The 144179-nt window shown below is 42.5% G+C and overlaps 2 protein-coding genes and 2 long non-coding RNA genes across 8 annotated transcripts; 3 read left to right on the top strand and 1 right to left on the bottom strand.

Annotated features, from left to right (window-relative positions):
- Positions 1 to 54299: 54299 nt before the first annotated feature.
- Positions 54300 to 59562, top strand: LOC128327372 (uncharacterized). 2 transcript variants are annotated; one of them, XR_008308607.1, is made up of 3 exons: positions 54300 to 54405; positions 54935 to 55003; positions 59275 to 59562. It is a non-coding gene; the product is annotated as an uncharacterized LOC128327372 (long non-coding RNA). The 2 variants fall into 2 exon arrangements; XR_008308608.1 differs by lacking the exon at positions 54300 to 54405 and adding an exon at positions 54454 to 54522.
- Positions 59563 to 71348: 11786 nt separating this feature from the next.
- Positions 71349 to 81281, top strand: LOC128327373 (uncharacterized). Its single transcript, XR_008308609.1, has 3 exons — positions 71349 to 71450; positions 78969 to 79020; positions 81176 to 81281. It is a non-coding gene; the product is annotated as an uncharacterized LOC128327373 (long non-coding RNA).
- A 996-nt stretch (positions 81282 to 82277) lies between these two features.
- On the top strand, positions 82278 to 107787 carry CTSO (cathepsin O). Of its 4 annotated transcripts, none has more exons than XM_053256158.1 (8): positions 82278 to 82296; positions 97192 to 97300; positions 97530 to 97663; positions 98233 to 98400; positions 98890 to 99011; positions 101939 to 102102; positions 103404 to 103496; positions 106673 to 107787. In XM_053256158.1, the coding sequence occupies exons 1-8, from the start codon at positions 82294 to 82296 to the stop codon at positions 106705 to 106707; spliced, it is 828 nt and encodes a 275-aa protein (XP_053112133.1). In that variant the 5' UTR covers positions 82278 to 82293; the 3' UTR covers positions 106708 to 107787. The 4 variants fall into 4 exon arrangements, with proteins under 4 accessions (XP_053112133.1, XP_053112130.1, XP_053112132.1 ...); XM_053256155.1 differs by lacking the exon at positions 82278 to 82296 and adding an exon at positions 92817 to 93024; XM_053256157.1 differs by lacking the exon at positions 82278 to 82296 and adding an exon at positions 93424 to 93442.
- Positions 106598 to 129121, bottom strand: TDO2 (tryptophan 2,3-dioxygenase). Its single transcript, XM_053256154.1, has 12 exons — positions 129018 to 129121; positions 128586 to 128691; positions 123527 to 123617; positions 122229 to 122299; positions 119893 to 120020; positions 118109 to 118295; positions 116263 to 116370; positions 114362 to 114473; positions 113862 to 113919; positions 113170 to 113249; positions 111245 to 111335; positions 106598 to 108692 (listed from the first exon to the last, which is right to left on the bottom strand). Exons 1-12 carry the CDS (start codon positions 129050 to 129052, stop codon positions 108539 to 108541), a joined length of 1221 nt encoding a protein of 406 aa, XP_053112129.1. The 5' UTR covers positions 129053 to 129121; the 3' UTR covers positions 106598 to 108538.
- Between the last annotated feature and the right edge of the window lie 15058 nt (positions 129122 to 144179).

The following is a 144179-nucleotide window of genomic DNA, read 5'->3' as shown; positions in this document are numbered from 1 at the left end:
CCCCTTTAAAAGCAGGTATGGAGCTCCTTACCTGCTCGCCCCTGTCCCACTGCTTTTCCACCATCGGCGTCCACTTTGCAAATGCCCACAAGCCTGTGGCACTGCTCCCTGAAGCCTCCACACAGGCATCTTCAAAGCGGACACCAGTGGTGGAAAAGCAGTGGGGCAGGGTGAGCAGGTAAGAAGCTCCTTATCTACTTTTTAAGGCAACTAGTCTCTTCCCCTTCAAGCCAGTTCGAAAGCTGGTGCCCGAGCCAGTTTGGTGCTTCCAAGACAAGGCAACGAAAAGGCTCATGCATATCCCTACCTCTGGTGTAGATATTGACCAATCTGTCCTGCACAGACAACAAAACTGCATTATTGGCAGGTTATAATACATATTCCATTGAAGCCATAATATATATTCCATTGAAGTGACTTGAACTGGTGGTGTTACTGGGTCTTGTGCTGCTTGAGTGGATATGGGATCAGAGATGGCATCTGGCTTTGTTGTAGTGTCTGGCCCCTCTTTTTGTTTAAGTATCATGGTAGCCAGCTGTTTCAAGTTGGGAACTGTCTGCAAACAAACACAGACCTACCTGATGGCTTGTGAGAAGGAAGTATCATTGTGTAGGATGGGCTACAGATTATGTGTGATATATTGGAGTGGTTTTAGCTGGAAGCTGTAGGTGAACACTGATAGTGACTGAATGATACACACTCCAACACTGATACTTCCGATCCGCTGGGACTGCTGCCCAAATGATAGGCAGCCCAGAGTCTTGCAGAGGTGGGCAAATGTGCAACTACTTATAACACCACACCTTCTGCAGCACTACTTCCATTTAGAACAATGGAAGTAGTGTGAGGCAAGTGCCTGCACACAGTTTTAAGCAGCTGCACAACAGCCCGCCTCCACAACATCCCTTTCATGGGCACAGCAGCCCCAGCAACATGGGAGTGTGTATCATGTCGGCCATTGTTCTGCAGACCCTGCCCAAACTTCAGTGGTAACTGAGGTGATCTGGTGAGCCATTGCCTCTGTGCCCATTTCTTCCTCTCTCTTTAGAGCCCATTTCACCCCACAACAACTCTTCTCCTTCTGTGGGAAACCCCTCAGAGCCTGTTCCCCATGACATATGAGGAAGCGCATTATATATAAGTGCATTAGAGAGGAATTTGCCTCTTCTGCCCACTACAAGCCTTCTCCTCTCTCCACCTGAACCCTGTAGTACAAAGTACACTACAGAGTGCCCATAAGGGTGCTTCTTTGCTCCCCACCCCCAACATACAGACCCTCCCTTCTGCCTGGACCTTTCTCCTCCACACACACCCCTCTTTACTTCTGGTGATGGTGACAACAAATGATACTACTGCTCCTTTGTTACTGGTCTCCCTGCATTTTCACAAGGCAGGAAGTGGAGAACTGAGCAACAGGAAGTGTAGACTCACACCTCTGGCTGCTCCATTCCCCACCCCTGCAAGGGAAGCAGGGAGATTAATGCTACAAACTGCAGGCAGAAGCAATGTGCTCCAATTACACTACATATACTTTTGAGAATCTGCCAGCTATACAGTAGTATTGTTTGTAAGCATTTTCATAAGTGATAATTAAAATTGTGTTCTATACTGTACATGTCTAATATTGAGCAAGGTGCGCTTCCACCAACACAGTTTTTAACATGAAACTAAATCTACTTATAGTTCTCTCAAGGCAGATGGCCTTTGTGAGCAAAGGAAATGAAATTTTAATGCCCTTGAAAATTCCACGTATATTTCCAGAAATTCATATGGTGACTTAACTAAGAAATGCCTTCTGCATTTAGATAAATGTCATTGCTTCTTAACTGTAAATGTGTGGTTAGCAAGATGTTCTGCTTTGGGGGGCGGAATCTCTTCTACTGACTAAACCACTTTCTTGATGGAAAGTGGGAAACCTGGCTACAATCTTTTTTTCCCCTTTTTCTTTTTTTAGAAGACATCTACTAGGGCTGTGCACAGCAGTCAATTTTGGAGTCAACTCAATTGCAGTTATGATCAAATTGTGCACCGGATATTGCAGACACCAGATATTACTTTGAGCTGATCAATGAATCAGGGTGGGGCTCACTATTCTTGCATATCCAGCTATTCCCGAAGAGATTGGCTTCCCAGAAGCAGCCACACCTGTGGCATTTCAAATTGCTGATTCTCCCTCCACTGCCCTTCTCCCCCAAGAATGCACCAGAACAGGAAGCAATGTCATGATGTTGGCGATACACCTTTTCCGGGTGTATTACTGGGGGAGGGATAGGCATGCCCTATAGTTACAGGGTTTGGCCACCCCCCATCCCCCCAAATGGAAAGCTGGTCTTGTGAAGAGGAGAGCTAGTCTTCTGGTAGCAAGCATGACTTGTCCCCCCTAGCTAAGCAGGGTCTGCCCTGGTTGCATTTGAATGGGAGATCACATGTGAGCACTGTAAAATATTCCCCTTAGGGGATTGAACCGCTCTGGGAAGAGCATCTAGGTTCCAAGTTCCCTCCCTGGCATCTCCAAGATAGAGCTGAAAGAGATTCCTGCCTGCAACCTTGGAGAAGCCGCTGCCAGTCTGTGTAGACAATACTGAGCTAGATAGACCAAAGGTCTGACTCAGTATATGGCAGCTTCCTATGTTCCTATGAATGCATCAGGAGCTTATTCACATAGGGCTTTGAGTTTGCATCTCCTCCAGAATGGAGGGTGTGCATTCACATATCGGCCAGATTTACCACAAAGTCCCTGTGAGCTATCGGGGAGCATGTCACACATTATTCAAGTTTTTCATTGTGCGTTGGAATGTAGCCTGATTTATATCTGGAGTAAAAAAAAAATCCACTTTTTCAGTCAGTATTTTTTTGGCAACTTCGAATTCACAGTAAAGCCTCACAGTAAACTCATGGTAAGGTGTCTGAAAATGCTCCAGGGCGCTTTCCAGATTAACCCTTACCACAGTGTCACTCCGGATCTGTGAAGTGTGCTTCCATATTGCCTGTGTATTGACTTCACAGTCTCTGCACTGTCAGCAAGGTGCCGTTCACATTTCTGATGCCTTCTTTCAGGTGTTATTGCTCCATTATAGTCCTACAACTTCGTGAAGAAGAAGAAGAAGAAGAAGAAGAAGAAGAAGAAGAAGAAGAAGAAGAAGAAGAAGAAGAAGAAGAAGAAGAAAAAGAAGAAGAAGCAGCATACAGCAGCAGCAGCAGCAGCAGCAGCTGTATTTTAGGGAGTTTCTCGGGCAAACGAAAGACTGCTCCCCCTGCTGGTGGATTTGCACAACACCCTTTAATTATGTTGTTAATGTGATTCTGCCAAGCCAAAGCATTTTACGGCGGTTGTAGCCTGTAATCTGGAAAGCACCCAGGAGAAGGATGTAATAGCATGATGTTGCTTTCTACCCTGGCACGTTCTAGAGCAGTACGGTGGGGGGGGGGGGAGGTGGCAATCTGAAATGCTACCACTGCAGCTGCCTTCTGGGCAGTCTGTTTCCTTGGGAACAGCCTGATTTGCAAGAAAGGAAAGCGCTCCCAACCTTCTTATAATATATGATGCAATTCCAATATGATATGGCGTTGCCTCAAATAAATCATTGACACTCGGGACATTTTCCATCAGAATCATTTCCAGTGAAAATGCCCCACTGGGAAGGTATCGAATCAGAATGATTTTTGTTCTGATTGGATGCACAGCCCTAACATCCATGCTCAGATAACTCAGTGTTAATTCTTGCTACAGAGACATGCACCTTTTTAAAAAGCTGAGCAGCAAAAAGAGAATTCAGCACCCAGCCTTAATGTTTTATGTACAGTTTACTTTCCTTTGGAAAATAAGGGCTTACTTCCAAGTAATGTCTTTGAAAAGGAGTTGATGGGTTCATTTGGTATTACAGTGCAAATTAACTAGTCTGGGTGTGAATTAGGAAGTTATGAAGAAAAACAAGGGAAAAATCAGTGGCAGCTGACACTTAGCTGCTCATGCCTTTCACTTATGATAAAAAATTGTGTGTAACTTTACACAAGGGTGAGAGGTTCCTTCCGCTTTTGTAAACTGAAAGGTTGTGCTCAGGAAATTGTAGAAGATTGGCAGCAGGAGTGTGTGGAATGCCTCTACCTCTCCTGTTTTATGGATAAACATAAAGGTCACGAAACAACCTTGAGTCTGCCATAGTTCTGTTGATGAACAGCAGCTGCCAAAAATAGGAGGACAGTTAATTTTTTAATGTTCATTTTATGTTACAGCTTCGCTGGTGAAAATGGCAGCATGATACTATGTGATTATGACAACTCTGTTTGATAAACCAGTTGGCAGCGGGAGAGGAGGAGGGGTGACTTCTCAAGCACCATCGTGCAACAAACCCCTCACATATATGCTGAACGTATTAATTCCTATGCTGCCACCTTTCAAACAATGACACTGTGAAAACACTGGCTGGCATCCTGAGTAATGAAACATCAGTGCTGTATTCTAGACCGCAACTCTTTGCCGTACACATGGGGAAAGGAAGGAATGATCTCTCTTTCCTTCTGCAGCTGCCAAAAATACGTCCGAGTGAGGCTCAAGGACATATTTTTGGGTGGCGCAGGCAGCTGTGTAGGGAAAGGGAGATAGTTTATCCTCCAGCATATGCCAGTGGAACATAAGCATATGCAGCCTTAGTCTGGAACATAACACTGCTGCACTGCTGCTTGTTAGTCAAGATATCAGCCAACACCTTCCATACGGAGAGAGCAGGCCCAAAACAGTCTGTATTGTTTGACTGCAGATACAATATAAGAGGAACTGGTTTAACTTTAGCAGGGGCATAGCAAGACCCCTGGGGGCTCGGGGACAAAATCTTTGTAGGGGCCCCCCCATCTCACACACAAGTGCACACGTGCCCCAAGCCAGGCCCCCTGTGTCTGACATCAGACGCAAGGAGAGGGGCAACAATAATCTCCCTCCATTGCCACCCCTGCCCTGCACCACTGCCCTTGCCCCACTGCCACTGTCACCCCTGCCCTGCCGCCCCTGCCCTTGCCCCACCGCCGCTTCTTATCTTAGCCCCTGTGATGGCGGCGGGCACTGTGGTTGGGCTGGGCCGGGCCTCTCTGGCTGGCTGGGGTGCCTCTCTCTCTCTCTCTCTCTCTCGCCGGCTGGCCAAACCGCATGCCTGTGCAGTTTGACTATGGATGTTGCGTGCCAGTGATGTCACAGACATGCAACTTCCATAGTCGAACTGCCCAGGGCCACAGAGAGAAAGACACTCCAGCTGGCTGGCGAGGCCCAGCCCAGCCACAGCACCCGCTGCCACCCAGGGACAAAGATAAGACGTGGCGGTCAGGCTAGGGCAGGGGCAGCAGGGCAGTCTGTTTGGGGGGCCCCTGATCCTCTGGGCCCAGGGACATTTGTCCCTCATTGTCCAATGGCACTATGCCCATGAACTTTAGCATGGTAAATTACACACCTGCAGGCAACATCATTGTTGATTTTTAAATGCTGCACAGTGCATAGTACATTTGTAGATACTTTTAGAACTATTAAATTAAGATGTTTGTGGTGGTTGCATTTTCTTTGGCCTGATCTTTTCGTGAAATGTTGAATTGACATTTATGTTATTATGGCTCAACAATGGCAATTTACATTGTTGTCATATATAAAGAACCCAGATAGAGGTCTTGAAGTGTTGACTCTATGTGAACTACAAGCTAAAGAAACTGCCCTGAGCCATTTTTGGAAGGGCGGTATATAAATCAAATAAATAAATAAATAAATAAATAAATAAATAAATAAATCTACATTTCTTTTGATGAAATTGTTTTAGGACTATAGTTTTCACTTAGATACAACTTTTCACCTTTTTTCACCTCCCTCCTGCCACTAAATCTGGAAATAACAGCTCAAACTAGGGGTATGCACATACTGTGGGTTGTTCTGAATTCAGACCTACCCATGGTTCCACAAACCAGTTCGGACTGATCCTGTCCAACCATGAACTGGTCCGGTGGTTCAAGGGCTGGTGAAAGCACTGCCAGGGGATGGCAGCGAGCAGCACCTTTAAAAGGAAATAAGCATGTCCTTACTGGTGTTACCGCTGTTCCAGGCAGCTTCCTGCTGCGGCGGTGCTCCCCCTAGCAGCCTGTGTGAAGCGGTGGCACTCACCTGGCCTCCGCTCATGCATGGAGGCTAGGTGAGTGATGGTGCCATGATGCTGATGCTGCGCCGGCTGCTGGGGGGGGGGAGCGCCACTGCAGCAGGAAGCTGCCTGGAGTGCCAGTAACACCAGTAAGGGTGTGCTTCTTTCCTTTTAAAAGTGCAACTCGCTGTCTCCCCCATCACCACCCTCACCAGCCCTCCAACCGCTGGACCAGTTCACAGTTGGCCAAATCAGTTCACGGAACCATAGGTTGGTCCGAATTTGGACCAACCCGCAGACCACAGTCTGCACACACACCTAGCTCAAACACAGCCAACATAGCCATAGCAATATTTTACTAAAGACAGCCCCTTCCATAGCATACCCAAATATCCCCAAGCTAATATACAAAACTCTGAAGAGATCTGTAAGTAGTATAATGAAATAAAGACTAGTATTGCTGAGGAACAAACAATCTTGCAAATAAAAGCATTTGAGTTGTAAATACTGATGTTCTTCTGAATGCAGGGGAAATTAAATCATTTAATATTCTTATCTGTTAAACTGCTCAGTGTCAAATCCCAACACACCTCAACTCATCCATCTCTGAACAGAAACTTTAAACTATGGGACAATTTGAAGTTCTCTCAAGTTAAGTGACAGAAACAACTTTGAAAGATTTCACTTCCAAGTGCAATTTCACTAGAAAGGTTGCTCATGAGATGGCAAAAAGTACTGTGTGCCTGTCACTGTTGTTCTTGCTTCAAGACAAATGGGTCATTTGAGGATTGGGAATGAGAAATTTCCTGCTCCAGTACCAGCATGCTTTATGACTTTACTTTTAAAGTAGACTACTAGAGCAAAAGCTTTGGTTATTTCAGTCTATAGGAAGATGAGGGCAAACAAGATTTAAAACCTTGGCTGCCTAGAGCAAAAGCACAGTTTCTGATATCACAACAATTCCTCAAGGGCTCACCCCCCCACCACTGCCCCACTGCCGATGCATGCAGTGTGTGCCATGTGGACAGTTTTGAAACCATCCCAAAACGTTCATACAGACAGAGCACTGTATCCAAATCTTTCAAGACATATAAGCATATGAGCCTTCTGTGGCATCTCCCAATGCAGCAAGCGCAAAATAGGGACACAGTCCAGCCCAACCTAACTCTTGAAGTCCTATTAATTTCAGTGCAGCTGATAAATACATGCTTAATCTTACCCATTGAAATCAGTGGCAGTACAAAATGTTTCACTCTGGTGGATTATGCTCTAAGAGTCCATATGTAGCAACTATCCTCAGTTATTTATTAGGTTCATAATATGAAACCTATGAGATTCTCAGATTCTTTCAGACTGCTCAGAAATAGCTCCAAGTTAATGTATGAACTGATCCATTAACTTTCCTTTGCTTGGAGAGTCACTTCAAAACCTCTCTCCCAAATCGGGGTGGAAACGTATCTGACAATACAGTTTTGGCAGACAGACAGCACTTTCCATTTAGGCTCATCACTATTCAATGAAAATAGTACAATGAAATGTATCATCATGACTGGTAGGCTAGTGGGAAAATAGGATCTCTCTACTAGAACTGAGAAATGGTGCTCTGTACTGTACATCTGTTTGCAATTTGTAGAGATTTGCTTAGAGAAACATGTGTAAAATGTCTGCTAGTGAGGGGAGGGGGAAACCCTGCAAAGCAATAATAAACAAATTGGAGTATGCTCCCCTCCCCTTTCAACCAGGTGGTGAGCCCACATGTCTACTCCACGTGTTCCACAGGCAATTACGGTTTCAAATATACCAATGTAAACAAGGCCATCGCCATGTCATGTGAATCCAGGAGATATTTTATCCTGAGCCATCTTTGAAACGTTCTTGTAAAACTTGTTCCATTCAGAAAATGGTGCTACTATTTGAAATTTTGTTGTAACCTGCCCAAAGACTTGTGTTTTGGGCAGTATACAAATGTGTTAAATGAATAAATAAATAAATACAATGTGGCCTGTACAAAAATCAGTATCATACAGTACAATCCTGTGCATATTCTACTCAGAAGTAAGTCCCACTAGACTCAATGGAACTTACTCCCAAGTAAGTGTTCATAGGATTCCAGCCTTCCTTCATTTTTTAAAGTATTCTCCATCTTTCCTGCAAATGCCATCAAAGCAGATTACAACATACAATATACAAAATAATCAAGAAAAAAATCCAAGAAGACATAATCAGTTAAGAAAACCAAAAGAAAACCAGAAAGCCCAAATAATAATAATGTAAAAACTACAAACCAAATGAAATCACTTGTGTATCAGCAAACATTAGTTTGCTGATACACAATCACTTGTGTATCAGCAAACATTAGTGAGTACCCAGAATGTTGGGGGCAATATGCTAAATCATTGTAAACCGCTTAGAGAGCTTCGGCTATAGAGCGGTATATAAATGTAAGTGCTATTGCTATTGCTATTGCTATTAGCCAGTCACAAAAGCTTATTTTTATTGTGCGCCTGGAAAAGTAAAGGGAGGTGGACAATCAGTCCTCCAATAGGAGTGTGTTTAACAAGGTTGACATCACAACAGAAAAGGCTCTGCTACTTGTACAGGAGAAGGGTCATTGTCAGGTCCTATACCATATGGAGCTAGAAAGCAACCAGCACCTTGAATTGAGCCTGGAAACAAATAGGTAATCCATGTAGATAACATGAGGTTGATGTGACCCAAACAAGCATTGCCAGTCAATAACTGAGCTGTAGCATTCTGCACCAGTTTTCCAGGGGCAGCCCAGGAGAGAATATGTAGAGCATATAACAATACCCCAATCTGGAATATCGCCCCATATGCAAATCTCCAGGTGGTTCACAATTTTAAAAAGACAACAATAATTCAAACACTAAATCAATTAAAACCATTTAAAGTGTAGATAAACACTCTAAAACTTTAAAACTATCAACTAAAAGCCTGATTAAACAGGCATGTTTTTCAGATTTTTCTTTAAAACATCCAGAGACGGGGAGGCACTAATTTTGTTTGTGAGTGCATGTCAAAGTCCCTGGGCAATTCTAAAAAAAGCCCAGTTTTGAGTCGCCACCAAACAAGCAATTGCACCTCCCCGGTTATTTTAATAAGTGGCAAGGTCCATGAAGAAGAAGGCTTCTCTTAAATACTTTGGACCCAAGCTGTTCAGATGATGTGAACAGCACTCCCATCTAGGTTTTAGCTTGTTCTGTCCCATTAAATCCTATGCAGCTGCCAAAGAGTGAAGGTTTCCATTGCCTGCCCAGGATCTGATGAAAACAAAAGATAGGGTACAGTCAACTGCATTTTTGATTACTTCTCAGCCCAAATCTCCAGATGATTTCTTGCAGTGGTTTCATGAAGATGTTAGAAAGCATAGAGGACAATTTTGAAAGATAAGAAGATAGCATATTTCAACACTGATGCTATTTTCAGTAAAACACAATAAAAGGCAAAAAACCCACCAACCCTCTCCCAGCAAACTAGCACATAATTAGGCATGCTTAAATCTAATTGGATTCAGTGAGACAAAGCATGCCTAGCTTTGTGATGTGTTGTGGTTATGTGTTGTTATATTGAGATTGGCATATTTCTCACTGAGCTGGTAAACCTGTGCTTATGCTGGACTCTTTGGGGTGGAGGATCACACAACTGAACATGTGCTTTTCAACAAGGGAAAAATTCCTTCCAGATCAAAAATTAGATGTCAGGAAAATGGGCCCTAGCCAAACTAACATGATAGTTTTGTTGTAAGACTCTCCCCCCACACTACCCAAAGACCATTCCATCATATGAGCACTCACCTGCTGTTTGAAGTGGTACAGCCCAGATACATGTTTGCCACCTCAAAACAAACAAATAAACAAACAAACAAACAAAGCCATTATTTTTTGCAGCTTCAGAGCTTTGGTTCAAAACACAAAGTGACAATTTATGAGCACATCAGTTTTCTATATGCAAGAATCCAGCTGCTCCATACTAGATCCTGTATATTACTGACTGTCAAGTACTAGAATTTGCTTCAGCAGGTTCTTCCATATGGGATTCCTCTAAGTAAATAACTCTACTTATTTTTTCCCCCCTGTCTAGCAGAATACTATTGTTTCTCTTAGGAAATAAAATGTGTTTCTCATGTTGACTATCTTAGGAAGCAAAATTAAAATAGTAATACATATTGAATTATTAATGCAACTCAAATAGCTTTATATCAGCATTAAACACTCTAGAGGGAAATCATATTTTGAACAAGAATTAAGAATAAAACACATAAATGCTCAAACAAAAAAGTTCTAATAAGCACAAAAGTTCTAATATGCATAAATGACCAGTTATATTTCTAGTGCAGAGAGTTAGCAACACAACAGAAAAGTTCAGCAATTAACAGCATGTTATAAAGGAGGAGGAGGCAGCTGTAAACACCTTACATGAGCAGTTGTAATATATGGTTAATCAAAACTCCTGGAAAGATGGCATTCCTTCAGGAGTCACTTGAAGAGTACAGCTTGATTATTGATGGGCAAACCGCTCCCTAGCTCATCTCATAATCTGGTTGGGTTTTCTGAGCTTTCTCTGAAAAACTTCAGGAAAATTTTGGGATTTTCCCGGAGTTTCCTGAGAAAGACTAAGCCCACAGGAGCTCAGTTGGGAAGGGTGGGTCTGGCCTTCCAAGGGCTGCCTTCAGGGGGGCAACTTGGACAATCTGCCCCTGGTCCCCACAGAGCAAGCCCCACCACCTCAGCTCCTGTGCTATCTCTGCCCCAGCCCTGCCACATTGTTCAACAGAATTCTTGGTACTTTGACTAAAGTTTCCATTATTATTTTTTAAAGGAAGGAATGATTTATCAGAGTAGAAGATGATATTCAACGGCAAAATGTAGACTCCAACCCAACCATGATAAACTGGACAAGGAGGAGCGACATGTGAGAATTCCATGAAAAGATTGTCACATATCCCCCCAACTTAGTACATACATGCATGAGTCCTTTTAGGGGGTCCCCAATATCACACATGACCCAGGCCCCATAAATCCTCTGGGCGGCCCTAGTAATTCCCTGCTAGTTCCACTCTTTTCAAGGAAAGAAGTCATGATGATGCGGGGGGGGGGGTGCAGTGCCAGTGAGGGATGGCTAGTGATAGATAATGGCTAGTGGCTTTGCAGGTCTCATGCTTAAGGTTGAGATGCATTCTGAGTAGCCTCTTTTCCTACTTGAGTGCACAGAAACTGCAATTTCCAATGTTCCCTAATTCAAACTCCAGTTCCAATGTAACTTGACTTGACAGGGAAAAAGTGTTCCTGAGAATCACACAGCCTCTTCTATCATGAGCCCACTTTCTTGCCAGGTTCTCCTTTCCCACTTTCCAAGGGTAACGTTGCTTCAGAAGTGGGGATTGACAAGGAGGGCTACTGCCATGTTTTCCCCACCTACCTTTAAGTGTACTACAGTAGAACAAACAACAGTTATGGAGATTACTTTGATCGGGAAAATGGCATGGGAATAAAGGGTTAACCCATCTCCCCACTGCACCACCATTCAGATCAAAATAGGAGCTGCTTGCAGCTGCTTACCAACAGAAATGCCAGGATATCTGATCATAAACCTCTTTCTCGTGTAGTTTGGTCCAAAGAAAAGAGAGCGTAGAACGGGGGAGGGGGGAGTTTGATGTCAAAGGTCACAGGTGACATTAATAACCTGTGGCTCATTACAGTATTAACAAAGTCCAATCCTATCCATGCTTACGAAAAACTAAGCGCCAGGATAGTCAAAGGGATTTATTGCAAGATAAGTCTCATGGAACTGTAGCTTTAATTATTACTTTTTATTACAGAAATGTTGTGTTTTCAGTTTAAGTTTCTGAAATAAAGTTCTGCTATATTAGTAGTTTTGAAGTCATTAGCATTGGCTTTTCACAAAACATGGAAAAATTAGTTCACATGTGCAGTCTGAAAATAAATATTATGGACAAAAGATTATTGCAAAAAGTGCATGAATTTTTTTTAAAGAGGATAAGTAAAGTCTGGCTGCACATTTGGAATAACAGAGAAGTTTGATCAGGAAAAGAGAAAGGAAAAGAGTTTAGTCTCTGTCTTCAATTAAGAAAGAAATGAAACATGGCATAAAAATCAATGGATAGTGGGAAAAGGAATGAAAATCTATAAAATGAGGCAAAACAGGAAAGAAGAGAGAATAAGAGAAACTAAACGAGTTTTATATATAAATATAGATGCTGAATGCTTCCTTTCCACCAGGAAGCTGTTTCAGGTAGCAAACTCCAGAGAGGGGCTGCAGAGACCTACCCAGTGGTGACTGTTTTTAGAATCATGGAGTCTATAGTTTCCTGTCATCATGCATTGTGAAAAAGCATTAGAGGACTACTAGGTATTAATTTAGAGCTTGATTTTCTGTCTCAGATCAATTTGTTTTCAAATTGCCTTCCAGTGTGATTTTCTTTTCTGGCCCACAACAGACATTTCCACCAGGGCAACAACACAGTTCGCAGCAGAATTGTTGCAATGCTTTAAAGCAAAATCTAGCTTGTCTCTTTTCACGGAGACGGGGCAGGGGAAGTTGGCAAGTGCCTGCCCCCTCCACTCACCCAGCATGGCTTCATGGAAAACCAAGAGAACTAGTCTACCAATTGGGATTGGTGGGTAGACCAGCCTTCTGCTCCAGAGAGCTTTAACAAACAAATCTTTGTTTTTTTAACGCAATGTCTCCAGAGTGCTTTCCAGATCAGCAGATCAACAGCAGCAAAATGCTTCCGTTCAGGCAAATTGCATTCAAAACATAAATAGCAAAGCACCCAGTAGGGGGAGCAGACTCACGAAAACTAACAACCTGAAAAAAAGAGCAACCTTTTTACGCTGGACATACAACATTTTATCAATAAATTGCAGCGATTAAATCCAAAACAAGGCATCAGAAATGTGAATGGCACAATGCTGTCAGTGTAGGGGCTGCAGTGTCACAACGCAGAAGTGTAGAAGCACACTTCAGAGATACGTCGTGACACCGTTGCAGGGTATAATCTGGAAAGCACCCAGATAATCTCTTGGGCTAAACTTCTTTACCACCCGAGCATACTCTACTGTTTGAGGGTTTTAATGTTTCTCCTCACACCCCTCAACAATGTAGGCATCCATAGTGCTATGGATGCCCATATCACTAGGGTAGAGAGCTAGACTTGTGGTAGCAAGCATGAATTGTTCCCTTTCCTAAGCAGGGTCTGTCTTGGTTTGCATTTGGATGGGTGACTACATGTGAGCACTATCTGCTGTAAGATATTACCCATAGAGGATGGAGCCATAGCTCAGTGATAAAGCATCTGATTGCATTCAGAAGGTCCCAGGTTCAATCCTTGACATCTCCTGGCTGGGAAAGACTTCTGCCTGAAATCTTGGAGATCTGTTGCCATTCAGTGTGCCAATGGACTAATGGTTATACTCAGTATAAGGCAGCTTCCTATGTTTTATGACTAGCCTGTCAAGTGTTCCATCCTTATATCCATATAAACAAAAGAAAGGTGTAAATTAACATCAAGCTTCAAAGCTCTCTAAAATTCTGCAGCAGTTTCTCCCCCTCCCTGTAAAATATTTATGATAAAGTCCATTATTTCATGGTCCTACTCTTGTGCTTTTAAGGCAGGGGTTGTTCCTAAAGCAACATGACATCAACATTTTTATATAAATAAATTGCAACAATTATGCCATTATTGAAAGAGTCATAAAGCAGTCACTGTTCAGAATGTGGAGAACTAATTAAAGGTTATTTAGGCTGTGGCAGAAAAGACTAAAATATACCTAGCACCACACACTGATTTGACAACCTGCCATAATAGCTCTAATTAGAACACAAAACACATTCAGGAGTCTCCCTGAAAACATTGCCAATTGGAAAAAGAATAGAAGATGCTGCACAAACAAGATGGTTTTGACAGCCATTGTGCACATACTTGCATAAGCTCCCAAGATTCCTATTATAATGGGAAAGTAAGCTTCTTCCTCAGCCTATGAAAGGCAACATTGGCTTAAATAAAAATTGCTCAGTGTCTAAATCTTTCCAAATACACGACACATTGTCTGCTCTACCTTTCTCTGAACTTTTCATCTTGAAAGGAGGAGGTGGGGGGAAGAGCTTACCATTTCTTATTGCCAGCACAACCTATATATTTGTTCAAGATCAGACACAGAATGCTAGAGAAAGGAGAGATATTTTTGTGCTCTCCCATCCACTCGAAAGAAAACAGCTCCATCTTGAGGCAGATGGAAGTAAACATGAACCAAAGCATTCAAGATCAAATACTATACTCCTCAAGGAGGGCAAAGCTGCATGATGCTCTAGTGTCTATGCAAATGTAGGGAACAAAATCCTCACAGCTGCTTTTCCTGGGGGGAAACACTTTTAGGAGACTGGATCTGGAGAGGAGAGTGGAAGGGTTGATCCTTCCCTATGTGCCACTTTCCCATTCCAAATTATGCCCTCAGGTCCCTTCTCCTCATCCTGCATGGTTTCCCCCTCCAAAAGTGGTGTTGGGAGGGAACATGTTACCATTTCCTTGCCATGGCTTCTCTTCTCCAAATATACATTCGCAACACTAGGGGAGAGCAACAGGTTTGCAGGGGTTGATTTGGAAAAGTAGCAGATGGGTAAACTCCATCTGTCCCTGCTCCAAGTCCCATTGACACTGACTAATTATCCCTAGGGAGATGTCACTGAGCATTTGTTACATGTATTTGTGTTTGTGAGATGATGATGATGATTATTATTATTAATAATAATAATTTGATTTCTATACCGCCCTTCTAAAAATGGCTCAGGGCGGTTTACAAAGAGAAATAAAACAAATAAGATGGCTCCCTGTCCCCAAAGGGCTCACATTCTAAAAAGAAACATAGAACACACACCAGCAACAGTCACTGGAAGTACTGTGCTGGGGGTGGATAGGGCCAGTTACTCTCCCCCTGCTAAATAAAGAGAATCACCACAGTAAAAGGTGCCTCTTTGCCCAGTTAGCAGGGGGATGATGTGAAATCTTCTTTGATTACATGATCCTAATTAATCTCATTGTGTTTGCATTCTATATTTCATACAAGTATATCTATGATACTAAGGATGTATAAAACCTGCTCTTTAATATATGTGGATTTCCCTCTCATTTTTCTGCCTAAACATTTGTGGCATTACGACAGAAATATAATTTTCACAAGGAAAAGTATATATCATAGATTCACATGCATATTTATTACACATAGAATGTTCTACGCTTGATTGAACAGTGCATCAATTTGTTTTTTAAAACTTTTTGTTGTCTAAAGAGATAAAACATTTTCAGGAGTTGTTACAACTCCTGAGATATGTTTGAAACGTTACAGCTTGCAAGTTTCTAATGAGAAGCAATTAGTTCTTGCCCTCCCAGGTCAAGAAGCATAATCTGAGGCCACAGCTCTCTACTGCTCTGTCCATGTTTCAAAGTTTCCCAAAACATTGTGCTGGTGCTTACAAAGGTTCAGCCTGCTTTTAAATACCAGAACGTACCAAAGAAGTCTTCTAAGACTGTGCAGAGTGAAATTCTCTCATCATTAGGGCAAAGTGCAGAGAGGGTAGAAGCATCAGTGGAGCCTAAGATCCCAACCCATCTGCAGAACCTCTTTTTCTGGAAACTAAGTGCTGGAATCCTCAATTTACCAAAGACAGGGGGCAAAATGTTTTGTTGTTGTTGTTGTGTTTTAATGACCGCCCCCCCCCAAAAAAAATATCATAGGGGAAAGATGCTTTTTTTCCTCTGGCAGAATGAACCTGCCTGTTAGCCATCTATACGGCATTAGTCTGGTGCATCACTGGCCTACCCTCTGCATCTACTGCCACAAGCACTGCTTTCTGATCTTGACAGGGTCCCAGACCTCCTTCTTATGTCACAGTTATCATTCAGTGGTGGCACCTAAGAGCTTGCAACAGGGCAGCAGCCAGGAGGGAAACTTGAGGAGCAAGTCCTCACTTTTTTGGCAGGAGAGGACAGACACACTTGGTGGAGTGGAAAAACTGACGATGTGGATTATTAGGTTTAGTGGGAGCAGTTGAGTAAAATGAGAGGGGGACTCCTCAAAAGCATAGGGACAAATCTGCACCACTGGCTTTCATGCACCTAAGATGCACAAAACTGAAGACTGGTTTTCAATTAATCTGAATAGTGAATTTGTGACCATTCTTAACATAGAGCACATTTCAGTGCATAGTACACATGTGAATGATAATGAGTTATGACAGATGGATTTTGGTTTAAGCAACCATAACCTAAAATCTATAGATGAGGATGACTCCTCTTGTGCCCTTGATGCACCGATGGTGGTGGGAGGAGGGCTTCCCTAGCTGATCTTAAGGAACAAGTTGAAATATAACAGGAAGAGGTTATCATTCATCTAGCTAAATATTGGTGATACTATTTTATAGCTCCATGTGTATAATTCCCATTTGAAGTTAGCATCTGAATACATTGATTGCAGTCTAGTAGCCCATTGTTCTGTCCCATGGAGGAGAATCTGCTAAGCTAGAAGAGGCTGCAGCACCATGGATAGCTCCAAGGGACAAGTTGTTCTGGCACTAGTCAGAGATAGACTGAATCCTTAAATATTGCTGAATTCAGCTTACTCCTCCTGAGCTCCACCACCTCGCCTAGAGAGCGGAAGTCTTAAAGAGAAACCATCTGTCCTGGATCTGATACTCCTCTTCCTCTCTACCAGATCCATCCAGCCACTTGTCAGTGCTGGTGTATGCAGGTATGAATGGAGCTGGTCTTCGGGGTGCCATTTCTGGGGATTCCAGTTTTGAGGTTCCTTCAGGGTCTGGTTCAGTGTTGAGATCTGGGACTGGGCCTAGTTCTGGTCCTGCCTCCTCAGGGTCAGACAAGAGTTGTTAATCAAGGCAGGGATCATGACATCAATGGCATAAGTTCTTATTAACTAGAATGGCCGTTTGACTTCTCCCGTCATAAGTAGCTGAATTCTGAATGAAATATCACAGATTTATTTCCATAAAATGGGCATTTATTTACATAGCAACAGCCTTATAATTTACTGCAGCACCTTGTTACTGGTGTAGGAACAGGTTTCATACACTGTCCTGTATACTGTAACTCCATAAACCAGTTTATCCCACAATTGTTAGGTAAGAAAGATGCATTTGTCCAGTTAAAAGAGGCTGTGTAAATTATTTATAGTATTATAATTATTTATAATTTTATTAAAGGAAGCAAAATATTATGACGGATTAGGAAAAATCAGTGTTTCCATGTATGAATAAGCATTTAGCTTGATTTGTGAACCCAGCAGCAGCAGCAGCAGCAATAATTTGCAATGCAATCTCTTTTATGGTTTATTAAAATAAGTGTTAGTAAAGAATAATTTTAATTCTATACAGCTGAATGGCTTCATATAAATTTATGAGTGCAACAGATGTTTCTGCTGGCTCATTTAACTTGCATATCCTTACATTCCCCTCAGCTGATGAGGTGCCCGTCCATATAACAAGGAATTCCTTTTACATCACAATGATGCAGCTGCCTAAAATCACCATCTGCACTCATAAACGCCTGGATTGCATTAAGTTCCTCTGTGTTGAGCTTGAGGTTGTTTTCCAAAATGTAGTTATGGATTTTCATATTAGGTTGAATTAAATTAACCTCTGTGCATACAGGTACTTTTCTGTGTTTCAAATATGTCCTCATTTAAGCCTTATGGGAGATGTTAAGTGGTGCAATAACATTGCACAGGAGCCCAACAAAGAAATATATTTTAAACATTTCAACTTCTGTTTCTTTAGACATTTCAGTTAGGGATAATTCATCATGGGACAAATAGCTACAGACAGAGAGAGCTAATGAAGCCGTGGAAAATTTAGCATATTTCCGCTGTTACTTCTCTCATAGTCTCCTTGTACGTGGGGGCTTAACAAACCCTTTCCCCACGTTCTGACTAACATCGCCTCCTTTGGGGATTTCCACATATTTAATTCACTGTCACAAAACTACTAAATGGCTGTCCCTCCTCCAAAGCAGAGATCAACCTTCAGAATAAGTGCTGAGGAGGACATCCCCTGGAAGTGTGCTGTGAGCCTCATTCTCTTCCCAGCCAACTCAATGTACCCCTTAGTTAGAAATGGATAAAATCTTCAGAGCTTGTTTTACTATTACTGTGTATTTCTATTACGATAGGACCACTTTTGTGATAGAAATAACAAAAATGGTATGATACAGAAAATGATTCATTATCCGAGGACAGAAATGCTCTGCATCAGATCAATCACAATCACGTTCTTCCTCAACAATTTATACATACATACATGCATACTTAATATTTACATACCATCCATCCCAGAACAGTTACCCCTTCTGACTGAGCAAAGAGACACCTGAGCCATTTTTGGAAGGGTGGTATATAAATCAAATAAATAAATAATAACAATAATAACCACCTCAATACCATAGGGGACATAGAAATCATCATCAGCCAATTACAAAAAGCAACTTTACTGGGAACAGCCTATATACTATGACGATGTCTATAATAATAATAGCAACAACACAGATAATAAAATCCAGCCATCCCCGGTCCCAGGGAAGGACTCAATGTCTGGATAAAACAAACCAGTCAATAACACCTGTCTGACTGTGTAAATAATAATAATAATAATAATAATAATAAGAAGAAGAAGAAGAAGAAGAAGAAGAAGAAGAAGAAGAAGAAGAAGAAGAAGTTGTTGTATGGAAAGTCCCAGTCAGAAATCAAATCACTGCTAAACACTGTCCATATATTCAGTAGCGATAGTTTGGACTAGAGAAGTGTGCTGCATTAATAATGAACAGAGGAAAAATAACAAAAACAGAAGGAATAGAACTGCCCAATGGAAGCAACATCAAGAACCTGGAAGAGAAAGAACTTTCTTTCTTTCTTTCTTTCTTTCTTTATTTATTTATTTATTTATTTATTTATTTATATACTGCCTTTCGTTAAAAGACAACCCCAAGGCAGTTTACAAAAGTTAAAACATACAATAAAAAGACAATTAAAATATTAAGCTAAAAATATATATAAAAACAAACCAAATTTAAAATCTATAAAATACAAGCATAAAAACAGTACAACAGGTACAAACACAAAGAAGCAGTAGTAAGAACGATTATGTAAAAGCCTGGATAAAAAGCCAAGTTTTAACAAGCTTTCTAAAAGCCGTGATGGAGTCCAAGGAGCGAATGGCCACTGGGAGAGCATTGTGGGGGCAGCAACAGAGAAGGCTCTGTCCCAAGTGCATGACAGCCGGGCCTCTCTCATTGTCGGAACCCGGAGCAGGGCCCCCACAGATGTCCTCGTCAAGCGGGCAGCAAATATTTGGGCATTCTCCAGGCTGATAACATTGCACACACTGAAGTTAAAAGAAAAATAGGAAGTGAATACATCAGGAGAGTTAGAAAAATCCTAAAGTCCAAACTCAATGGCGGGAACACCATACAAGCCATAAACACCTGGGCTATACCTGTTATCAGTTACACTGCAGGAATAATAGACTGGACCCAGGCAGAGATAGAGACGCTAGATCATAAGACCAGGAAAATAGTGACCATCAATCATGCTCTGCACCCCCGCAGTGATGGAGATAGGCTATATCTCCCTCACAGTTCAGGTGGAAGAGGAATGCTGCAAGTCCATCAAACAGCAGAGGAGGAGAAAAGAGGCCTTGAAGAATATATCAAGGACAGTGAAGAAGATGCACTTCAAATGGTCAATAACGTGAAACTATTCAACACCAATGAAATAAAGCAGGCCTACAAGAAAGAACAACTCAAGAACCAAGCAGAAAAATGGAAAAATAAGCCACTGCATGGTCAATATTTGCACAATATAACTGGAAAATCAAACATCACCAAGACCTGGCAATAGCTTAAGAATGGCAACTTGAAGAAAGAAACAGAGGGTTTAATACTGGCTGCACAAGAACAAGCACTAAGAACAAATGTAATAGGAGCAAAAGTAGAAAAATCAACAACAAACAGCAAGTGCCGCCTTTGTAAAGAAGCAGATGAAACAGTGGACCACCTAATCAGCTGTTGTAAAAAGATCTCACAGACTAACTACAAACAAAGGCATGACAAAGTAGCAGGGATGATACATTGGAACATCTGCAAAAAATACAAGCTATCTATAGCCAAAGATTGGTGGGACCATAAAATTGAAAAAGTTATAGAAAAATAAAGATGCAAAAATATTATGGGACTTCCGACTACAAACAGACAAACATCTGCCACACAATACACCAGATATAACTGTAGTCGAGAAGAAAGAAAAACAAGTTAAAATAATCGACATCGCAATACCCAGGGGATGGCAGAATAGAAGAAAAAGAAATAGGAAAAAAAATCACCAAATACAAAGATCTACAAATCGAAATTGAAAGGCTGTGGCAGAAGAAGACCCAAATAATCCCAGTGGTAACTGGCGCCCTGGGTGCAGTTCCAAAAGACCTTGAAGAGCACCTCAATACCATAGGGGCCACAGAAATTACCATCGGCCAATTACAAAAAGCAACATTACTGGGAACAGCCTATATTCTGCGACGATATCTATGATAATAACAGCAATAACATTGATAATAAAATTCTGTCATCCCAGGTCCTTGGGAAGGACTCGATGTCTGGATATAACAAACCAGTCAATAACACCTGTCTGACTGTGTAAACAAACAACAACAACAACAATAATAATATAATTTTAAAAAGTGGTGATTCTCATCATCATGACTCACTAAGAATGTGAGTTGTTAGCATTAAAAAATGAACATTTCAAACCCCACACTAATGAGAATCTGTACTTCAACAGCTCAGTTCTCAGCATTTCAGCTGGAAGGACACACTGTGACTGACCTAACGGCAAGCTGGGAGCTGGTCAAGTGCATTCTACAGGCCAGTCACCCACAATCAAGACACCTTTTGCTTGGTTTTTTGTCCGCTGTCCTGAGCATAGAGTTCCTGGGTACACACAATACCTTGGCTTCTGTCCATCCAAGCCAAACACAGATGACAATGCTTCCTGTTGTGAATGTGGTTGCATATCTGGGGGTATGTCTGGCTTCTTCTGTCTCACAGTGCCTACGCAGGTCAACCCCTTGCTCAAGAGAGCCTCTGCCAACTATACACTGGGGAAAACATTATCTCTCTCACCAAAATTATCTGAGGGCAGGTTCAAATGAACATTGCCCTGAACACAGGCAAGAAAGCACTTGCCCTGATGCCACTGGTGGTTGTTCTAATGCTCTCTTGGCACATCCTTTAATTGCATGAGAGGGATGCTCATCTTAATCGCCCCTTTACATGTGCTTTACCAAGGTTTTGGAGTCCATGTAGAGGGTCGATTCGCCTGAAGCAGCCCCAAGAGTTGTTCCATGGCTGCACACAAAGCTGCACAACTTACAGGCTTACTTGCCTTTGTTGCTGTTCTCCAATTTGTTTCCCATTGGGTTGTGAACAAAACCTGTCTGTTCGGTTCACTTTGAAGCCAGCAGGGGGAGGGGAAACTGCTGGAGGGCCCCCCCCCTGGACACAGCAGCACCCCAAGAGGTGGTGAGTGTTTTGCATATAATTATTATTAATAATAATGATTAATAATAATAATAATAATAATAATAATAATAATAATAATAATATGTTTCCTATTTTAGAACCCTCAAACTGGTCCCAAGCTAGCTGGGAGGGTTCAGCTCAACCTTGAGCCAAACTGGGCCCAGTCTGGCTTGAGGGTAAGTCCTCAAGCAAGACCATTTCAATGGCTACCCAGCTCAAGGTTGAGCCAGTTTGCACATCCCTACTTCCCAAGGTCAACATATCCAGTCAATGGGCAGGATGTTTTTGCATCACAGCACCACAATATTTTCAAACTGTACTTCTTTGACTTTTTTGGCATATATTGCCAGAAAGTACTGTGCTTCGAAAATCTAACAGCTGCTCATCAAGGAATGTCGCTGTGCTGTAACTCCTGCACAAACCAGATTCCTCCAATAGTTGCCAACTTGGCAATCAGTCATCTCCTCTCATGTGACATTGTCATTGAACTGTAAATTACTTGTGATGTCCTCAAATCATCCCAGCTGCATAATGGCACAGAAACAGGAGGACACCAAATGAACTACCCACAGTCCCTGCAGTGTTTCATCATTGGCATGAAACACACCAGCCAGGACTAGCAGGCTAATATACATGATCAGTTAGATCTATTAGGTCAAGGTGCTAGTGAGTCAGACCGTTGGTCCATCCATCTAGAGCAGGATAGTGTACTCTGACTGGCAGTGGCTGACAAGGACTTGTCAGTATTTGGATTCCTCCGTTAGGGTTCAGGGATCTCTCTTCCCCCACTTCTTTCCCCCTCTCTGATTGCAGGGGAGGGAGTTGTTTCACTCACTGCCTCCTCCTCCTGGACTAAGCTTCTCTTGTTCTGTTCCCCGCTACCCCAGAGGACAACAACCCCACCTCATCACTGTGCAGTGAGCTCATGATAGGCTGGTTGTAGACCATGAGGCCATTCACACAGTCAAAAACTGTGTTCTACTTGGGTTTGGGGGGGTATGTGCGCTACCAATTTTTACTTGTGTGGAAGCAAGATAAGAGAAAAACCTGGGTAGAAGTGATTGTGTGGAAGCAAGTAGGAGGAAAAGCTACCCATGTTTTCCTCCTACCTTGCTTCCAAACAACTAAAAATTGGGAGCACACACAACTCCCAAACCTGGGTAGAACACAGTTTTTGATTGTGTGAATGACCTTCATGTAAACCATAGTCTCAGTTTCTTCACTGGTAGGTGAGTGAGGTTCAGCAGACTGTTCTGTGCACACATTTCACCTCTACATCTTCTTGCTCTCTCCACCTGGAATCAAGTTCCAACCCCACCTGCCCCTCTTCTGGCCTGTATCCCAGTAGGGTGAATGGGAAAAGACCAGAGATATACTGTGCCAGGCTTACTGAAGCTGACATGTTGTAGTAGTTGCTGCTGTTGTGATTCTTTTGGCTTTGTTCTACTGGCTAAAATCCCTGCTTCTGCAAGGTCAGATGCTTCCAAATGCTTTACTTGTTCCAAATACTAGGTCTGACATTGTGGGAGGGATTGGTTTAATCTTCCCTAATTCGGGAGCACAGAACTGTACAGTACCTCAGACTGGTTTTGAGACACTATCATCATCAAGGAAAACAAAATTGAAGTTTTCAAAAATAAACAGGGTGTCCTTCCACATCCAAAATGGCTTAACATGGGCATAGTATAGAAGCCACCTCACCAGAGAAAGCCCATTCATTTTGGGGTAGTTTTCTACCCTGTGTCATATTTTTATTAATAAAATAAATATCATGACCGGTGAGGAGACATATTGTATATATATTTTTGTGGCAGAGTGCAGGTAAGAGTTTGACAACAAGAGCATAGCTGGGGGTGTAGTAGTTTGCTTGTTTACACACCTTTACATAGATTGGATGGAAATCCACCCCAGAATCTGGATGAGAGTTAAGGAAGGCAAGCAGAGCATTCATTCATGCCCATCATTACTTTGAAGTGGTTATTCCTTTTTAAAATTGTGTTGGCAATCCATGTAAAAGGAGCTAAATTGTGACCCATGCACCTGAAAGGAGCATTTTATTAGTATCAGGATCCTATATTATTAGTATCAGGATCCTATATTATTGTGGCTATGTCTGAAAGAGCAATCAAACATTAAATATAATCAGAATGCTTTTAAAACCCCTTTTTTCAACAGAAGATTAGCTTGTAATTTTATCATGAAATGATTAGCTCTACACACAATACCATAATTACCTTTCATGTTTCAAGCATATTGTTTTTCAACAGTATCCTGCATTTAAGAATCAATCCACTATTGTGGAGGACCCAATCAAGCAAAGGTAAGCATATGTGCATGTGTGAGGATGTTATTTGAGCATGCATAATTTTAACAGTTGCTAAAACACCTGTGGGTGATTAGTTTACACTTAAATGCTTTCATAAGCAATGTATGTACTATATAATGCTGCTGGCCGTTAATTTTGTGTGAATTGTTTGGTTTGTTTGGCACATCACTACTCTTTTCATATCTTTATACTAAGATAGTAAGGTGTGTGTACATTTATTTCCTGAACTTCTTAAGCTGCCCACAACTATTACTTCCTTACAACCAAGGAATTTTGACTTTTAAATATTTTCCTTGGTTCATGTCAGAATTTCTTTAACCTTGAAAATCTTTCTCCCAGAAAGTTGTTCTGTAATTATAAAGGAGAACATTATTTATTTATTTTTAGCTCAGCTCTAAGGAGTGAAGCCTTTGTGTACTTTAAAGCTTTGCAAAAATCTTATATCATGATGTATTCCAGTATCTGATGTTGGGAAAACTGATGGGGAAAATGAGGAAAACTGATACTGAGTGGTGCTGCAAACATTATCAGTTAATCAACTAAGGATGGACTCCAGCACATACATCCAAGTTAGTCTAAAGCCCCATTAGTCTAAAGCCCCATCAACACATATATACTCTGTGTACAGTGTACACACATACAGATCTGTATGCATATTCAGTTTTGTATACATTGTGTTCAACACACACAGCAGTACAGTTCCTATCCATACCCGGAATTTGAGCAGGCCTGTACCCAGTTTCACATTTCAATTCAACTCATGTGCAATCATTCACATAAAAACATGTATATCTGGACCAACCAATACATATACACACATACAACGTAATGGCTCAATACAGCTGGAATGAATTCCAATCATTGGGATAGCTCAGTCATTCGGGAGGACTTATTCTTGCATAATTTTGGGCTGCATGCCTTTGTGGCTTAAATGTAGGGGAACAATTTTGATTGGTAAATGCAAGTTTTAATTGGTATGGCTGAAGTTGTGCAGAAGATTGTTTTAGCTGTTCTCTGACCCTGGAGAAGAGTTGCAAGACTGAAAATGTGTGGAGTGAAATAAAATATTTTTAGTGCTCCTTTGAGGCTCTTCTCATTCCTGCACAATTTCAAGATGACAACAATCTTCTGTGGTATGCAGGTATTAAATCCACAGATTTGGTTAGGAGCACTAACAACTGGTTTATAGAGATAAATTATGGTGATAATAAGACAATGACAAAATGTCCTGTTATTATGCATGGACTCTCTGACAATGAAATATATTGTGGAATGCACACTATTTGCTAGGGAACTTTCTTCTCAGGATAGAATTGTTAGACATATTTGAACAAACCAGTTTGCAGTCTTCAAATGGAGGGATTATGGTGGCACTTTGCTACCTGAGCCATCCACAGCCTAATTGATTTTTGATTTTCAGCAAGCTTCAAGAACTTATCTTGTCATTAACATGAGACATGCAAAGCTGACGGCGCAATTAATCTTTTCAGATGACCAAATCCATGGCAATACCATGGCAGCAATTAAAAATTACCCCAGCCACTTTCTTCTCCAGCTCAGATTAATAATCATCTGACCTGCAGAAGAATTTAGCAGTCCTAGTACTTACTTGAAGTGAGCATTATAAATCTATGCCTGGAGTTTTGATGGTATCTCTTCCAACAACAATCACTTTTCTCTTTTCTTCACTCTTTGCACAAGCATCTGTTAGGGCAAACTTCACTATTTCCTTTTACGTCACACCTTGCTCCCTATCTAGCTGTTTTCTGTACAACAAAAGATAAAGGTAAAGGTAAAGTATGCTGTCAGGTAGATTTCAACTCCTGACGTCCACAGAGCCCTGTGGTTTTCTTTTGGTAGAATACAGGAGGGGTTTACCACTGCTGCCTGATACAGTACCAGTGGGGATTCAAACTGACAACTTTCTGCTTGTTAGTCAAGCATTTCTCTGCTGTGCCACTTAAGCTGCTGTTCAACAAAATATATCTGTAATTTGTTTCCACAAACACTAAGGACTGGTTCAGGCTAGGGGTGTGAACAGAACCGGCTGGTCTGGTTCAGTTTGAGTCTGAACTGACCCCGAACCAGACTGAGCCAGTTTGGTCCTGTACCCCTTCGAACCACCCCCCCAGCTCAGTTGGGGGGGGCTTTTTTTTTTACACTTACCCCCTCTGAGGGAGTTGTCTGAGGCAGCAGTGGGGGTCCACAGAGGTTCCCCCTCCCTCCGCTGGCCTCCCTTATTCCAGAAATCAGCTGTTCAGCCACTCTTTGGTCAGTTTTTGGCCTTTCCCTCCTGGCGCAGTGGCCATTTTGGAGGCCATGGTGCCTGCACAATGGGCCTCTGCCTGGCTTAGCAGGACCCAGGCCACACAGAGGCCCACTGTGCAGGTGTGACAGCCTCCAAAATTGCCATCACACCAAGGGGGGAAAACTGGCTGAAGAGTGGCTGAACGGCTGATTTTGGGATAAGGGAGGCCAGTGGGGGGAGGGGAAACCTCCATGGATACACCCCTGTTACTTCGGACAACTCCCCCAGAGAGGGTAAATGTAAACAATTAAATTTTTAGAAAATTGTGAAACCCCAGGTGGGTTTCAGTCCGGGGTAATATGATTTATGAATCTATGGTGTGTGATTCTAAATAGTTAATTCACACATGTACATCATCATTTGGTGGGACAGTCATCAGGTGATGCATGTGGGAAGTCTATCAACTTTCCCTATCTCCCTGTCCTAGATCCAGCCCAGATGGTTCAATCTCCTGCATTATCAGCTCTTGCTTTCTGTCCTGCTTTCACTGCGGCTTAGTTTCTCTGCCTTCCCAGTTCGTTGCAGTGCCAGCACATATACACACCACTGTCTTCAGCTCTCTCCCCAAGCCATCCTTTGTGCAATGCTCATCTTTCCACATAGACTAAGAGAATGATCTTGAAAAACTTGGTTCAGAGTTCAAACACTGCCTGCTGTCCAGCCCTCAGCTGCTGATCTCCAACATACTTTTGCTGTCCATGAACATTATTTACAGCACAGATGGACCCACTCTTAGAAGTCCTGCTCTCAACCCAGGATGGGGCCTTCTCAGATAGGATGCCCAATGCTGCAACACCCTTCCTAGAGAACTTAGGATTGCCTTCTCCTTATTTGTTTTCTGCCACCTGTAAAACGTTTTTGTTTCTCTCAGTCATTTGCTGGGCTGGGCATAGCTTCTGGTAAGGATTTGCAGCAATTTGCAGTATTTTATTGCTTTAAATGGTCTTTTTTCATCATGATTAAGTTATGTTAATTGGCTTTTACATTTTTGTATGTCACCTTCAGTGCCTTTGGCTAGAACAAAGACTAATGCTGTTTCAAACAAATTAACAAGCATATTTCATGTGATGCAAGAGTTTCTGTATCGCTCTATACCCTGTAATACAACTGTAAGAATAGCTCCTATGCAACACACAAAAATAAATAAAATAAAATTTCCATTAGAGATCTTTTGAAACAAATGCCTACAATGTTTCTCATATTCTGGAGCCACCAGCAAATTACTTTATATATCCAGGCAACCATTTGTTCTCTATTATTTTCTAAAACGAGCAGTTACCATAGCAGCTGCTATACCTTGTTGCTTACTCTGTATGTTACCTCTGAGATAAAAGAGCAGCTTCTTTAAATAAATCTACTTTATCACATTGGTGTGATTGGTATGCACATTGCATAATATATAGGTATCTGCTGGTCATTCTGAGGTGAATTAATTCTTATAGACTCAGAACTTATCACAAGTGACAGTTCTAATTCTAGGGAGCAAACTCAGATGCAAACCACCACATAGTGACTGACATCCAGACTAAGTTACTCAGTAGTATTACTGGAAGAATTACCTAATTTCAATAGGACTTCTGTTGAATAATTTAGTCCGGATGTCAGTCAGTTGTCCGAGATGTAAAAAAAGGAAGAAGAAAGAAACAAAAACCAAATAAGATATCTGCAAAATAAAGCCCTTGCAACCCATGTTCCAAGTCAGACTAGAAACTTTTGGAACAAAGCATTGTCAGGACTCTCCCTCAACACTCAGTGGGGTGGGGAACTCACCCAACTGGGCGACGAGTAGATCAACAGCCAGGGGTTGCCTGGCCACGTACAAAGCTGATGGCAACCATGTTGAGAGGCAGGGGAGGGGGAGGAAGCCAGGAGGATGGCTGCCCTTGACTGGGTCAGAATGGCCCAACAAGCCGTTGCCTGGCTGCAGCCAGGAGCTATCAGGTCCCTCCCCTCTGCAGAGACCCTGGGAGATGATGCAGGGAGAGGACATGGAATCCTGTAAGGCAGCCCCTTTAAGAGCTAAAGCAGAATACAGGAGGGCAGGAATGGGAGGCAGGGGAGGGGTTAAGAGGGTTGCGGCTGACCTTGTGAACATATATAATGGACTTGAAACCAGCGATGAGGAGGCCAGTGGAGACAGAGGGTGACTGCCTGTATGGGCTTCTGGGGAGGAACAAGGCATTCTCTCTCCCTGGTAGATGGAGAGGAACAGGGTGCTTAAAAATTGTGTGTGTGTGGGGGGGTTAATTTCTGGTTTATTTTAAAATTCAAGACCCGATTTTGGGGGTTTTAATCACTGTAATTGTTTACTTGTTGTTTTTAAATGTTTTTAAATTGTTATATTGTTTTTTAATTTGTTTTAACTCTTTACTGTTTTAGTGGTGTGTTTTAATTGTAAACTGCCCTGAGCCATTTTGGAAGGGCGGTATACAAATCAAATCAATCAATCAATAATGAATAAAAATAAAACCCACTCCCCATCCTTCTGAGGCCTGTATGCCAGGGGATATGAGGCTTGGGAAGAGGAAATGCCACAGCTATATAATACAAAACTCCTGACAGTGGCTGCATCAAGAAAAAAAATTGAAGGGAGTCACTGAAGCGGCAAAGTGGGCGGGCAAGCTTTGGAGGACCAGAGTCCTCCACAGAATCATTATGGGTAACATTACGAGGACTGAAAGGAAATGTGTTACTAGGGACATGTTATCGCCCTCCGGATCAAAGCACAGAGAGTGAACTGGAGCTGGAGAAACAAATAAGAGAGGCATCAAAGAGAGACAGGGCAGTAATAATGGGTGACTTCAACTACCCAAGGGCTATTCTCTCGCCCTTGCTGTTCAATATTTATATGCGGCCGTTAGCAAAGCTGGTGAGGAGTTTGGGGCTAGGGTGCCATCAATATGCGGATGACACCCAGCTTTTTCTGCTGATGTATGGCAGGGCCGAGGACACCATAGCTCAGCTGACCAGGTGCTTGGAGGCAGTCATAGACTGGTTGAAGCAAAGTCATCTATGGCTTAATCCAGATAAGACTGAAATTCTGTGGCTGGGCCCGAAGAGGTCAGGGGGGAGTTTCCAATTACCGACTCTTGATGTTGCTTGTTTGATATCTCAGCCTACAGTAAAGAGTCTGGGTGTGATTCTTGATGCCTCTTTGAATATGGAGGCTCAGGTCATGAAGGTCGCTCGAAAGGCCTTTTTTCAGTTACACCAAATACGGCGGCTAGCCCCTTATCTGTCCCCTCTGGATTTGGCCACTGTGATCCATGCGACGGTCACTTCTAGGTTACATTATTGCAACTCACTTTATATGGGGTTGCCATTGCGCCTAACTCGGAGATTGCAACTGGTACAGAATGCAGCAGCCAAGGTCCTTACTAAGGCACCTTGGCGATCACATGTGACACCTTTGCTCGTTCAACTGCACTGGTTGCTGGTTGAGTCCCGGGTTAGGTTTAAGTTATTAACTTTAACATTTAAAGCCCTACACGATATGGGCCCTCCATACCTCCAGGACTGCCTTGTTTGATATGTCTCTTGCCGGGTCCTGAGATCGGCCACAAGTAATACCTTGGTGATCCCAGGCCCTAGGGATGTTAAACTGCAATCAACGAGAGCCAGGGCCTTCTCAGTGGTGGCCCCAGCTCTATGGAACGGTCTCCCGGATAATATCAGAGCTCTCCATGATTTGTTGGCTTTCCGTAAGGCATGCAAGACAGAAATGTTCCATCGGGTGTTCAGTCGCTGATATAGCTGGTCGTAGAGTCATCTGATAATCCATGGTTATTATGTCTTGTAATGAGTACTGTATGGGGTTGTGGTTATGATGTTATGTATGTTGTATTTTATAGAACTGTGTTGCCTTGTATGTTATTGCTTGTAGGCCACCCTGAGTCCTATGGGAGTAAGGCGATATATAAATCTAAATAAATAAATAAATAAATAAATAAATAAATAATAGCCACAAATAGACTGGGTAAATTCACATTCAGGTAATGAGAGAAAGTCCAAATTTCTAGATGTGCTAAATGACTGTGCCTTAGAACAGTTAGTCGCGGAACCAACCAGAGAGATGGAGACTTGGGATTTAATCCTGTGTGGTGCCCAGGACCTGGAGCAAGATGTCAGAGTTGCAGAACCATTGGGTAGCAGTGACCATAGTGTGATCCAATTCAGTTTATATGCGAGTGGAGAATTGTCAAGGAAGTCCAACACAGATGCGCTGGACTTCAGAAGAGGAAACTTCTCAAAAATGAGGGGACTGGTAAGAAAGAAGTTGAAAGGGAAGTCAGGAGGGTCAAATCACTCCAGAAAGCATAGAACATATTTAAAACCACAGTACTAGAAGCACAGTTGGAATGTATACCAAGGAGGACGAAAGGTACCACCAGGTTTAGGAGGATGCAAGCATGGCTAACAAGTAGAGTCAGGGAAGCTATAAAAGGGAAGAAGACTTCCTTCAGAAAATGGAAGTCCTGCCCAAATGAAGAGAACAGGAAGGAACAAAAACTCTGACATAAGAAATGCAAGGAGACAATAAGGGATTCAAAGAGAGAGTTGGAGCATACAACTAGAAGTGTCAAGGGGAATAACAAAAACTTCTTTCAATATATCAGAAGTAGAAAACCTGCCAGGGAGGTGGCTGTACCCTTAGATGATGAGGGTATGAAAGGCAGTATTAAGGAGGATAAGGAGATTGCAGAGAAGCGGAATGAATTCTTTGCATCTGACCTCACGGCGGAGGATAACGACCATATACTCTCTCCAGAATTGAGTTTTTCAGGTTTAGCGGCTGAGGATCTAGGTGAATTTGAGGTGACAAGGGAAGATGTTTTAACTTTCTTGAAAAGCTAAAAATTAACAAATCACCAGGGCCAGATGACATCCACTCAAGAGTTCTGAAGGAACTCAAATGTGAAATTGCTGATCTCCTATCAAAAATATATAACTTGTCCCTACAATCAGGCTCTGTACCAGAGGACTGGAAAGTAGCCAATGTGACTCCAATTTTCAAGAAGGGATCCGGGGGAATCCGGGAAATTACAGTCCGGTCAGCTTAACTTCGGTGCCGGGTAAATGGATGGCAATCATACTTAAGGATAAAATTGTTAAGCATATAGAAGAACAGGCCTTGTTGAAGGAGAACCAGCATGGGTTCTCCAAGGGAAAGTCTTGCCTCACTAACCTTTTGGAGTTCTTTGAGAGTGTCAACAGGCATGTGGATAAAGGTGATCCCATTGACATAATATACTTGGACTTCCAAAAAGCTTTTGACAAAGTTCCCCACCATAGGCTCTTGAGTAAACTTAGCAGTCATGGAATAAGGGGACAGGTTCATGTGTGGATTGGTAACTGCTGAAGGGCAGGAAACAGAGAGTAGGAATAAATTGACAGTTTTCACAATGGAATGAGGTAGGAAGTGGGGTCCCCCAGGGATCGGTACAGGGACCAGTGCTCTTTAACTTGTTTATAAACGATCTAGAATTTGGGGTGACCAACAAAGCGGCCAAATTTGCAGATGACACTAAACTGTTTAGGGTAGTGAAATCCACAATGGATTGCGAGAAACTCCAAAAAGATCTCTCCAAACTGGGGGAGTGGGTGACAAAATGGCAAATGTGGTTCAATGTAAGCAAGTGTAAAGTGATACACACTGGGGCAAAAAAACACCAACTTCACATATACACTGATGGGATCTGAGCTGTTGGTGACTGACCATGAGAGAGATCTTGTGGTCGTGGTGGACAGCTCATTGAAACTGTCATCTCAGTGTACGGCAGCTGTGAAAAAAGCTAATTCCATGCTAGGAATCTTTAGGAGGGAGATTGAAAATAAAAATGCTAATATTATAATACTCTTGTACAAATCTATGGTACGGCCACATCTGGAGTATTACGTACAGCTTTGGTCACCATATCTTTAAAAGGATATTGTAGAACTGGAAAAGGTGCAGAAGAGGGCAACCAAAATGATCACGGGCCTGGAGCACCTTCCTTATGAGGCTAGATTACAGCATCTGGGGCTCTTTACCTTGGAAAAGAGGTGACTAAGGGGAGACATGATCAAAGTGTATAAAATTATGCACGGAGTAGAGAGGGTAGACAGAGAGAAATTTTTCTCTCCCTCTCACAACACTAGAACCAGGGGTTACCCCATGAAACTGAAGGTTGGGAAACTTAGGACCGAAAAGTAGAAGTACTTTTTTCACACAGTGCATAATTAATCTATGGAATTCTTTGCCATGGGATGTGGTTATGGCTACCAGCTTGGATGGCTTTAAAGGGGGTTTAGACAGATTCATGGAGGACAGGTCTATCAGTGGCTACTAGTCTGATGGCTGTGGGCCATCTCCAGCCTCAGAGGCACGATGCCTCTCAATACCAGTTGCAGGGGAGCAACAGCAGGAGAGAGGGCATGCACATACCTCTTGTCTGTGGGCTTCCCAGAGGCATCTGGTGGGCCACTGTGTGAAACAGGATGCTGGACTGGATGGGCCTTGTGCCTGTTTCATGCAGGGCTGTTCTTATGTTCTTAAGCGGTGTCCCATTAATTCAATTTCTGAAACTGAAATGGGGTGGGTGGGGAGCAAGTCACTTGTTGTGGGGAGTGCTTGCCCTCCCCCCACCACCCTCAGAGCCACCCTTGACTTCTGATGCTGGTGTTGAGGATTGTGGGATGATGAGTGAGTGAGGGAAGTGAGCAATTCAAGGCCTCAACCTGCCTGCCATATATAGCTCCCTTTCTCCCCAAGCTGATTTTAGAGGGCAAATTATTAGTGTTAGTACTGTTATTATGACTTGACAGGTACATGAAAGATCATTTTTACATAGTCGAAGGTCTGATGACTCATGCCAGTCTGGTGAGTCACTTTATAGGGATATGAAGCAAATAAATACTTACAGTGGTACCCATTTTCTCCGAATCCATTGCTAATGACTCATTATTCATTAACAATAACAATAACATCTGGCCTTTCATGTTTTTAGTAGCAACTTTTCACACCTTAGCACCACTGAAAGGTAAAACGACAGACATTCAACCCTTTGTAACTAAGGCAAGAGCAGGGGAGCATCTATAGGTAGGAGATGGTTTCTTTCCTGTTTCCACCAATTTCCTCTTGCAAATGTTATTTTCTCACAGGTTGTTATTTTTTATGACTTTATCTCCATCCAGGCTCAGAGACCAGAAACAGCTCAACTTCTGAGGAAAATGGCCTGGGCCATTTTTTTGTTTGTTTGTTTTACAGCGAATATCACCAGATTTGGAAAAGGAACACTCCTGCAATAATTCTGCCCTAGTAGACATGATTTCCAAGGGCTGGTCCACACATGTGTCAGTACTGTCAAATACCATGCACATGATATTCTCTGATTCATCGTGTGGGTTACCAGATGGTAATAAAGTATGGGATCTGCCAAAACCTTCATACAAGTTCCAAGTGCTATCTTGCTTACAGTACAGATGTTGCTACAGGTTCCCATGAGATCATACCCGCTGTGCACACACCATGTAGAACCTTGGATGATTTTTGCAGCGTCACCTGCCAGCCAGTTCTTATATTCCGAGAAGAGCCAACCCTTCCCCCCCAGTTGCTGGGAAAGTAAAAAAATACAAAATAAAGATAGAGTCTGTCCCCATTGTAACTGTTTTTAACTGAAGTCTCTATGGATTGGGCTTGTGGTAGGGGTAGAAGGCTTTAATAATAATCACCACCACAGTACCTCATTTGATGCATCCTTCAATTATTCTGCATATGGCAAGTCCAAATGGAATCTGTGAAGTGTCTTCATTTAAAAGCACTGCATTTCAGAACAAGTCAGCTGATTGGAAATCTCTGTCTGTAGCATCTGATCTATGATAACTGCATTCACACAACCAACTCATCACTTGATGTTACTGTCATCCAGAAGCAGCCATATGTGAAATTACCATTGATCACACCCCACATTCGTAAATTATATTTCATGTGCAAATGAGCTGGGCACCAAAATGGAAGCAAGGGAGAAAATACCAAATATAAATAACAATCCCAAGCATCATGGTATGAAAGGACATGGGTAAAAATTAAAATGGAGGTGCGGAGGTTCTAAATTAGTGTTGGAATGACAGCAGACTTCAGTCGATTTTTAGAAACACTCTTATTTTAGGTAGAAATGCATGGTATATGTTTCGATAGAAATGTTGTATAAAAGACTGATGCTAACTGACCTTGTATAGGTGGCTTATATCCAGAAATAATAACTGTAAAACAGGCAAGAAAATGCCAAAAGCAAAGCAGAGAGGATGTCCATGGAATGCACATGTAGACATATTAAAAATATAATAGAACAGGGGAAGCATTGTAAAAGAAATCAGATTTATCATGGAAAGGAAGATAAAGGAAAACAGCTGGACAGCTACATCTTCACTGAGCAGAAATAAGAAAGAAAGGACTGAGTTTACTACAAGTATAAGAACATACAAAATGCTTGTATCAGGGTTTGTTTTTGTTTTTTAAAAAGAGTCCTTCAGAGTGCCAAACACATAATACATTTTTAGATCAGCAATTTGATACGTGTCAACATTTCAGAGATAAGAAAAGTGATGTTTGTTCTTAACATGTTGTCACAATGGAAAGCTCAGTGTCCCTTTATAAGAGCGCCCAGCACATTTACAATATTGCTTAAATGGCCATAATCTCCTTGCAGAGCATTTCCTCAATAATATTCACCAATATAACAGTGCCATTTCTTTTGTGTTCTGTGACAACTAATTTAAAATCTACCTGAACAAGGACTACATTGTTTTTTTAATACAGGGGAAAGTGGATCATTCATAACATAACAACCCTAGCTCCTGAAGAACAGCTTGTGCTAAGCCTAATCAATGTTGATATAAATGTTCTGTTTAATTTATAGTTTCCAAAGCAGGTGGGTGGTATGTAAAATAAAACAGTATTCACAAAACATATGAACTGCAACAAGCTTTCATAGGTTCCCACTCCTTGTTTCCTATTCAGGAGTTAAAACTATTTATTGTTTATTTTATTTATTATATTTTTATGTCGCCCCATTTAATAGCTCTGGACAATCAACAACCTCCAAAATGCATATAGTCAGTTTATTTCTTGTCAGAACTGGATGAGGACAGGAAGCCTGATAGACCCTTGTAAGGCAACAGAGGTGTGCACAAAACCACCTGGTCCAGTTCAGTTTGAGTTTGAACTGGACCTGAACCAGACCGGGTCAGTTTGGTTTTGCCCCCTTTGAAAGCCCCCCCCCCCCATTCCACTTGGTTTGGAGGGTTCGTTGAGCCTTTTTGTAAAAAATAAAATAAAATTGGGGGAGGGGTCTTTTTAAAAAACTTACTTGGCTTCTCCAAGGTGGGGGTGGTCGGGGTCCACGGAGGTTTCCCCTCCCCCCACAAGCCTTCCTCATTATAAAAAAATTACCCAGTTTGGGCGTCTTCGTCCCTTTCTGGGCCTATTCCTCTGCGCAGCGGCCATTTTGGAGGCTGCCATGCCTGTGCAGTCAGACCCTGCATGGCCCGATGACCCAGCCATGAGGAAGTCTGGTGGGGGGAGGGGGAACCTCTTTGAACTCCCCACCGCAGGGAGCCCCCAGAGGAGGTAAGTTTTTTTAAAAAATACCCTCCCCAATTTTTTTTAAAAAACAAAAAGTCTCGATGAACCCCCGAACTGGGTGTGTGCGTGTGCTTGTTCTGAGGCCAAGCCAAACCAGGGGTGGTTCTGCTTGACCCTGAACCTTCAAACCGAGCCAGTTCGATGTCAAACAGGTTTGGATTCGAGCCTGTTCACACATCCCTAATATGTCATAATATATATTTTAACCAGATAGCTCAAATACTAGTTTGAACTACTATTCGGTGCATGTGTAGAGTCATTTGGACAAACAGCTCCCTCACATGATAAAAGGACCTAACAGGAGGGCATTGGGACATCACAAAAGACATCACAATGGATGCACACTTGGTGCAGCCTTCTTTTAATCACATGAGCCAGGGAGGTAATGGCTGAACCAGCCCATGTACAAATTGTGTACACAGACTATTTATCTATTTTGCATTCAGTTATTCATATGATGAAGCTATTCACATCACATGCACATGCAAACCCGGGCGAAGAGAGTCCAGCCCAGTTTTGCACATGCATGTAAACCACCAGGATCAGGCTGATCCCGGCAGCAAACCTACTTCTGGAGCTTCCTTCCAAAATGAGGTTAGGAGACTGAGTACTCTCCTAACCTCATTTTTTCCATCATCTGTCAGCCACAGCTGCTTGCACCCTTGGGGATGGGAAATCCCCATAATGCACTGCACACTAACATGGTGCATTATTGGAGCTCTGGAGCCAGGGCAACGTTAGGCAATGTGCCCCAACACCCCAGACCTTGGAGCTAGCAGCAGCAGCCAGTGCTCGTCTGGGCAGGCGATGCACCCGACCAATTGAGGCCAACTGATCATCTGCAGAGGGGTAAGCTCATCAGGGCTTCCTCACTGCAAACCCTGAAGCATAGTCTCACTGCTCATGAGAAACAGCTCATTATGTTCAGTGCACATACAGCAGTTGAGGGGTCCAGTTTTTGGTTTACTTTTAAAATGAATACAAGTACAAAACAAAAAAGAAGTACAGAAACCAGTACCCACATCCAGTGTATTGTGTGAATACCCTCTAGTCTGGCCCTAGTCAGATCACTGGTCCATCTCACTCGTTCTTGCCTACTCTGACTGTAGGCAAGAGTGAGTGAGATGGACCAATGATCTGACTAGGGCTTGAGAAGAGGTCTTTGCCATGCTCTGGAACTGAACATGTCATGGATTACACCAAGGACCTTGAGCGTGCAAAATGTACTCTACCACTGCACTATGGCCTTGATTTATATTTTGAGAGGGAAAATTTTTTAAGTAGCTCCAAATCCAAAATTATGCTTTGCCTCCCTACTGTAAGCATTTCCTTGATAAATAAAAAGTCATGCTTGTTTTAGTATAAATTTCAGATATAACTGGATTCTGTGGTTCTTGATAAGGGTATTAAATGAAAGTGAACTAGCAAACTTTGGGTGCATTGACTATACAGAATTGGCAAATTCAAAATATTTCTGCAAGCTTCTGCTGAACTACCTGCAGTGATGATCCTAACTACCTCAGCAAAACATACTTGCTGCTAATCCCAACGAATGAGAAGATAGTTCATTTGCTGCTTTATAACTCCGAAGGCAAATTTCCAATTTCCAGGTGAGCTTAAGTGGTATTATCTCATCTGGTGTGTTGATGGATGAAAGAAGACATTTTATAGAAGTTCATGGAGGCTTATTAGTCTTGGAACATGAATATAGTGTCTGTTTATTGCAATTATGTTGATTCAGCACAATGTTGACAATATGAGACAAGTAAGAGAGCAATTTTTTTTTGTTACTGGTTTGTACTATGTGAAACAGAGCAGGGATATCTCAGGAGCTATCTGTAGCTCACCAGGTGTTTGGACCTTTCTTCTCCTTTCTTTCCAGTCAATAATGCAAATCTTATTGGCTAGTTGACTGGGGGCATGGCCACACATTTTCAATCTCTCTCCCTCTCTCTCTTTCTAGTTACTTAAGATTACCTTCACATTCTCTCTCAGGGATGTAGCTATAATTGAGCAGATGGGTTCAAAAATCGGGGGGGGGGCTGCTCCTGAGGGCCCCCCCCCAGCTCCACCCCTCACTATTTTCTTCATTATCTCCCTCACTCTGAGGGGCCACTGGGGAGAGGGGTGAACATGGGCCACTGGGGAGAGGGGTGAACACAAGCCTCCTGTCCCCTAGTTATGCCCCTGTCTCCCATTCATTTCTCTCTGTTTTCTTCTCCCACAAAATCAGCCTATCTTGCTCCCCTTTTGAAGCAAAAGTCTTCTCAGTTCAGTAGTCTCCCTTCCTTCCCTCCTGAACATGTATCCCCAATACTTCCCAATCAACTATTCACACATGGAAGCTCCTCTCACGATCGGTGAGAAGAGCTGCTCAGAGGTCTGCAGAGAGAGCAGGCTTGCCCATCCCTCCCTGCGGACGAGCACTCCCCCATTGCTGGGCAGGTGGATCGGCCACCCAGATGAGTGGAGACTCTCCCGCGGGCTGCCTGCACCACATCACACCTTGCCATGCCTCACTCAGGCACTTCAGGGGTCGGTCACAGGGAAGCACTGCCACACTGTGCCCCTTCCCCCAAAGTCCCAATAATGCACTGTGTGAGTGTGTGGTTGATTATTGGGAGCCCCCTGAATGTGTCCACCGTGGCACACAATCGAAAAGCCCAGGTTTTGGGTGCGCTTGCACCCAAAACCTCGGTTAAGTGATGGGCTACTTAAGAGGGCACACTGCCGGGCGCCACACAGCTCCTGGAGATCCTTACGCACAGCAGAAACCAGACTGGGCTCCCTTAGCCCTGTTTCTGCTGCACGTATGAATAGCCTCATTAACTTCGATTCACTATTCATTATTCAACTATTCACACGTTCAACTCCTTCATACATTATGTTCAACACTAATACGAGTGTACAGTGTTCACAGGTACAGATCTGGACACAGGTACAGTGAGTCACATGTTCTGTTGAACGCAGGTACATGAGTACACTTGCTATCTACATCATGCATTTGAGGGGCCAGGACCCAGGTCACTTTAAACATGAACCCAGGTACAGTCATTCACACAAATACATGTATGAGTGAAGAGATATCTGTATCCTTCTCATACAACATAATGTCTGAATGGGGCTAATCTTCTACTTGACTTTCATGTCAAATTCACTGGTTAAAAGGCTGGGCAGAAATGGAGGGGGTTGAACAGAAAACAAGGAGTGGGTTTTTCTGCATAGTGGAAGGACTGAGCACTCTGAGCTTCAGTTTTCCCTCTCTCTAAAATGGGGCTATGCTTAAGAATATTTATACAACTTGTTGTCACTTTAACAACTAAAATTAAAAAAAGAATTATTTGCCTTGGATTCAGTGGCTAGCCTTGTGCTTATCTCTCTGCTTCACTGCCTATAGGTTTTTGGGCAAAATACAAAGTGCTAGTTATAAAGCCCTAAACGGCTTAGGCCCTGAGTATATGAAAGAACGTCTTCTTCATTATGAGTCCCACCATCCATTGCAGTCATCTGTGGAGGTCTGTCTTCAGTTGCCACCAGCTCATCTGGTGGACACACAGAGACAGGCCTTCTCAGTTGCTGCCCCAGGACTATGGAATGTGCTCCCTATTGAGAGACGATCCTCCCCATCTCTGACAATTTTTTAAAAAATGTTTTAAAACCCATCTTTTTACTCTGGCTTTTTCAGCTTTTTGATAATTATGGGTTTTAATTCTGTGACTGATTTTTAAATTGTTGGTTTCTATTTGTTTTCATGTGTTTTTAATGTGTTTTAAACTGTTTTATACCATTGTGAACCACCCAGAGACGTGAGTTTGGGGTGGTATAAAAGTGTAATAAATAAATAAATAAATAAATGTTACTTTGATCATGCTTTTGTCCAACTCTGCTAGGCATTTGAGAGGTTTAGGAGTTAAAATTCCACATTCTATAAATTCTTTACTAGCCACCATTTTGTGACTGGCTTCACTCCTCACTCCCACAAGCCACCATTTTGTGCGTCTAGCTCCTAAGGCTCTGGCAACAACAAAGAAGCTCCTAGAAGCTTAAGTCTATAACTCATACAATAGTGAATGATTTACTTTTTCTAAACTAGAAAAAGAAAAACAATATTATAATGTAATGTCATATAACTGGCCACTTTTGGTACTCCAAAAGCAGTAATACTGAGCCCACTTAGAAGTAAACTCTACTGTAAATAGGTAAAGGTAGTGTGCCATCGAGTCAATTTTGACTCCTGGCACCCACAGAGCCCTTGGTTTTCTTTGGTAGAATACAGGAGGGGTTTACCATTGCCTCCTCCCATGCAGTATGAGATGATGTCTTTCAGCATCATCCTATATCGCTGCTGCCCGGTATAGTACCAGCGGAGATTTGAACTGGCAACCTTCTGTTTGTTAGTCAAGCATTTCCCCGCTGCGCCACTTGGTGGCCTACTGTAAATACTGAGATGTAATTCCAATTCCCGCATTTTCAATCAGTGTGGTTACTGATTCCTGTCGCTAGATGCCATGCTTCCTAGTAACATTTAAACAAGGGAATCACATAGGGCCAGTTCAGATGATACTTTTAAACACGTGATTAATATACCTGTGGTTTTTTATGACAACAATTCAGATGATACTTTAAAAGATGGAATTAGTATATCTGTGTATTTTTAATACCCACTTGGAAAACAAATTCAGACAAACAAACCAATGTGAGTAGAGTGGATGATCATATTCTGGCAGTACAGATTTAGGCACAAGCTAAGTAATCTACAGCTTGGGGCATCACAGTATGAGGGACTTCTGAATACCAAACAAGTTGTTCTAGTACTAACCAATCTGACTACTTTCCTTTCACTATAAGCTTAATCGATAATTACCATCCACACAAGTTAGCCCACTTCACCCTTAAACATTTACACGTCTGCCTTCTTGAATTGCGTTGGATGACATCATCACAAAGTATGCCATTGAGGCATTCCATTGAGGAATTCCTATGAGCTGCAGCAAATTTGTTTCAAATCGGTTAGGCGGTTCATAAATTAGCCCAGTTATGCTTCAAATGTTCATACATCCACCATAATGAATGGAATGGATGACATCATCACAAACTACACTAGTGATGTGCACGGTCCGGAGAAGTCCGGACCGGCACCGAAGGGGGGCCTTGTTTTTAGGGCGGGGAGGGCTTGCTTAGCCCTCCCGCCTCCTTGCCCCCGCCAGTGCCCGTATTTTCTAGTATAGGGGCGCTGGAAACCAGCTGCCCCCCCGCCGCCGCTGCCGTGGCGAAAGAACTCCCAATGCCAGCCCTCCCTCCCTCCCAGCTAGCTGCCCGCCCGCCCGCCCGCTCGCTCACCCGCTCACCGCATAGGAAACGAGAGGAGTTCCGGCACAGAGCTCCTTTCGTTTGGAAGGCCTCCGGCATAATGGTGTTTTGCGCGCGCCGCAAAACACGCCGTTTGCCGGAGGCCCGGTCTACCCGCCAGGAAAGGGCCGGGTAGACCGGGCCTCCGATCGCTGGGTAGACCGGGCCTCCGGCGGTCGGCGGCCCGGTCTACCCAGCGATCGGAGGCCCGGTCTACCCGGCCCTTTCCCTGCGGGTAGACCGGGCCTCCGGCGAACGGTGTGATTTGCGGCGCGCGCATGCGCGCGCACGCCCAAAACACCATTATGCCGGAGGCCTTCCAAACGAGAGGAGCTCTGTGCCGGAACTCCTCTCGTTTCCTATGCGGTGAGCGGGTGAGCGAGCGGGCGGGCGGGCGGGCAGCTAGCTGGGAGGGAGGGAGGGCTGGCATTGGGAGTTCTTTCGCCGCGGCGGCGGCGGCGGGGGGGGCGGCTGGTTTCCAGCGCCCCTATACTAGAAAATACGGGCGCTGGCGGGGGCAAGGAGGCGGGAGGGCTAAGCAAGCCCTCCCGCCCTTAAAGGCATACCCCCCACCCGGACCCGAACCAGGCAGGGCCGGACCGGTCCGGCAGTTCGGCCATTCTTTGGAATGGCCGCCGGACCGGTTCGGGCACACTGCTAAACTACACTGTTGAGGTGTCCCTATGTGTCCCTAAACCTGTAGCAATTTGGTTCAACTTGGGCAGTTGACAAGTTAGCCCACTTGCGCCTCAAACTTTTATGCATCTGCCATCTTGATTTGGGGTGGATGACAGTTACGGCCATGGGAGGGGACCTTTCCCCCATGCTGTTTCAATCAGAGAATATTTGTGCCATGCCCATTAAAGGGTGATCATAAGTTGAACCACTCACTTAACCACCAATGAACCAAGGGGGGTTGCTTTAAGAGACCCCTGACTCTCCACAGAAAAAAATATATAGAAAAGATTCTCCACTACCACCCCTCCCCAAATCCCATCAGAGGAGGCTGGCTGCCCCTTCCCCAACTTACATGGTAAAAAAAAATAGAACTTTGCTACTCTGCCCTTTATACCTGACCCTGAATCTCCCGCTCCCCCCCCTGCAAAATGTTCTCCTCCGGCGCTGTGATGGGGTACTCTATTTATGTTGCCACTTTGAGTGTTTGTGCTTGTGAACATACATGACTGTTGCTGTCTCCATGGGCAGCAGAACACTTGATGCCCTCCCTGTCATCTTGTGCCCTTGCTCTACCACTTGCCAGGTGAGGGGAGCAAGGGACAGAGTGGGATACAAATTTAAGCATTTATAATAGAAAGTCAGTGTTGTGTATTGTAGTGGAGACATAAGCGGAGAAGAACGTAGGTCAAGTCCCTTGTCAGCCATGAAGCTTCCTGATGCCTTCTCAGCTTCATCTATCCCACATCATTGTTGGGACAATAAATTGGGGTGGTGGAAAACTACAGTACTTGGAGCTCTTTGGAAGAAGATACAAATGAGACAGAAAAGTTCTTGGGGTGTGTGTGGGTGGAAGCTAAAACCCTGAAAGTTTTCTAGACCATTGTTTAGCTACAGTTCTCTGCAGTTGGACATCATGAAGAGCCATGATTAGTTTAAAACCAAAAGCAGAGCTTTTGATCTGGTTGAGGTGTGTCACCTCACCGCCCTCAATTTCTGACAACCCTCCTATTCAAAATGCTCTGAGTAATTACCAGCTATCTCTCACCCTATTAAGGAAGGTAATACTGATAATTAAGGAACATTAATACTGTTTTGTCAAATTTCAAACCCTGAATAGGTATCGCTTTAAGGCAGAACAATAGCAATAGGCCTATTCACAGCAATTTCAATAGACAGCAATCCCATAAGACCAGGGTTTCTTATCCTTGGGGCCCCAGATGTTGTTGGACTACAACTCACATCATCCTCAGCCACAAAGGCCATGTCTGGGGATGATGGGAGTTGTAGTCCAACAACATCTGCGGCCCAAGGTTAAGAAACCCTGCATAAGACTATTGTTTTAAATTCCATTCCATTCGTGGCCATCAAATCCAAAAGTCATTCAACTCTTCCAAAATATTAAATCAAATGGTATGGTTTTTTCTTTCAAACTAAAGTTATCATGTCTTTATACTGAATGGCATTCTGAATAACATGTTCAGAAGTTCAATGGCATCTTGCAACATGTATTCAATATGTTTAGAACAGCTAACCACCACCACCAAAAAGTGTTTCAACCAAAGAAAAATAAATATGAGCACATTTCTCTCATTCCAGATAATAGTTCAGGATAAGAGCCCCTGGTGGCGCAGTGGTAAAACTGCTGCCCTGTAACCAGAAGGTTACAAGTTCGATCCTGACCAGGGGCTCAAGGTTGACTCAGCCTTCCATCCTTCCGAGGTCGGTAAGATGAGTACCCAGAATGTTGGGGGCAATATGCTAAATCATTGTAAACCGCTTAGAGAGCTCTGGCTATAGACCGGTATATAAATGTAAGTGCTATTGCTATATTGCTATTGCTATTAACCAAGGACAGGCAAGTAGATGTTTAGAAAATCATCTGAAACAAATTGCCTGAATCAAAAGACGAGTGTAGATTGTTTAACCTTAATTGTTTCATTAAAAGAATCCACTTTTAAAATCAGTTTCACAGTATAACTAAATTAGAGGCTGTTTGTGGGAATCCCCAGTCATGTAAGTCAATCACAAAGACAAGGCACTTGTGCCAGATAAACAGCTGCAGTAGGGAAAGCCAATTATGGGAATAGATTCTAAGGCATGCAAAGAACTGCGGTAGGGAAACCAACAGTGGGCCAGCTGGCCTCTTCCCTGCTCTGTGTTCACAGATACCAGCAATCTCCCATTCACTTGCTCCTGTGTCTTGTATACACAATTAGCATTCATAAAACAGCTCTGTTGAATGTAAATCACTGTTCATTTGATCTGTATCCATACAGATAGACCACAGCAGGGCCATGAAAACATAAGATCTCATTATTTTCACTCAAATAAGTATTTTCAGTGTTTGTGGAGTGTGAGAAGTCCATATTTTTCATTTTTAATATATCACCTGTTAATCATTTCATATTTTTAAAACTTCAGAACACAAATTTTCTCTAATACACTACATTTTGTCTGTCATTACTACACCTTTGTCCTAACAAAGATGTTAAGCTTCTGCTACTCTTGCATTCCATCTTTGTCAGTTTCAAATAATCCCTTATTCAAACACAGGAATAGACTGAGGTCATGATCCATAAAAATGACAGTTTTGTGCAGTTTTGTGCCCAACTGCACAAGCTAGGTGGACAATTATCTGCGTGAAACAGGATGCCCCAGGCAGATACTTTGGATGAAGCTGCTTTTAATCTTGCAAAGTAATTGGATGAAGGAAAATTCAGAAGAGCTGCGGATCCCTGCTGAAAATTCCTAGAATGTTCACACTTATCAAGCAATGTGTACAAACAATATGCTGGATTTTAATGGCTTTTTCATAAGAGTCCAGTCTGTATGATCTCAGAAAAACCCACACAAAGTGTCATAGAAGAAAGTTTTATACTTGTGTTAGATCATGTACAAAATGACTGTCGTGTATACAGGAATGCAAGTGTACTTCTTAGGCCTTTTTTGTATTTCTGCTTGCCTGTGTGATATTTCTTTAATATGTATCATGCAAGAGCTAAAATTAAAATCTCCCTCTGATGTGAACCTGTCAGTCTTCAGAGCAGAAGTTAATAACTGGGATGCACAGCAGCTGTTGCAAATGGAAGGCTCATACAAGCCACCCAAAATGTAATTTTTCAGGCCTTAGTGCAGGAGTTCCTAAACTTGGTTCCTAACCTTAGCTCCCTTTGACCATTGTGGTTGGGGATAATGGGAGTTGTAGTCCAGCAACATCTGGGGACCCAAGTTTGGGAACCTGTTTTATAGCTGCTTCCCTCATAAACATATAGTCATCTTATGTAGGTAACATACCTAAGGAAACAACTCAATTTTCTCCTTCTCCTTTCTCTCCTGTTTACTTTATGACTCCACTCCCACACTCTCTAGAGCAGTGGTTCTCAACGTGTGGGTCCCCAGATGTTGCTGAACTACAACTCCCAGCATCCCTAGCCCCATTGGCCTTTGGTTAGGGATGCTGGGAGTTGTTGTTCAGCAACATCTGGGGACCCACACGTTGAGAACCACTGCTCTAGAGGATTGCCACTGGGACAAATGTCTCAACAACAAAACATAAAAGATTACTAGATGAAATACAACACATCCCTCCCCTTTATAACAACCAGAATTGAATTAATTTAAAATTCATTGACAAAGTCTTGAAGTCTTTTAGGTGATCTCCTGTCATACACACTTATCCTAATTCTTAGGTTCTCTGGCACTGTTAGTGATTGTTTTACTGGTAGAGGATTGTCAATCACTTTCATCATTATCCCTTGTGGTCAAAACTGGAGGCAAGATAAAATTCCTTTCCTGTTCCTCTATAGAGATCAGACTTTCTTCCTTCTTTTCTCATAGAATGCATGCTGGAAAGTCTTGAACTGTTCCATTTCTATCCATCATCCAATATGACAAATTCTGCTTGGACTTAAATTATTTGTTTTGGTCCAAAATATCAGGAACATCACTTTATCTCTTTATAATGCAGCTGTATTCAAACAAAGTCCCCCACCTGAAATGTTGGTTGTTTCGTACCCCATTTCTGATCCACATACATTTTGTATGTTTGTTGCTTCTCCCTTACCCAATCATGAATCTCTGCATCCTCGGGGTGAGATGGCACAGAAAGTCCTTTCAACTGTTGCCATTGGGTAACTTTGGTGGTAGCTTTGTGCCCTCTCAGCAGTTCAGATGGTGGTTTTCCTGTAACAGAATGAGGAGTAGTTTGATAAGCAAGTAGAGTTTCACGGATTCCCTCTTTCCAGGGTTGTTGTTGCATAGTAGCCAGCTGTAAACTTTCTTCCACTGATCTGTTCATTCTTTCCACTAAGCCAGCAGTTCTCAAACTGGGAGCCTCCAGATGTTGGTGAACTACAGCTCCCATCATCCCCAGACACAGTAAATTGTAGCTGGGGCTGATGGGAGTTTTAGTTCAGCAACATCTGGAGGCTCCCAGTTTGGGAACCACTTCACTAAGCCATTCCCTCAAGGATGGTAAAGGAAATAGTCTTGTGTTTTGTCCCATGGTTATGCAAGTATTGCTCAATTTCAAATGAGGTAAGCTGTGTCCCATTGTCAGTCAATAGTTCTTTAGGAAGACCTTCGCTTGCAAAAACTGCAGCCATGAACTGGATCACTTTGTTTGTAGTAATGTGTCAGCAAATGAAATTTCTGGTCCCCTGGAATAGTAATCCACCATCACTATTACAAATATTGTTTTGTGGGTTGGTTATCAAAAGGCCCCATTAGATTCAGAGCAAGTTTTCCTCAGGTATTCTACTGGAGTCAAGGGGGTGGTAAAAGTCTTCTGCAATATGTCACATACAGCACAAGCCATACAGTGCCTGATTACATTTTCAATGTGTTTACAAATACCTGGCCACCTAAGAATTTTCTGATTCACCTTTTAGTCAAGCTCACACCCAGGTGACTTTTGTGGGCAATTTTGATTGCTTTGCTTGTAAGGCGGTTGGCACCTAGGGTTGTGCATGAACTATTCGGCACTGAAAAGCAGGCACAATGGAGCAACTTTTGAGGCAAATGGTCTAACAAATTTAGAGTAATACTCACAGAGTTCTAAAAATGATCAAAGTGCAGCCTTGTGTGGCTCTGGTGCTGAATTACTGCCAATGGCCACTCCACACATCACAGAGAAACTGCAGGGCATAACAGAAGTCTAGGGTTTTTTGGTTTTTTAAAAGCCACTGAAAACAGAGGGTTTTTTAAGATGGACATACTTCGGGCTAAGCCATAATGTGTAGCCATGATTTTGGGAAAAACAGAGTCATGTCTGTACTGGTCCCCGATAGCCTGCAGGGACTTTGGGGTAAATGCAACTAATATGTGGATTGCCACACTCCATTCTGGAGGAGATTTGAAGTAAAAGCCTTGTGTGGAAAGCCTCCAGGAAGTTGGAATCTAGGATAGAACTTGTAACATTCAGCAATCACATTCAAAGTAGGATTGAAATGATAATCTAAGTCTTGAAGAGCAGCTTCATAAGAATTGGCATCCCCTTCCAAGTTGGCAGGAAAAGACAAATGATTATATTTTCTTTAGCCTTCAAGGCCCAGGCAGTGAAACAATATAACTAAGCTTGTAAAAGAATAATCTCCAATCCATTTAATAGAATGAGTAGACTAATTCTCTGAAATATTCTCTGCTATGCTAAATAATGTAGGAGAATATTCTTTTACAAATCTAAACATAGCCTTCTGATTTGCTGGTGTAAAATCAGGGGTCTGTATATTGAAGAGGTAATTGAAGAAATAGGAGCTCCATTGTTTCCAGAGAAGAGCAGGTTCTCCTGGGGTGGACAAGAAAAAATGGTTGTGGTGGAATTTGAACAGTGGGCATCCAGAGAACAGCAGAGTTCAGGATTAATAAGGAAAAAGTACCTTCAGCAGGTGTGTGTGTCAGGAAGCTGGAGAAACAATCAGCAGCAGCAACAGTAGAATGCAGCAGTTCAGGAATGTAGGGCCAGTAATGCAATGAAATGAGGTTAATTTTATTATATAAATAAATTTGTGTTTTAAATTCTTTAATCAGATTTGTCTTATATTTTTAGCTTAATATTTTAACTGTGTCATTTTTATAATCTTGTTTTAAAATTTTGCTGTAAACCACCTTGGGATTGTTTTAATGAAAGGCGGTACATACATGCAACAATATAATAAATAGATAGATAGATAGATAGATAGATAGATAGATAGAAATTTATTTATCTATCAAATGTGTGTACTGCCCCAAACATTCATCTCTGGGTAGTTTATACCAACATAAAACAAGTTACAGAAGATAAAAACTTTAAAATAATTTAAAACTACATTCAAATTAAAAACCACTGTCAAATTAAAAAGCTTGGGTGAAGAAACAAGTCTTTAGGTACTTTTTTCAAGTTGTCAGATGGGGAGACTCTTACCTCAGCAGGGAGCGCATTCCAGAGTCTTGGGGCAGCAACAGAGAAGGCCCCTGCTGTGTGGCCACCAGACAAGCCAGAGACAAGTGCAGATGGACCTTTCCGCAATGGGTGATGGGGTTCATGGTGAAGAAGACATTACAGGAAACTTCACAAGCTTTGCATGCTCACACACTTAGTTGGTTCAAAATCTCGTTGCTAAATATTTTATAGCAGCTTCCCTCATAAAATCTCATGTAGATTTAACTAAGGCTTTATGCAGAAACAACTCCATTTTCTCCTTTCTCTCCCTTTCCCATTATGACTCCACCCCCCAACGCCACACATTATCTCTCCAGGATCCCCACTGGGACAAACCTCTCAACAACACAACATAAAAGATTACTAGATAGAATACCACAGAACCCCTGCCCTAGTGTTTCATATAAGAGATCCTGAAATGTAGCTGTTTTTTGTAAATTGATGACATGTTTTGCAATGCCTGGCCTGGAGGGAGATAATATTACCAGTAGGAGATTCACCCATCTCTATATCAATTTCTGAATTCCCATCAGAATGGCACGAGTTCATCCTGTAATTTTGCACTCCCACGAGTGAAGAAGTTGTTGGTGATTCACTTGAGGGATCCTGAAACAGAGTCAGTTTGAACAACCATTCAACACATTATTCCACATTAGGAAGTTAGTGGCTCCAGGTTCTGATATTTAGCCATTTCTTACCCACCCAGTCCATCCAGCATCAACATGTTCTCATGCAGGATTAATGCAAGCCTCATACCTCAGGAACAGTTTGGGAGGTATAATTTGGGAAGCTATGAAACAAGCTATGAAAACTTATCCAGGTTGTGGGATTAGATTACAAGCCCAAAGTAGTAACTGTTTCCGCTTCCACAGTTCTGATTTGTATTCGTTTGCATATTTTTGGTATTTCTGAATGACATTTAACTCATATTATTCTGGTTCTCTGTGTGTAACTGAATGGATATATTATGCATCAAAAAGAAGGAAACGGTTCCAAAGGAAGGAAACGGTTCCCTGTTTAGATCATATAATGGAGTAACCATAAACCCATATAACCTCATAAGCCCAGGACTGGATCTTGTTGCTAGTTTATATTTAAAAGGCAGTGGGGGCAACGGTGTGGAGGGAGAAATAACTAGGACCATTGTGGTACAAAATGAGTAAGGCTGAATTTGGAATGAATTTCCATATATCCAAAGTCTTTTGCCTACACTAATGAAAATGCTATATTTGACAATGAAATGAAGACTTGGGTAACACATCAGAACGTCATCTGAGATTCACAAAGCAGCCACTTTGGGGTGTGTGTGTGCGTTTGGGTTTTTTTGCAAATCAATTTCTAACTGACAAGGCTTGTACAAGCTTCCCAGAGTTAATTTTTTCTAGCAAAGTAAAATGGTTAGTCCAGTCTGAGATAATGATGTAAAGTGGGAAGGAACTAAGACCAGAACAGAAAAGAACTAAAACTAAAAAATGGTGAGAGAAGCAAAATGAGAGATAAACCTCAAGAATGTCTGAAGGAGAATTGATTGGCTCAAATGCCTAATTTATTATATATTAGGTTCTTTTAGTTCAAATATCTCTTTAAAGGTATTATTTCTGTTATACTGATATGGTGCATATCAGTATTAATATACTAAATAGAATATTTAATATTAGTATTAAAATTACATGTTGCTTCCCGATTTAATCCACTTCATATTGTGATGGATTTTTTCCCTTTATGTGTATTATCTAATATGTCTTTCATAGAGTGGTGCTGCTGTTCTCATATTGATTTTATTCTGTATTTATTAGTGTTTATGGTTACTCCTGTTGAAATGCATTGGGGAATGTATTTGAACCAATCAATTCTCCTTCAGGCACTGATTTGAAGTTTACCTCTCTTTTTGCTGCTTTCTGTACAAAACTGTGAAACATTCATTATTGATCTTGGGAAAGGAAGTATTTATTATGAAAGATGGATAGTACAATTATGTCTAGCAATCCTTTATGTTTTGTTGATTAGACATTTGCTTCAGTGGGGATCCTATAGAGAGTGTGGGAGTGGAGTCAGAAAAGAAAAGGGAGGGAAAGGAGAAGGAGAAAATGGAGTTGTTCTTGGAGTAAAGTCTTTATTAAACAAATGTAAGATTACTTTGTATTCATGCAAGAAGCAACTATAAAACATTTGGCAATGAGATTTTGAACCAGCTATGTGTGTGAGCCTGCAAAGCTTGTGAAGGGTCCTGCATCTTCCTTTCATTGCATCACTGGGCCTATGTTCCTGAACTGCTGCATTCTACTATTGCTGCTGCAATGCTGCTATTGCTGTTTATCCATCTTCCTGACCCGCATAACCCCTGAATGTATTTTTTCCTTATCAATCCTGGACTCTGTTGATCACTGGATGCCCACTGCAACATGGATCAAATACCATCCTCCTCGCCAAATGTTTTATAGCTGCTTCCCTCATGAATACAAAGTAATCTTATGTTTGTTTAACAACGACTTTATTCTAGGAACAACTCCATTTTCTCCTTCTCCTTTCCCTCCCTTTTCTTTTCTGACTCCACTCCCACACCCCCTATAGGATCCCCACTGAAGCAAACGTTTAATCAACAAAACATAAAGGATTGCTAGATAGAATTGTACTATCCATCTTTCTTTTCTGATTCTACCTTCATCCTCCCCACGCTCCCTACAGGATCCCCACTGGAACAAATTTCTAATCAACAAAGCATATGGGACTTCTAGATAGAATACAATAATTGTACTATCCATCTTCCATAGTAAATACTTCCATGCCCAAGATCAATAATGAATGTTTCACAAAGGGATGATGCAAAACATGGCTGCCAACAGAATCAGGCTTATCTCAGTTTCCCACAAGCTGATTGCTATCTATTTATCATTAAACAGTGAGGGATAGCCAGGCAGAGAATTATAGTCGTTATAATTAAGTAATTCTATACATTAATTATGCCTTAGGTACCTCAACCCTTGATCATTTCAGTTGCCATTTCTACACCATACCAGCACTACAATACACTTTAGAAATAGGTACCTATATGTTTCTCCCTGTAGGACAAATAGACTGGGAGTGGGGGAGGATTCAGATCAGATCTCAAAATTAGAGGTGTGGGGAAGGGTGAAGACCCTCACCCCCAACACTGCAATGCCCCCCCCCCGGTTATTCTTCACCTCTTTAAAGAAAAGCAGGTTATCTCATCATAGATCTGCTGATGTCATGTTGATCCTAATTTAAGGATCAAGGCAGAGCTCTCTGCTAACTCTGCTGCCTCACACCAGGCAGAGGTCTTGTCTGTCAGGTTTGAGAGTATACATTCTAAAAGTGAAGATGACTGATAGTCTGACACAGAAAGACAGTTCCGTGAATGGAAAGAAAGTACTGGCCACTGATTTAACTAACTCCCTAATAAGGTGCTCAAATATGATGTTCTGCCTATTTATACATTTCTGAGACATTTTTGGCTCTCGGGTCAGAAAAAAACAATTGCTTCTGGTATTATGCATTCCTAAAATGCTGCCAAAAGAGCACAGACTGGATCTTTGTGCTTGGTTTTTTGCTAAGCAGCATAACAAAAACATAGAGGTAATCATGCAAAGAACCTTCCCTTTACAAAGACTGGCAGAATCGGGCGAGTAGAAAATTAATGGGATATTTATGAAATGTTTAAGTGCCTTCAGCCCATCAATCATTAGCAAACCAAACACCACCTCAAATTTATCATCTGCCAAGAAGCAGAATCATGTTCTGAATAATATCACCACACTCACTTTACAGAAGGTGAGGAACAATGCTGACAACTAAAATATTTATAAAAATGGTGGCTGACATTCCAACTAAGTTACTCGGTATTACTACTCAGGAGTTACTCTAAAAGACTATTTAATTTTTCTTCAGGTGCAGGAATGCAAAAAAAGTTATAACACCAGCCAGATATTATGTACTGATTCAAGCTGTAGTATTACAGTATAGCAATCTGAGGTACCATATATTAGCAGATGATCTTTGTGACTCAGTGTAAATAAAGGGCCTTTTTGGTGGCGGTGCCTTGGCTTCAGAACTCCTCTCTCCCTGAAGCTAGCCACACACCCTTCTTAGCCATATGTTGCCAGCTAGTAAAGATGCATCAATTGGACTACTGCATTGTGCTGTACGTGGGGCTGCCTTTGAAGACTGTTCAGAAGCTTCAGCTGGTCCAGGATGCTGCTGCAAGGATGCTCATGGGTGCAAGTTGCTTCATGAATGTCACACCCATCCTGCGGCAGCTTCCTTGGTTACCAGTCTACTTCCAGGCTTGATTCAAGGTGCTGGTCTTTACCTTTAAAGCTCTACAGGCTGGGGTACCTGTTGGAACTAACCCATATGAATCTGCCCCGGCCCTCCACTCAGCATCTCAGGTCCTGCTCTTGGCCCCACCACTAACAGAGATCTGGTTGGCAGTGACTAGAGACAGAGCCTTTTCGGTTATGGCCCCTTGGCTTTGGAACACCCTTCCTGAAGAGCTTCAGCATGCTCCTTCCCTCAATGGTTTTTAAAAAAAACCAATTGAAAACATCTTTTTAAATGTTTCATCTCTGTTTATATCTGGTAGGTTCTTTAGTTTTTATAGTTCTCAGTTTTTAGCTTTTAAAATAACTTTTAATTTGATTTTTTTTATTTTAAAATGAAATTTTAAATGTGGTTTTAGCTTGGTCTTTTAACTTGTTTAACTTAAATAGAACTATTAGTCTTGTTTTATATTGTATCTTTTTATTATGTTGTGAGTCACCACAAGCAGTAATGTACTGGAGGGGTGGGGTATAAATACTTTAAACAAACATACATACATACATACATACATACATCTGTTCAGGCAATCCTTTAATTGTGATTGGTTCATCTGGCTGTTGGATTGTTTTATATGTGCCTAATCTGTGGCAGGCGTGTTGTTTTATCTTATTGTCTGTGTTGTGCTATTGTTTTTAATTGGTTTACAAGGTAGAAAGGTAGTATATATCTGCTCATTATCCTTCATTGTCAATTAACTATTCCTTTAAATGTAAAAAATAAGACTTGCCATTTCCATTCAAAATTATGAGTAATGAATGATACTTAGTTTTCCTAAGGAAGTAGGTTTTATGGATTTAACTCTATAATTTACAGGAAGGTGTGTGGGTACTATGGAAAACTTTAAAGAAAATATTCCAGTTTATTTTAATTTATAGGTAAATTAAAATAAGTAATTTTATTTTACTTATTTTACTTAAAATAAAATAAGTAAAATAAAATAAGGAAAGTAAAATCTTATAAGTTTACATTTTACTTACGCTGCAGTTCTTAAACCACATCAGAATAATTCCATCTGGAGTACAGTCATCCCTTGCCAACTACTGTTTTACCAACCACAGTTTTGAGTATATGTGGATAAGAAATTGTTACAGGTCTTGCTGTGCACAAATCAATTTATTTGATTTGAGTTATACCTGAATCGAATCGCCCCCGATTTGTTTTGGGTCAAAATCTGGCCAGCTAGCACAGGGGCAATTAGTTTTGTCCATAAATCTTTCAAAACAGGTAGATTCGGGTACAAATCGTTTTGTACCCAAATCAATTCACACAGACAGCAGGTGCAGGAAGTGATTCTCTCAGCAGCAGGAGGGGGTGGAAAAAAATATCTCTTTTCTTTTCCTCAATCAGGAAAGCAGGAACAAAAAGCAGAGACACCACTCCAGGCAGCAGGCAGGCAAGGCAAAGAAAAGCTCCTCTGACTCTCTCGCTCTCTTTTCTCCCATGAGGCAGAAAGGCAGAATGGTGGCTGCCTGCCTCCTTAAGTGCATTTGAAAATCCCTCCTTCGAACTCCCGCCCACCCTTGTCCCTTCTTTGACCCTTCCCCTAGCCAATGTGGGGTCAGTCAGCCCTGGCAACACAAGATTTGAATGGAAACGAGCGAATCTGGAACCAGAAGGGAATTGCCAGACAATCGTTGCACACTGTAAGTCACCAATCTGAATCTTAGGGGGGCGGGATTTAAAAAAAAAAATCTGACACAAAATGGAGACAGCAAGAGAGATCACCACAAAATGGAGGTCTAAATCTACAAAATTTTCAGGTCCCAAATCCAGGCAATTTGTTTTGGACTTGAATCCGGCCAGCTAGCACAGGGGCAATTTGTTTTGTCCACAAATCGCCCCAAACAGGTAGATTTGGGTACAAATTGTTTTGTACCCAAATTGATTTGCACATCCCTACTTGCCAACCGAGTATCCACGGTTGAAGAGGGGTTTGTAGTTGTTTTTAGTAAATTCAGCAATTTGGGGGGTTCAGAAGTCCGATCTGCTCATTGCTCTTGGTGACCCTTGCTGACTTTGCTGTCCCTTGCAAATTTAAAATGCCTTTGAGTGATGGGGGGGAAGGTTTCAAAAAAAATTCCAGAGGTTTGATCAACTCATTCTTCTTGGCGATATTACAGGATTTTTTGTGATTTTTTTGGCTTTGTAATGTATTTTTCCTTTTATTTTTAGGTCTTTTTGCAGTCGTGGTCCCCCTAACCCCATAGACCTTAATGCTTCGCCAACCGTGGATTGCCAACAGTGAGTTTTTGCCAGAATGGAACCCTAGCACACAAAACTAGTCATTTAAAAATATTGTAACTACTTATAGCCTATGTAAGATAAAATAGCTTCCTACAGAGCAGTTCTACAGAAAGAAATAGGGAGTTGATGTCTCAGTTCTGTCTCAGGAGACAGAACTGAGGTTATTCTACTGATTTCTCAACAACGGCTGACATACTGCATAACGTTATGCATGTGTTGCAACATAACAGTCATGAAATTGCACAAATGCACTCTTGCAGAAGCACAAAAATTGCAGAGATGTAGTTGCATGACAGTAGACCACTATTTCCAATGGCTGTACTGTCATGCAACACCATTTGCACCATTTTTGTGTTCTTGCACAAGAGCACACTTGCACAAAGGTGATGTTGCAATCAGGAGCAGCTGGTCATAACAAACCAGGTCAGGTACCTGATGAATGGCCAAATTGCAGGCAGCATGGGGGAGAGAGGAGATGGGGGAGAGAGGAGCAAACAGAGCTCCTGGAACGAGAGGTAGCTGTGCCTCCTTTGGTGACCCCTGGCTCGTTAGGACCAGCCACTCCTGGTTGCAATGCACAGTACGCGGCAGTGTTTTATCGGGAAATTCTATTCACTGTTGCTTTTGTAAACCCTATGTTAAACATTCTCTAATAAAAGTCAATTTGTTGTGTACTATATCAGCCTATATATTCAGTTTTAAAGTTCTCACCCACCTAAAGGTGGCAGCTCTTCATAATCCAAACCTACTGCTGTTTCCAAATACTAGACTTACATAGAACATATTATAAATTTATTTATTTATTAAAAGATTTAATATATCACCCAGTCCACAGACTCAGGGCAGTGTACAAAGCAAGAACAGCATCTGAGATTTAGATGATGATGATGATGTTATTATTATTATTAAAGGGCAAATGCCTGGTGGAACAGAAATGTCTTCAATAAGGTTTTAAAGGCTGAAAGGGAGGAGGCAGACAGAATTTTGTGGGGAAGAGAATTCCAAAGTGAAGGGGCAGCAAGAGAGAAAGCCCTCCCACGGGCCCTAGTACTACGGACCTCTCTGAGACCAGGGATCAAAAGAAGGGCAACCTGAGGAGATCTCACAGGATGGGACAGGACTGGCCAGGAGAGGCGGTCCTGAAGGTAAACAGGCACTAAGCTCTGAAGGGTTTTAAAGGTAGGAACCAGCACTTTGATGAGTCCCTGCTAACTAGGGGGAAAGGCATGTTTAAAAGGCTGGTTTTCTTTTATTTAGCAGCGGGAGAGCAACTGTCCCTTTTCAACCCAGCAACACCTCCTTCCAGTAAATAGCTGTTTTCTTTTGGGGGTTTTGGGGGGGGCTTTTTGGTAGTGAGGCCTTTTGGGAGAGGAAGCCATTTTCTCATTCTTTTTGTTATGTAAACTGCTTTTTGATAACCTCTTTTGTTGTTCTTGTTGAACAGCAATGTATCAATATTTTAAATAACAATCCAACAATGATAATTGATGCTTGCTGTTCCACAGGCATTGATTATGGTTGCCAAATTAAAACTGCCCCTCCAAAGCTGATATTTGCCCCATGCGGGGAATATATAGATAACATAATGAACAGTGCAAATGATGGCGGGGGGAAATTTCAGTCGGGAAATGAGGAAATGGGGAAATGATGGCGGGGAAATGGTTAAACCCTTCCTCCTCCTGCTGTGGCACTAATCCTATTTCCCCTTCGGTTCTGCTTTTCACTTTTAAAAAACAGCACACGATACAATCACTGATCTCCTGCTGTCTCATCTAGACGAACTTTAAATAGAACCTCTCAGCTAACTACTTGGGATACTGATAAATATATAACTACATTTGCCATTAAGGAAGTTCAGCTGAATATAGGATTGTAAAATGTTTGCCTCTCACCAACTTCTATGTCTGAAGGCATTTCTGTGCTGTTTCTAAAAGCATTTATATCCCTGCCATATCATTCAGTTTTCATTAACTAGCATTTGTTCATAGCCTAAGCAGAAGAGATGGAGAAAAGAAATTGCCTACATACCATGGCTTAGATAGTGACTGCAATTCTCATTGCTTGTACCAATATACTGCAATGTAGTAGTTTGTTGTGTTTTGTGCCACCACTGTCTGTGGCGGAGTTGGGATGACAGAATGAGCATCATGTTTACTCTAGCTGTGAAGGTAATTCACCTTCTGTACAGAAACCACTTTGGCACAACAGTGCTAAAGCAAAAATAATATACCAGAGAGTTCAGAAGCTATCACTTCACATAGATGGATTGCAGGATCCAGAGGGCCCTATGGCAAAGCTCTGTAGTGGCCCCACAAGGCATACTGGCCATGTGCCCTGCTCTCCATGGGTGAACATGCATGAACTGCCCCTCAGCGGTGCCTGGCTATTGGGGAAAATAGGAACACAGGAAGCTGCCTTATATGGAGTCAGACCATTGGTCTATCTAGCTCTATATTGTCTACACTAACTGGCAGCAACTCTCCAAAATTGCAGGCAGGAGTCTCTCCCAGCCCTACCTGGAGATGCAGGGAATGCAGCTGAGACCTTCTGCATGCAAGCACGCAAATGCTCTTCCACTGAACTATGGAACCATCCCCTATGGGGAATATCTTGTAGAACTCACAGGTAATATCCCATCAAAATGAAAACCAAGGTGGACCCTACTCAGCAAAAGGGACAATTCATGCTTGCTACAAGGCCAGATCTCCGCCGCTCCCTGTTTACCATTTATGGACAGTAGGACAACATTAGGGGAAGAAAGGGGGCTGGACAGCTGGTCTTCCTGCACAGCAGTGCACTGGGAAAGGAGTGTCTGTCTACTGTTGCTACTCACCAATCCCTCCCCATTGGGCCCTGGTTTCGTAGGCAACAGCGGCAGCAGCAGACACTCCTTTCAGCAGTGAAGTTTCCATGTTCCACCTCGCTGGATTAGGGGTTGCTTAGGGAGGTGGCCATGTCACAGGTGAGCCCTTTAATGGGCATAGGCCCTCAACCCATTCTAGGCCTGGTGAACCCCTGACACCACCCCTAGTCCCACAGAAGAGGGTGCAAGTTAAGCTTTGTGCCTGAGGAAGCATGTGATAAGAAGCAAATGGGCTCTAAGTATGGTCTTTGTTATCTGTCCAGTTTAGTTACTACTAAGCTCTCTTAGCAGACAGGGGAGGGCAAATCAATCAATAATTGTGTGTTAACTATACAGAGAGAGGCTGAAATCATCTGCATGCAGGCCCACTGAATTTAGTAGGCTTCAGAACACAAGTCTGTAGTAGGGATGGAGCCATAAACTACAGACCTATAGATCAAGAGGAAGAGACTGTAGCTCAGTGGAAGAGTACCTGCTTTGAAGGAAGAAGGTCCCAGGTTCAATCCCTGGTAGTTATGCGTAGGTCTATGAAAGACTCCTGTTGGATACCTTGGAGAAATGCTGCCAGTCAGTGCAGGCAATACTAAGCTAGATGAACCAATGGTCAGACTCAGTATAAGACAGTTTGCTTTGCAATATAAATCATCAAGAAAATCAAAGGCTGAAACCCAGCTAACTCCACTGCCCCACTGCATGCTAGCAAGTGTGAACTTGAAAAGGATCCAATGAGAACAGGAAATAAGCTCTCTTGTTTCCAAGCCAGCAAGTGGATTTACTAATCATCACACTGACCTTACATTATTTCTTCTTTCATATTTTGGCCGTATTCATATGTAACACTGATCGACGGGTCCAGTGGACCTGCAGTTCTTCTCCCCACCCCACCCCGCTCTCCTGTCTGAATTTGAACGTAATGGAGAGCATGCAGTAAGTGAAACAGCAGAGAGGAGAGGGGACTGGCTGTACAGGCTTCCTTCTTGCATAAAGGACAGCCTACACAGCCAATCACTGCTGCAGAGAAGGAAAAGCTTCCTTCCATTTGAAGGGAATACAGCCTGCAGTTCTGAATTTGGATGCAGTGGTGGCTGAGTTGAACCTTGGGTTGGGTGACAAAATTCACTACAACCCGAGGGTTCAAATCAGAGTTACAGAGAGAAAGCCTCGGGTTGTTCACATCGTGGAACCAAAGTTGCACTCATTCAGATGCAACAGTTCGACAACCTCTGTCCCCTTAAACACCGGTTACATGAGAATGAGACCTCAAAGTCTATAGGCAGAGTTCTTTCCGCCCCATATTACTTACTATAGTAATTAGCAGCATAGGATTACTGTTTGTCCAACAGAAAGAAAGCTTGTTATGGAGCTGAAACTTCATATAATAAATGGTCTGTCTCTTTCCCTTAAGGGAGTGATATCTGATTCTTCTGCTTGTTTGAAGCTTGCCAGAGAGGAAGAAGGGGAAACACCAGGAAATAAGAAGAGTAAACCAGGGGCCCTCTTGTAGAGCTATGACTAACCACAATGGGTACTGATGGAAATGTTTCATGTGGTGGAATTAAGGATATTCACCCTAAATTACAAACCTTTTTCTACAGCTGAATTTGACATTTTAGCACATAGAGGTAGGAAGTAAAAGACCCACATCCAGAAGTGAAGTTTAGATGAAATATAAGTTTAGATGAAATATTATTCTTGGATGACTTGCTTTCCTCAAAGTTGGGTACAATTTATACTGGCTCAGCCTTTTATTTGAGAAAAAGGAAACTTTGTCATGAAGAAATAATGATGAAAAAAATAGCATTTGCATGCAGACTGCCATCTTTCATCCTCACAGCCTGAATCTCTTTCTCTCAGATATGATTGATCTTGAAAATAATAAGGTCATATTATCCTTTAACACTAGCAGACAGACAGTAGCAACTATCGGATCCTCAGGAACTGTTCATGGAGTAGCAATAGCACTAGAGTAACACATTGCCTTCCCATCTGCAGTATTACAGATTCTCAGAGAACATTCAGTATTACAGTATTCTCAGAGAAAGCCCTCAGGAGTTAGTCTTTGCAACTTGGAATGAAAAGAAAACAAAAATCCACTATAACATGCAAAAACCTTTGGGGATCTCCAAAGGCTTAAAAGGACCAGAGGATGTATGTATGGAGTGTGTGTGTGTTTCTCTCTCTCTCTCTCTCTCCATAAACACACATGTGTATGTTTGTGTGTGTGTATAACACATGCATGAAAGTCCAAAGACGTAGGTTTTGGGCGGCATAGAAACATGTTAAATAAATAAATAAAAGTCAGTAGTTTCAGTGGTTTAATGATTAAATGCTGTGTTAAAGCTAGCCAATTTGCAGATTAGGCAAAATAGCTAGGGAGTGTGAACTGCATTCTTACCCCATTCCAAATGCAAATATATCTGGCTATCATATTCACTTTTGAGCATACAAAAAGAGATCAAAAATACATATGGTTTTAGAATATTAATCAGCCTGGTGATAGAAGCAACTGTTTTGCATTTCAATAATATGCTGGAGGGTAAAGGAAATATTTATGTTTAACAGTGTCTGCTGCAAAGCGGTTCATTTATACTTACAGCATTTTAATGATGCAATACTGCCCTATGATCTTCCTCTTCCTCTTTCCCATTTTAGCAAGAGGATAACCAGCATTCAGCATTCCACAGTACAGACAGTGTTAACAGAACAATGACAATATGTCAGGACCAGCCCACCATTTGTGGTAGTGAGCAGATTGGATGAGGTAGACACAGTGCCATTGCTTCACTGCATCTCCCTTCATCCTCCTGCTGCCGCTAAACTCCCTGCTCTCCTTGCCTTTGAAATGCAGGTAGTACTTACACTTACATTTATATACCGCTCTATAGCTGGAAGCTCTCTAAGCGGTTTACAATGATTTAGCATATTGCCCCCCAACATTCTGGGTACTCATTTTACCGACCTCGGAAGGATGGAAGGCTGAGTCAACCTTGAGCCCCTTGGTCAGGATCGAACTTGCAACCTTCTGGGTACAGGGCGGCAGTCTTACCACTGCGCCACCAGGGGCAGGTAGAATAGAGAGACCAGCCATGGAGGAGTGGCAGCAGCTGCTGCTGCCATCAAAATATAAGAAACAGATGTGGGGTGAAAGGTATGGACATATGAACATAGGAAGCTGCCATATACTGAGTCAGACCATACGTCCATCTTGCTTAGTATTGTGTACACAGACTGGCAGCGGCTTCTCCAAGGTTGCAGGCAGGAATATCTCTCAGGCCTATCTAGGAGATGCCAGGGAAGGAACTTGGAGCCTAGATGCTCTTCCCAGAGTGGCTCCATCCCCTAAGGGGAATATCTTACAGAACTCACACTTCTAGTCTCCCTTTTGTATGCAGCCAGGGTAGATCCTGCTTAGCTTAAGGGTACAAGTCATGCTTGCTACCACAGGACCAGGGAGGGGGAAGGAGTTGTGTGTAGGGGGGAGTTGGAGAAGGATAGATGCAGGGATTGGGGAGAAGGGTCCCTGTGAGTAGAAGGGAAGGGAAGGAAAGGAAGTTCCTCTATGATGTATGTTGTGCAACACAAGGAAAGGGCTTTGTGGGGTGAGTGGAGGCCAAAATAATATTGAGCTGTGCAAAGGTCCTGTCACCCAGAACCCACTGCTGCTGGGGGCCTGGTAACTAGGGCCAGCCCTAGGACTGAGGTGCTCTACAGTGGGGGGTGGGGGTGGGGGGGTGGCAGATCACCAAACCACCTCAGGTGCTAGCAAGGCTTTAGCCAGGCCTGGAAGAAGAAGCCCTTGCCACCAGTAGGCTTGACCCTGCACCTCTGCCACACTTGCTGTTTAACTACTTGCTGTTTCTTGTCTGTCCTGACCAGAGATGGGCAAAATACTCAGAAAAAGTATTTTAGATACCAAATACCAAATATCTGATAAAATATATTTTAGATACAAAATACAAAATACTTGGTAAACAACCAATAAAAATACAAAATAGTATTTTAAAATACATAGCAAAGTGCAAAATACAATGCCTGAAAAAAGGAAATTCCCTGTTTCTTTTTGCTATGTTTCTCCACCAACCTCATGTTTCACACCAACCTCATCCCATTTTCAAAGAAACATTTTAGGCAGATCATTGAAAGGTCATTTCAAACTGATAAAGCCAGTTATCACTTGCTTTCCTCCTTGTTATACTACTTCTAACAGAGAATCCTAGAGTGAAAGGGCATGCCTCCTAAGAACTTGGTTGCTGTAGCTACAAAGACAACACAGGACTGACTGATGAACTTGAGCATACAAGCTTGCTGATGCTAATGGGCTGTTTGCTTGCAATAAAAAGGCAGCTCCTGAAGCAAAAAAGCCAAAGCAATGATTGGCTGATGTATTTTGGTTTCAGCAATGTATTTGAAAAATACAAAATGCCTGAACAAATGTATTTTAGGTACAAAATACAAAATAATGTTCTGAAAAGTATTTTAGATACAAAATACAAAAGTATTGAAAAAACGTATTTTAAAATACATGTATTTTAGATACTGCCCATCTCTGGTCTTGACACAGAATTGGTCTTATGGGTACGTCCTGAGTAGAGTCATGTCTGGGGGCCAAATTACATGTTATAGGGAAATGGATCATCCAGTTTTATAAACCTAAAATGTAGCCATGGAGGCTGCCAATTTACTCACCAAAATGGGAGAACAAATAAACTATATTCTTCCGTGAGGTATGTGGCGTATAGGTCTGCATTCTAGAAACTGTATTGACTACCAGTTAGGGTCTTTCCAGATGGCAAAAAAACCTGTGTAGCCTTAAGAGCTTGCATGCAAGTTGGAAAGCAAGAGCTTACTCACACTCCTGTAGGCTTGTGATTTCCTTGCATGGTCTCAGAACTGTCCATATAACCAGCTAGGACCTTGCACTGTTTCCACAGCGCATCCTGCTGGCCAGTTCTTCCTTTCCACAAATAATGCACTCTCTCCCTCATTTGTCAGGGTGTTTTTCACACGGGGCTTTTAGCTTGCATCTGCTCCAGAATGGAGGTTGTGCATTCACATATTGGCCACATTTACTCCGAAGTCCCTAGGAACTTTCGGGGAGCACTTCACACATGATTCGGGTTTTTCATTCTGCATTAGAGCATAGCCCAGTTTATATCCAGGGTATAAGAATCCAATTTTTGCATCGGTTTTTTGGGGTGACTTCAAACTCACAGTAAATCCTTCTGTGTGAAAAACACCCAGGAAGTACTAATAAATAGAAGTGGGTTATTCCCAGAAAGCAAGATCTAGCCAGCAGGTGACACATGAGATCACATTACAAGGAACCCAGAATGGTGTACTACATACTTGAGTTTTTCCTCATGAGGTCCCTGTGGCTGTCTGATCAGCCTGTGAGATCCTACAGGAAAGAAGACAGAATACTTGGGAAATGTTTTCCTCTTATTAATTTATGCTGATTTATGTGTGTTTGTCATTCTTATTTATATACTCTGCTTTTATAACTTCAGGTAAAACTTCAAAGTGTATTTGGAAAACAACAAAAATAACCTTTTTCAGCATTTGTACCTACAAGGTATTCTAGTTTACACAGTCTGAATGTCCAAAATTAGATTTTTTAGAAAGCAATTCCATTAAAATTAACATTTGTTTGGAAATGGTATATAAATTTAGACAGGAAAGGGAGGGATAATCCCCATCATGTTAAAAATGAGTCTCCACAACTGGCAGTTCAGCTGTATCATGAAATTTCAACCTGCATTTGCATTAATATCCACTTTAAGACTCTGTGACAAAGGGCCAGTTTGTAACGGTTACGATTAAAAGACGTATGCACCAAATATGTGCCTGTCTTGAAGTGTTCCATGCCATCCAGATGCCCTCCCAGTATGTCCTTTTATGGGGCGGCTGCTATACATGAGTATTAGAGTGCATGCAGAGCTGCCATCTGGATGAACAGCTTCCCCATGTGATAAAGGGATGCACAAGGAGGGCCTGGAGATGTTGCAAGATATTTCACAACAGGTACACAGTCAGCACATCACCCTGTTAATCACGTGGGCCAGGTGATACTTTGGGCCAGTATCTTCTGAACCAGCTCAAAGAGAGTATGTATGTATGTATGTATTTGTTATTTCTATTTACCTCCTACTCCTAATGGTTTCAGGCAATTCACATCAAGAGTAGGCAATCTGTGGTACCACCACTCAGTATATAGAATTCCATACTTGGTTTTGAAGTAATCAAAAACGACAAATATAAAAAGACAGTTACAGGTACTAAGGGGATAGAAGGTACTATAGAGAATATAAGAATTAAATTGGTTCACAGAACAGAACAGCAGTGTTCCCTCTAATTTTTATCATCAGTGAGCAGAAAGAGTTTTGTTCTGTGAGGCATGCAAAAATGTTTTATCTTGCCCCCATCCCCCCAACTCTCATTCTGTAGCTTATTAATCAACACAGAACTAGCTATTCATTACTAAGCACCATAAATATTTTTGTATTAAGTAATAAAATTTTATTATTATTATTATTATTATTATTATTATTATTAAATAATATTTAATATTGGCTACACAAGAACAGGCACTATGAAAAAATGCAATAAGAGCAAAAGTAGAAAAATCAACAACAAACAGCAAGTGACACCATTGTAAAGAAGCAGATGAAACCGTGGACAGAGGCGTAACTATAGGGGGGGCAGAGGGGGCACGTGCCCCGGGCGCCATCTTTTCTGGTCACGTGGGGGGCGCCGCCATGACAAATTGACATAGCAATACCAGGGGATAGTAGAGTAGAAGAAAAAGAAATAGAAAAAATCACAAAATACAAAAATCTACAAATTGAAATTGAAAGGCTGTGGCAGAAGAAGACCCAAATAATCCCAGTGGTAATTGGCACCCTAGATGCAATTCCAAAACAACTTGAAGAGCACCTCAACACCATAGGGGCCACCGAAATCACCATCAGCCAATTACAAAAAGCAACATTACTGGGAACAGCCTATATTCTGCAACAATATCTATAATAATAACAGCAACAACACTGATAATAAAATTCAGCCATCCCAGGTCCTTGGGAAGGACTCGATGTTTGGATAAAACAAACCAGTCAATAACACCTGTCTGACTGTGTAAACTATTATTATTATTTCTTGTTTACACAGTCAGACAGGTGTTATTGACTGGTTTGTTTTATCCAGACATCGAGTCCTTCCCAAGGACCTGGGATGGCTGAATTTTATTGTCAATTGTTATAGATATCATTGGCGGTCGGTGGGTGGTGGGTGGGAAGCATCTCCTCTGAGGCAGCAGATGGAAGGAGGAACCAGCAGAGCCCAGAGCGGTGTACTACATACTCAAGTTCCTCCTCACAACAACCCTGTGAAGTAGGTTAGGCTGAGAGAGAAGCGACCGGCCCAGAGTCACCCAGCAAGTCGCATGGCTGAATGGGGATTTGAACCCGGGCCTCCCCAGTCCTAGTCCAGCACTCTAACCACTACACCACGCTGCAGGCAAGGGCAGCTGCAGGAAAGGACAAGGACACTCCTGCTCTTGTCCAGTGACTTGCAGGGGACAGGAAGGAGCACAAAAATCCCCATTCAGCCATGATACTTGCTGGGTGAATCTGGGCCAGTCACTTCACTCTCAGCCTGACCTGCTTCACAGGATTGTTGTGAGAAGGAACTTGAGTATCTAGTACACCGCTCTGGGTTCCTTGGAGGAAGAGTGGGATATTCTATATTATTAATTCTTCTAGATGGGCCATGCACCCTGCGGGGTGTCTGGAAAGCAGTTTGACAGTTGGATCGGGGGTGCTGTGAAGTAGCATGGAGCTCGGAGGCTGGAGGCAGCTTTGGGAGCTGGACAGTTGGCTCTGAGGGCTGCGGGCGGCAGACGGTTGGCTGAGCTGCGCTGTGAAACGGAAGGGAGCAGGGAGCTCGGAGGCTGTCAGGCGAGCAGGCCACAGTCCCTGGCAGTGGCAGGGTGAAGCAAGGACTGCGAGACAGAGATAGAAAGATGGAGGACAGAGAGCACGAGCACGAGACTTGCGGGGGGGAGACTTGTGGGGGGGGGAGTGGGGGGCGAGAGCGTTGCAGGGGTGGCAAGAGCAAGTGAGATTGTTGTGGGGGCGGCGAGAGCATTTTGGGGGCAGCGAAAGCAAGCGAGAGCACTGCAGGGGTGGCGAGAGTGTTGCGGGGCCAGCAAGAGCGAGCGAGAGCGTTGCAGGGACAGCGAGAGCATTGCAGGGGTGGCAAGAGTGAGCGAGAGCATTGCAGGGGCGGCGAGAGCAAGCAAGAGCGTTGCGGTGGTGCGATGCCACAGGTGAGCTCCCTGCCTGGCATCTCCAGGTTGGGCTGAGCGGGAATCCTGCCTGAGAGCCTCGGGAACCCACTGCCAGTCTGTGTAGAGTAGACAGTACTAAGCTGGATGGACCAATGGTCTGACTCAGTGGAAGGCAGCTTCCTATGTTCATATTTTCCCTTGGGCTCATTTGCAAGGTGCCTGCCACTTTAAGGAAGCTCAGTGCTGTTTGCTGGACAGGTTTTCCCCAAGCAAACTTCTGCTTGCTTTGCAGCCCACTCTGGTATCCAGGCTCTATGGTATCCCCGGGGAGGGAGCCTCAAGCAGTGTCCCACAGTGTTCTGTGGCTCCACATGAGCACTGGGAGGGGGTAGGCAACCTCCCCTGCTTGCTGAACCTGGTTTTAGAGGAGAGGCTGGGAACTGGGTGACCCTCTTTTGACAGAGCCCTGTTTGAGAGCTTGCCGAGGTTTCACACGGGAGTGCTAACCCTGCCTTCAGACCTCAAGCCCTGTTTTTGCTTGTCGTGAGAATAGCCTCATTGTAAAACAGGTTTAAATCTAGAACCATGACTAGTCTGGGTCCTAAATGATGGAGAGAAACTTTATACCTGCCAATATGTACCTATTTCCCCATTCAGGTGAATGGGGAAATTGAGGCATGTCTGCAGGTATGAAACTTTCCCTGTAATCTAGAACCCCCTGGTTGGCCAGAGTTCTAAACCACAGAGAGAAATTCCCCACAATCAGTTCTTTCTGCAAACAAGGGCTGAATGCCTGAAGAGCTGGTGCCGGGGCAAATGAATACATTGGTATGGAGGTGGGTCTAGCCAGTTTGCTCCAGTTCTACCTCCCTGCATTGATTTCACCCCATTTTATGATTTCTGAAATTTGCTGTCAATTGTCCCACCAAATGTTACCTACACTTCAAAACAGACCTCAGTTATGCATGAAACAGTAAGCTTTTAACTTCACAGTGCCTTATGGATGTGTGCTACAGACAGGCTGCAGCCACTACCCACTCAAAGATTGAACTTCTAAAAACCTCAATGATGCAGTTAAACCCTGAAGAATGATCATCTCCTGCTAATAAGGCTTAATAACAGGTCTTGCTTCCCTTGATTAACCTATGACTTTTCAAGCTGCATTTTGGCAAATGAAGTTAATCATGGAATGCAAGAGATGGCTGCAAGATCAAACGCAAGAGGTGGCACTGCAAAAATCACTCCAGGGGTCTTCTTCCTATGTGACTACCCCCATCAAATCCCTGAAGTAAACACAGCAGTAATCTGTGGGACAGTTTGGATTCTCTATAAGCACACACCTTAAATTTATTTGCAAGCTCTGTTCTTAGTGAGTTTTACTGCTGCAGGAGCATAGCTTTAATTGGGCAGATGTGTTCTGAGAACACGGTCACCCCAGGCCACCCTGAGAAGAGAGGCTGCTCTCTTCCCCATTGCCTTCTCTCACCCACTATTTCCCAGCTGTCTTATGAAAGAGGAAAGAGCCTTTTCAGCCACATTCCACCTTGTGAGCTGGCTGGGATATGGTGGCAAGCAGGAAGTGTCAGGAAGAGGAGGAGGGAGAGTGGAAAGACACTACATAGGAAATTTGATGTTGAGTGAGGAAGCCAGAGGTTTAGTGGTGGTGGTCAGGCTCTGTGGTGTTAGGGCTTTGAGCAGTGTCAGCAACAACGGTAGTGGCAGCAGGAGGGTGGCAAAAAGCAAAATAAAATAAGTGGAGCAATGTTCATTTATGGAACATGGTCCCCTGCTGACTTTGCTATGCCACTGTACTAGAAAATCTTATAACAACATCTACGGTTGTTGGATCAAGAAGATTTAGATTCCAGCCTCTGCTCACGTATGAAATGAGACAGATACCTAGGGTCAGGATATTGATTGGTTCAGAAACATTAGGGGGCATTTGAAAATATAAGGAAAGGAACTGATCATGAAGAACAAAGGGTGGCTAACCCTTATCTGGCTTTTGGAGTGGATTTCCACCCCCAGCTGCATAAAGGTGCATAAACAAGCAAATCATTGCACTCCCAGCTATGCTCTTGTTGTCAAACTCTTACCTGCACCCTGGTACACAATATATACACAAGTATAGCCTCTCACCAGTTATAATATTTATGTTATTAATAAAAATATGACACAGGGTATAAAACTATCACAAAATGAATGGGCTTTCTATGGTGAGGTAGTTTCTATCCCATTCCCATTATAAATCCACTGGGAGAAAAATCACCCCCAAAATGAATGTGCTTTCTTCAGAGATGTGGTATCTATCCCATGCCCACGTAAAGGCCTTTGAGATGGGTGGGTGGGACACCCTGTTTCTCTTTGGAAACTTCACTATTGTTTCCCTTGATGATGATAGTAAATCTGTCCAGAAACAGAGCTATTATATCCTTGTAGGGGTCTCATTCCTGTCCATTCCATTTCATAATCAACGCAAAATAAATACTTGATTTTTTGAAGGCATACACGTTACAGAAAACTTCCATTGTGACCTACTCAGGTGTGTGTGTGGGGGCGGGGGGGGGGGAGATCCCTGAAGTTCAGCTTCTTGTCTACAGAAGCCACACAAACATTAAAATAAATATGAGTCGAATCAATTATGTGTTGATTATATGCTGGGTCCAATTTACAACTCAAGAAGGGTATCCACATGCACAGCCTAACTCAGGCTAGGGCAGGCCAGCCTTGCTTACACTTCACATGTGAAGTGTAGGGAGTAAGGTTGCTCCTGGCGCTGCACCCGTGCCAAGCCCAAGTTTCTAGCCTGGCATTTAGCCAGGGTTAAGCAAACCTGTGGTTTGCTTAACCTTGGCCAGTGATCATCTGGGCAATTGCTTCCGGGTTAAACAGCTTCCTCCCTGCCCACTGCCATTTCCAGCAGTGAGCCGGGGGAAGGAGCAGCTGCCACACTCATACCCCAGGGTACCCTGGGATGCATTTCCTTTCACTGTGCTGCTGCTTGTGTAGACTCATGGCGTGGCCAGGGGAAGAATGCTGCTTCTCGTCTTTCCAGAAGAACGAGAGGCAGCGGAAGATCATGTGTATAGCCTTAAAGTCTGAGAGGGGGGGTTCTGTCAAAAGAAAACTCCACACATTAAATGATAAATAAAATGGCAAGATTAATTATAACAAATAGCTACATATCTCTTTTGAATCTGGTGGTGTTACCCATGCAGCAGACTGGCATTTATCATATTTAAGCAAAAGGAAACAAATCAAAGTAATACATTTTTAATTAGTAGCTTAACTGTGATTAATGATGTCTGTGCCCTTCTGGTGAAAGGGGAAAAAAACATTTTGGAAATCAACTTCATCCTACCTGATGGCCTGTTTAAAAGGCAAATAAATTGAACAACAGTATGTTGTATGAAACCTTTAAACTGGAAAACTGCTCATAAGAGCAAGGGGAAAAAGCATTCATTTCAGAGATCTAATAACCCACCAAATAATATGAAAATGGATAACAGTATCAAAAATGCTTTCAAAGATGCCTTGGGCAGGGGAACCGCAATAAAGTGACTGAAAAAGTGTAATTGAGTGGAGACATTTTAGCTACCTAGTTTACATTTTAAGGACTCAGATATGTAGGAAGGAAGGGAATAAAGAGATGAACGTCTTGCAGCTATTCCTACAATATTGTGTTCTACAAGTATGAACCTGCAAGAAAATGTTGCAGTATATGCCTGGTGTTACTGAGCCTGTGACATGGTGAAAAAACACACGTTAACAACAAAGACAGGAGTACCTGCTGTAACTTGGGTCTTACTTCATATGCAAATTTTGTTTTTCCTTTTTTCTGGGTGCTCAGTCTCAGCTCCTTTTCAAACCCCTTCCCCCTCAGAAACACAAAGCTGTGAAATGGCTGGGTGGAAAGCAAAGGTTCTTACATGCCTTTCCCACTCAGAAGCAGAAGGGGTTGTGGCTGTCTTGAGGGAGTATTTTTCAAGCTGAAAAATTTCCCACTCTTCTTGTTCAAAATCTCCCCCGCACACAGAATTCCATTAGCTCTGTCCACCTGCTTGTCTGCTAATTGCACTCTGCCCATGAACATTACATTACATTGACAAACATGGGGGCAGTTGGGTTGGAGTTGACCCCTTTAGGGTTTTTGTTGTTGTTCAGATATTTTGAACATCAACAAATCTGTGGGTCACCCTGAGACTGCTGGTACCTGCCACTCACCTGCAAGCACTCCAATTGTCCATCTATAAGGATCATAACATTTCCAGTTTTTTTCAGAAATAGGTATAAGATAAGATAATTATTAGCAGACAAGACTCTTCAGAGAATACCATTGTAAATCATTATATTTTGCTGCCATGCAACATGGAGAGCTTTCCTCTTCTCTTTATAGATTCAGCTAGTTTATGGGACAGTGGATATTGATTAATGGGCAAATGACTCTGGCAGGCATCTTTTTGTTTCAAAACATCTAGAATGTACCTAGGACACCCAGACATTGGCATGAAGAAGTGACTGATTTACTTGTTCTGATTAGAATTGCTAGGCCCATTTTTAGGTATTTTAAAAAGATTGGATTGTGCATTGATTAGGATTAGAAGGAGAAACTGAACTAATATTGCCTTAGGATTAGTATTGCTTGTGTGCTTTCGTCTATATACTCCATGATAAGCTATATATTTATATTTTCTTCTTTAAAAGTAACTGGCTTCATTCAAGCAGGTATAAGGGTATGTCCCTTGTTACATTTCACTGTGGTTACATTTTGTTCATTACATGTTCACTCCACTGACTTCTCATCTAACTTAGAGAATTTCTAACATTAATTACAGAATTGGTAAATGCGTTTTGCTGCAGTTTTCAATCTGTATCTTAATTTTTTAAAAAAAAACAAAACAGGTTACTGAGGCATATGAGTGCATATGTGCACTGATTCAAGTCAAACAGCTGCAGGAAGATTCCTTTGTAGGCTGTCAATGTATATCTGCACTTGTGCATAGTGGTAACCTTTAAAGGGGGTGTCTGGCGAGGCCGGCTGTCCTTACCTCCGAGGACAGAGTGGCGAGAGGGCCCAAGGCGACAGGGGTGGGTGGCAGCCGGGGAGAGATGGAGGAAAGACTGCCAACGGGCAGGGACTCCACTCCAGTGGAGGAGGACCAGAGCCCTGATAAGACCAAAGGGGAGGTGTGCGAGGATAATATCAGCAGCTTGCCTCCTGGAGGGAGGGAGTCTGAGCAGGAGGAAGGAGAAGGCAAGAAGCATTGGCAACAGCTGTAAGGGGTAATCAATTACAGGTAATAAAGAGGGGTGTTGGCCCTGTAATTGGGGGCAGGTTATGCATAGCCTGTGAGGAGGCATATAAGAAGCCTGGATGAGAGGCTGGCTGGTGGAGAGTGTCAGGGGCCCCCAGAGAGGGGCAGACAAAAAGAACAAGCCGCCTGGGACAGAGGAGGCACAGGGTGACGCTCAATACCCTCCTTGTTTTTGCTCTGAGGCCGGATCTGATAAGCATAGCCAGGCTGGGTAAAGGAGACAGGGATGTGTAGCTGGGTTGGGGGGAAGACAAAGTGAAAACGGGGGCAAATAGCATTTGCTCAGTAATATAGACAAATTCTGGAAATAAAAAAAACTGGAAGGATGGCAGTTCACCAATACAGCCACGCCACTCTGCAATAGGGGTGTGGATGGAACCGGCTGGCCTGATTTTGTTTGAGTCCAGACTGGATTCATACCAGACCGGCCAAGCTCGGTCCAGCCCCCATCGAACCCCACCCCAGTCCAGTGCGGGTGGGGGGGGGTTTCATGATTTTTTAAATAAATAAATAAATAAATAAATAAATACCTCCAGCCCCTTTGGGGGGCTTCCTGCAGGCCTGGGGGGGGGGTGTTCCGTGAAGGTTCCCCCTTCCCCCACCAGCCTCTTAAATCACCACCGAGGCCGGATAAAAGGATTCTTTTCGGCCTGTTCAGGCCTCTGTAAGTGTGTGCGGTGGCCATTTTGGCTGCTGTCGTGCATGCCCATGGCCTCACAGAGGTCATTTGCGCATATGTGTTGGCCAAGCAATTTGGAACCCCAGAGTCTGGAGATAAATTCACAGGAGAAAATGTTGTAAGCATCCCCACATGGAAGTTTCCCTGGATGATATCCTGACTACATTTATTAGAGGAAGTCCCATTGAAATGTAGTAGTCCTTTCAAGTAACTATTGATTAATTTAATCAGGATATCAGTCCCTGTATTTTGACTTCTCATGGAATGGAGAGCAGAGAACAATACAATAACATTCGTAATAGGTAAGAATCTGCTGCTGCTAGATTTATGAAATGAAAGGAGAATAAAAGAAATGGGGACTGGACTGATTACAGTTGAGCAAAAACCAAACAGAAATTTGATTATTTATTTGTGAAATCTCTTTACTTGTAGTACTTAATTGGGAGGGACACAACCCATTACTGATATACTGTACATCATCCAACATATTTATTTCAAATTAACATAATGATAATATGATGCTAATGGTAAATAAGGCATAAGGGTTTTGCAGTACATCCATAAGATCACCCAGCTTTTTCTCAGGATTAAGTAATCTCGGGAAAGTATTTACTTTTTGGTTCTGTAGTAACAATCTATAAGGAAAGTAGTCAAGAATTGGGATTGTATAGGATTAAGGATGTCCATTAGCTAATGCATGATGAGAAAGTGACCAGCTGGTTAAATGACAATTTTAACCAAACTCACCTTTCAATTTTAACCAAACTCATCCTCTGCATAGTAAATTGTTAAATCAGTCCTGGAAAGGGCACACTTGAGCTAGTTTGAAGCCAATTTTTGTCATATCCCAATGGAAATCTGATGTCATTTGGGAAAAATAATCCAATTTTCCCAGTAAAGTAAATTGATTCAATGCAGTAAATCTCACTTCTCAAAAACCAGAACTATAATGAAATGTTTTCATTTTACATGAATCATTATGAGCTAAATTACAGCCCTCTTTGGAAAATACTTGAACTACCAATTTCAAAAGATTGTTCTGGAATGATCTCCTGCCATGTTGGGCCAGCACAGCCATGGTTTACTATTCATGTGTTCAAAAATCATGTTCAAAGGCACTTTTCTAAAGGATGTAAATGTTAAGCCTACAGAAAATTGCTCTTCAAGTTCTCTGAACGAAACAGATGGCTCCAAAGTTAGACAATTTGACAGGTCACGGGTGGAGAAAAAAGAACACAAGCAGATGAAGTAATATGGGAGTCTAACAAAAGGTATGCTGAAATGGGACCAATAAGAAATAAAAAGGTATAGAGGTGAATAAAGCATTGAACAGACAGTCCTAGTCACCAGGGTGGAGGAACCAAATGCTCCATTTTAATGTATTATACATCAGAAGCTGAACAAAATGACCATAAATAGAGCAGCCAGGAAGCAAATCAGGTTTTTACCTGCTCTATAGATGACTCAAATGGAGTCACATTTAGAAAAAAATTCTTGCTTCTCATGAAATAATTTTCTGTTTATCATAGGTCTAGAGCAAAATAGGCAACCAATTCCTTTGCATAGGGAAATGCAAGCTCCAGACTGTAGTCCATTACTATCAGAGGCAAAGAGCAAAATCTGATTAGAATACAAATGTGACACATGAGACTAATTACTTGTGGCTGATGTGGAAGAAGAAGAAATTCCTTTTTGCCATGACAATAGATGTTCTTATCTCTTTGTACATGTGCATGTGTTGACAGGAATTAAATACCAGTACCAATCTCTTTTGCAATCGAAACACAGAATATTACATACAGCCTAGCAGATTTGAGTGTGGGAAATCCATCATTTCATCAGTGAATTCTAGGAGTCCAGTAATATTTGAATTGACATTTGACATACCTACACACTTCCCATGCCAGGAAGTCATCAATTCATAATGACTGTTAGCCTGTGAGAAGCCAAAGCCTGAAAGGTGTGCTGTGATGAAAAACTCTCAATTTGCATAGAATTTGTGTAAGAAATTCTTTTTGATAACAGCCATCAGACCTACATATTCATGGAGGTATAGAATCCCCAAAAAGCCACACTGCATCATTCAGAGCTACTGTACATGTGACATGTGCTTTCAAAACATTGTGCTGCTTGAATCAACAATATTTAAAGCAGAAAATGTAATTATGCACTACATTACGCCAAGGTAATGCAATCTATATGGCAAATCCAGTTAGCTGGACATGTCGAGTCTTAGCATAAACTTGTTGCACATTCCATCATTCCTATTAGTAGAGAAGATGCTATCAATGAATATGGAACGACAGACTCCATTTAACTAATTAAAACAGCTGGGATACTAAAAGGTGCAAAATGGAGTTCTTAAATTTCTAGTTCATAAATGCTATGAAAACTATTCATCTAGTCTGAACATGAACACACAGCTGAATGTGATAAAACCTACCTGGCAGTGATGCTTGCTTTTACAAAAATGTTACTGAACTGTTTCTTTGGAAAGCTAATAAAAAAGCATGTGAGAAGTAGGTAATCTCACTACTTTCACTTCTATCAGTGTGAGCATAATTAAATGTCAAGCAGCATTCCTTTTTATACAGTCTTTATCAGCATTTGTGTCTATTCTGTAACCATCACTATGCTAGTACTGGTGTTTGCCTCTAAATCCCAGGAACATAGTTACAATATCAAAGTCTTTATAGGTACAGTATTACTTTAATTTGATTTTTAAAATCTTATTTAAGTAACCTAAGCCCTTACTAGGCTGTCTGATAAGTGATCCTGTTTATATAGTTGCATAAGCATAGACTAAAAAAGCGGGGGGCGGGATATACAACACAATCAGCTACTTCAATTATTCATTTCCCAAGGTGATATAGGAACCCAATTATTTTAAGATGCCTACTAGCATTGTACTGGATATGACATGAATATCTTCATCAGATGTTATTTATAGTAATATTATACACATGTTGATACTTTTGCAGTAACTGAAGATCACCAATAATTTATGTATTGGAAAACCACATGTAAATCATCATGTGAGATGAGTATGCAAATTTTGTCCTATGTAAACATGGTGTAAATTTGTTAGAAATTAACAATAAACCATAGCTTCTTGCTGAATATGCATATGTTTATAACCATGTGAATATTTGTCACATATGACAGTCTTCCTGTATGGAAGTGAATTCTATACACTACTGCTACTGCTACTGCTACTACTGTTTATATAACGCTCTTCAACCAAAGTTCACAAAGCGGTTTACAAAGAAAAATACATAAATGAAATGGTTTCCTATCCCCAAAGAGCTCACAGTCTAAAAGAAACATAAGGCAGATACCAGCAACAACCACTGGAGAGATGCTGTGCTGGGGCTGGATAGGGCCAGTTGCTCGCCCTCTGCTAAATATAAGAGAATCACCACTTTAAAAGGTGTGCTCAGTTAGCAGGGGTAAGAAATTGTTGCATATGGGGGGGAAAACATGGCTCTGGACAAGGTTGAATATGTATTCTTATTAAGAATAGGATGTCAGTTTTGGTTTAAACAACATTTACTATCTCTGGATTGAGCTATATAGCTGTGTATAAGCTATATTATATGTTTATGTGTTATTATGTGTTATTATGTGTTTAAAAGACTAGCCTTTGGCTAGTCTTTTAAAGATGTTGCAATTCTTGCAATATGCATAATTAATCTCTAGGTGTCACTATAGTACTTTTTGCACAGCAAAAAGGATAGCCAATGTTAGCTACAGAGTGGGAAGGACGCTATATTTGTTAGTTGCTACAACACTGTTATTGTGTGTTGGTTTTAATGGTCTGGAAATCCCTTCATGCTAGGGATGTGCATGAATCATGATTCAGAGAGCAATTCGTAACACATGGCCTGCACCTTTAAAACAGAGGAAAGCAGGTGCATACCTGCCCCTCTACTGCTTGCTGCCACTTCCTAAATTGGTGGGGCTCCTCCCAGCTATCTGCACATGCCAGCAACACCCAGCTGCCCCCGCACGACACCAGCACCAAAATGGCCTTCATACATGAGGAGGATTTATTCATGCTTGCTTGCAAGCTTTTTAAAGAAAGTGCATGAAACTGAAACATCACTAAAAGTGACTTTCAAATGAGTATATTTTGTCAATTCTTTTGCATACTGGCTAAAGCAATCATTAATATTTTCACCATTTGAAACAAAGTACATGGTTACATTTGTTTATATGCATGCATACTTTTGGTTTCACTTTTGCTATATTTGTATGGGCAGAGGCATAACTAGGGAAAACGGCGCCCGGGGCAAGCACTGAAATTGTGCCCCCCCCCGCCGCATCCCCCCCGCTGCCACCCCAACATACATCTGACTGACACACATGTTTCAGAAAACTTTTATTTTAAAAATTTTAAAAATTTAAAAAATTACCAAAAATTTCAAAATGCACTACATACTTAGGTTTTTCCTCACAACAACCCTGTGAAGTTGGCTTGTATCTCAAACATCAGAATTATGATGCAGTGATGATACATACTACATTATACTTAGGTTTTTCCTCACAACAACCCTGTGAAGTTGGCTTGTATCTCAAACATCAGAATTATGATGCAATGATGATTATTATGATTATGATGCCCCTCCCTCACGCCCTGGTTCTGTTCCTGACTTTCCCTTGTGAGTGACTGTATTTTAACAAAACGAAAACCAAGGACTCCAAAGTAATTCGAGGGACTAGGGTGATAGTGCTAAAGACTCCTTATTCTCCCACTGTTAAAGAAAGTCTCCCCTTTTCCAAAACCGCACGCTATTTACACCAGAAAAGGTTTCAAATGGAGGGGGAAGCATTTATGCTTTGTTTTATGTTACGATTTCAAAGTTAGAAAAACTATAAAAGGGCCATTTTAGAGAAGATATGCACTGCCTTAGTTGCAAATCCTGCTTTTTTGAGATTCCCTGCAATTGAATAAAGCGATAATATACACCTTTGCTATTTAAATTGGTTGGAGAGTATTTATGACAATAAAAAATGAAATGGCATTTCAGATGCAACATTGGTTGCCTAAGACCACTCAGATTTAACTAATCTTCATCACATTGACAAAAAGAGCAATTAAAATTAAAATCCATGACTAAAACCAAACCACTTTGGGGTTGTTTTTAATGAAAGGTGGTATATAAATTTAACAATAAATGTTTAGAAGTATATACTTTCACCCCCTGCCCAACCTACAATTAATTCCAGCTTATTTTCAAAGGGCTTCTAGTTTTATTTACAAATTGCTTGGCAGCACCAATGTTTAAGTAATCGCTAATTGCTCCTAATGATAGTTTTACTTATTGTTAAATTTATATACCACCTTTCATTAAAACATTCTCTGTTCATCTGATTTTCAGTCTGGTTAATTAAATCGGTGGAGGTTTAGACTTTCCTGATGGGCTGAAACAGCTAATCCATTTTGATGATGACATATAATTAAATTAGCTTGCATTACATAGTGAAAAAGTCCAGGAAGGGAGAGATGGGGGGATGTGGAACCCAAGGTTCCACATCCCCCCATCTCCCCCTCCCTGAACCTTTTCAGTTAAAACGTGGTTAGATTATAGGGGAGGAAGGACTTGAATGAGCAAAAAGGGGAACTGGTTCAAGCATTCAGGAAGTTGTTCAGAAGAGGGAGTTGTTCAGGAAGTTTGCTCTGGTGCGTGTCCTCCTCTCGATGCATGCGCGACTGGTGGCGGGGCGGCGGGGCGCGCCGGGGAATGAGAGTCAGAGACTTGGACTACGAAGACGCCACGGTGCCCAGTGCTGGATGAGCAATGCCGGGGGGGGGGGGGGCCCGCTCTGCAATAAATAAATAAATAAATAAATATTCCAGCAAATCGGCGGGGGCACTTTTTGGCGCCCCCTGCCAATTGGCACCCGGGGCACGTGCCCCCCCTGCCCCCCCTATAGTTATGCCTATGTGTATGGGAGAATGTATTTGATACTAATTATTTTTTTCAGATTTAAGTTACATCCATTGTTGACATTACAGTGGAATGAGATCTCATAAAATCAGGGATGCAAGATCCAAGCACCTAGTAGCTACAGGCAATTTAAAGAACTGGTACTGGTTATTAGGTTGCTAAGCAAGGCAGGAAGCAGATTTCTCCTCCTCCCATGTTTGCTGCTGAACGAAGGGAAGAAGAGATCAAAGTGTATCCATGATATAAGGATCCCTCTTTATCTGAGAAGGTATCTAATATAACACATTCCGGTCTGCAACTCCCTTTCCCTCCAAGTTGACTCCTAGAAAAACAAGCTGGTTTCAAGTTGTGTGGACATTTTGCATCTCTGTTCATAAAGAATAAATCTCTGTTCATAAAGGAAAAGGTCACACAGGAAGCCAAAGATTTTTATCATGATCAATAACGTTTTGTTGTGCACTGAGTAATAGCTTTTTACCTCATAGGTTAAACTGTCCATATTTATGGTGAGATGTGCAGATGTAACCTTAATAAAATGTATTGATTAACCAGAAGAATATCATGGCAGGAATAGAAAAAATCAAGCATTTTGATTTCATGTCACTTGCTGACACCAATTCTTGTCTGCAATTTTATGGCAATGTTCTGAGACCTGTGATTAAGCTACTTCAAGTTAAGATGGAACATTTAACAAAAATGAAAGAAGAATATAACTTGCATACAATTAGTCAGCAAACTTAATATCCAAAGCTAAGCCAGATGGCCGAATGCCATGGAGGGGGAGGGGGGAACCTGTCAGAATGCTTCATCATAACAGGCAGAAGGAATCTGAACTAATCATTAACATCTGTTTGAATCTAATTTCTATAGGTCCCAGAAATTACTGTGCACAGGCGAAACATCCCACATCATATAAATAAGAGTGAGTACATTTTTTATCAACAGTTTTACAACCTGGCAATTCCCACATGCCTTTAGGACATAGTTCTCAAACTGGCTCTCTCTCTCTCTCGAGAGAGAGAGCCACTGATTGTCAGGAAGGGTGCAAGCTGGCCCCTAGCCTCTCCCACTGTGTGTTTCGATTGAGCAAGGAGCAAACATTAACAAACTTCTCTTAATCATTGTAGTATCAAGAATTGTTATGCCAGATCCATTTTGCTGACGGTCAATGCTGAACTTCACTAGGACTGATCCATTCTGAACCGGGCATACCTTTTGCTTCCTTAAGGTCCCCTCTGGTGGTCCTGCAGGATGCAACTATGATCTATGATCTTGTGCCCTGAGTTCCGATTAAAAACTGCATCTTTGTCACTCTATATCTCATCATTCAACATAACTGAATACATGAACTGCTTCCATCTTCTTTATATATAATTCTCTAAGACATATCCATGGCTAATCCTATGCATGGCAGCTGTCACAAAAGTGGATAGCTATTGGGGGGGGGGGGGAGAAAATGACGGCAGCAGCAGTAGTGGCAGCTGGCCGGCCGGCCAGAAAACAGTGGTGGCAGCAGCAGGTGGGAGAAGAAGCTGGCAGGTGGGAGAGAGAAGAAGCTGGTGGTGCCTGGCTAGCCAGAAAGCGGGGGGGGGGGAGCAGGTGGGCGAGAAGAAGCCGGATGGCCAGTCAAAAAGCAGCGGTGGGAGGGGGCAGAAGAAGCCAGTGGGCAGGACAGAGAAGAAGCAAGCCAGAAAGCAGCTGGGGGAGAGTTGGACAGGAGAAGAAGCCGGCATCCAGCTGGCTAGAAACCGACGGGGGGAGGGGGGAGAAAAAGACAGCAGTGGGTGGGTGGGCCAACTGGAGGCACAGATGCTCTGCGCCCAGCCCAATTAGTATAAAATATTGTGTTTACGGTGAACATGATGTTTGGCCTGCAACAGCTGTTTCACATGGTGTTTCCACTTGCTGCAGTTGCTGTATGATGGATACAGGAGCGTATCTAGGGTGGGGCAGGCAGGGCACGTGCCCCGGGTGCCACTTGAAGGGGGGGGCGCCATTCTTAAAAATTAAAAAAATTAAAAATGGCTACTGAAAACAAAATGACCACCATGCATGCTCAAATGGCCTCTGTGAAGCCCTAGGCCAGACCAGGCCTTGCAGAGGCCATTTGAGCATGCACGGTGGCCATTTTGTTTTCAGTGGCCATTTTAAAAAAAATTATTTTGAAAAACGGCCACTGCACATACTCAAATGGTCCCTGAGAGGCCCTAGAGGCCAGCAAGGGGAGGGGGAACAGTTGCAGACCCCCTACACATGGCCTTTAGGAAGCCCCCCTGAAGGGGCTGCAGGTATTTTTTTTAATATAATATGTCACTGTACGCATATTTAGTTTGGCACTAAGTACAGAGAATCAGGGCTTGTGAATACTGAGCTGAAGCTTATGAGCTAGGATTATATTCATTTGCTCTTACTTTGCTTCTTGTGATAAGTGTGTTAAATGTGATGTCTTAATAATATGGCTATTAATGGTGAGTTTGTCTGTGAATCAGTGTGAAATCCTTAGTATTAAGGCCCACTGGGAGTTTCTTGCTCTCTTTCTCTCATTTTAACTGTCTTTCTGAAATACTAGAATATATCCCAAGTAGTGACACAGTTTACTCTGCATATCCTTTAATTATTTTCAGAGTATCTGGGAAAAGTCAAATTCTGCATTTATTTTTAAAATGTATGTAATAGCTATGCTACAATGCATAGTAGAGAATTAGACAGGCACTTCTGTTTAGTTTTCCAAGTACACCTCCACACAGTATTTGGGTATTTCATGAGCCCCAGCATACTAAAATTTGTAGTTTCCCAGCATTTTTTGGTCTGGCTACGTCCACTGCTAAATAGTTTTTGAAATATTAAAAGATTAACGAGCTTGACTTGTATTTTTGAGTTGATATTATGGTAAAGCTGTCTGAAAGATGGGTGTCAGATGTTTGGACAGGGGGCGCAATTTCAGTGCTTACCCTAGGCGCTATTTTCCCTAGATACTCCTCTGGATGGATATGCTTGTGTGTATTCACCCAGAGCCCAGCAGAGCAGTGAATGCTTACAAATGAGCCATTAAACACACTTCTTTTGGCTTGTTTCAGCTGCTGTTTGGAGGCTCAAGTGGTGACTTTTTGGATTAGGGATGTTACACATTTTGCGAATTTCTCATAAAGAAGAGAAAATATAGGCAGGTGAGACTTAGGATCGTGGCTTTTAGTTTGGATTATATATTTCTCCATTTCATCTGCTTCTCGTGTTTCATTTCAATCTGTACCTTACACTGAAATTTTAAAATCATCACAATATTACTATCAATACCATCACTCAACAAAAATATAGATTTTATTAAATGACATAAAAAGTTACTTTTGACACTTTGTAGAGACAATATATAAAGTCCAACAGTACAGTAACAAAACTATATACTGGCAATTTTTATTCTTCAAGCCCTGCTGACACTTTGTAAAGAGTCTAGCAAACAGTAATTGTGAAAGGACTAGTCTTGCTCTTCTCTCCTTCCTCTACTGCATGCTCATAGTAATTGCTCCCACTCACCATCAATCCTACACCTGCTGGGAAGTTGAGGACAAAAGTGGGCAAAACTTGTCTTCCTAAGAAGTCTGTTAGTTCAACATGTGCTTTGGAGGCAGCAGCTATAATACTACAGCTATAAGTGACCCTAGTCTGACCTGTTAAGTACCAGATTGGGCTGAGGTGAAAAACTTTTATGCCACAAAGAAGGGTGAGAACAACAAAAGCCCATCCAAATATTGCTGATTCCTTTTGTCCTCAACCTTAGTTCTGGTCAACAAAGGCACAGAATTCATTTCAAGATGCAAACTTCTGCTTTCACCCACAGATTTAGTTATTCCAGAAGCCAAATAATGAAAATTGGTTGTCATTTAGAACCCCAAATGGAAGCCATGCTGCTGAAAAAGAAAAGAGAAAAGAGAAAATAAAGGAAGTCAATCCCAGGTTAAGGGTAGAAAATGTTTTTTAAAAAATCTCTAGGCAAAGCAGAAAGGTACCGGTAATACTTATTTCTAACTTTCTATCAAGTTGCAAAGTTAATTTAACACAGTTGACAATGTCTGTTTAAAGTAACCCTCAGATTTTAAGTGGTTGGGGTTAAGCCAGTGCTTTAAAATGAAATAAATTAATTAATAGGTTTTATTTCTTTACAGATGTGGTTACTGACATCATCTGTGAACTTCAAAACATGGTAACTTAATCGTCTGGGAAAATTTACTTGTACCTCCTTGTAGAAATGATACTGAAAATGTTTCTGTCTAAGAGGATGACTGATGGTCACAACTTACACACTCCTGTTTGTCATTTTATTTATTTATCCCACTGACCCTCACATATAAACACAAAATCCATTTTATAGCTTGCAACTGAAAATTCAAGTTACCTCAACTAAAATCTCACTTCTGAGTACACTTGTAGATTTCTGTTGAGCCAAAACTACACATTTATTTTTGTTTCAAAGTAAATTTCAACTAGTTTGCCGTATTGTGAGAACATAGTCATATATACTAGTTTAACTACATATATAACATAGTTATATAATAAACTGCAAATCAAATAAATCTTCTAAAATACTTTGTAATATTATGATGTCCAGAAAATACATACATGGATTTGGATTCATGATTTTTGTTCTGTTCCATAAGATACTTGTCCTCAGATCATTGATGGAACTATCTGAGTCTTTATGGAATTTGGATGGAATTCTGTCTTTTGGTACTGCAAATTCATTTTATTTTTAACTCCAACGAAGTACAGCAAGGAGTAAGGATAGCTAGCGTTAGTTACAGAGTGGGAAAGGCAGCTGTATTTGTTAGCTGAATTTTTAATCTGTGTAGATGATAACTCTGTGCTCTCTGTAAATGGTGAACTTTTAACAACTCCCCCACACATTAATATTCAGTTTGCACAGATGAATAATTAATGGTTGCCAATAAAGATGGGATTCAGTTGAAAGAACAGTAACTGAACCATAGAAATGAGGAGGATCCCGTGGGTCACCTTGCTCCTTTGTCTGTCTTGGCAGGAGAAGAGATATAAGTGGTTATGCATGAAATGGCTTAAAAACTCCTCTTCGGGATCAGTGCTTTAGTTTATTTTCTATTTTAATTTATTTTCTAATATCCTTAAGTGGAAACTAATATTAGTTTGAGTTATTTCCGGGAGGTGGGGTAGGGGGTGATGAGGCTTCATACTGAGCAATGAGTAAAGTAAAGTAAAGTTGTGTCATGGCGTTGGTGCTGACTCCTGGTGACCACAGAGTCATGTGGCTTTCTTTGGTAGAATACAGGAGGGGTTTGTAGTGATGGTTAATCAGCACCAGCTTACAGGAGTTTTTTTCCATAGTTTAGCAACTATACCTTCTCGGGAGTGGAGAGACCATCCTCTCCAGGGGCTTCAACTCCTAACCTGTTTGGTAGAAGGAGAGATTAACTTCAGTCTTAACTTGATGGGTAACTGACATATACTAGATAGCCACAAATCAATTCCAGGTATTAGATGATCTATCCACATTTCTCCTTCGCGTCTTTTGCCCTACTGAAGTCTGGAAAGAAAATAGAGCAAATAGTATGATCGTGAGCGACGTGTGCAGTCGCTGTTCCTACTCCCAGGTACATTCAGTAAACGGTGGCACGGGGCAGCAGGGAGGTACGCTGCCACCCCAATGGGCTCTTAAGGAATCGCGCACCGGTGCGGGAAACGCGGAAGGGGGTAAGTGCACCCACCACCGCCCTTAAGGCCAGCCCCTGCCATCAAACCTTCAAGGCGGCAGGGGTTCGAAAAGGCCTCTGAACCCGTAAAAGGGCCTCCAAATTGGTGTTACTTCACGCCATCTGGCATTACTGTTTTTTAGCTCTGGGCTCAGGTATCCAAGGAAAGTGTACACAACAGTACACCTGATAATCTTTAACCTCTAGTGGAACATGTCCATGCCTTGAACAAAATGTATTGGAGATTATCTCTAGTTTGAAGCTAGCAGCTCATCTAGAACGTATCTTCTTTGTACCACTGATTTTATTTATTTTATTTTATTTTATTTTATTTATGTATTTATTTTATTTCTATACTGCCCTTCCAAAAATGGTGGTTTACATTAAAACAAAACTCAAATCAATTAACTATTAAAATCAAAAACTGTAGCAACAACATAAAACCATTATTAACCCAATTAAAACAGTTTTAAAACCCTGGAAGGCCAGGCCAAACAAATAGGTCTTAAGGGCTCTCCTGAAGGCCAATAATGAACTCAAATTATGGATTTTTGCCAGGAGTGCCTTTCACAGCCCAGGAGCAGCTACAGAGAAGGCTCGCCTCTGAGTCACCACCAGACGTGTTTTGTGGACAGGATAGCCTAAAACTGCTATTTATTTATACACTTATATTTCGCTCTTCCTCCAAGGAGCCCAGAGCAGTGTACTACATACTTGAGTTTCTCTTTCACAACAACCCTGTGAAGTAGGTTAGGCTGAGAGAAAAGTGACTATTCTAAGCACATACTTGAGGGAAAGATCTGTAGAACTCACTAGAATTTCCAAGCAAATGTGTTTAGGAGCAGATTATAAATGGAAATTTTATACATCGTCATTAGGCCAAGTGTCTGACATCTTGACTACCATCTTCTTAATGCAAAGCCAACTCTAAAATACCATTCTATATTTAGTTATTAATGCATATTGTTCTTCATAATCTTCTGATTGAAATAAACGTTCGCGTTTTTTCCATTATCATTTTAAAGTTCCTCTTAGTACGATTCAAAGAGAAATAGATAGGTACAGTATAGTTATGTGGCAGGTATTCAGCTTTGCTATTCATAGATGAGCATTTGGGTGGGGGGTAGTGGCAGCACCAGAATAAAACTATTGGCAGGTGGGTTACAGAGGGGCACAGTGCATTTTGGGGAGGGGAACTTTGTCTTATGTTAGATTTCTGAAATAATTACATATTTCACATTAATATTCCCACTTTATACATAAGTGGAAGTGGGCATATGGGGAATTGATCTGTATATTCATTAATTATTTTAATATATATGGATTATAATGAAGCAAAGCACCAAATATGAAAACTGCAGCAGGAGGCTGGCAGCAGAGGGAACAAGCTACTGGTCTGTGAGAGAGCTCCCCCCCCCACACACACATTTATGTTTTTGGCCTATGTTTTCACAGCCACAGTTCTAAGCCAACTGAGGCTAATTTCTAGCCAAGCTGCCACATGCATTGAACTCGGCTCAGATTAGATTTTGGCAGCTTTTCAAGCAGCTGCAATCAGGTATCACAGGCACAGCTACGGAGTCTTCATGTACACAGCTGTTGACTAAACATATATGGTTGCCATGAACTGAAAGGGTCAGTAGTACATCTCTGACCAATACTTCTCTGGCCACACAGCTTGTGTGGCAGTTCATTGGTGGACTATCATCTTCCACTGCAGAGCACCACTCAGTGCCCTGCAGAAAAACTCAGAAACTCAATGCCCTTATCAGAGAGCATTGCAAGGTAGTGGCAATCTTATGGGGACTGCTACTTCAGCACTGTGCGGAAACTGAGTGGTAGGTGTACCCAGTGCAAATTGGTGATATCATTGCCTGTGCTACCCTTTCAGAAAACACGATTCATGTATGGTGCTGAAGAAGTAGGTCCATGCATCTACTGCCATCTTGCAATGCCCTCAAGGTGTCCCCCTCCCACACACAGAAACAGTCAACATTGGAAAGTGGTAACTAATCCACCATTCAATGGCCAAATGAGCCATCAATGTCAATACATTTTAAATATAAAAATATGCATGGGGATGAAGGATTATTAATTATGCTAGCTGGGCCAGGCACAGAGCATCTGCGCCTCCGGCCAGCCCACCCACAACTCCTGCTCCTGGCGGCCGGCCCAGCCCACCACCACCTCCTCCAGCCACCGGCTGGCATCCCTATTTGCTCTCCTGTCCCTGTCACTATACTATCCAGCAGCTGCTCGCAAACTCTCGCAAGAGCTGCCACGCATGAGATTAGTGATGAGTATGTTTAAGAGAATTATATATAAAGGCAATGCATACCACTGTGAAGTAATACATTCTAACCAAAATCTAGATCCAGTTTTGTATATGCATTGTCAGCCTTTGAAGATGGCCTGACAAAATACTTCTAATGCTACAGAAATTCCTAATTCTTTGTCCAGTTAGGGAAATGGACAAAGAATTAGGCATTTTTGTATTCCTATTTTCTGAAGGTTTTAATTCTAACTTAAAATGCATGTACAATTATTTATTAGCAATGAAGTTATTCACAGGTATTAAGATAGAAAAATGTCTTATTCAGATCTAAGGTGTTTGGATTTGGTTTGCTTTGCTTTTTGAAACTGTGAGGTATATTAATATATCTTCTTCTAGGATAGTAATGACAGTTTCTATATTAGTTTCTTGAAGTACAGTAATAAAGGTTTACTTTGCTCAGGCAGTAAAAACATTTTATTGTTGTATTCTATTCTATTCCACCACCACCACCTGGGTGCAAAGCCCAACACTACCATTATTACTAAAGTTGTCTGTTTCCACAAACAAAATTAATTTGATACACCTGTTTAGTACATATTGCCAGCTCACCTTACAGAAACACTTTACCCTCTAGATCTGCCATTCACTTTCTATTATGTTTTAGTTTGGAATACATTTTTTTTCGGTTGAGTTTTATTCTGGAACAGCCTTCCACACTTATATGTTTGAAGTTACATTGCTGCCCCCAAGTGTCTAGTTAGAAAATTATTTTTTCAATTGGCTTTTACAATGACTTTTACCATTGTCTTTTGCTAAGCTGCATACTTTCCCTTGCCAGAACCACAGGCAACTGCATTCGCAGATTACTAGAGCTAAGATTATCTTTTTGCACTTATGGATCCCTCATATCCTCAAGTATTACCCATTTATAAATTTTCATAAAGCTGCAGTAAAAATCCGGGAGGAGTACTCAAGATAGTTATTTTCAAGAATTTCATTGTGTCTCAGCAGGAAACATATTCAATTCAATGAAGCAAAGATGGTCCGTAGACCACCTGGACCTACTCCATGTACCTCCAGGGAAAATATGTACCTCAAGTTAAGAACCACTGAGCAAGAGAATCAGCAGGAATTTTTTTTAATTGATAGAAAGGTTTAATCACTAAGACTGCATGTACAAAATCTGGATCTAGCTTTCGTATGGGTATCAATTCCCAAAACGAATTCTAAAATTGTATGGACATAGATTCAACATTTTGATTTCTAAGGAGCCTTCATTAAGTCAACTTACAACAGCAGTGAGCAATTTTATGAATGAAAGCTGCCTTTGGTCCTTAAATGAGGAATATGTAACTTGAGAGTTTAAAAGTGCAAGATAAAACTCAGTGGGAAGAACAGATCAAAGTGAACACCAAGTTAAATTGTTAAAAATATGACAGAGTTTCAGTATGTGCAGAACGATGACATAGTCATCCTTATACTGCCACTCACAAGTATTACAGTAATCCTTATAAGAACATAAGAGCATAAGAACAGCCCTGCTGGATCAGGCCCAAGGCCCATCTAATCCAGCATCCTGTTTCACACAGTGGCCCACCAGATGCCACTGGAAGCCACAGGCAGGAGTTGAGGGCATGCCCTCTCTCCTGTTGTTACTCCCCTGCAACTGGTACTCAGAGGCGGGGCGCACCTAGGCAATTTTGGCACCCGGACCTGAAGGGCTTTGCCCCCCCCCCACCCGCTGCGAGCTCCCCTCCTTAATTTTTTTAAAAAGATACTGTACCTCACCCCGCTGCTGCTCCTGGGGGACCTCCAAATGATCTGGGAGCCTCCCCATAGCCCTGCCACTCCTGCCCCACCTCTGCCCCACCATGCCTGCCCCTCTGCTCCACCGCAGCTGCCCCGCTGCAGCTGCCCTGCCACTCCACCACTGCTGCCCTGCTGCTATTTTCCTGTCTTCATCACCGGGGGTTGTGGTGAGGCAAGCAGAGCAGGCCACCACCTCCTGTAGTGGTGACGGGTGTAGGTGGGCCTCCTTGGCCCGCATGGCAGCACAGGTGGGCCTCGTCGGCCAGTGTAGTTTGAGTATGGAGCATTGCATGCCCGTGATGTCATGGGCATGCAACACTCCATACTCAAACTGTGCCGGTGCACTGGCCGATGAGGCCCACCTGTGCCCGCTGCTGCTGCCATAGGGGGTGGGGTGGGTGTGGCCTGCTCCGCTCAGCTCATCCCCCACCCCCTGGCAGTGAAGACAGGGAAATGGTGCGGCAGCAGCGTGGCCGAACAATGGGAGGGCAGGACAGGTGGGGCTATGAGGAGGCCCTCAGATTATTTGGAGAACCCCAGGAGGCAGGAGGCCATGGACCTGGCACCCAAGGTCCATGGCTAAATGTGCCGCTCTTCAGAGGCATCCTGCCTCTGAGGCTAGAGGTGGCCTATAGCCCTCCAACTAGTAGCTGTTGATACTTAGACCTCTCCTCCATGAAGTTATCCAAACCCCTCTTGAAGCCATCCAGGTTGTTGGCAGTCACCAAATCTTGTGGCAGAGAATTCCACAAGTTGATTATGCCTTGTGTGAAAAAGTACTTCCATTTGTTGGTCCTAGATTTCCTGGCAATCAATTTCATGGGATGACTCCTGGTTCTAGTGTTATGTGAGAGGGAGAAAAAATTCTCTCTATCCATGTTCTCCACACTATGCATGATTTTATAGACCTCTATCATGTTTCCCCACATTTGTCTGTTTTCTAAAATAAAAACTCCCAGGTGTTGTAGCCTTGCCTCATAAGGAAAGTGCTCTAGGCCCCTGGTCATCTTGGTTGCCCTCTTCTGCACCTTTTCTAGTTCTACATTGCCCTTCTTTAGATGTAGTGACCAGAATTGTATGCATATTCCAAATGTGGCCGCACCATAGTTTTGTATAAGGGCCATTTAATATTAGCAGTTTTATTTTCAATCCCCTTCCTAATGATCCCGGGCATAGAATTGGCACTTTTCACAGCTGCCAAACATTGAGTTGACACCTTCATCAAGCTGTCCACCACGACCCCAAGATCCATTTCCTCGTCAGTCACCAACAACTCAGATCCCATCAACATATACCTGAAGTTGGGGTTTATTGTCCCAATGTGTATCACTTTACACTTCCCGACACTGAACCGCATCTGCCATTTTGTTGCCCACTCACCCAGTTTGGAAAGATCCTTTTGGAGCTCCTCACAATCTGTTTTGGATTTCACTACCCTAAATAGTTTGGTGTCATCTGTAAATTTTACCATCTTGCTCCTTAACCCAACTTCTAGATCATTTATGAGTAAATTTAAAAGCACTGGTCCAAGTACAGATCCCTGGGAGACCCCCATTTCTTACTTTACTCCATTGTGAAAACTCTCCATTCATACCTGTTCTCTGTTTTCTGTCCTTCGACCAGTTACCAATCCACACATGTACTTGTCTCCTTTTGTCATGACTGCTTATCTTGTCCCCTTTTCCCAAACTTGTCCCCTTATCCCAAAAACTTTCTCAAGAGTCTTTGATGAGCAACTTTGTCGAAAGCTTTTTGGAAGTCCAGGTATACTATGTCAAATGGATCACCTTTATCCACACACTTGTTGATACTCTCAAAGAACTCCAAAAGGTTTGTGAGGCAAGATTTACCTTTGCATAAGTCATGCTGGTTCTCCCCCAGAACTGTTAATTGTTAAATTAACATATAAAAATTATATGTTTTTAAAATATGATATAAAAGATTTAACAATCAATCAATCAATCAATAAATAAATAAATAAATAAATGCGGTTAAAATTTTTATCCTTCAGAATGCTTTCCATCAATTTGCCTGGAACAGACGTTAAAGCTAAGCGGTCTGTAATTTCCCGGATCGCCCCTGGATCCCTTTTTGAAAATCGGTGTTACATTTGCTACTTTCCAGTTCTCTGGTACAGAGCCTGATTGCAGGGATCTATTATATTAATTCTCCTGGGTATGCCTTGGAATGTGCGAACCAGAGCCCAGCTGATTGGCTGTGAGGCAGACATGCCTGATTGGTTGGGGCGCTCCAGGAGAATTGGTCACCGCAGCAGCTGCGGGCCCGACCGCGAAGGCCAGAGGTGGTGGCATGCCCTGTGGAAGCAGACAAGTGGCGGCGGTGGGCCAGCCTGGCTGTGGAGGCAAGGCCCAGGAGTGGGGGAAGTGCAGGGGCAGAAGTGGAGGGGGGGAGGAGAGGTGGCTGGGCCCGGCATGGCCGGCCATGGTCAGGAAGCGGAGACTGGGGCAGAAGTGGGGGGAGAGGTAACCGCCAGCCCCAAAGAGCGCACAGATGCTCTGTACAGGGTCAGCTAGTAAGTTGTATATTTTAGCAAGGAGGTCGGCAATTTCACATTTGAGTTCTTTGAGGACTCCTGCATGGATGCCATCCTGCCCTGGCGATTTGCTAGTTTTAAATTTTTCCAGACAGTTTAGATCATCTCTCGTCACTTCTATCTCAGTTCTTTAGCCTCTGTCCCCAAAAAGCCTGGTACAGAAACAGGTATACACATGTGGACAAATACATTGGTACCCCTCCATGAAAAAAGAAGAACCCACAATTGTCTCTGAAATAACTTGAAACTGACAAAAGTAATTGGCACCCATCATTGTTTATTCTGCATTGAACAAAAATCAGACTTTGCTTTAGAGTTTTGATGCAGCAGAATATTTCAAATAATAACACAAATGAAAATGGCAGGGACAAAAATGATGGGACCCTTAACCTAATATTTTGTTTTGCAACCTTTAGAGGCAATCACGACAAACAAGCAATTCCTGTAGCTCTCAATGAGACTTCTGCACCTGTCAACGTGGTGTATTCATTAGAGTGCTGGACTAGGACCGGGGAGATCTGAGTTCAAATTCCCATTCAGCCATGATACTTGCTGGGTGACTCTGGGCCAGTCACTTCTGTCTCAGCCTAACCTACTTCACAGGGTTGTTGTGACGAGAAACTTAAGTATGTAGTATACCGCTCTGGGCTCCTTGGAGGAAGAGCAGGATATAAATGTAACAACAACAACAACAACAGGTAGTTTGGCCCACTGTTCCTGAGCAAACTGTTCCAGCTGTGTTGAAGGGTGTCTTCTCCAGACTGCATGTTTCAGTTCTTTCCATAGACGTTCACTAGGATTCCAATCAGGGCTCATAGAAGGCTATTTCAGAATAGTCCAGTGTTTTGTCCTTAGCCATTCTTGGGTGCTTTTAGCTGTGTGTTTTGGGTCACTATCCTGTTGGAGGATCCATGACCTGCGACTGAGACAGAGCTTTCTGACACTGGGCAGTACGTTTTGCTCCACAATGTCTTGACAGTCTTGAGCTTTCATTGTTCCTTGCACAGACTCAAGGCACCCCATGCCAGACGCAGCAAAGCAGCCCCAAAACATAACCGAGCCTCCTCAATGTTTCACAGTAGATATGGTGTTCTTTTCTTTGAAAGCTTCATTTTTTTGTCTATGAACATAGAGCTGAAGGACAGATGGACAATGGCAGGTCAACATGGGAGTGTGAGAGAGTTGTGGGTGGGGGAGAGGAGTGAGAGAGTTGTCAGGGAGGGAGAGAGCGAGCGAGAGAGTTGTGGGGGGCAGCGAGTGAGTGAGTTGTGGGGGGGAATAAGCAAGAGAGAGTTTTGGGGTGGAGAGAGAGAGAGAGAGAGTTGTGAGGGGGAGAGAACAAGTGAGAGAGTTGGGGGGAGAGAGCGAGTAAGAGAGTTGTGCTGGAGGGATGCCACAGGCTCACTGCACGACCACACAGATGCTCCGTGCGGGGTCAGCTAGTATATTATTAATATTATATTAGACACATGCATCACACTGATTCTGGATTGATTCTTTAATTGGTTCATATGATTAGAAGCAACTGTGTCCTTCTTCCTGGTATCTCAAGAACACTGTTTGAACCTCACAACCAGTGGCGCTCTTACCCCTGGACTTTGGGGCCAAGGTCCAGGGCCTCCACACTCCCTGGGGGCCGCCAAATCATCTTTAGTCTGTGCTGGGGTGGTGTGGTTGCAGCTGGCCCGCACTCTGCCAGGCTGCGAAGTATGATTGTGACCTGTGCCAGGAGCTTGGGGGGGGGGGGGAGAGGGGGGAAAGAATTATGTGGGATGGGAATGTGTTGAGTTGTGCATTGGAATGTTTCTGCTAAGACATATTTGCATAAATATACCTGTTTTATTTTCCTACATTCGAGTTCAGTTGCTGTTTTTCCTCAAGAACCCATGTGTTGAAAATACTGTTTGTCCTGGTGTGTGTAGGGGGATGATGCATAACTTACGTGGAAGGTTGGGGGAGGGCTCCAAAGTCCTTTAGGTCTAATTTCCAAATTTGTCGAAGTGCACCTCTGCTCGCAACAATTCCGCGAGGGCTGGAGAGTCAGCCTCAGGTGCCTAAAAACAACAGGTGGTAGACCCAAGGATGCTTAGAAAGATAACAGAGCAGAGGGAATTGAGGCGGGTGCCTGGAGGGAGTGACCCCATTCTCCCCCCCCCCCCGCCCCGTCCAGCTGCTTTAAAAAGCAGCGTTTATGGCTGGGGTCACAGAGACCCCAGCAAGAGGAGGAGGCGGGGCGTGCAGCGCTCAAGATGCCACAAGCAGTGAGACAAGGCATGGTCTCCCTCGGGACTTTGCACCGCACCGCGCCGCGCACGGGCGGAAGGGGGGGAGGAGGAGGAGGGGCCAGCAAAGTGAAAGGGAACTGGGACAACAGGAAGACCGGGCGGGGGGCTGCTCTCCATGGCTCTGTGGCCATGGTGGCTCTTCTGGTGCCTGCTCCCAGCATTCTGCAGCGGCGCCCGCGCCGAGCCCGCCGAATGGGGAAAGGCTCGCCTCATCAGCCGCCACAAGCTCCTTCCCTGCCCTGCCGATGCCAGGACGAGCGAGCGGAGGAAGGAAGCTGCCTTGAGGGTAAGCACAGGCGGGGGCTAGGACCGCTGGGTTCGACTGCGCGGGGAAGCTCCGCCCTTCCCAGGCACTTGCCAGGCTCTCAAAACTGGCGGATGTGTTTGGACTCGACGTTGAGTCCACCTCTGCGCGGTCGCTGCCTTACCGATCTCTCTAGAGCAGCAGCATTCAGCAGTTAATCAGCATTGCTCTTTCAATACCGACCATCGGCCCCCGTCACCCCTTCAGCAGCTTGCAAGGCTCGAGAGGCTTCGGCTGGAGGTTCTCTACGCTGATACATCATCATTATCATTTTTAGTGCTCTCAGTGCACTCCTGAAACTCCTAACAGTGGGTCAGACCATTGGGCTTTCTAGCCCAATATTGCCTACTCTGAATAGCAGAGGGTCTCCAGGGTCGAAGGCAGAGATTTCTCCAGTATGGTGTGTCTAGAGCTGGTGTGTCCCAGGTTCAAATTCCCGGTGGACTATATAGCTCCCTTGAGCCACTCAACCACTCTCTTTCAGCCTAACTTGTTCGCAAAGTTGTTGTAAGGATAAATTGGCGGTGTGGGGAAGATAACCATGTAAGGCACCCTGAACTCCTTGGAATAGTAAAGAGTCGGTGTCGACTCCTGGTACCCACGAAGCTCTTTGGTTTTCTTTGGTAGAATACAGGACGGGTTTACCATTTCCTCCTCCCACACAATATGAGATGATGCCTCTCAGCATCTTCCTATATCACTGCTGCCCGATATAGTAGCAGCAGGGATTTGAACTGTCAACCTTCTGCTTGTTAATCAAGCATTTCCCTGCTGCGCCACTTAATGTGGCTTCCTTGGAATACTTGGAAACTTCCCATCCAGCTGCTACCTTTTAGCCGAAAATGCTGGGCATTACCAGAATGATAGGATGTAGCCAGGTTTTGCCTCATTGCAAGTAAAATTTGCAGTGAGGCGACTTCGTCTGTATGATGGTTGGTTTGAAGCTTACTTTAGTGGGGTAGCAGGAAAAGATATGATTATTATTAATTTAATTAGTAAATATAAATACATGGGTTAGAGACGTATACTTAGATGTGGGTAATTTGAAATATATAACCCCTGCTAACTTGGCAAAGAAGCACCTTTTAACGTGGTGATTCTCTTTATTTAGCAAGGGGAGAGTAACTGGCCCTATCCACTCCCAGCACAGTACCTCCAGTGACTGTTGCTGGTGTTTATCTTATGTTTCTTTTAGATTGTGAGCCCTTTGGTGATAGGGATCCATCTTATTTATTTATTATTTCTCTGTGTAAACCGCCCTGAGTCATTCTTGGAAGGGTGGTATAGAAATCAAATCAATAATAATAGTAGTAGTAGTAACAGTAATAATAAATATATTTTCAAACTATAATATATGTGGAGCTGCCTCCTTGGTAAAATCTGCAACTATAGTGGCATATTATTTGATATGTATTGAATCGAATTTGTTATTAATCTGCTGTGGTATATGCTCTGGTCAGTGACCATAATAAAGGATGCTGATGGATGTTGAACCAGGGGCCTTCTGTGTGCAATGCATGTGTTCTGCCCTGGGCGATGGTGTCTCCCCAGTACATTACAGAGCCTAATTACATAAGCATAAGCAAACAGGATCCTGTCCCAAAAACATTATAATCGGAAACTGATAATCGTGAAACAAGAGAAGATGATGAGGGAGGAACTGAGATAAAGAGGGAAGAATGTGGCCAATATAGTTACTCTTGCTTAAAGGCTGGTTGATTTGGGAATGAGGATTAAGAGGCCAAAGGCTGTGCAGAAAATGTGAATTTTTTCCACCTAATGGCGAAGCGGGGAAGTAACTTGCCTAGGGAGCTAGAGGTTGCCAGTTCGAATCCCTGCCGCTATGTTTCCCAGAAACACCTATATCGGGTAGCAGTGATATAGGAAGATGCTGAATGGCATCATCTCACACTGCGTGGGAGATGGCAATGGTAAACCCCTCCTGTATTCTACCAAAGACAACCACAGGGCTCTGGTCGCCAGGACTTGACACTGACTCGACACAATTTTACCTTTACACATTTGAAGGTGAGGAAAATTCCAACTTCAGATCAGATAGATGTACACAGGGCCCTCTAAAATTGTGTAAATCTGCTGTTAGCAGACCATTTTCAGGCAAGTATTTTTCAGAGAACAAAATATTTCTATTTAACTAAAAGCAAATTGGAAAGTTTTCCTGTATTTTCATTTCCACCCACAAGGTGTCAGCCTTGAATTAGTGAAATCCTTAGAGCAATGATCTTTGCTAATTTTTCAAGTGGGGGCCACTTTGGCAAAAAACAAAAACAAAAAAACCCTTCAGTGTTAGAGCCATTTCATACTACACTGACCTCTGTGCAGTGTGCAGTGCTGCTCTTTTCTCAGAGTGGGTAGGGGTCCTTTAAGAGACACTGAGTCCTCTTGGAAGACGTGCATTAGGTGTGTGACAGGGCAGAACACATGCGTTGCACACAGAAGGCCCCTGGTTCAACACCCATCATCATCCTTTATTATGGTCACTGACCAGAGCATATACCAGAGCAGATTAATAAATTCGGCTGGAGGTGCCCTATAGGCATAATACTAGTAGCCATTGATAGACCTGTCCTCCGTGAATTTGTCTAAGCTCCTTTTAAAGCAATCCAAGCTAGTGGCCATCACCACATTAAGGAAAGGGAGACAAGGTTTAATAATACATGGAGGGATACTGATGTCAACTCCCCAAATGAAAGCATTCTCTGTATTTGAAATAAAAGAAAACATGAGTTTTCTGGATGAGGGATAACAAACTGAGACTGAATCCAGATAAGACGGAGGTACTCATTGTGTGGGGTCGAAACTCGGGAGACGATTTTGATCTGCCTGTTCTGGATGGGGTCACACTTCCCCTGAAGGAACAGGTATGCAGTCTGGGGGTGCTTCTGGATCCAAGTCTCTCCCTGGTGTCCCAGGTTGAGGCAGTGGCCAGAGGTGCCTTCTATCAGCTTCGGCTGATACGCCAGCTGCATCCGTTTCTTGAGATAGGTGACCTCAAAACAGTGGTACATCTGCTGGTAACCTCCAGACTGGATTACTGCAATGCGCTCTATGTGGGGCTGCCCTTGTATGTAGTCCGAAAACTACAGTTGGTTCAGAATGCGGCAGCCAGGCTTGTCCCTAGGGCATCTAGGAGAGACCATATAACTCCTGTATTGAAGGAGTTACACTGGCTGCCGATATGTTTCTGGGCAAAATACAAGATGTTAATTATAACCTATATAACTAACTATAAAGCCCTAAACAGCTTGGGCCCTGAGTATTTAAGAGAACGTCTTCTTCGTTATGAAGCCCACTGCCCATTGAGATAATCAGAAGAGGTCCGTCTGCATTTGCCACTGGCTCGTCTGGTAGCTGCTCAGGGATGGGCCTTCTCCGTTGCTGCCCCGAGGCTTTGGAATGTGCTTCCTAGTGAAATAAGAGCCTCCCCATTTCTGACAATTTTTTAAAAGTCTTTAAAGACACATCTTTTCACCCAGGCCTTTAACTGATACTGTTTTGATTGTTTTCAATGTTGTTTTAGAATAGTGTTTTAAAAATTTAAATTGTTTTATTTTAAATTTCTTGTTTTTCTTTTTAACTAATGTTTTAATGTTGTTTTTATTTTGTTGTAAACCACCCAGAGACATAAGTTTTGGGCGGTATAAAAATATGTAAAATAAATAAATAAGTGAAATACATTACCGGAGCAATACTGGAGTAGCCATATTCTGTAGTTTAGTTCCACATCATTTCAATAATGTCTGTATAGTGGAACCATGTGAATAGGCCAGAAAGTGCAGCTCTCTCCCACACCAGTGTTTTCAACTGGAGAGAAGGCACAGAGTGGAGAAAACCACATCATTTGGCCAACCTATGTAGATCCAGATGTTGCCAGTCAGTGTGGAACTGGTTCCCCACTGCCAGATAAGATGAAAAATTGGATTACCTTACCTAATTGTTTTATAAATGTACAAGATGATCAGTTCTACACTTAAATCTCTCATGCACGTAAATGACACATAAATGGAAGGGAGCACAGGTAATGTCCATGTTTGTGAATAGGCTTCCAGCTAGTATGTATATTTGGCAAACACTGTACACAGCCATGGCTGCGTTTCAGTAGTGTAATTCTTTTTTTCTTTTCTTTTTCAGGAAAGCATTAAGAGGATTAGATATTTGAATTCATTATCGTCCAGTGACAACTTCACTGCTTTCTATGGGATAAACCAGTTTTCCCACTTGTTTCCTGAAGATTTTAGAGGTGAGAGTTGTGTATTACAAAGTAATGATGGCTTCTTTTTCAGGGATACCGCCTTATGCTCAATGCAATCTAATTTTCCAGAATTATTCGAAGAGCAGCATGTCTTCTCCATTCATAAGTGTTCATAAGTGCTTGTTTTTCTAGCGGGGGTGGAGTCACAGTGATATTCGTCTTGAGTGAGTAGAGTCTAAGAGAGTTATTTCTAAATTTTAAACCCTTTATTTTAAAGCTTTTTACTTGCAAAGCAGACCTTCGGAAGTTCCCAAATATGTTCCAGGACTAGCAGAAACAGAACTACCCTTACCAGTAAAGTTTGACTGGAGAGACAGGAACGTTGTTACACAAGTGAGAAATCAAGAAACAGTAAGTTCTGTATTTCCCTCTTGCCTAACACCTAAACTTTCAGATATGTTACCCTCATGTCTGTAACTCCATGGTAATCCTTGGATCAGGGCCGCACAACTTCAGCCATCCTGCAGATGCTGAACTACAATTCCCATCAACTCTAACCATTGGCAGCTGTGGCTGGGAATGATGGGAGTTGTAGTCCAAAATCAGCTGGAGGACCAAAGTTGTGCAGCCCTGCCTTAGATCCTAGGGACCCCAGTGTCCTTTCTAGAAAGAAATGTGTCTATGCAACACCGCTAATGGAAAAGACAAGGGAAAACCAGTACAGATTCCGGATTAAAAAGCCATACATGTCTGTCCACTTCCACTGAAAATAGATGAGGTGTGCAGCTTTTTGCAAAGGACCCCATGTTTGCCACATAACATATAAATATGTCCTGTAATTAGAGTCTGTACAGAATTAGAAAATATAGCTGACAAACATGCCATTTCTTAATTGTTTGTGTATTAATGCTTAAAAAATCACCAAAACCAGGATTTTCTATGATTGTTGGTTAAGTTATGCTTTTTCCTTTCCTTTCCAGTGTGGCGGCTGCTGGGCTTTCAGCATTGTTGGTGGAATAGAGTCTGTCTATGCAATTAAAAGGAATATTCTAGAAGAACTTAGTGTGCAACAAGTCATTGACTGTTCATACAAGAACAACGGTTGCAATGGTGGCACTACTGTTGGTGCTCTGAGTTGGCTAAATCAGGTATTAATTTCTTAGAAATCTACAATGTCTGGTAATAATTGATAGTCTGGGGGAAAGAGAAGAGAAATCTAAGAATTGTCCAAAAAAACCCCAATTGTACTATTGCATTAGACCAAAAGTACTGTTTTGCTTCAGACAGTACCAACCAGATGCCTCAGGAAAAGTCATAAGCAAGCCATGATGGCAATATCCTTATTCTGTTCCTTGTCCCCAGCATCTGATAATCAAATGGCCTGTCTACCATACACACTTCTATACCATACAGACTCACAGTTCTATATGAGATTAAATCAAGAGCAGGCCTCAAGTTTATCACTTCCTGCCCTACCTCATCCCCTCATTGTTCATAGAATGAAATGCCCAAACACAAAGATTCCATATTTATTTGAATACAGTATTACTGTGACCCTGTTATACAGCTCTTGCCATTTTAGAAACAACTTTGGTCAACATAATCACAATTCATTGGTTTGGTTTATCTTCTTGCAGACACGTGTGAAACTGGTGAGGGACTCAGAGTATACTTTCAAAGCTCAGTCAGGACTGTGCCATTACTTCAGCCGCTCACATTTTGGAATCTCAATCAAAGATTACGTTTCACATGATCTCAGGTGACAACTAATGCATCTTTTTATTCATTCTTCTTTTCTTACTAGCTTATCAGTTCTACATACTGAGTTGCTACTATAGTCCCTGCTGATAATATATCCCCACTGGAACTATATCAGCAGTGATATAGGATGATGCTGAAAAGCATCGTCTCATATTGCATGGGAGGAGGCAATGGTAAACCCCTTCTGTATTTTATCAAAAGAAAATCACAGGGCTCTGTGGGCACCAGGAGTCGAAATCGACTTGACAGCACACTTTACCTTTACCTTTACCATAGTTACAGCACTTAAGTGGAACTGCATACTTGGTTTACATACCAAAGGGTACAAATCTGTTTTTTTAAATGGTTGCATTCCAAAGATTCTTGATTTTGTAAGAAGTAAAATCTGTCCTGTGCTATTTACATTACAATCATTATTATAAGGAATAAAAGCAAAATAATTATATAAGATTATTTTAATAAGATATATTTACAGCTGTCAAGCAGCAGTATATCTAGATCAAACCGCCTTCTGCCCTCCAACCTCGTTTATTTATTGATGCATGGCATTTATATCCCATCTTTCTTCCATGATGGAAGTCAAGGTGGCACACATGGCATTGACCAACCCCAGATCTGTCTTTTTCCAGCAAGGTTGCTGTACCATGGGTATTCAGGCCATGACCTGGGGACTTTATGATAGACAGAATATTCCTTCCTTTTAAAGGGCCAGTTAACAGATTCTTTTCTGGAATATGAAATTGCATCCATAATTACTAGTCTTCCAGGAAAGAGAAGTCTGTTGATTGTACTCATGTAATAAGCTCATCTACCATTCTCCTTTTCCTTACAAATGCAGAGCAGGGCATAGTAGCTATTGATTGCACAGCAGAATGGATTTTTAAAGGAGTGGAATACACAGGAAGTATCATATCTTTCAAGACAAGTGGGTGTGATGTACAAGGAGGCATATATGAGATGCATATTTACCCAGTTCCCCATATACAGGAGTCAGTACTGTTTGCATTTCCTTCTCAATGTGTACACTTTTATTCATGTGACTTGAACAAACAGTGTCACTGAGTACAACTTGTAAAGCAATAAGTTAAGTTCTTACTGGAGGTTTGTTACTACAGCAGGAATGGTTGTCTGAACCACAAGAAACCACACATTAGCAAATAGCTACAAATCAACTATTTCATGCTACCTCTGCTTAATTCCATCCATGTATGCTAATAATAAAGATGTAGGGAAAAGCCATTTTGTATATGAAAAGCAGATTTGTGAAGGATTATTATCATTTTCTGTTATTCTTGTTGCTTGTCACATTAAATTGCAGGTTTGTTGTGATATTTTGGTGGTGGCTGTTTTCAATGAACATCATATATAATATAGTGAAAGACTTAAAATAACATCATATATAATATAGTGAAAGACTTAAAATAGTTATTAAAATAACTCTTGAATTGAAATTGTCAGTTTCAGTACCTATAAAATATTTAGCAAAATAACTACAACTCCAAGATTATTATGAATGCAGTCTCACCTAAATTGATGTGAGATGCTCATTTGTTTTAATTACTAAAAAATGTGTATTCTGCCATTCAAGGTAAAACAATTTCTAGGGCAGCTGGAATCGCCCTCTCAAATCTACTGCTAATGTATTGTACATCCCATTTTTTAAAACCCCATCAGCCTCTTCAGACGTTATGTGTTCATGCTTACAGCACCAAAAGCAGGTAGGAAGTCCGCCTTGGTGCTGTTACTCACCACCTCCAGCCTACTGCTCACGGTTACACGGTTATACATTTTAATGTCTATTAGTTTTTACTCTCTGTTTGGTCAATGACTGTAAATAAAATTACAGTCTACAATCTACAGCTCCATTTGTGTGAAGGGGGAGCGCTGTAACCATGATGGCCAATATGGATGCTCCGGACATCATGGTTATAGTGCTTCCCCCTTCACACAAATGGCACTCAAACTGTAAGTGCCCAGCAGGAGGGGGTTGACAACAGCAGGGCAGGATTTCCTCCCTCCTTTCAGAGCCTGAACTGGCTGCACTCAACGGAATATGAATGGGGCTATTGTGATTTATACATGAGCACCTGAATCTAGCCAGGGCCATAGCTACTTGGGAGCAAGATTCCCCGAGTACATCCTGAGCTGTATGAAGAACTGTGCCCGCAGACTGGAAGTGCATGCACAGCTGCAGATGCTGAGCATCAGGCTGTGAGTAAAGAGCCCTAGTCAGCTTATCAGTGGTAGCATGAATATCTCTTGTGGAGAGGAGAAACCATTTGCATTCAGTTGTCCTCTGAACAAGTGACCAGTGCTAAAGCTAACAATCTGATTGGGACTGGGCTGCATATAGTTGCTTGTGGCTGCTGCTTGATGAGATAGATATTGGGTGTGTGTGTGTGTGTATGTATCTCTCTCTCTCTCTCTCTCTCTCTCTCCAGCAGCCCACTCTTACACATGCATATAAAACACAGCCAAGGACCCACTCACCCTTACAAACATGTGGTCTGTCCAATTGCAAGCTGATTGGAGCTACACATGCACAGTCCTGGCACTGCATAGAGAGACTGTTCTGGACTATACACATGTACACAGCAACCTACTGCTGTGTAGTTGTGTACAATATACAAGTGCCAAGGAGCGTATCATATCCACATTTTCCTTATTTATTTCAACAACTAAAGATTCCTATGTCATCAGTTCTGCAGTAATAGCAAGCTTTGCCTACCTGTATTTTCACCAGGTTGACTGATCCATTTTTAATGTTCATGGGCAACATCTTTGACATTTTATGGTTTCTGTTGATTTTGTTCAGCAACTGTATCTTAGAGCAAGGATGGTAAATCCCTTCTGGCCAACCTACTCTTGAGTTGGAATGTTTGGATGATAGAGTGTATGTTAATTCTCTTTCTCTCTCTCTTGCAGTAAACAGGAACATGAAATGATGAATATGCTTGTCAAATGGGGTCCTCTGGCAGTAATTGTAGATGCTGTCAGCTGGCAAGATTATCTGGGTGGTATAATACAGTATCACTGTTCCAGTGGAAAAGCAAACCATGCTGTTCTAATTACTGGTTTTGATAGGACAGGTAATAGTTCTTGACAGGCTTTACTGATTATTATGTATCAGTTCAAAGACTAATACCATAATGCCATGAACCCCTCTGATTTAAACAAGATTTACGTCCATCCAAGAAAATATGCTTGGGAGTGCAGCCTAAAGTTCTATAATTAGGAAATCTGTTTTGTAACCATTAGAAAATGTCTAATGTTCTGCATATCTTAATTTACAAGGCAGTAAGGCTCCTTGAGACACAGTAAAATGATGGTTTCACTTTAGGCTTGTAGTTCAAACTGAAATGGGCTTTTTATTACTAGAGAGTGGCTTGCTGGGTAGAGCTGTAAGAAGAATTGCAGGTAATTTAATCCAAGTAGTGTGCATATAGTTCTTCCTGTTCCAGGTACCAGATATCATTGTGCACTATTTTGGGTAGAACTGACCATATGTTTACCTGCAAGAGGTGCAAGAGGCTTCTGCCTTAACTACAGCCTATTATTTACCTTAAGGAGTTAAGAGTAGGGATTCCATATGCACTTTCTCTCAATGGATGAATATGTTCATAATTCCTCCCATTCATGTGTATGAAATAAAATTAAGACTAAGATGCTTAATCTGCTTTGTTCTTGTAGATCCAGCCTTTGTGCTGTAATATTCATTCTCTGGCACTGTATACTCTTTGCTAGGGGTGTGCACAAAACAGGGTTGTCCGGTTTATTTCGGGTCCATACCAGACTCAAACCAGACCGGGCATGTTCATTTTTGGCTCCCCCCGAACCAGCCCCTGGTTTTGTTTGGGGTGGGATTCGCGATTATTATTATTTCTAATTACTCACCCACTCCAGGGGGCACTGCCACGGCCTCAGGGGGGTCTCCAGAAGTTCCCGTTCCCCTTGCCAGCCTCCATTTATGTCCCAATCACCCAGTTCATCCGGTCTTCAGCCCATTCCAAGCCTGGCCTCTGTTGCAGCGGCCATTTTGGATGCCTCCGCACATGCCCAATGGACCTTTGTGTGGCCTGCCCAAAGACCACCCAAACTGGGCAATTTGGGCATAAATGGAGGCCAGTGGGGGTAGGGGGAACTCCAGAGCCCCGCCCTGTTCTCACATCCCTACTTTTTGCATTTAGCACACACTTAGTATATGTTTTAAAAAAGGCAATTTTTTCACAAGATTCTGAGCTCTATTTGCTTTGCATGCACTTAGAACCCCCTTATACTCTGAGGATGAGATTCTACTCTTAATCCTCTGTGCCTCTATGGCTTATCTCCATAAATGCTTGCCAAATATTTCCATTTTTAAAAAAAAACTTACTGAAGTTTTTTTTTACAGGTAGCATTCCCTATTGGATTGTACGTAACTCCTGGGGAAGCTCATGGGGAATAGATGGCTATGCTCATATTAAAATGGGTTCCAACATCTGTGGTAAGTTTAGCAAAAGACATTGAGGTTGTTTACACTGTATGCAGACGTATTACTTTGGTGACCCTGTTGTTAGAGCTTGTCAGATCTTCAGTCAGGCACATTGCACAGTCCTCTTCTCAGCTTTGCTGTCTCAGAAGTACAGGCGCACTAGAAAACACTTAATGTGACAATCTCCTTGCAGGTGGAAAGCTAAGATGTCTGCCATAGTACACTCACATTAAGGATTGCCCTATGTACCTGTCAGAGTGTTTATATGCTAGGTTTTGTGTTTTTTATATATGCCATCCATGTCTGTGGATAGAAAAGTGTGGGATAGTATAGGAAAGTATGAGAGGACATGTTCCTGCCCCAAGAGGCTTACAGACTAGATATCAACACAGAGGAGGCAACAGAGGAAGTGGAAAGAGATGAAGGCAGATATGCCCTATTCAGACATTAGCGGAGAGAGCACTGTACACACTTACAGTGCTGAAAACACGTTGGACTGCCCACCCCAGTGTGTCACTAACCCCCTCCACCACACAGTTCACAGTTACGGTGGCATTTGTCTGAAGAGGGAAATGCTGTAACCCTGATTGTGGCCCTTCTATGATTGGCAGACTGGGTGATCCTGACTGCCGATCACGGAAACACTCACCATAGGAACATAGGAAGCTGCCATATACTGAGTCAGACCATTGGTCCATCTAGCTCAGTATTGTCTACCCAGACTGGCAGAGGTTTCTCCAAGGTTGCAGGCAGGAATCTCTCTCAGCCCTATCCTGGAGATGCCAGGGAGGGAACTTGGAACCTAGATGCTCTTCCCAGAGCAGTTCCATCCCTTAAGGAGAATATCTCACAGTGCTCACACTTCTTGTCTCCCATTCATATGCAACCAGGGTGGACCCTGCTTAGCTAAGGGGACAAGTCATGCTTGCTACCACAAAACCAACTCTCCTCCCACCATCATGGTCATGGCATTTCCCTCTTCAGACTAATGCCACTGTAAACATGATGGTGTGGTGGAGGGGGTGAGTGATGCACTGGGGCAGAACTTCCAACCTGCTTTTGGCACTGTGTGTACAGATCCCTTTTAAAAATGCCCTAATAGGCCTAATAGAGGAAGAGTATGAGATTGTTTGTTATGTATACTTAAGCTTGGCCACAGTACAGAACGTAGACTAAGGTGTTGTGCCAAACACTTCATGGCAAAAGTTATGTTTAGGAAGGTATTGGAAGAAAATAAGAGAATAGGCATCACACAAGGGTCTCTGAGAGGAGTTTCAAGCAAACAAGAGAGAGAAGATGAAGTTTTTGCTAAGGGAACATTGACATTGACAATGAATAAGGAGAAAGTTCAAGGAGGGCTTGGGAGGCAAATTGCACAGTTCAGTCTTGGATGTACTGAATTTGCGATGATGATGAAGCATTCAACCTGAAATGGCAGTTGGAGACGCAAGATTGGATGGAGAGCAAACATTTTGGGACAGAAAGCGTGGCCTGAATATCATCAGTGTATAGATCATGCTGAAAGCTGTGGGATTTGATGAGGTCACATGGGGCAAATATGTAGAGATTGAATGGCAGTGAGCCAAGAACAGAACATTTGGTGGAAAGGGTAATAGGAGGAATAACTGTGGAAACATTGAAAGAACAATTAGACCAGAGAACCATTTGAGGTCAGAATCACAAAGACCCAGACTGTAGAAGGAATCAAGTAAAAGAGAGTGATTGATTGTATTGAAAGCAGCAGAGAGGTCAAGAAGGATCAGGACAGAATGGAGATTTGGCAGTGAGGAGCACTGGTTCTCCCCCCGCCCCACTTTTTTTGGTGATCTAGTTTCACTGGAAGACAGATGAGACGGTCAAGTACAGGATTGGAGGAGAGAATGTCAAGGTGGCAGGAGTAGGCAGCATGTTCTAGAAGTTTGGAAGCAAAGAGTGGAAAGGAAACTGGATGTTGGAGAGGGAGAATGGATTAAGGCATGGGTTTATTTGAGCATAGGGAGACACTGGCATGTAGGGAAGGAGCTCAAAGATGATGAGGTGGTGGAGAGGATGGATAATAGCAAGGGAGATGACAATCAGGAGTCAGGCGGGGATAGGATCAAGGGAGCATGTGGAGGGATTCAATGAGAGCAACAGGGTAGTCAGCTCATCAAGGCAGATGGGCAGGAGAGGAAAGAGCTAAGTGAGGGTGAAAGAGGAAGAAGACTGGAAGAAGGAGAGGGACAGAGGAAGAGAGATTGGAGCCAGTTGTTTCAATTTTGGCATTTGAAGAAAGAGGCAAAGTCCTGGGCAGAGACCAAGAGGCATAGAGGCAGGCCTTAGCAAGGCATCAAAAGTAGGAAGAGGCGCCAATAATTCCTAGAGTCGGTGTGGATCAGGGAGATGTGGTAGTGTGGATGGCAGATGGAGAGAAGATGATGTTGTACATAGTGTTGTTGTACTTCATTAAAGTTATAGTCCCTTAAAGAAGTTTGAGTACTGCCTTTCAGTCATAGGTTTGAGTACTGCCTTTCAGTCATAAGTTATATCTATAAGCTATTGAGTTGTTGATTAATAACTTTTAATTTGAAACCAAAAAAAGGCAGAAGCATGAACATTTGAGGCACAAGTGGGATAACTTGTGGACAGTCTAACAGATTTGAACCAAATTTGGTACACCTGTAGTGAGTGACACACAGGGACATCTCAATGGCATAGTCTATGATGATGTCATTCACCCCAATTCAAGATAGTGGATGTGTGAATATTTAAGGCTGAAGTGGGCTAACATGTGAGGATGGTAGTTATCAATTAAGATTATATACTGAAAGGAAAGTAGGCAGATTAATTCTTACCAGAACTTGTTAATGTGAGCTGCCCTGAACAGTAGCATACTTGAGGGACAGGGTATAAATATTTTAAATAAATTAAATATTTAAAAGAAAAATGAAGTTCAGATTTATACAGCCATGAAAGCACTGCTTATTCCTCTGAAGCTAGTTGTCATTGAGTTCTGACTCAGTGATTAGACCCACTGAGATCTACAGCTTCCCTGTGGGAGCCCTTAAGACCCTAATCAGAAATAACTGTGATCTAAAAGAAAGGACAAAATCAAACCCTGTGGTACAAAAGTATTTTTCTTAATAATGGACACCAAGTTTATTTCACATATAATCAAATAGTAACCCTTTTTTTTTTTAACCTTTTAGGTATTGCTGATGAGGTTTCTGCTGTGTTTGTGTGAAATGGCTGGTCTGTTGTTCCTGGTATTTTGATCCTTACTTGATTCATTATGAAGGCAGTTTATTTTAAAGAATGGACCCTTGTGGATATTGAATTCTTGAAGACATGGCAAATCTTAAGAACCTGGAGAAGCATCCTTTTCCAGCCTATGACACATATTTGTTGGGAACTAAATAGCATGCAGTGGACACATGATTCACATTAGACCATCAATTATGCAAAAGGAAGTAATTTTGTGTTACCAGTGTTAGTGTCAATTATATTACCAGATCTCGGCCTTGGATCTGGAAGACCTGAGTTCATAATGTGTTTGTGGTATGACCTTAGACAGGTCACTCTCTCTGCCTTAGTTCCCTATCTGTAATATGGTCAGGGCTCAAGAAATGTTGGCTCAGTTCACCAGCCAGACAAAATATTGTACTTGTTAGATGGTTCCTCGATCTATGTTGGTACATTACTCATTGGGATTTTTTTCAGGCATCATTTTTCACGCGTCACAGACAAGTAGACTAGTGGAATTCCTGAGCCCTGGATATGATAAATTAGAATGACCCATCTTAACAAGGCTATTGTGAGGGCTAAAAAAAATTTAAAGGTTGTAACACATTGCAAGTATAATAGGAATTATGAGTAGTTTGACAGTTTTGAATGCACTTGTCTGCTTCATGCATTTTATGTTTACTGTTGCGAACATCGGTGTATTAGCAGTGGTGTGTAAAGTATGAACCAGACTTCAGAAACTCCCTCAGCAACTGTGTCCCCTCTAATGTTCTGCCATTACTGAGCTCTCCCAACACTGATGCCAGGGTTGCTCGACTCTGGACTCTTGGGCCTGGTTCAGCAGGGCTATTCTTACATTCTTACATTAATTAGTGTTACTATCAGGCATGCTGTTCCCTCTCCTGAGGTAGGGAAAGTGGGCCCATCACACAGAAATGAAAAGCATTTTGAAAATTTCATAAAACTGCAATACCTCTGGTAGCTTAATTATCATGTTTGATTAAAAATTCTGTAAAAATATTTTTATATATTCATGTTAATGTTATACTAATTTTTATAATAAAGATAGATGAAGAAACTCTTTCTGATTTACCTCTACACTGAAAGAGTTAACATTCATTTTTATCCCACTGGACATTTTGACTCAACTATGCCTAGAGAAGGCTAACATGGAAATCCAGGAACAGTTGCTTCTTCAGTATACGTACTACACAGTTGATAGAAAATTGTTGGTTGAGTCATCCTAAACAAAGTCAAATACCTGTTCAGTCATCCCGAGAGCTGTCCTACAAGGTAGGTTTGTATATAATATCACAACTCCAAACAATACAAAAGTAAGTGGCTGACATACAGAGTAAGGATGCACTGGTACAGAACTTCTTAACTAACTGCATCAGTGTGCAGGAGTGCCAATTTTTGAAGCAATTTTGGAGTCAAAATTGGCTGTTGCATTGGTGCAATTAGTTGGGAAGTACTGTTAGGTTACCCTCTTGCTCCACATATGCATCTTTGCTCATTGTGTCTGCCAATAACACTGAAAATTACAGAACTAGCAAATCTTAAAGTTACAGACTTTTTGTTTAAATAGGTTAAGTGCCCTTTAGTGATATGACACCTCAATGAAGAACCCTGAGTTTTTTCCTCAACTCCAAATTTTATTTCTTACGATATATCTGAAATGTGATTGTTGTGTTTTAAAGACTATAGTACATTGTACATAAATATATAAACACATACTGTTTCATAATATAATGTATAAGGTATAACATTAAAGGACCAAGCTTCTTTCAACTGCAGCTCAGTTATATACAAGGATTATCCAAGAAAGGTCTCTAATCAGAATCATCACTGCTGAAATAGGAACTGTCGCAGTATTCTGCTGTGTAGAGGAATTTGTGAACAGTTGGGTCTAGCCTTGGGATCCAGTGTCTCGGCACCAAAAATGTAGAGAGGTTGAACAAGTCAACAAACACTTTATATCTGTCACTGTAAAGGAAAAAGAAACGCACTGACTTTACTTGGTGGGGGAAGTGGTATTCCCAAGTATCTTCTAATTTAGTATGTGGTGGTGGAAAGGATGTGTAACCCAAGTCACACAAACAATAATTTTGGCCAGGATTAATATCATTTTGCCATATTAATTCTATATCGGGGTATCATAACAGAGAACTTTTGATACGGTACAACTGATGGCTCTGGGCTTCAGCAAAATGAACTCCAGTGGTTAGCAGAATTGGCTGTTATAGAACTATAGCTCTGGGTGTCTTTCAGAGATGACACCAGCTGACATACTGCACAACAGTATGCCAGTCTAGTAACGCGATGTGTATCCAAGTTGCACAAGTGCAAGAATCATGCTAATTGTGTTACATGAGAGTAAGTCCATTACTTCCTAATTTTTACTAAGCTGGTAAGTATATCATTTCGGAGTATATCAGCCACTTTCAGTGAACACTGTTTCTGAAACATGCAAAAACACAAGCCCAATAGCATTATGCTGTTATGATGTCTGTACACTCGTATACGTGTTTGTGTGAATGACGGTACCTGTGTTCATTTTAAAAGTGAACCTGGTACAGGCCCTTCAAATGCATTGTACAGATAGGCAGTGTACTGCTATACCTGTGTTCAACATAACGTGAATGACTATACTTGTATACAGTTCTGTATCCATGTACACTGTCCACTATTTGTACGGGTGTTGAACATAATATGTGAATGGGCCTTTAGTGAACTACAGATGAATCCAACACATGCATTTCAGATGGGTGGTTTGCTGTAAAAAAAAACGGTTCTCCAGAGCAGCTTCATTATCTAAAAGTGAAACTCCTTTGAAGCTCTCGCTGCATAGAGATTTCATACTCCATCATATAAAAGCCCAATAGCACAATAGAAATATGAGCAGCTTGAAGTTAATCATATGCATTTTCATTCCTCTTTCGGGATACAAACCTGTGGGTTGTCCAAGATGCAGTCAACACGGACACAGCTGCATATGTGTGAGCGGCTCCTTAAGAATATAAGGGTGATTCTGACCAATATATATGCTCTTGTTTGGCCTGAGATGATGGCTTTCGCCACATCTTGCCACAATGAATTTGATACTTTGATTATGCATTTCTTGAATTGTCCAGATTCTGCTGCTAGCCAGTTTCACTCGATGACCTACTTCCTAGTGGCTGACATGCTGTGCAGCACTATGCACACAGTTGAACATAACATTTACGCACTTGTGCAGGAGTGCTGTTACACAAATACAAAAATTACACAAGATGAGTTGTGTGACAGTGCGGCCAATATAGACAAATGGACACACTGTTGCATAACTGAGTTTGCACAATTTTTGCATTTGCACAAATGTGTTCTTATGCAACTGTGCAAATGTTACGTTCCACCACGTGTGTAATATCATCCAATGCTTTGGGTGAAAGAGGGAGAAACTAATTTCTCTCTATTCACACTTTCTGTTATGTTTAGAAATATAGATTTTGAAGAATTTGAAATAGTCATACTTTCCAATGACCTACTGATACCAAATTGTGCATACACAATCCTGCCACTGAAATTCGCTGAATGCACTGCAGTATGTTCACTGAACAGTTTAAATAATTTTTGGGCATTTTTAAAGGAGATATTCTAAATATAACACTTCCTGATTACCTACAGATACCAAATTTTGTATGAACAATCCTGCCACTGAAATTTGCTGAATGCACTACTTTTTACACTGAAATATGCTGGTGGCCGGGGGGGGGGAGGTTAAAATTGTATTCTTTATTAAAAATTCTGAATATAATCTTCCAATTTTTAATTGTTCTCAAAATAATCAGATCAGTAATTCCAAAACAACTTGTACAAGAGAAGCAGACGATCTTTTCAATTATTATTATGCTAAATACATTAATAACAAATTATATTACATATATTTAATTCCTTGAACTTTCCTATAATTCTGATCTATGCAAAATGACATTGCGCTGTCAAAGACGGGCCTAATTTATCAGTATTTTAATATATGCCTCCCTAGTCATTTTTCTTTAACTCATGTTTTTAAACCTAAGTTTTAAATTAATGCCACAGGCAGCTTATACTGCTCACTATCAAAAGACAGGTGAATAATACAAACTAAATATGTAGATGCTAAGGGAATGCATCTCGTCCTACCTGTTCTAATCTTTTCATGTCTTGAAAAATTAAATTTTAAAGTAATCCGTAATTAAATACTGTTTTAATAGTTTTAACATTGTTTTAAAACATTGTTTTAAAGTTTAAAATTGTAACGTTTTAACATTTTTGCCTTCATTTATTTTAACTAATGTTTTAATTTTTTCTTTTGTCCTTTATTTGTTTTAACTAATGTTTTAACTCATCTGTTGTCATTTGTTTTTGTTTTGTTGTAAACTTCCCAGAGACGTAAGTTTGGGGCGATATAAAAATATGTTAAATAAATAAATAAATAAATAAATAAATAAATATAAAATGGGCTTTGATATTTATAAAGGATGACAAAATTTGAGCTCAGTTTTATGCATTCTTACCTCACAGTTGAGCGTAAATACTGATATCCTGATGATCCTCCAGTCCCAGCCTTGCTGCCAATCATTCTGTGCACCATACACACATGGTTATCTAAGCAGAGAGACAAAATTTCAATGCAACAAAGTCATTTTACTATATACAAGAGATCATTTTAATACAACTGAATTATCCACAAAAGTTGGGTAACAAATGACTGTGATTATCTGTATTACCAACATGCGTGTTTGTTTTTAAACATAGTGATTGGTTGTATCCTGATTTGTAGCTAAATGGACTAAGGACTTACTAATGCTAGCAGACCTAAGCCAGTTTGTTTGTTTGTTTGTTTTAAATTGGGATGGCGGCGGGTGGGGCAGGGAGCTGGTTTCCTTTTAATGAAATAAATAAGTCCCCAAATGCTGCTAGCCAGATTGCATTTACAGTTCACTATGGGGCCTCAGAATTGACAATGAAGACATTGAAGTGGTGGGTAGCTTCTGCCTTTTAGGATCAACTGTCAACAGTAAAGGATCCAGCAGTCAAGAAATACTCTGCAGACTAGCACTTGGTAGGGTAGCAATGAAGACCTTGGAAAGAGTATTTAGATGCCATGACATGTCTACACCTACAAAGAGTAGAATCGTTCAGACACTGGTTTTCCCTGTGACACTCTATGGATGTGAAAGCTGGACTTTGAAGAAGCACGATAGAAACAGCATTGACACTTTTTAAACTTTGGTGCTGAAGAAGACTTTTGAGGATACCATGGACAGCCAAGAAAACAAACAGATCATAGAACAAATCAATCCAGAATTTTCATGCAAGGCACAAATGACTATCATATTTCAGACACATTATGTGAAGACCCAGATCTCTTGAAAAGTTCATAATGCTGAGAAAAGTTCAAGGAAAGAGTAGAAGAGGGAGACCAGCAGCAAGGTGCAGCATTGCTGTTGATTACGACAGCAATGAATGCACCACTGAGAGACCTTAAAGGCTAAATTGAAGACAGATCATCCTGGAGATAATCCATCTATGTGGTCGCTAAGAGTCGACACCAACTTGATGGCACTTAATCAATCAGTCAGTGGCGCAGCACACACTGGAAGCAGCCATAATCTCTGTCTTCATAGGCAAAAGAAGAGAATCAGCATAAGGTGTCACTCAGTCTTGCCAAGCTGAATCCTGCTAGTCTGGGGTTTATACAAAACAGCAAGAAGCTGTGTGCATCTAACACCTAGAAGCAGATGTTCATGTGATTCCCCTGCTTTGCAGGATATGCATAAAAGTTGGCTAATTTCCTGTACCTTTAATTAATCATGCACCTCTGTATAATTGCTTGGATTTCAATACTGTCACAATGAAAAGCTCCTTTGGTTACAGTTACAGTAGCAATGTGAGTTACCGTGTTCTGGGAAATCCAACAAAAAGGGTATTCACACAACCATTCGAGAGGGTGGGCGGGGAGGAAAGATGAGAAACCTTACCTTCCCCCAGTAAACATTGCACACTCCCAAATGATCCACTGCTGTGCCAGGCATTGCGGAGTTCCAGAGGCCAGGATGTGTCCTGGTCTCCGGGTATCTCATAATGCACCAAGCTTGGTACATTGGGGGATTACCCCAGGAGACAGGTGTTCAAGGCATCCATCTCTGTGACCACATAGCCTGGGTTAAGGGAGCGCTTGCACTCTTAACCTAGGCTAAAAAGCCAGGCTAGGTGATACTGCCCAGCCAAGATCGGGCGTGATCCTGGTGGTTCTCCAGCGCAGCCTAACCCAGGCTGGGCTTTCCTCGCCTGGTTAGACTGTGTGTGAGAACATCCTCAAAGAGTCTTGTGGCACCCCATGGGGCCAACCAACTATGATAAATGCATAATTGTCTAGTTACTATGGAAGACACCAGGGTTATGTTCATCATCCTATACTAAAGGAGGAAGATCTTACATCTCCATTTGGTCATCAGCACGTCGATATCCATAAGAGAAGTGAGAAGCTGGAAAGGAACCTGAAAGCGAGGTTCTTCTCTGTAGGAGGGAAAGACAAGAGCTCATTATCTTAAGTTCTCCTATTTTACTGTGTTAGTCCAAAAGGAAAAAGGCACGCTCATGAAATAATCCTAAAGGTAAAGTTGTGCCCTCGAGTCAGTGTCAGCTCCTGGTGACTATAGAACCATGTGGTTTTCTTTGGTAGAATACAAGAGGAGTTTATCATTGCCTCCTCCTGTGCCGAATGAGATTATGCCTTTCAGCATCTTCCTATATCACTGCTGCCCGATATAGGTGTTTCCCATATTCTGGGAAACACAGCAGGGATTCGAACCAGCAACCTCTTGCTTGCTAGGCATTTCCCCACTGCACCATTAGGTGGCTATGAAATAATCCTCCTTCTTGTGAAATAATCCTACTTCCTGTGATATATGAACTTGCTGAAGTTCTTCACATGTCCACTATAGCTGAATGGCTGTAGTCAAAAGTACTGCAGCAGTAAATTAATAGCAAGGAAAGAATCTGTAATTTGCTTCCCACATATCACTCCTGCTTTTTTCCTTCTGTTGCAACACCTTTGTAAAGCAGATAAATAAGATTACTAGTAGCAGATATATTAACAGGAATGAATAATCCTATAAAGTACTGTACCTGTAGAAGTAGATCATTAAAGCTCCTTTCATTGCTTTATAGGACAACCTTCTTTCACCTGTAAAAATGATGTCATATATTAATTTAGGTTTTGGTGGCCTATTGGCCTATTTAGGTGAGGTTTTGGTGGCCTATTGGATTAGGAAGAAATTCAGCCTAATTCAGCCACACTGAAGCTTTTATTCTAAACCAAGCCAGAAGACCATCAGTTTGGTCCAAATCAAAGCAACCATGGGCAAATTGGGCCAATTTGTTTCCAAAGTGGTTCAACCACATTGACCCCCCCCACCCTCCACATTGCCACCCTCCCCTGACCCCATTGGTCAGGGGACCCCAGGCATGGACAGGAGACAGGCTGGCTGCATTCTAATTTTTATCTAAGCACAACAAATTTTTCTCAAAATTTATCACAGTTGTTGTTTAATGGAAATATTATCAATCAAAACCTTGCATTTCTAACTTGTTTGCATTGGGGCAGGAATATCTATGAGTATACCAACCTTTACTAAGAAGATGCTCATGGCGTTTTTCATCAAACAATGAAATAAGCACTTCTTTTTGTTTCTGAAGTTCTGCCAGTTGCTCTTCTTTTTCCTCTGAGTTTTGTTTGGTCTATCAATCAAAATAAGTATTGCTTTAAAAAAAAATCTAAAATTGTCACTTATTGTTTGTGTTGTTTACTCTCTTATTGAATCTTTAACCAATTGCTCCAGAGTTGTAAATTATATTGAGGTATTTAATAACAACATTTAACTTCACATATTTACTAAGCCTTTTGTTTCTACCAGTCAGTGAAGCTGTTCTCACGTGCAGGCAAAACCAGGCTAAGGAAGCCAAGCCCGGTTTTTCCTGCGTGTGAGAACTGCCAGAAGTCCTGCAGCTCCCAGGCTAAATAATCGTGTGGTGCTGACACAGCAGCAGCCTCCTGACCAGTGTTGGGAGAATCCCCATAATGCACCGTGCACTTGCAAGGTGCATTATGGGAGTTCTTGGGGCCAGGATGACATGTCTCTACCCTGACCCGCCACCAGAGTTGCACTTAGGTAATTTTGGAGACTGGACCTAAAGACCTTTGGAGGGCCCCCCCCCCCACTTTGGAGGTCTTCTACACACACACACACACAGTGAAACACTCAGTATTTTTAACAGGTGCATTCTGGAGGGCACAGATAGCAACTAAACTCACAAGAATGTAAGAATATAAAACAGGTATATTTATGCAAATATGCATGAACAGAAACATTTCAATATGCAATTTAGTATGTTCCCATCCCACATATTTCTTTACCCACTTCCCCCAACACCACTCAGGACAGACTAGGGAGGATTTGGAGGCCCCCAGGGGTGGGAAGGCCATAGACTTCAGCCTGGAAGTCCAGGGGTAAGAGCGCCTCTGCCTGCCACACTGCCAGAGGAGGCAGCTGCATGTCTGGGTGCATGGTCTCCATGCCCAGCACAAATGGAGGGATCGTCTACAGGGGAGGTAAGCTTTTCAAGGCTTCCTCCCCACACACCCCGAGCCCTTCCTCACTGATCGTGAGAAAGGGCTCGCTGTCTCTGAGTCTGTTTGTGCTGGTACTTCCTATCTCTGCTGCCACTTCCTTTCTTTGCTGCACAGACTGCTGGGATCTGTAGTACTGCAGGAAACTCTATGTAGCAGCTCCACTACCATTTGCTAGAACATTTTCTCTTCTATTGTCCCCTTTAGTTTAGACAGATATCTCTTATGCCAAAACACTGACCTGAGACACATGTTCAATAGAGACTGAAAGCTGGAGTCATCTACCCTCTTCTGTGAGTGGCCACTTAAAAATCAACAACATGGTGACACTGCCATGTTGAGCTATGTAGCTTCCTGCAGTCTGAGTGTTTTTAACCATGCCAGCACAACCACACAATCACTCAAAAGAAGAGGTTGCATTCACTTGTTTAAAACTCCCCCAAAATGCACAAGAAGCTGCATACATAAATGGGTTAACATGTGGAGTTACACTTAGTCAATTCTGTTTTAAGCAGCAACTCTTGTAGTGGCTGAATTTATTAACCAGCTCTAAAATAAACCATAAAGTTTCTTTATTTCTTTATTTGAGGTATACAACAACAATAACTACTACAACTACTACTACTGCTACTGCTACTACTACTATTTATATTCCACATTTCAACAAAAAGTTCCCAAAGCAGTTTACAGATAGATAGATAGATAGAGAAAGAAAGAAAGAAAGAAAGAAAGAAAGAAAGAAAGAAAGAAAGAAAGAAAGGCTCCCTGTCCCCAAAGGCTCACATTCTCTGGAGGGATGCTGTGCTGAGACTGAACTGGCCCAGTTGCTCTCTCCCCGCGAAATAAAAAGAATCACCACTTTTAAAAGGTGCCTCTTTGCTCAGTTAGGGGACTACATACCTGCACCATTGTGAATTCTTCTTCCAGTCCCTTAAGCACATTCATTTCAAATTTCCCCCAGAAATTAAATCCTTCTGGCTCAAGTCCTGGTGTTCTTTCCAGCCATGCCTAATAAAACAATAGGGATTAACCATTCAGCTAAAATGCACATCAGACATTATCTGATTGTTTTATTTGCTAGTTTACAAACTAGACATGGTGATTTTGACAAGGCTTTATGGAGAATGATGCATGTCCTGGAAAACAGTTTAATCAGGGTAAATGTATGTTTGCGGAGAGGAGGAGAGGCAATGGTGCCCCACTTCTTGTGGTTGTGGCATCCACTTCCTGCAGCCAGTTGTGGTGCCCCACTTGTGGAATTTTCTTCCCCAAGAGAGCTCATTTGTCACCTCCATAACTGTCCTTCAGGTGCCAGAAGACCTCTTCATTCTTCCAACCTTTTGGAAGCAATTGTTTTAGTGCTGTTTTAAGTGCTCTTCTTGTTTTAATGTGCTGTGTCAAATGTTGTTGTTTTGCTGTTTTAACTGCTTTTGCTGGAGAAAGACTTACCATTCTCCTGAGCAAGGCTCCTCATTCCAGAATAAGAAGTCTTTGCTCCAGAGCAAGACTACTTGTCCTGGAGTGAAGCAAGCTTTGAATGCCGCACACTGCACAGCATCTCAGCTAACTCTGCACTCACATTAGACTATTGCACATGCAAAACCATTTGATCAGTCTTCACCTTCCACCTATTACCACTGATGTATGTCACTGAGGGTGCCCCACTTTTCAATTACACATTTTCAGGGGACATCAAGAGTACCAGAGGACTGAGAAAAAATATTGCATGCATGAAACATTCTCAAGATGACCAAGATAAGATCATCATGGCCAGGGGTGCTTTCTATCAGCTCCGGCTGATACGCCAGCTGCGCCCGTTTCTTGAGATCAATGACCTCAAAACAGTGGTACATTTGTTGGTAACCTCCAGACTGGACTTCTGTAATGCGCTCTACGTGGGGCTGCCTTTGTACGTAGTCCAGAAACTTCAGTTGGTTCAGAATGCGGCAGCCAGGTTGGTTTCTGGGTCATCTCGGAGAGACCACATTACTCCTTTGTTGATGGAGTTACACTGGCTGCCAATAGGTTTCCGGGCAAAATACAAAGTGCTAGTTATAACTTATAAAGCCCTAAACGGCTTAGGCCCTGGGTATTTAAGAGAGCATCTTCTTCGCTATGAGCCCAACCGGCCGTTGAGGTCACTTGAGGAGGTCCGTCTCCAGTTGCCACCAACTTGTTTGGTGGCTACACAGAGACGGGCCTTCTCGGCTGCTGCCCCAAGATTGTGGAATGCGCTCCCTGCTGAGATACGATCCTCCCCATCTCTCGCAATTTTCAGAAAACACCTGAAAACACACCTCTTCAACCAGGCTTTTTCAGCTTTTTAAAACTTGTTTTTAAATAGTTCTGAATATTTAATTGTTGTTTTATGATGTTTTTAATTGTTAATTATTGTTTTATGTTTTATAATTTTTGTTTTAATGATTAATTGATTTTAATGGTGTTTTAATGTAAACCGCCCTGAGCCTTTTGGAAGGGCGGTATAAAAGTTTTAATAATAAATAAATAAATAAATAAATAAATAAATAAATAAATGATCTCAAGATGACCAAAAGTTCTGCACTGAGATATTGCAGATAATTAAATCACAATAAGGGTTTTGTAGAAAATATTTAGCATAATAGTTAATTGGCACTTCCTTGCCTTCAACTGGCCAAACGGCTTCCTTCTTCCAAATCAATGGGATACTTTCAGATAACAGTATGATTTCTAGCAAGCTAAGAATTAGCAGAAGGGAGACTCGTACTTCCACTAGTTGCAACAGAGTTGGCTCCTGCTCGGATTTAAGCAATGATTCATTCTCTTTGCCCTTGAAGTTGTCCCGGTAGTGCCTTCTGTTGTATGGGACTCTCAGACTCTGAGGGACTCCAATCTTATTCTCCAGCAGTCGAAACTGTAAGCTCTGAAATCCTGATGCTGGACTCAAATAATCTCTTTAAGGATAGTGGGGGAAATAAATATATTCTCAAAACTGTATAAAAATAGGTACAGATAAAGATATAAAATGTCCCACAATATTAAATATAACATAATAGTCATTTGAATGCTTTTGAGAAAACTAGTTCAGCAGTCAGACTGTAGCAGTATGTCTGATTGCCTTCCTCTTAAGAGCAGAGGCTTCCTCAGTAATATCATTGTGCAAAGAAAGAAAAGAAATTCCTAGGAGGAAGCAAAGATTTTTTATGTTAATGCAGGGTAGGCATCCTGAAGTAAAAAGTAAACAATTTTTTTTAATTAAGTAAAAAGTAAATTAAATTAAAAAGAAATTAAATTGCACAGGACAGGGATGCCATCCAGAGACACTCAAGAAACTATTACCAAGAGTATTTAACATTAGTATGAACAGCATGAAACCAAATAGGTCTACGTTAAGATACTTGTAGGTAGCTATATCTCTATATTCTGTAAGTGGGAGAGCTAATTCTGCATTCAATATCAATCAAGCAAATTTGCACAATATTTATTTTCTTGTCCTGGTATGTTCTAGAGATAAAATCTGAGCACTTGAGACATCTCAAGTTTCTCAAGTGCTCTGGCCTTTTGCATTGCAATGTAGACACAAGTCCTACTTCATTAAGTTGAGCTTACTCCAAATTATGTGGGCAGAGGATTGCAGCCCCTCCTCTTTCCAATGTGGTCTCAGCAAACGTGGTTGAGAAGTAGCCCATCAATACTATGGTTCTAATGTATTCAAAGTTTCAAGCAATGCTCACATGAATTCCAAGCATAGGAAGCTCTTTCTATTGGGTTAAACCATTGTTCTATCTAGCTCAGTATTGTCTACACTGACTAATCTTGGTTCTCCACATTTTCAGATAGTGTTTTTTCCCTGCTCTGTCTGGAGATGCCATTACAAATACAAATACAAATACAAATATGACGGATATTTATATACCGCTTTTCAACAAGAGTTCCCAAAGCAGTTTAGGTAGGTAGGTAGGTAGGGAAGTAGATAGGCTCCCTGACCCCAAAGGCGTCATAATCTAAAAACCATTGAACCTGCTACCTTCTGAATGTAAAGCATATGCTAGTATTTTTTTTATTTTATTTTATTTCTATATTGCCCTTCCAAAAATAGCTCCAGGCAGTTTACACAGAGAAATAATAAATAAATAAGATGAATCCCTGTCCCCAAAGGGTTCACAATCTAAAACAGACACCAGCATCCATCACTGGAGGTACTGTGCTGGGGGTGGATAGGGCCAGTTACTCTCCCCCTGCTAAATAAAGAGAATCACCACATTAAAAGCTGCCTCTTTGCCAAGTTAGCCAGGTTAGGGTTATAATATACTGAGCTATATTCTGAGCTATAGCCCCATCTCTTGAAATGAGAATAATTTAGCATAATCCTGAAGCAACCAGTTCTCTGTTGCCAGTGTTTACATTAATTTTGCTCATTTGAACAACCTAATCTTGTGCTATGAGTGCTTTAAGGCCTAATGCTGACAAGGTGCAAGCTTCCTTTTGGTCCAAGAGAACTCAGATACTTGGGCACAATCCTACAAGAATGAAATCAAAGAAAGTGTTCACCTGAAATCAAAGAAGTCCAGGGCTGTCATTGTTTCCAGAACAGAAAATTGTTCCACTAGTAATTTGAGGATCATTGAAATTCTATTCATTCGTGCAACAACCTTAAGCATGTTCCTTTCATCTCTAACCTTGATTGGAAAAAAAGAAGTAGAAATGTTAATCATAATGTAACTGACAATGCACAGAATCTTGGCTTAGTTTGAGAAGATTTGTAACTGAATTAAATTATTTATCATTCAGAATAATTAGATTCCCCCCCCAAAACAACACCCCCCGCAAAAAAGAAAAAAAACTTCTCAAAGTGGTTTACATAGCAAAAGGAATGAGAACATGCTTCCTTACCTGTATTTCAAAAGGGTTCACAATCTAAAAAAGAAACACAAAGGAGACACCAGGAACAGCCCCTGGGTGGGATGCTAAATTGGGTTGAATTAGGACTGATTAAAAAAAAGTGGTCCAGCACTTTCAAAAGCGCTTCTTTGTCCAGGTTGCAATGTGTGGCAGGCCAAGACTGTGCATGTCGAAGTGCTGCAGCCATTTTTTGGGATCCCAGGGTCGGGTTGCAGGGATGGGAGAGCCCCCGAGATTGGGTGAGGGAGGAGGATCCTAATGTGGTCACCAGGACTTCTTGCAAGAGCCGGAAGACGTCTCATGAGACAGGACTTCTCGTGAGACTTGTTACAAGTGCTGACGAGTATTTAAACCTCTGGCCAATGATGAGATGGGGCCAGAGGAAGAAGGAGGAGGAGGTCTCCCAGCCAATCAAGTGGGCAGCCCTCATTTGCATATGAGGAAAATAAATCATTCAAAAGACAAATGCATGATTTCCCTGTTTTTAGATGATACATAAATGTGTTGAAGCAGGAGTGATGTTTGAAGAGGCATCCCTCCCCTTCTCTCACATACTGGAAGGAATGGTGTGGGCCCTCTTTAGTTTTTATAGGTACTTGTATTAAAAACCTGCTATTCAGTGTAAGAATATAAGAAGAGTCCTACTGATAGGACTCTTGTCGGGACATATGCTGATAGGACATATGTTGGACTTGATAGACCACCCAAAGATAGACCACGCAAATGTTTAGCATATGTTTCTCACTGTGGCCAGCCAGATGCCTCTGGGAAGCCCACAAGCAGGAGATAGAGGCATGGCACCTATCCCATGATTGTTGCCCTGCATCTGGTATTCAGAAGCCTCCTGCCTCTGAACCTGAAGGTAGCATATAGCCATCAAGACTAGTGGGCATTGACAGACATATCAGTTTGTCTAAGCCCCCTTTAAAGCCAACTAAGCTAGTTTGTGGCAGCAAATTCCATAGTCCTAATAACAGGGATCACTCTGAGGAATCGTGAGAGGGAACCAAGGGTCCCATTCTGCCCTTTAGGACCCATCATCAATCTCCTGGTTGACTTCTGCATGCAACACTATAAGAGTGTGGCTGTTGCAGACCAGTTGCAGTTGTGTTGATGTCAGTAATCGCTAGGCAGGTTTTACCCAAGAGCATTCAGAGGAGGAACCATGGAGTGGTTTTGGCCACCTAAAGTGGTCACATTATTTGGCTGCCTCCCAGCCACTCTGAGCTAGTGTCTCTGTGAGTGGAGGCTGAGCTCTTGCAACAAGCCGCGAATAAATCACCAGGGTCTGTTTGGATGCAACACAGTGGTGAACTGAAGTGCAGTTAAGACTAACAAGCCAAAGCCAACTACAAACCATGGTTACAAAGAGTGCATTCAGACCAAAAAAAAAACCAAGCCGGGAATGCTGAAATTCATCCAAGCTTCTATATTGTGTCTGAATGTGTCCTATAATACTTGTCTCCAATCCAAGATATATTCTTGGCTGGGGAGGATGAGTCATATGTTATGGCTTCTCCACCTTCCAGAGAAGCGTCCCATTAAGGAAACACCCTGAATTATTTTTTAAAAAACCTTAGTGGGTGGTGGTTGTTGGGTTTTTGTTTTGTTTTTCAACAAATCCTGAATTCTGACCAGCCATTGCCTTCGGGAAAGACCTCCAGGCTCATTCATAATACTGAGACCTAAATCTTGTAACAAAATCTTTACTTAATAGTAAGCTTCATTAGGTTCAATCGGATATGTTCCCAAATAAGTGTGCATTAACAACTAAAGCACTTAACTATGTTCTTAGGTCTTATGATTGCAATGAGTCCTAGATCTGTGCTCAATTAAGAGTTGGAGCCCATGATACTTTCAGAAATAATTGGTTTTACTATAGACCTGTCAGTCAAGCGCTGAATTCCAAACAGTCAGGGTTTATTTGGTGCAAGATAGAAAATAAAAGATGCTTTTAAAATTAGACAAATTCACATAAGACTTACATGTCCATTTTGAAATATCACTCGAACAGAATCTAATTCCCACAAGATCTGCTTGAACCATAGTTCATAAGCTACAATAAAAAGGCACTGTTTAGTTTCACTTCTGAGCAAAGATGATAAATTAAGATGAAATATTAGAAAGATGAACATCACCATGTTTATTGCAAAACTGTCCTATAAAAATGTTGCCATGTATGTATAAGGATGGGATATAAATAAAAGGTGAATAGATGTGCCTCTAGTTTTTATGATCTATAATAAAAGATCTATAAATAAAAGTATATACTGCTCCGGCCCCTATCCTGACCTTTTCTGCACCTGGTTCTTCCTGCCTTCCCAGTTTTTCCCATGATTGTCGGGGGCAATCATGCACATGATCACCTACCAAGGTTAAACGGACCATAGGTTCTTCTTACCTCAGTAAAGCCCTGGATAGAAGAGCTGGGCTACCCAGGTCTGGAGCAGCTACCAGTCTGGTAGCTGGGCTACCTTCCACACCCGCCGCTCCAGATGACATGAGTTGACTGTCATATGAATAGGCTTATCATATGAATAGAAGAAGACTGGCATGGCCCTGCCAGCCACACACAAGGTGAGGCTGGGATCTGACCCGCACTTGCACCTTTTGGTCATTCCTCTCAATGAACTCTTTAAACAGGACTCGTCTCCACCCAAACCCATAGGACCTCGCATACAGTGATATATTCTCTCCACTATTGCAATCACACATTCTATTGTACGCGACTGCTATATTGTTTTTGAAAATCATATGCTAAACATTATCGACTAAAAGTCAATGGCCCAAGTCTCACGATCCGTGAGACCTGGTTAGAAGCGGTGAGTGGGGAGGGAGCCCTGGGCAACCGGATCGGCCGCCCACACAATTCCTTGCTCCGAGACAGAGCAAGCCGGGGGCTGGGGAGCTCAGGGGCTGCGCGGCCCCCGCAAGCCCCAATATGCCCTGCACGAGTACGCTGGGCATACTGGGGAGACCCCCGGAGCCGGGAGGCAGCTTTTTGCCTCCACTCCAGGGCTCTACTCATGAGAAGGCGCAGCGTGAAGCCGCGCCGTGGCTACTCATGATACTGAAAACCAGGTTTGTGGAGTGCTCGCTCCGCAAACCTGGTTTTTGACCAGGGGTTCTCAAGCGAGTTACCCACTCTAGAACCACTGAGCTCGCAGCCGAGCCCGGTGGTTCTTACGATTAACAAAAATCAGGCTAGGCTCTCCTAGCCCAATTTTTGTTAATTGTGAGAATAGCCCCACTTTGTTCTTTTTTTGCATTTCTGAAATATTACCTTGATGGGTTACAATAAAGAGATGTTCATCATGGATTTTGTTTCCCTTCTTTTCACTCTGAAGCACCTGGGCATTCAATATTTTGTCCAGCTACAAAATAAACAAATACATACATACATATCAGAGAGAGAGAGAGCGAGAGAGAGAGAGAGAGAGAGCGCACAAGCTTGGCCATATAGTGGTGTGATTAATTACAACAGAGTTTTCCTCTTAATTTGGTACTTAACAGTCAACATGAACATACACAACATGAGGGTCAAACTCCTTGTTACAGAAAGCACATGCTGAAAGCTAATGCTCTTGTTTTGTTTTGTTTTGACTAAATAGCACTCAGACAGACCCCTGGGGGCTGAGACCATAGTACAGAGGCAAGAGTTTGACCTCTGCTCCCCCTTGCACTTGTGGTCCCCATCTGCATCACCCCAATACTGTCTGCCAGCCGCTTTCCAGTGTCTCTGGCGGAGGTCCTGTATCTTACACTAAGAAAGACAAAGACTAGGCATATCAACAAACTCATGAAGAACACCAATCTCCCTGTCCATTTCATCAAGGACCTCCAAGAGGCTGTCCTCAAACAAATTATCCAACTAGATGGATGGCAAATGAAGTGGCAGAACAAGAACTGAGGCAAAGATTTAATGGCATGAATGGGATCTCAGAAGGGACTATTGCTTTCTCATTATCACACCTGATAAAATAAATTAATATGACATTAAGATGGAATTTAAGATAAAGATGCCACCAAAGGATTTTTTAAAAAAAATTCAAGCAGTTCAAAGAACATGCTTGCTGTTGTTCAGCACCTGACAAAATGGTATATAGAGCCAGACAGCATAGTGTAGTGGTTAGAGTGCTCGGCTAAGATCAGAAAGACCTGGTTTCAAATTACCATTCAATCATGAAACTCACTGGGTGACTTTGGGCCAGTCATTGACCTCTCAGTCTAACCTACCTCACTGGGTTGTGGAGAGGATACAAATAATCATGTACACCACCATGAGCTCCTTGGAGGAAGAGTGGGATATAAATAAAATGTTGCTCTTTAAGTACTAGGTCAAGGCCAAGTCTTTCATGCTAACAGATGGATGTATTTGCTCATCAAACACACCCTAAGATGGATCCAAAGATACACATCTCTCATAGAAGCGCTTTTTCTTCTGTACTTTATCTTAGAGCAAGAAAAACAAAGCTACATCTGAAGACATTCTTCCCACTTGTGAAACCACTTGAACAAGCAGAACCCTAAATAAGAACTACTAGAGAACCTGCTTTACGGCACTATGCGATCTTTTGCACAAGCTCTTTGGCAAGCATTTATGCAACAACACCATGAGCCTCTTTTCACGATCTGTGAGATGGGCTAGAGGGTGGTCTGTGGGGAGAGCGGCTTAAGCTTACCCTCCCCACAGATAATCACAGCACCGTTGCTGGGTGTGCTTCCCACGTGTGCAGACGATTCCCTGCAGAGGAGAGGGGAGGGGGCTGGGATGTGTCATCCTGGCCTCCGGAACTACCAGGATGCACCATGCGATTGTGCAGTGCATTATGGAGATCGCCTTCCCATCCCCAGGCACCCTGCACTGTGGCAGCTGCGGCTGCCACATGAGCAAGAAAACAAGGTTAATGGAGCTCACATTAATGGTAGCTAATTTGGTGGGTTTGCTGCTGTGGAGCCGCTGGGATCAATCCCAATCCTGGTGGTTCACACAGACGTGCAAAACCGGGCTGGGATCCTTTAGCCTGGTTTTGCACATGTGTGTGAATAGCATGCATTATTATTTTCCTTTCACTTCTAGTTCCATGGATGCAAACCAGAGTGGTCAACTGTCTTAAGGCAGTGTGCTCGCATTCAGGGGTGTAACTATAATTGAACAAAGTGGGACAAATGTCCCCAGACACCTGAGAGATGTGGTGATCTGCTCGCTGGGTTATGAAAAAGCTAAAATGATCCCTCATAAAGTTACCAATAGATAGAGAAAGCCCACAATAAGATAGAAAATGCTGTATTATGAAATATATACAATATAAATCAATTAGATATACATAATACAATGGTATATACCAACAATAGATTCCACAATAGAAATAATCATATAAATTATAAAGTCCATGGACTATATATCCTGAACAGAGCACATAAAGTTTATAACCAAGTTCCTAGTAAAGACGTCCACATACGCTACAGTGACCTGGTAAACCTCCGTTTCGAAAAAACTCTTTATCAAGTGATGATGGACATAAATCTTAAGAGCAGCCCTGCTGGATCAGGCCCAAGGCTCATCTAGTCCAGCATCCTGTTCACACAGGAGTGGAGGGCATGCACTCTCTCTTGCTGTTACTCCCCTGTAACTTGTATTCAGAGGCATCCTGCCTCTTAGGCTGGAGGTGGCCTGTAGCCCTCAGACAAGTAGCCATCGATAGACCACTCCTCCATGAAGTTATCCAAACCCCTCTTAAAGCCATCCAGGTTGTTGGCTGTCACCACATCTTGTGGCAGAGAATTCCAGAAGCTGATTATGCGTTTTGTGAAAAAGTACTTCTGTTTGTTGGTCCTAAATTTCCTGGCAATCAATTACATGGGATGACCCCTGGTTCTAGTGTTATGTGAGAGGGAGAAAAAATTATTTCTATCCACTTTCTCCATACCATGCATGATTTTATAGACCTCTATCATGTTTCCCCACATTTGTCTGTTTTCTAAAATAAAAAGTCCCAGGTGTTGTAGCCTTGTCTCATAAGGAAGATGTTCTAGGCCCCTGATCATCTTGGTTGCCCTCTTATGCATCTTTTCCAGTTTTACAGTGTCCTTCTTTAGGTGTGGTGACCAGAATTGTATGCAGTACTCCAAGTGTGACCGCACCATAGTTTTGTATAAGGGCATTATAATATTAGCCGTTTTATTTTCAACCCCCTTTCTAATGATCCCTAGCATTGAATTTGCCTTTTTCACAGCTGCCGCACATTGAGTCAACACTTTCAATGAGCTGTTCACCACAACCCCAAGATCCCTCTCCTGGTCAGTCACTGACAGCTCAGATCCCATCAGCATATACTTGAAGTTGGGGGGGGGTTCATCCCAATGTGCATCAATTTACACTTGCCAACATTGAACAAGTGCCATTTTGTCGCCCACTCACCCAGTTTGGAGAGAACCTTTTGGAGCTCCTCACAATCTGTTTTGGATGTCAGTACCCTAAATAGTTTTGTATCTTCTGTTGTCACTTCTATCTGACTCAGTGGTTTAGCCTCAGTTCCAGAAAAGCCTGGTTCAGGAACAGGTATGTGCTCAGTATCTTGTTTATTGACATGAATCAATGTATTCACATTTCTTGATATTAATAGACTGGTTGTTTTGTCAATTATGTTAGAACCATTCCTATTTCAGTTCATGATATGTAGTCCGTGGACTTTATCATTTATATGATTATTTCTATTGTGGAATCTATTGTTGGTATATACCATTGTATTATGTATATCTAACTGATTTATATTGTATATATTTCATAATACAGCATTTCCTATCTTATTGTGGGCTTTCTCTATCTATTGGTAACTTTATGAGGGATCTTTTTGGCTTTTTTGTAACACATTTAGATCCTAGTATGCTATACATATCTTGCTCTGCTCTCTGGGTGACAGCTTACTCTACTCTCTCCCACTCTTGCCTCTCTGACTCATTGGCACACTGTTGGTTCCTGATTGGAGAACTTGGCTTTAAACAAGAAGAGTCCTCTCTAGGATGAGAGGGAGAGGAGTGTCAGGCAATATCCCTCCCTCCTTCCCTCCTCCTGTCCTGACTGACTGGCTAGTGCTCTCTCAATCCACCCTCCCCTCCAACCTGACAAACAGGTTCAACAGCAAGGAAAATGTCAGTGAACACCAGCTAGTCTGCCACAAAGATAAGAGAAGAGAGGGATGCTTCCTGACACTCTTCCCCCTTGTATCTTTCCCCTTCCCTCCTGAAGCTGAGACAGAGCTGAAAAGATCTTCAATTAAAGGAGCATAGGGACCCTTTTTGAATCCTGCCCTTGTTAAAAAGGACTATAATACTTGTTTTCTGTGCTCCCCCACAAACATTCCTTAGCAACTGGATTCAGTTTCCCATCAAAAACTTTGGGTGTGTGTGTGTGTGTGTGTGTGTGTGTGTGTGAGAGAGAGAGAGAGAGAGAGAGAGAGAGAGAGAGAGAGAGAGAGAGAGAGAGAGACTTGTACAATATGTGTACAGTGTACACATGTACAGATCTGTACATGGGAACAATTATTCATACGTTATGTTTAACACAGGTACAGCAATACATTTACTATCCATACCATGCATTTGACATCTGAACAAGGGTACAAGAACATGTCTGAACAGGACTTGTGAGAAAGCATGAACAGATGAATAAGACCAAAGCATTGTTGATGTATGAATATAGAAGCTGATTGTAGTAGGTATATGTTTCATTCTGAGCCAGGGGGGATGTGCAAGTGTATGTGTTTGTGAAAGTGTCTGTGTGCATGGGAAGTGTGTGATGTTATTTCCATAGGAGGAAGAGAAAGGACGGACCAATAATATTTGGGTTTATTGTCCTTACTGTTGTTCTGTAGCAAAGAGATGGGGAGGAAGGAAGGGGAGGAAAGCAGGAGGTCTGCAGGCTAGGAGACCCTTTTCACTTCTTGTCCCAGGGCCCACTCCAACCTTGCTATGTCTATGCTCACATCTACACCATTTAACTCCAGTGAAGTGTTTGGAAGAAAGGGAGCCTTTCAGTCCAATAACCCTGCTGTAGTGGCAGTCAGCGAAAAAGTCCAACGCAGCCTGAACAAAAAAACCCCCACCCTATTTTCTCCAGCTCTCATTCTCCAGCTACTCAAAAAAGGAGAATACATGGAAACAATCCATTATCACAATATCATGAAGGAGATAAAAACACATGTTCAAAACATTTAATGTCATTCAGAGGCTCCGCTTTCACACTCATCAAGGGAGGTAAGTATGCAGACGACACTCTGCTGGCAGACGCAAAGCCCTGTCCATAATTTCCTAAGGTGTGGTTCACACAGACTCACACTTACCTGTAGATAGTCCCCATAAATAAGGCCGCCTTTGCTGGCTTTATTCAGTCCTTCTTGTGATTTGTCTTCTTCCCCATCAGCCAAGGTCAGTGTATTAAAATTAAATCTGGAAGCACGGAAAAGACGATGGGCATGATCAAAGCACATGTACTTGTTCAGACATTTTGATGGTTCAAGTTTTAAATGACTGAAAAGGGTGTTACCTCTCCCATCTTAGTGTCTAGCACCATCAAATGTGCCATGTGTATAGCTTAAATTTCAAAAAACAGCTCATCAGCTTCTCATGCCTTTTTGGAAACACTTTTAGGTAGTTAATTGTCTACCTATTAGGTAGTATTTTATCTTTTCTTTTTGTCTTCTTAAGTTTGTTCATCCAGATAGTGCCTATCTTAATTACTATGCATCATCCATCAAAGAAAGAAATGTACTCACTGGTATTTGTTCTCCCAAAATGGACACCCACTCATGACTCCAGAATCCAATGAACGACTGAGCTACAATCCCATCGAGGTATAACGTATTGACTTTCCCAAACTCATGATAGTCACTTTTTATGTAACCTGATCCCATAGTTTAGGCCAATCCCCTGCTTCTGCATCTGCCCATCCCTGTCATCAGAGAAGCTATCCTGAAACAAACCCCAGAAAGTATTTGTTTTGTTGACTGATCAATTCTCAAACAAGAACTGCAAAAATGCTTCCAAAGGTCAAAGGTCACTGTGCAGTTTTCACTGTGGCTCCTCTGATGCCGACAACATTCAGTCCTGAACAATCTTTGAGATCAAGTTCAGGGAAATTGATTGGGGTTTGATGCATGGAGTCAAAGGCATTCTTAATTGTCAATGGAAGACTCTCTTTCCTGGGTTCAAACTCCGAAAGCAGTTCTGGAAAAAAACAATTAATGAAATTCATGTTGAGAAAATAACAAAGGGTTTTTGGAAATACGCTCCTAATGTAGGAAATGCCCACATTCTAGATTAAGATTGATTTTTTTAAAAAAGTTTATGAATTCCCTCAAGGCTCGGAAATAGAAACAATTATTTTAAAGAATTTTGAACTCTCACTACTTTCCTAAGACCTAGTTATATTTGTCAAACATTGTTACTCAATTTTGTTTAATCATTAACTGAGCACTTGTTGAGGTAAGTAATATATGGTACATAGGACACTGCCTTATACTGAGTCAGACCTTGGGTCCATCTCAATATTGTATACGCAGACTGACAGCAACTCCCCAGGTTTTCAGGAAGGTCTTTCCCAGAGGTAATAATGGTGACCTCCTATTGTGTTTCAGTTCTAGCAGTCTTTAGTATATTACGCAGGAGTTATACTAATAACCTCAGTTGTTTTAGATCTTAGTTCCATGTCTTGAACTGTGAAATCTTTTAGCTGTTTGTGAAATGTCTCCATGATGCATGAAATGTTGACAGCAGCTATAGAATCCTGCCATATGAGCATAACATATGTCAGACATGTTTGATCTGCTCACCCATGAAGGTATATACATAAGACACTTAGGACATGAACATTTTCCACATGGCTATATGTCAGGACCCACCTGGACTCTGACCTTGAGAGCCTTTCAGAAAAGAAGGAGAATGAGCACGCCCCAGCCAAGACCTGAGACCCACGGCCTGACAAAAGCCCTTTAGAGTTGCACTAAAGGATTCCCGTCTCTGTGTCTCCATGGGTAAACAAAGCCAGAGGAGATAAATGATCCTGTAGCCTGGTCTAACGGCATGTTGGCACCATAAACCCAGACTAAAAGCCGGGCTGGGTGGCGCTGCCCTGCTGTGATCGGGCTGGATCCCAGCTATTCTCACTTGCAGCCTAACCCAGGCTGGACTTCCCTAGCCTGGGTTAGGCTGTGAGTGAGAACAGCCTCAGTGTGTGAATAGGGCTAGGGAGCAACTTACCGAAGGTTACTTAGTGAGCTTTATGGCTGAGAGAGGATTTGAACCTGAGAAGACAATAAACACAGACAGGATTTTAGTGTTTGGAGTCAGTGGAGAAGAACTACACCAGGTCAAAAGTTCAACAATAAATGATTCTTTGAGCAATGGCAATCGAAATGAAAGGTCTACAACGTTCTAATATTACACAAGAAACTGGTAAAATGGGCTTCTGGCCACTCAAGTAGGAATTTAGCTCTAGCACCTTAACTCTGACCAGCAGAACTGAAGGCAGGATGGAACCTTATACTGAGGTTGTTCACACAGTCAAAAACTGTGTTCTACCCAGCTTTGGGAACTGTCTGTGTGCGCTCCCAATTTTTGGTTGTGTGGAAGCAAGATAAGAGGAAAACCTGCGTAGAAGTGATTGTGTGGAAGCAAGGTAGGAGGAAACGTTCCACAAGTTTTCCATCTACCTTGCTTCCACACAATCACTTCTACCCAGGTTTTCCTTTTACCTTGCTTCCACACAAGTGAAAATTGGCATCACACACAGCTCCCAAACCCAGGTAGAACACAGTTTTTGATTGTGTCAGAGTTCAGTGAGGGCTCAATGCTTTTCTAATCCTTTTCCCTCCCACTGGTCTCATCTTCTGGTCAATAGGAATGTGCGAAACATTTCGGGTACAGAACAATCTGTACCCGAATCTGCCTGTTTTGGGCGATTTGTGCACAAAACAAATCGCCCATCTGCAAGTCCCGAAAGATTCGGCTCCAAAACAAATCACCCAAATTGGGGAGCTAAAGGTTTTGTTGTTTTGGACTGTTACAGTCCAGGCCTGATTTATATACTAAACTAGTATTTTTAAGCCCGTTATGATAACGGGTGCTAGCTTTCTATCCCGTCTTTTCTGTCTCTCTCTCTCTCTCTCTCTTTCTGTCTCTTTTTCCCCCACTTGTCCCCTCTCTCTTTTTGTTTTGTGTTTTTGTTGTTGTCTCTGTTTTTGTTCTTCCTTATTTTGCTTTTACTTTTGGGGGGGGGGTTGTGGATGAATAACGGCCAAAATGGCCCATGAGAAGGTGGCCGCCCCCGCCTATTGCCCTCCCGCGCACCCAGCTGCCGGAGCCCACCTTACCCGCTCCAGCTCGAAGGAGAAGAGAGGAACTCGGGAACAGAGCTACTCTCTGTGTTAAGCTGCTGCCCATACTGTCACAATGGACGCAATAGGCGTCCTTTGCGTCCATAGCGGTAGTTTGAGCAGTGACTTAGCACAGAGAGGAGCTCTGCTCGTGAGCTCCTCTCTTTTCCCTCGGGCTGGAGCGGGTAAGGTGGTCTTCGGCAGCTGGGTGGGCGGGAGGGCGATAGGCGGGGGCGGCGACCTTCTCATGGGCCATTTTGGCCCTTAATCTTGGGGGGGGGGAGCGGCGAAGGTGATTTTGGGCAGCTGGGAGGGCGGGTGAGCAGGCGGCGGCTGTGAGCGGGCGGGGGCCTCGTTGGCGGCTTCGCCGCCACCTCGCCCAGCTTCATTTTGGGCAGCTGGGAGGGCGGGTGAGCAGGCGGGGGCGACGGCTGTGAGCGGGCGGGGGCCTCGTTGGCGGCTTCGCCGCCACCTCGCCCAGCTTCCCTGTCCCCCGTCTCGGTCTTCCCCCGCTGCCATTGCCCTCGCCTTTTTCAGGGCGGCCGCTTCTGGTTGCCTCGTCCTCCTCTCGCCGTGCCGCAGCTCATGGCCGAGGCGGCGGCTCTGCCGCCGCCTCGGCCACTTTCCCCCGCCGCCACACACCAGCTAATGGCCGCCCATGGCTGTGGGACACTGGTGTCTGCGGTCCTGTGTCCCTTGGGCTCTTCTGGGCCTGCGCTTCGCGCAGGCCCAGAACATCCCAGGGAGGCAGGGACGCAGATCCCCAATGTTCCAAAGCCACGGCCACTCACTTAGCCTTTTATTATATAGGATATGCTCATTAGCTAGCATACAAAATTAGGCCTGTCTCATAGTGTCACCAAGTGACCAAGTTCTTTTATATAGTGACCATGTAGGATCTGGGTGCAAGGAAGAAAGGAAATCAAACCAATCCTAAATTATTCAATGGGCTTTACTGAGTATAAAAGAATAACAACATCAATCTAGCCGAACAGAAAGCAGAACATTCTATCAATATTACTAACAGTATTTAAGCAGAACATCCTATCAATATTACCAACAGTATTTATTTCAACCCTAGCCAGGACCAATATTCACCCAGTGTTTCTAACTAACATATGTGTGTGTGTGTTAAATCTTCCTAAAGCCTAATATAATTCAGATATAGACGGGAAAGGGGGGTAAGGAAAGCTGAGGGCTGGCATGGTTTGGGGAGATCAGGAATTAGTAGAGGGAAAGGGGGGAGGAGAAGGAGGGGGAAATATGGAGGGATCCAAGGCTTGTAGGGGCAGCATATTACCAGGATCAGAGGCTTTGATAGCGGTGGATCTTTCAGCTGAAGGAGCGAGGCTTTTGGCTAGAGACAGGAGCTTTTGGATCAAGCATGCAGTTTGCTCAAAGCACGGCTGAGAGTCAGGGCACCATGGCTGGGGAAGTCTTGACTTCTCACTGCACAGTAGAAGTCACAGACAGCTCCTGTCCATGGACAGAGTTCCTGCTTGTTGCCCCGTGGCTTAGCAGCAAACTCTGGGATTGCTCGTGAGCAGATCTTTCATGTAGGCACAAGATTGCTACCCTGCCATGTTCAGAGACTCCTTCTTATAGTGGTTCCATCCTTTGATGTTCATTTGAGTCTTCTGGAAAACAAAAGTCATCTATTCCTGCTATCCTCTGAATATTGTCTTTTAATTATCAAAATTAGCTCAGGATATGTGGTCAGTCCAGGGTAAACAGGGTCTCTCCTGTTAGCAGAGTATTGTTCTATTGTCATCCCCCAAAACAAATCTACATCTTCTGTTAACTGCTATCTTGAGGAGGGGACATTTGCCCAAAGCAAATCTGCATCTCTGAGTTGCAAATGGGCCCCTTCTCTAGCCTGGTCCCAAAAGGTGTTAAAAGTCAGGAGTTAGTGAGAGAATTAGTTCCATTTGTGTGACAGCAATTAAATTACTTCTTGTGTACCTCTATCTAGTGTGTAATTATAACAAAAGAATATTTAAAGTAACATCAAAAAGGGCTACATGTGTGAGGCAAGTTAATCAACACATTTGACTAAGGCAGAAGCATCCTGTCAGTGAGGTAAGGGGATTACTGGACAGCAGGTTAATTTCAGCAGTGTGAGACTGGTAATTAAGCCTGACCCATTGTGTCTCTTGTGAGTTCCACAAACACTGATAAACAATGCTAGATTACCCCTGCCTCTACAAATCATTTACCAGGCATTACCCAGGCAGATCTGGGTGTCAATTCACCCTGAGTCCAGGCATTTAATTGAACTCTTAATATAAAATGAAATCAGACACAGGCCTGAATTTCACATACTTCTGGGTTGGTACCTTTAAGTCTAAAGCTGGGGTACATGTGCCCATACATGTGCCCCAACAGGACCTCCATCTTGTGGCAGTCTCCATGTAGTCTCCATTTTGCGTTTGATGTCTATTTGAATTTCCCGGCCTTCCAAGCTTCAGATCAGTGAACAAAAGCATGGGCTGATCTGCTGATGATTCCCTCCTGGTTTCGATTGTCTATTTGGGCTCTTGCCACAGCTGACTTTCCCCACATTGGCCAGGGAAAGGGTCGAAGAAGGGGCAACGGTGGGGGGAAGTTCAAGGAGGGATTTTCAATTAGACGTAAAGAAGGAAGCAGCCACTATTCTGCCTTTCTGCCTCGTGGGGGAAAAGAGAGAGAGAGAGCTTTGCTTTGTTTTGCCTTTCCTATTGCCCTATACCTTGCCAGCCGGAGCCCAGCCTGCCTTGCCACCCAGCCTGCCTGCCCCTGTTGCATGCCAGCCTGGGAATGGATTATCTGCTGCATTGCCTTTTTGTTCCGAGAAGAAAAGAATTCTTTTTTCACCCACTTCCTGCTGCTGAGAGAATCACTGCCTTGCTGTGTCTGTACCAGCCACCAGCTCCAGCCCCTGTGGCCACTGGCCACTTGGCCAGCCACATTTCCCAGGCTTTTGCCCCAGCCCTTGTGGCAACTGGCCACCTGCCCCCCAGATTTTTCCAGGCTTTTGCCCCAACCCCCACAGCCCACCCAAATCTGAAGACTGAAGAAGAAGATTGAAGAAGAGTAGACTCAGACCAGACCACAGAAGTGGACAACTAGATATACAACGTGGGCCCTAGACTGAGTGAGTGTACCACATTTTCACACACACACACCCCTCTGGAATTCTGTATTCTTGGAGTTTTTTCCTTTTTGAAGGGAGGTTTTGGGTTGCAATTGAATTTAAAACGTGGTGTGTTGTTTAGTTTAGAATAAGTTTAAACAGGGGTTCTGTGTGGGAGGGATCCCCGTTAGCTAGTACTAGTAGGTGGTTAGAAGGGCAGCATAGCCTCGTGGTTTAAAAAAAACCAATTCTGTCTTTTCCCCCATGATAGATAGATAGATATAGATATAGATATAGATATAGATATAGATATAGATATAGATAGATATATATAGATATATATAGATATATATAGAGATAGAGATAGAGATAGAGATAGATATATAGATGTATAGATATATAGATATATTTGGCATTTTTAAAAAACAGAAGCCTGTCCTCCAGCCCTCTGTGCCCATAATATATCAGTATTAATATTCTCTGCCCAGAAGCCTACAGGCTCTGAGTGGGCAGGAAGGCACAGACTCTAGCTTCCTCCCTGTGCCCATTTACCCCCCACCAGCATTCTGAGGCCATGGCAAAAATTAACCCTAAACACACTAACCCTTTTGCAGAGCACATATGCACAGGTATACTATGTTTTCCCCCTATTGTTGTTATCTCAATTTCTATACCACCCTTCCAAAAATGGCTCAGGGCAGTTTACACAGAGAAATAACAAACAAATAAGATGGATCACTGTCCCCAAAGGGCTCACAATCTAAAAAGAAACAAAAGACAGACACCAGCAACAGACACTGGAGGTATTGCGCTGGTGGTGGATAGGGCCAGTTACTCTCCCCCTGCTAAATAAAGAGAATCACCATGTTAAAAGGTGCTTCTTTGCCAAGTTAGCAGAGGTTACATAATCTCAAGTCTAGCAGTGTGTGTGTGTGTGTATGTATGTATATGTGTGTGTGTGTGTGTGTGTGTGTGTGTGTGTGTGTGTATGCAATTCAAATGCCTTGGATGGTTTGTTGTTGTGCCTGTATTTTGGGGACCTCATGGATGGGCACAGGACAGGTTGTGTGTGTGTGAGTGTGTGTGTGTGTGTGTGTGTGTGTGGACTTCTTTGCAATGAAGATTGGGTCATATTGTGACTTCTACCATCATCATCATTTTTATTCAAACTAGATTGCTTGCATCTACAATGGGTTGTGCTGGTGCCACAGGCTCTGATCTGTTGCAGAAATGTCAAAAAAATTCACCAAAAAATTGTGTGCCATTGTTGTCATCATCACTCTTCTAGTTGTGTTGGTTGGAGGGGTACCGAACCTCGCTGTTCCACTGGCAGAATGTTGTTTTGCACCCTTCCTTACTTAACCCGCTTTTGTGGCCGGGTGCCACAGATGTAGCTGTGTTTGTTGCTTGTGAATGAAAAATGCTTGGGGGAGGGAGGGCAGGGCACATTTGATGCTGTTGTTGGCCCTAGTCTGCTGTCCTAGTCTGCTGCATCTGTGATATCATGCTTGCTTGCTTGCTTGCTTGCTTGCTTGCTGCTGCTGCTGTTACCATGCGTTGGGAGGGGGCACGTGGGGCAGTGCATTTCATTGTTGTTGTTTCACACTGTTGTGTGTAGATCAATTGCATTTCTACGGGGGGATGGTGGGACACAATGCATGTGGTGAGTGTGTGATACAGTGGATGTGTGTGGCCTTTGGAAACCTTGTTCTTTGCAAAGCTTTGCTGTTGTTGATGTGTGCTGCATCCACCCTATGAGACAATGGGGACAAACAGTGCCCATTTCTGCCTGTGGGTGCCTCATAGGAGTGCCACCATGGGTTGGGTGGTAGTGCCCCAATGTATGCCTGCTACCATCCAGGCTTCAAAGTGACTGGGCAAAGGATTTTTAAAGAATTTATGAAGTTTGCGCATCTTTGGGGCAGATTTGGTGCAGAAAAGGGGCTTCGGGGCAGAAAAGGGGGTTGGGTGGTAGTGTCCCAATGGGTGCCTACTACCACCCAGATTGCAAAGGAATTGGGCAAAGGGCTGATTTTTATAGAATTTGTGAAGTTTGCACATCTTTAAGCTCCCCCCCCGTCATAATGGGGATTTCAGCAGCCCCATAATTTGGAACATTTGGGGGGCACCGGGGTGACCCAGAGTGAGTGGTGGTGTAGTGCACATAGGGTGCCAACCACCCCCATATCCACAAGCCCATGGGGTACTGGGTTTTGTTATTTCTGAGGTGTTCTGAGTGTAGATTCTCTGGTAGCAATTTAGCAAATGAGAGTGGATTCATTTTCAATGACAAACAATGAATCAATTTGTGCACATCCCTAGTGGTCAATACCACAACTTGCCCACTGGCCTCTCCTCACTTTTTGCCATTGGCATCTCCTCATTGCTACCTCTACTGGAGGAGGAGGCGGAAAGGAGGAGGAGGGGGGGGGGAGGAGGAGGAGGAGGAGGAAAGTCTTCCAGCAGCAAAGGAGGGAGGAAGAGGAGCAGCAGCAGCAGCAGCAAAGGCTTATGCCCAGGTAGATGAGTCTCTGGCACTGGCGATGCCTGATTGTACTTTCTAATTATGATGACATCAATTGGATTTTGTACCAAAACAAACTTGGGCTCTCAGGTCAACTGACTGGGAATAAAGGAGCCTCCTTCTGATTGAACCAATAGGAACAGGGATAGTCTTGTATTTCCATGAATAATTCTACACAAGCAGCCAAAGCCTAATCTCTTTAGAACACCACGTAGTGCCCCAAGCAGGCTGTCTCTAGCTTGTGTGGGTCCCATGCCAAAAACAGTGTACACCTCACCCAACGATGAATCAATATTGTTCTAGTCCTGGTGCAACTGGAAGAGTCTGTAAGCACAGGGCCCTGGGCAACCACCCCTCTTGTCTCCTCCTTCAGACAGACCTGGCCCTAAATACAAAAATTGTGTCTTGCTGAAATGAAGCAAATTTTTCTCAAGAGTGCAGCTGATTTCTTTCCTCTCTTTTATTGGTTCAAAATACAGACTTGCCCAACATGATATATGCCTGTGCAATTTAACACTGGCATGGTTCTTTCTGGTGAGTACAAGACACTAGAGTCCTTCCAGGCATTCAGCGTGTGTACAAGGAACCCAGGTGAAGGGCCGGCGGTCACAGTGGCAGGCTCCACTCCCAACTGATACCATATTCACCCAAACCAAAGATAACTGAATTTAAGATGACCCCTTTAAAAAGCAGAGTTTAAATACAGGTTATTCCTGCATTTACTCAAAAGGAACAGGACTCTGAACGTAAGATAACTTCCTGATTTCTAGTATCAAAAAAAACCATGGGGGGAAACCCTAATCTTGGATTCTGGTAAAGGCAGTATTCCTTTAACACACTTATAATGCCTAAAGAAGGATTGAATAGCTTTTTGCCAGAGCGTTTTGTACAGAAATCATATGCTTCAACAGTGAATCAGACATCTCCAGGAGCAGAAGATGTAATTTCTACCTAATCTCTATCTCATGTCAAAAGCTCATTTATGCTTTAGCTCGTGTATGCTTCAGAAGTTTGGAGGTCCTCTCTTTACTATTTCGATAAATGTTGAGGGTGAGGTGCTATTTTCATCCTAAATCATATTCAGGCCATATTCAAGTGTGAAGGGATATGCTTCATAAAAATCACTATCATTGGATAAAACCAAGAAGAGAGAGAAGCGTGATGGTCAATTGAGCCCATGCTGGTAAGTCTCAGAACACAGGTGAAGAATGGAATTGTATAAGAAAGTGCAATTGAAGATATAATTGGGTATTTTTATCCAATAATCATACTACAGGTGGCATAAAAGAAGGGAATCAGCCAAGCATGGGACATATCCTTGGATAGGAATGTGTGCAGGATTGTCCCCAACAGCTGGGCCTCAGATGTTCACATGTTCATTGGAAGCCATACATGCAGCAGCCCTGTTCACATGTTATGTTCAACACTCGTACAGTTGGTGTATAGATCTGTCTGCAAGTCTTCTTCAGGCATTATAAAAAGCTGCTGTACTCAAGCCAGAAGTCCCGCCCCAGCCCTGTTAGTCATGTATGGCAGCACACCGCTCACGGATAAGTCAGCATTTTTCTGAAGAAGCACCCTATCAGTGATGTTGGATGCTTCCATGATAGGGAGGTGCGGGCACTGCTGTATCTCCTGATCACAGAAGTGCCCACCATCATGGATCGGGTTGTTTGCCTCTTCAGACAAACGCTGGCTTATCTGTGAGTGGTGCACTGCCACAAATGACTGTCAGGGCAGAGTCAGGGCAGGACTTCAGGCCTAGTTTTTGCCACTGCACTCAGCTTTTAATAACATCTGGAGAGGGCTATAGAACACAGGCACAGCAGAAAGCTTTTTATCTGCACTATGCATTTTATCTCTATCATGCATTTGATACCTGCACCTAGGTCATATTCAAATGAACACAAGTGCAGTCATTCACCCAAAAAATATGTATAAGCATACAGACATCTGGTGCAACATATCGTCTGAAAAAAAGCTACAGAGCTGAACACATCAGGAGGCTGCCTTTTGGAGGGTTCCCAATTGGACCAAAAAGTCTATGGAAGTACATACCATTGGATGCACATACATCTCTGTTCTGACTTGCTGCATGAAGGTTGGGTTGGGACCAATGGATAGTTATTGGAAATTTTTGTTTCCCAAATGCTACTTGACTTCTCAGACGTTCTGGTCCCCTCACCTCCCGCCCCAGTTTACATAGGATGAGCAAAATTGCATGACAGCATTTTTGCTAACTGAGCATCCCTGCTATCTCAGCAAAGAGACACCTTTTAATGTGGTGATTCTCTTATATTTAGCAGGGGGAGAGCAACTGGCCCTATGCAACCCCAGCACAGCATCTCTCCAGTGTCTATTGCTGGTATATGCCTTATGTTTATTTTTAGACTGTGAGTCCTTTGGTGACAGGGGACCATTTTATTTATGTATTGTTTATTTTTCTATGTAAACCGCTTTGAGAGCATTGGTTGAAGAGCAGTATATAAATATTTGCCGTCGTCATAGCATTTCACATTGATGTTCTATTCTTCTTTGCCTTAGTATGCATAGTGCAAAATCAGACTCACCCCAACCCTACCATTAATCCCACCAGTTATAGGCAGCAGGAGGAGGGTCAGAAGAATCATAATTGAGGAAACCTCATGAAAACAACGGTCTGCTTTAGAAACCACAAGAAAACAATGGACACCAAAGGTGTCCCAGGCAAATAAGGTTCCAAAGGAAGTGCAGACAACATTCTGGAAGTCCGCCCAGAGCATCACCTGCCTCATCTCTGCACCTTTTCAAGAGGTTCATCTGGTAGTACTCATTTAGCCACACTGTGAGATACAGGTGCAGCAGGCTAAAGGTTGTCTGTTGGGAGGGCAAAGAACAAAGGAATCCAGTTGCTAGTGGCTGCATCAGTTTTTCTCCATCAGGAAGAGATGGTGCAAGCACTGCTCCACTCCTTCCTCTCTAGGACAATGAACCAGGGTGGGTGACTCCATTTCCTTGGTCTCTCTCTGTAATATAGTCATCTTTTGGAAGGACTGTAGTCACACTTCTTTGGATGACAAGAAAGCCCAGTCCCTACATCCAGTGGTGGGCTCTTCCACATGAGCATATCTGTTGTGCATAACATAGAGATTTCCATGAACAAGCTTCTAACTTCTATCTGCAGAGGCAAGGGGCAGGGCAGGGATCCATTTCCAAACAGATGCTAATATCTGAGAAAGTAAAAGGTAACGTTGTGCCGTCGAGTCAGTGTCGACTCCTGGCAACCACGGAGCCCTGTGGTTGTCTTTGGTAGAATACAGGAGGGGTTTACCATTGCCATCTCTCGCGCAGTTTGAGATGATGCCTTTCAGCATCTTCGTATATCGCTGCTGCCTGATATAGGTGTTTCCAATAGTCTGGAAAACATACCAGTGGGGATTGGAACTGGCAGCCTCTTGCTCCCTAAGCAAGTTAGTTCCCCACTGCGCCATTAGGTGGCTTAGCCAATGTCTGACAGAACTGCTTAAAAATTAACAGCAGAGTTCCTATATCCATTACCAGATGATGCAAAACTGTTTTTCATTGATACAGTTTTATTTCATGAGTGCCATTAATAGAGAAATTAAAATGACTTCAAATGACCTCAATTTGCCTTATATGTATTATCTATTATTAATAGAGTATTTTAATTAAATATATTAATGTGAAAACTTGCTCTTATCTTTTTCAAAAATCCTTCAAAATACATTAAATAATTAAACATGGCCATTCCTCGGTGCCTCTTCTACTAACAGGGACCATTCAGACATATCCATTATCTCTGAAATTTGAATTTCAGGAGATAATATTTTGAATGATCATTAAAAAGAAATCAGTATTTGTATATGTATATCTATATCAGCTTTGTGGTTAAGTTGAACTGTTTCCTATATTCCCTGTTTTGTAATTTCCGCAGGCATAGTGCCCTTTACATTTAACCCCCACCTGCAATTAATAGTGTGCTTTGAGTAAATGGGAGATCCAATAACTCAAGGTTAGGCAAATATGGATAACGGTTGATGCAATATTAATAATCCAATCAGATACTCATTCTCAGAGGGAGGAATAAAGTTCAAGGTTTTTCAAACTACAAACTGGTTTGTAAAAATGCAGGGGGGGAGAAGGGGAAAAGACAGATGATCTCCATCCTGCAGAAAAGGGACCTATTTTGTCACCTTAGCATTGCCATGGTGGTGATCCATTCAACAGAATTCTCCCTAGAGACCCCTCACCTACACTCAGTTTCATATTTTATTTCCATAAATAGGAGAAATCCCTGAACAAAGAAGACCAGTTTTCTTGTTACCTTTTGTACTCCGATATGCCCACCCAGGGATAAAATACACAGAGGTCATTCACACAGTCAAAAACTGTGTTCTACCTGGGTTTGGGAGCTCTGTGTGCTCCTAATTTTCAGTTGTGTGGAAGCAAGGTAAGAGGTAAACCTGGGGAGAAGTGATTGTGTGGAAGCAAGGTAGTAGGAAAAGCTTTTCCATGAGTCCTGGCCTCTAGCGATTTGCATTGCAGTGGATCTAGAGCAGGGCAGATCATGTGGGTGTGTGGCAGTTCACCCACGATTTGGCAGAAGATTGTTGGCGGGGGCGGGGGAAGGTAAATGAAACCCTGCCTTCTCCCCACCGCCCTCCCCATCATGGGGGTGATAGTCTGAATAGCCTTAATGCTTCTATGGGGTGGGATAGACAGATAGATAGAATCTACAAAACAACTGTGTTACAGAGGAAGCCACAAGTTTAAAGCAATCTCCATGCATCTGTGTGGTAAATAGGTTGTTTCACACAACGCAAGTCTGGGATTCAACATAAAAAGAATTTCAGCAAATATCAGTGAAGGTGTTCAGTAACTGAAACATTTGCCAAATTGATGAGCCAAAGCAATGCATTATTTGACTCAGTTATTTGCCGGAATTTAGATGGGGTTGGCCAATAGACAGCTACAGTACACCCTCTAGTGTTGTCTATAGAAATTGGTTTTAAGCTTTCACTTGCTTTCTCAAAGAGGGAGACATTTTCAGAAGGTAAATCTAAGAAAAGCCAGCTGGATCCAGTGCGTACAAAATATCAAATATTGATTTCAGTAGATTTCACTTTCCAAAGTGAGCCCCAACCCCCGCCACCATTACAGTTAATAAAGGCTTCCTGAAGCAGCAGCAGCAGCAGCAACAACAAAAAGCTTCATGGCACCATAAAAATTAACACATTTATTATAGCACAAGCTTTCATGGACTACAGTACATCGTGCCTGAAGTATAAAACAGAGAGAGAGAGAGAGAGAGAGAGAGAGAGAGAGAGAGAGAGAGAGAGAGAGAGAGCACTACAGCAGAGTTATATACAGTAAAAACCCAACTTATATTAACAGATTTTGGTAGAAATCTCATTCTTGATGCTATAGATTCCCCCCAGATGAAAGAGGCTTGAGTTTCATTCCATTAAGTTCTTCAGCGGGGAACAAAATGCTTATACCATGATAAAGATCAGTATGATATGCCTTTTAGCAGAAAGGAATGCAAAAATGTCTTATCTAATCATCACCACCTGTTCCAGATCTTTCCAGGCATTGCTTTGGAAAATTGCTTTGGAAATGATCAGGATGCCACAACTCAAAAATGCCAGCTTGGAATTTCTGTGCTTTCAATCTTTCGGATCTGTATGGAAAGGAAACGTGGGTCTTAATAATTTGTACTTTATAATACCAATGCAGCAGATGGCTTACTTAAACTAATATGTGAGGTGTGATTTCTAAGGGTGCTTAATCAAGGCCAAACTAGATGTGACATTAAATGAGCTGGTTCTCATGGCCAACAGCTGGATAGGAGGCCCATCCAGTCAGGTTCCAAGCCACATGGGTGCTCCTGAGAAATGGGTATATGTCGGCAAACATCATCAAAGGAGGAGGAGTGGGAAGTAACTGAGTGCTAGCAACACTCTGGGTAGGACAGTATGGGATGTGCTTTCCCTCCACCCTCAATACTGTGCTGGGTATACATCATGTGGGTTGGCCACTGCTGTTCTACCCACAATCACTTCCTCTTCTTCCTACCTCAATATTTGCTGACAAACGGCCATTTCTTGGGAGCATGCTTGGGGCTTGGAGCCTGGCTGGATGCTCTTCGTACCCAGCTGTTGGGTACCAGTAGGTTATACCAATTCAACATTTCATTGTCAAAAATGTTAATAACAAAAAAAATAGCAGCCACACAGGAGTGCTAATCCAAATCAGAACCACTGCCTAGGAGTAAAGGATGTGCAACCCTTTATAGCAGTCCAGTGAAAACAAAGAGGCTCTCACATGAACAGTGTGGAGAGCCTGAAGGGCTTCTTCAGGGAGAACGGGCTCGACGCACTCTCTCCACAGATGAGCACGGAGCCTGCCTGGGGTGGCTGGATCGGCTGCCCACACGATTACCGGCTCCATCACAGAGCCGGTAGGGGTAGAAGGGATTGGGGGCCACCTGGCCCCCAGAACTCCCAGGATGCCCCACAGAGGTGCACGGGGCACTCTGGGGAGACCCCCACGGCCAGGAGGCTTGCTGCAGCCTCCCAATCAGGGGTCTACTCATGAGTCTCCACAGCGCAGTGACTCACAATAACAAAAAATAGGTTAGCAGAGCGCTCACTTAGCCCGCTTTCCAGCAGTCGTGAGAATAGCCTCAGAGAATTCTCCTCCTTACCAGCCAACTATGGATCACAATGGGTCACAACGAGGGCAAAAGGATCCTTTTCTCCTAGTGAGCTGTTATTTATGCTGCCTGGTGCAGATGCCCCCTTCCTTCTGGTGACCATAAAGAAAGCTCAGTGGAGCCCTCAGAGTTGGTGTCTGTTACCCCCAAGGTAAACCTTTTCCTCTTGGGAACCAGGATAGGGAGCCAAGGTGTATGCTGGGTGTGGAATTG

The sequence above is a fragment of the Hemicordylus capensis genome, chromosome 5, assembly GCF_027244095.1.
Source record: "Hemicordylus capensis ecotype Gifberg chromosome 5, rHemCap1.1.pri, whole genome shotgun sequence".
Taxonomy (NCBI): domain Eukaryota; kingdom Metazoa; phylum Chordata; class Lepidosauria; order Squamata; family Cordylidae; genus Hemicordylus; species Hemicordylus capensis.
This window is presented reverse-complemented; position numbering and strand designations above follow the sequence as displayed.

Coding starts and splice junctions, on each gene's coding strand:
- CTSO (XM_053256155.1), top strand. CDS start 92,854: ATGGCTCTGTGGCCATGGTGGCTCTTCTGGTGCCTGCTCCCAGCATTC. Junction 93,025..97,191: donor GGAAGGAAGCTGCCTTGAGG/GTAAGCACAGGC, acceptor TTTCTTTTTCAG/GAAAGCATTAAGAGGATTAG. Junction 98,401..98,889: donor CTCTGAGTTGGCTAAATCAG/GTATTAATTTCT, acceptor ATCTTCTTGCAG/ACACGTGTGAAACTGGTGAG.
- TDO2 (XM_053256154.1), bottom strand. CDS start 129,052: ATGAGTGGGTGTCCATTTTGGGAGAACAAATACCA. Junction 118,296..119,892: donor CTGGACTTCTTTGATTTCAG/GTGAACACTTTC, acceptor CTATCCTTAAAG/AGATTATTTGAGTCCAGCAT. Junction 114,474..116,262: donor AAGAATTCACAATGGTGCAG/GTATGTAGTCCC, acceptor TTTGATTGATAG/ACCAAACAAAACTCAGAGGA.